Source organism: Elaeis guineensis, chromosome 13 (genome assembly GCF_000442705.2).
Source record: "Elaeis guineensis isolate ETL-2024a chromosome 13, EG11, whole genome shotgun sequence".
In the NCBI taxonomy this organism is placed as follows: domain Eukaryota; kingdom Viridiplantae; phylum Streptophyta; class Magnoliopsida; order Arecales; family Arecaceae; genus Elaeis; species Elaeis guineensis.
In genome coordinates this window covers 6467898-6612076 of record NC_026005.2, presented here as the reverse complement: position 1 = coordinate 6612076, position 144179 = coordinate 6467898, and the positions used below count along the sequence as shown (strand labels likewise).

General features: G+C 38.6%; 8 protein-coding genes, 1 long non-coding RNA gene and 1 pseudogene across 16 annotated transcripts in view; 7 read left to right on the top strand and 3 right to left on the bottom strand.

The window, feature by feature from the left end:
* The first annotated feature begins 526 nt into the window (after positions 1–526).
* On the top strand, positions 527–1191 carry LOC105056825 (photosystem II reaction center W protein, chloroplastic). Its single transcript, XM_010939152.4, has 2 exons — positions 527–708; positions 791–1191. The coding sequence occupies exons 1-2, from the start codon at positions 615–617 to the stop codon at positions 1090–1092; spliced, it is 396 nt and encodes a 131-aa protein (XP_010937454.1). The 5' UTR covers positions 527–614; the 3' UTR covers positions 1093–1191.
* Positions 1192–2400: 1209 nt separating this feature from the next.
* Positions 2401–4622, bottom strand: LOC105056824 (U3 small nucleolar RNA-associated protein 18 homolog; annotated as a pseudogene).
* Positions 4623–19338: 14716 nt separating this feature from the next.
* On the top strand, positions 19339–23695 carry LOC105056823 (sugar transport protein MST1). The gene is made up of 4 exons (XM_010939151.4): positions 19339–19590; positions 19887–20206; positions 22332–22964; positions 23036–23695. Exons 1-4 carry the CDS (start codon positions 19458–19460, stop codon positions 23483–23485), a joined length of 1536 nt encoding a protein of 511 aa, XP_010937453.1. The 5' UTR covers positions 19339–19457; the 3' UTR covers positions 23486–23695.
* A 226-nt stretch (positions 23696–23921) lies between these two features.
* Positions 23922–35596, bottom strand: LOC105056822 (DIS3-like exonuclease 2). 2 transcript variants are annotated; one of them, XM_010939150.4, is made up of 7 exons: positions 35167–35596; positions 34736–35073; positions 34573–34626; positions 34380–34448; positions 30781–33027; positions 24968–25039; positions 23922–24891 (listed from the first exon to the last, which is right to left on the bottom strand). In XM_010939150.4, exons 1-7 carry the CDS (start codon positions 35285–35287, stop codon positions 24499–24501), a joined length of 3294 nt encoding a protein of 1097 aa, XP_010937452.1. In that variant the 5' UTR covers positions 35288–35596; the 3' UTR covers positions 23922–24498. The 2 variants fall into 2 exon arrangements, with proteins under 2 accessions (XP_010937452.1, XP_029123862.1); XM_029268029.2 differs by lacking the exons at positions 34380–34448; positions 34573–34626; positions 34736–35073; positions 35167–35596 and adding an exon at positions 33991–34109 and having other exon boundaries at positions 24306–24891.
* Positions 35597–38805: 3209 nt separating this feature from the next.
* Positions 38806–40320, bottom strand: LOC140853215 (uncharacterized). The gene is made up of 5 exons (XR_012136200.1): positions 40168–40320; positions 39668–39733; positions 39461–39528; positions 39170–39371; positions 38806–38938 (listed from the first exon to the last, which is right to left on the bottom strand). It is a non-coding gene; the product is annotated as an uncharacterized lncRNA (long non-coding RNA).
* A 5867-nt stretch (positions 40321–46187) lies between these two features.
* Positions 46188–50211, top strand: LOC105056857 (pentatricopeptide repeat-containing protein At4g39952, mitochondrial). Of its 6 annotated transcripts, none has more exons than XM_073247793.1 (4): positions 46188–48732; positions 49475–49658; positions 49767–49952; positions 50051–50211. In XM_073247793.1, the coding sequence occupies exon 1, from the start codon at positions 46252–46254 to the stop codon at positions 48625–48627; it is 2376 nt and encodes a 791-aa protein (XP_073103894.1). In that variant the 5' UTR covers positions 46188–46251; the 3' UTR covers positions 48628–48732; positions 49475–49658; positions 49767–49952; positions 50051–50211. The 6 variants fall into 6 exon arrangements, with proteins under 6 accessions (XP_073103894.1, XP_019709915.1, XP_019709914.1 ...); XM_019854356.3 differs by having other exon boundaries at positions 49472–49658; XM_019854355.3 differs by having other exon boundaries at positions 46188–48738.
* Positions 50212–53772: 3561 nt separating this feature from the next.
* On the top strand, positions 53773–77646 carry LOC105056821 (copper-transporting ATPase PAA1, chloroplastic). 2 transcript variants are annotated; one of them, XM_010939148.4, is made up of 17 exons: positions 53775–54343; positions 54430–54483; positions 55392–55545; positions 57840–57914; positions 58133–58413; positions 60922–61155; positions 61552–61650; positions 61828–61977; positions 62541–62687; positions 63577–63627; positions 63729–63901; positions 65588–65720; positions 68899–68996; positions 69259–69496; positions 71486–71692; positions 76475–76555; positions 77001–77646. In XM_010939148.4, the coding sequence occupies exons 1-17, from the start codon at positions 53894–53896 to the stop codon at positions 77259–77261; spliced, it is 2886 nt and encodes a 961-aa protein (XP_010937450.1). In that variant the 5' UTR covers positions 53775–53893; the 3' UTR covers positions 77262–77646. The 2 variants fall into 2 exon arrangements, with proteins under 2 accessions (XP_073103389.1, XP_010937450.1); XM_073247288.1 differs by lacking the exons at positions 76475–76555; positions 77001–77646 and having other exon boundaries at positions 53773–54343; positions 71465–71601.
* A 3211-nt stretch (positions 77647–80857) lies between these two features.
* Positions 80858–85893, top strand: LOC105056820 (serine/arginine-rich splicing factor SC35). Its single transcript, XM_019854514.3, has 10 exons — positions 80858–81051; positions 81164–81242; positions 81327–81406; positions 81541–81607; positions 82561–82632; positions 83600–83809; positions 83885–84068; positions 84159–84293; positions 84528–84793; positions 84895–85893. The coding sequence occupies exons 1-8, from the start codon at positions 80976–80978 to the stop codon at positions 84162–84164; spliced, it is 774 nt and encodes a 257-aa protein (XP_019710073.1). The 5' UTR covers positions 80858–80975; the 3' UTR covers positions 84165–84293; positions 84528–84793; positions 84895–85893.
* Positions 85894–112072: 26179 nt separating this feature from the next.
* LOC105056819 (UDP-N-acetylglucosamine transporter ROCK1) lies at positions 112073–129733 on the top strand. Its single transcript, XM_010939145.4, has 7 exons — positions 112073–112352; positions 114277–114325; positions 114808–115034; positions 118832–119030; positions 119123–119266; positions 129271–129345; positions 129436–129733. The coding sequence occupies exons 1-7, from the start codon at positions 112213–112215 to the stop codon at positions 129589–129591; spliced, it is 990 nt and encodes a 329-aa protein (XP_010937447.1). The 5' UTR covers positions 112073–112212; the 3' UTR covers positions 129592–129733.
* A 13572-nt stretch (positions 129734–143305) lies between these two features.
* The window catches only part of LOC105056818 (large ribosomal subunit protein uL29c), a 5015-nt gene continuing 4141 nt past the window's right edge, over positions 143306–144179 (top strand). Inside the window, exon 1 of the mRNA XM_010939144.4 lies at positions 143306–143744. Coding sequence (XP_010937446.1) covers positions 143367–143744 — 378 coding nt within the window. The 5' untranslated portion in view covers positions 143306–143366. The remainder of the gene's footprint in view (positions 143745–144179) is intronic.

Genomic DNA, 144179 nt, shown 5'->3' with positions numbered 1-144179 from the left:
TCATTTTGCTTCTATATGAGATTGGCTAAATTCTAAGATTGTATTCTTTTGCCACTATAGATCCCTTCATCCTTGTTTTCCTATTGATATATTTCATGAAATATAACAGAGATGTGTCTTTTTTTATGAACAACAGAGACGTGTTGCTCGGCAAAAATATATGCCTAATTGGATGCAACTGCATAGAGATAGCGCGATCAGGTGCAACTATCTGAGTTGCATGTAACCTGATCCAACATGGACAAGCTTCTTAAGTTGGAGACAAAAACCCTCATAGTTTCTTACTCTTTTTTTGCCACAAAGGTCTCTCCAGTTTCTATAATTTCCTGTGAATATTCCTGCAGTATAACCGTACATATAGCTGTTCTTTGGTGAACATTCATGAAGATTATGTGTCCATGTGGAAGTAATTGGTTGGCTGTGAGAGGATGAGATTTGAAAGGCAGGCTGTCTATCCTCTCTGTACCAACCAATGGTCTCACTTATTTTTTGTGGTGCATGGCATAGGTTCATGTGATATTTGGGTAATCCCTTGAATGAAATAACCCAGTGCCAGTCACCATACAAGCTCCTCTCCTCAACCCCCCTCCTTCCCTCGTCGAGCACAGACAGAAATGGCTACCATCACCACACTGACCTCCACGGTTGCATGCGCCGCCATGCCCCGGCGACTCGAAGGCATCTCCTCGTCACCCATACCCATGCTAGGTAAAGTTATATGCTTATTTACCAGATGACGGCTATCTTTGCCAAATTACTGACAGTTTCATTTTGGATATGGGATGATCAGGATTGCCTCAGATTAGAGTTAGAGGTGGAAGGGTGAGGTGCTTCTCAGAGGCGAAGCCATCCGTCGCCAGTGGGAGCATGGGAGTGTCATTGCTTGCAGCTGCAAGTGTGATGAGCGTGTCGAACCCAGTCCTGGCCCTGGTCGATGAGAGGATGTCCACCGAAGGGACGGGGCTCGGCCTGGGCATCAGCAACAACCTGCTGGGGTGGATCCTGCTTGGTGTGTTTGGTCTCATATGGGCCCTCTACTTTGCGTACACCTCCACCCTCGAAGAGGATGAGGAATCTGGACTGTCCCTCTAAGCCCTCATGCAAATATTGTAATGGAAATGGAAGCATGTTTGGTGGAGAACTTGACAAAATTTAATCACTTGTAATGAAAGCTCTTGAAATTGTTTCTCAGCGTTGTGTTTTCTTGATGAATGATGAGCCTTCTTTGTTGGTTGCCAATATCAGTTTCTCTCTGATGCCTTTTTTGATGAACCCTGCCCCTTCGTTATGCCGGGTAAATCAAAGGATTTTTAAGAATCATCCACCCAAGTATCTCTAGGTGGAGAAAGATTTGTGGGCACATCAGAACTCTGGCAAGAAAAATGATCTACGGTACAAAATCAGACACTCTGACCATTCAAAGGCTTTTCATCTAGTCTGAAACTGATGCTAAGAACAAAGAGATTTCTACTTTGTTGAAATCCTCATACTTCATCTCTTACAGTACAGTTGCTTCATGATTTTGTTTTTGTTCTAGATATCAACAAACAGATAAAGCCTATTTCAGCGCAATAGAGATGACAGAGAATGCCCCCAAAATAGAAGGATGGGTGGATGGCCTAAGTTATTCCATGTGCAACTTGATACTTGAATGAGGCATATGGCCCTGGGACTGGCTTTGCACTTGCCGAGAGCACTGGATTAATGCGTAAATCATGTCCAACTTGTTATAACATATACAGATACAATACGATGCTTTTTTTTTCTTAAGGCAATCTAATTTTTTAACTGAAGAAGGATGCCAAATGATTGCAATGAAGTCAGACTATCTATTTCCAGATATAGGTGGGTCAAATCCTCAGTTGTTAAACATGACTTGGGCTCAATAGTTTCCATCATGTACCGAATGCCTTGAAAGAGATGCCAGCTGACACGAACAAGCACCAAGATTATGATTTGATGCAGAAAAAAGCTAGAAACTAGAGAAGGAAAAGAAATCACTAAACAGAATCTGGGTTCTGCAGCTACTTAACAGTGACTTCTCTAGGAGGAGCCTAACAAAGTAAATAAATTACTTGACGACACATCATGTATGCTGAAACAAGTGAAAACTCATGTCTTTGGAGATCTCCTCCCTCCCTCCGGCAAGTGAAAACCTATGTCTTTGGAGATCTCCTCCCTCCCTCCTGCATCCCTCTCAGCCTAAAACAAAGAACAAGCAAGCTCCATCAAACACAACGATGAGTGCCATAAAGCAATGTCAAAGCTGATTCTTAAACAATAAATCAACTTTCAAGCTGGAAAGGGGCACATCACAAACGGAACATGATTGCAGGGAAATAACAAATCCAGACAAAAGTATGAATATAAAAATGATAAATAAGAATACAACACCAAAAACTCATTACAACTTAACTGAATCAAATAATAGGGGCATGAGTTGTAAGAATTTGAAGTATCAATATCTTAGATAAATGCTCAAAACTGATTGATAACACTTGGCATGAATCTGATTCACAAGAACAAAGGTATATCCAAACCTATGAAAAACATTGAGTTCCACCTCCATATGAAGATTTCAAAACTCTCTCTCAAAATAAGAAACTCAACAAGCTGCCACCCTTGAAGTAGCGGATCCAACTCAAAACCCATGAACGGCACTCTTGCCTGAAGGGTATTAAAAACTGCCAGTTCAATAGGTTAAAGAGAAGTATGATACCACTATCCCCAGTTGCTGACCAATGCCGCAATGGTTTATGCATTTTGATAATGATGCAATTTGTACAACAGAACCTTTCCACCAGCATTTCCTACGGCCATGAAACCTCCATGAGGACTGAAATCCAAAGCACATGGGTAATGCAAACTAAATCTGGAAGGAGGGCAGTTCGAGAAGGTGGTGAAAGATGGAACATGTTTTAATTTTAGACCATTCTTCTTCATTCTTCAGCTAATAGCCAAAATCTGTGCATCATGATTAAACTTCATGAAATCAACCATTGTGGTTCCATTTTGGATGGACTTCAATGGCTTCCTCTTCCCCCCAAGAAACTCTCCCCTTTTGTAGACATTCACAATTCCACTGCTTGAACCTGCTGCAAACAGAGAGCTGTCTTGTGAAACACAGAGGGCGGAACCCATTATACAGCCTTCGTCGACAGCCTTGTGGATGCACCTCCTTGTCCTAAGATCCCAGTGATAAATTTTCCCATCACCACCGCTGCTCAATAGCTGCTTCCCACCATCAGCAAAAGCCAAAGAACGAGTGCTTCCATTCATCTTGATGGTTCCAATCAGTTCCTTTGTTCTTGATGACATCAAGAGAATATAACCCTCATTACCAATGAATGCAATGGTGCTCGAATCAGAAGAAACCTCAAAAACTTCCAGACTTTTCTCCTCCCTCCCCATCAATGGACCTATCTTATTAATGGCTGCTTTCACCAAATCAAAGCTGTAAAAGAACTTTCTTCTGCCCGAAATTATGACCTCAGACCCATCAGGCAAAAACGAAGCCTTACATATTGGGCCGTCCTCGATGAATATGCTCTGTATTTTGGTGTTGTGTTTTCCAATCAACCTGGAAAAACCTCAACCTTCTGTCCGGTCCAGAAGTCAGCAGCAACTGGCCATTCCTATGAAACTGAACTGAATTGATAGGACCATTGGAAGGCTCCTCTGAATTGGCATTCATTAGTCTCGAGTGCTCCAACAACCCTGGCAACAGCTTATCTCTACCTTTAACAACAAGCTCATCACTGCTCCAGAGAATATCACCACCCTCCATATCCTCATATCCATGGGCAACTGTGACACCGCTTTCATCATCTGATTCATCATCAGAATCACCAACATGGGCAGAGTTCCGGTCAATCCACGCCAATTCTGTTCCAGGATTTAGCTTAGCATGCTGGGCCTGCAGTCTAGCCACAAAATCTGCACCCGATATCACATGCTCATCAGCCTCCTTCCTAAGCCTCCTCAACCTATTGACCTTCACAGCTTCACTATATCCTTCCTAAGCCTCCTCTCTTCCTCGTGCTCTTCTTCAATTCGAGAATGAAAGTCCTCTTCATAGACCATCATTTCATTGCCGGTGGACTTATCCATGTAGAACAAAGGCACATTGCAAGCCAACTCCTCCTCCTCTACTCCACCAGCTTCCTTCCCAAACTCCACAGAGGAGTAAAGGGTACCAAACAAGAAGCTCTTCAGCTTCTTCATCTCCTTCTCTTGCTCTCTCTTTCCATCCAACAAGTCATAATCTCTGCCTCCCTTCTTCCTCTTCAAGCTTTTCAATTTATGTTCATCAGCCAGCAGGGTCTCCTTGTCAACTGGAGACCCATCAGCAGCTTGTCCTTTAACCTTCTCTCCTTATTTCTTGGGGACCACATTTTGAGAAATCAAACTCATTTTTCTTCACAAAAGAACTGTGATTCATGGAACAAAATCACACCAAATAAGAGGTTCTAAGCAATACTGCAGCCCAAAAATTAATATAAGAGAAGAGAAGAGTGTTAAAACTCAATTTTTCTACTCACAAATCATTTTCTTTTCCAAACAGGTGGGTGACTTTATGCAGATATTATTGACAAATACCAACTTTCAATGACACAAGACATTTCTTGAGGAAAAAACAAGGGTACTAAATCAAAGAAGACTAAGTAAATGAAGGGAAGTAGGGATTCGAAGGTTTCGCGAACTTACATATATAAGAGATTCACGGATAAGAGTGTGCACAATTTTGGGTCAGCTCAGTTTAAAGTCATTCTTGAAACTGAACCAATTTAAAACAGTTTTCTAAAACCAAAACCGAACCAACCATCTGCAACAGCCAGTTCAAACTGACCCCAGAAATTCAGTTTATCAAGTTGAATAGGGCTAGGCTAAATGGGCTTCTCTCAAATGGGCTGGGCTAAATAGGATGGGCTAAATGGGTTTCTATCTATTCTAGTTTGAAGCTACCGTTCGGAATGTGCTTCTAGTCTACTAGGTGTCAAATGAGAGTATAATTGTTAGATTTGGGGATTTGATTGCAAGTGGTAAAAAAAACATACATGAAAAAAATATCTTCAAATTCAAAACCACAGGGAAAAAATAACAAATGCATGGGTATAAATGGCACATAAAGTATAATTGATGACATTTTAAGTACAATCTGAAAAGCCAAGAAATGGCACATTGCAAATAACGCAATTGCTGTTATGCATCAAAAGACAACACAAAAGAGAACAATATGTTCAGTAATCAACAAGTCAATATGTTCGGTAATCAACAAGTCAACAATTCTTTGATCATCTGTATGTCGACATATGGATGATGGAATTCCTCCAACAACCATATCAGTAGGTGCCCCCTTTCATGGATCTGAGATAATATCAGTAGTTTTGGTGTTTACAAGTATGAGTTGAGATATTACTGGTGAATTCACAGCCGGAGCATATGGTCCTTTTCCATCAACATGCTCATTATCATTTGTAGCTTCTGCTAATAGAAATTCACAGATCAGCTAGTCCTTGAACACATGATCACATTAAATTATATAGATTAGACTATGCAAGATAGCGTACAATAAGCTTTAGCAGACTTGAAGGAAAATAAGAAATAATGAAAGTTTTGGAGTTGAGTCAGGTTTGGAGTTTGACTTTGCTCATGTTAATTAAAGCACAGGATTGATTTTATGAAAGAAGACTGTAGAAACCAGACTATAACAATATGCTGCCGTTAAACAAACCTAAGGGATGGTCAAGATCATCCAAGGTAACCCATCCAAACTGATTATTTTGGCTCAGTTTGGGTCAGAGTTTTGTTCAATCTGACATCAGTTTGAAAAGGACAAGTCTGCTTATTTTCAGTTTTAAGTTTTAAAGAAAATCAACTGAACTGACTGGTATATAAGTATAAATACAGGCCCAAGCACCTTAACTATGCTCTTCTAAGCATCTCTGCCACTGGGAATCACCCTTCGCCCGCTATCCTCACTAGAGCCACCTACTCCCCCTCGCCTCCTTCCTCCTCCAGTGCCTCACTCTGCGACTCAGGTAGCATCCCTTCTCCTCTCCTTTTCTCTTATTCTCCTAATATATTCATGGATCCACAGATCAAAGGACTCATCCCACTCCGCTACCCTTCTTCCCCCATTATCTCCTTCCCCAGCCATTCCTTTGCTTGTGATTTCCTTTTCATAATTTCAGTATCAATAGACCAACCTATTTTATCAGAAAAGGCAAATCAACTAGGGTTTCCAGCTTTAAACCTTTGAAAAGAAGTAAAACTTGCACCTTGCTTACAGTTTGTTCATTCCTCCTATTACTTAATTGTTGAGCTCACAAGATATTAGGGGATATCCTATAGTATGTTAGGAACACAACCGATCCTGAATGGGTTTTATTTTATTTTGCATTGTGTTGGGGGTTACTGAAAGCAAATGGACGATATCAAACATCTTATTTTATTCCATACTACGCTTAACTGGATTTGAGAAAAAGAAACCATTATCTCTAATGAAATCTGGAGGCTGCATGCAGATCAATCAAAACGAAGAAAAAGGTCTGAAAATGCTTTTCTGTGCAAATCGGGAGGGCCAGAGGCTGCATGCTACAGTATGGGCTGAGGTGAAGCAGTGGCCTCAAGGAGGGGAGGGGAGGTGCTCTTGATGCCAATGAGCGGCAGCCTCAAAAAAGGGAGGGGCAGTGTTGCGGTGAGGGCTGAAGGTGAAAGGAGGGCTCTCAACAGCAGTCTTTGGGGGCCTCAAAGGAGGGAGGGGATCTCAACACCGGTGAGCGGCAGTGAGCAGTTAGCAGTTGAGAGTGGAGGTAAGCGAAAGGCTCTCGATGGCAGTGAGCAGTGGCCTCGAGAAGTAGAGGGGAGAGGTGATGCTATGGTTCAGGCTGAACGTGAGGGGAGGGGGCTTTCAAGTCTCGACAATGGTGAACGGCCTTAGGCAGCCGGCAAAGGGGGCATTGTGACCTCAGGCAGCCAATGGAGGGGACATCAAGCGAGGCGGCTGTGTCCACTGGGACAGGGAGGTCGGAAGCTACCGAGAGCAAAGATCCGAGAAAAACCTAAGGCTGCGTTTGGTCGTCGGTAATCTAGCCAGGATGTTAAAAATTTAATATGATAATCTGAATTATTATATTTAATATATTTTTTAAATGATAATTTAAATTATTTTAGCAATCCAGATTGCTTCATAAGAGATAATCTAGATTGTTTTCGGAAGAAATGGCTATCTAAATTCTCACTTCTTTGATAATATTATAATAAAAATTTTAGATAAAATTATTTTTCAAAAAAATCATATAAAATCCATTGCTCAATCCTCTCCCCTCCCCCCACCTCCCTCCACGTGTATCTCGGGCCCACAGCTCCTTCATCTTCCTTTGCTTGCCCGTGACTCCTCTGTCCTTGTCCCTCATCACCTCCACAACCCCCATGGCTCCTCCACGCCCGTCCCTACCATCCCCACGGCTCCACATGCACCCACCCCCTCCCCACTCCCTCAGTATCCGTGGTTCTCCACACTCCTCGGCCCACCACTTCTCCGTGCTACTACCACATCCACACCACTCCGTCATTTCTCACTAGAGAAAAAGAAGAGCATCTGAACAAAATTATTAGAGATATTTTGAAAATTTGATTGCATGTTACCGATAATCTGATTGTCATACCAAACATATCAATCAAAATTTTTAATAATTTTATTGCAACGTTATCTATATGTATCAAACACAATAATCAATATTACTAGCAATTTAATGGTGGCAATCTACCTTGAAAATAATTCATGTTACCTTCCAAGATTACCTGGCGATGTACCAAACGCAATCTAAAGGCCTAAATATTATGTGAATGGCAATGGGTAGGATAACCGCAAAATTTATTCTACCCGTATCGAACCTATTTAAAATCTTACTATCTGAATCCGTCCCAAACCCGATTACTAACCATCTATTAAAAAAATGATGAACCCATCAGGTGCTTGAATCCAGTTGATTAACCTTTATTTGGATCAGATTATTCGGATATCCGAACCCATCTGATCAACCCAAACCTAAAACAATGATAAAGTATTCAAATCAAACTGTTTTCCAATTTCATGAGATTCTAACTTAAAATATAGAATAAAATAAATAAATAAATAAATAAAATAATTACTAACATGCCATGCTGATTTCATGATGAGAATTTATTTATTAAAGCCACAACAACAGATTTTGAACTTCATAACTACTACTAACCATTAAAAACATGGAATTTATGGAAGTATTGCTTTGTTTTCTTTGATTCCCATATGTAATGACGGATACATACATCAAAAAGAAGCAAAGAAATTATCTTTTTAACCAATTACAAGTTAAAAGAACAACAACCACCTCAATCAAAAATTTGTCTCTCTCATTCCGAGTTTGACTCCTACCCAACCTTTCAAAACAATTAGACCACCTCCTATCTCACAGAGCTAATGTTCAGAAAGCAAGGAAAAGAACAAGTTAAACCATGAGCCTTGAGTTTTTGTCTCTCTCATTCTGTGGTGGCTGGTGCAAGCTACCATGACACATTTAGCCCTTGGAGTTGAATAGCGTCAGAAAGACCTTATTCATGATATTTATGGTGGGAGCCATCCTAACTTCCTAAGGCTGCATTCATTTCTTTGTGGTTTCGGGCACAGTGTTTCAAATGTTTTATTGAAATCATACCAACTATTATGGATTCTTTAGAGATTTTGGTTTCACAACTTCCTTGGGACAAGTCCGATAAGGAGATGTGTGCTTACACTAATGCATCCACATGACAGTTCAGAAAGGTGAAATTTAGCCTAGTGCAAATCTCACACCATTGATTTGGTATCATATTGTCACGAGAACAAAACTCTATAAATTGAGAATTTTGTAGCCAAAGAAAAATCTTTTCCATCAAAAATCCCCCAAATCCCACAAAGTATCATGCTTCTACCAAGATTAATGCTCTCAAAACTTCAGAGGACCAACTCACACGGCCACAACTCGCACAAAATCCCACATGTTTGAGAAAAAAAAACCCAAACTGGAACCTAAGAAATCCCTCCGATCTCCCTTAGGTGCTCTCCTTCTGCAGATCTTCGAAAAAGAGAATGAACTGAAAAGAAGTCGAAGCAAAAACAAAAAAAAATGATCCATCAATGTGGGAAAAAGTCTTACCCATCAACTTTTCCCCCTTTTTTTTTCTTTGTTTTCCTTGATTTTTTCTTTGCTTTCCCCCGATTTTTCCTCTATTTATTTCATCCTCAGGACTCTCAATCGCATGGAGGTTGGGAGCGGCCGAATAAAGAAGCTTAGACAATGATTAAGAGGGTGTTTGGTAGCATGTAATTCTGACAGAATTATATATAATTTTGTAACATATAATCAGATTACACTGTTTGTTTCGTTACTTTCACAGATAATGCTACATTACATATAATACAGCATTATCTCAAAAAGAGATAATTTGATTGTCTAGGAGAAGGTGGCTATATGATTACATATAATCTGACAATCCTGCAATCTTGCAATAAGATAACTTCAGGACCAAAATACCTCCACTAAAATAAATCAAAATAAATTATGGGTAGTCCCAGTTGATAAAAATAGAAAAAAAAATATAATGGATGATGTCACGAAAAATGGTTTGTCTCAAAATTAAGTTGTTTCTCTAAAAAATAAATAATAATCAATAAGCAAAGATCGGAATACTTTGAAAAAATTAACTTATATTCTATATAATCTAAATTATATACCAAATACTGCAATATAGGATTCTCTATAATTTTACAACAACATTGCTGCACATACCAAACACTGTAATATAGGATTTTCTGTAATTTTATCAGATAATCATATTCCCTCTGCAATCACATTACCATAGCAACATTACCTATGTAATGCACCAAACGCCACCTAAGGGTTTCATGTTGGGTATCTAAACATAAGAGTTTAAAGCATGTAGATTATCAATCAATCTGAATATGAATATCTGTGGTTTTTGGTAACAATTTGATTCGGATAGCAGGCAAATCTTAAATCAAGACAAATTCTAACTTTAAATCTCAAAATCTTTCCAAATCCTATATAGGATATTGCTAAACACATCATTTGGGACAAATTGGATATTTGAAAAAATTCGCTCGATCATTACTTAGATGGTTAGAATTAGATAGGTTAGACATATATAATTATTATATTTTAAATATTAAAATAATAATATATTTTATAAACAAAATAAAATATTATAGATAGATATATTTTTTGTTAGGCTCATGAGCCTTCAAGTTAAGCACCTCATTATTCGAGTTTGACTCAAAAAACTATTCAATTTATTTAGGTTTGATTGTAACCAAGTCAAGTTGCACTTGAGCAGCACATTGACATCTCTCATATTATCCAAAAAAAATAGATGTTTAACGAAGTTTAGCTATGCCACCCATGAAGAAATTTTATAAATTGAAAGGTGATGATATCTAATATATGAATAATATATATATATATATATATAATAAATTGAAGATATTATAATATCTTCACATGTTTTTTGTGATGAATTATTGTACAACTATTCTACAAGAATATAAACATATGGAAACTCTTAAAATCATGTCACTACCAAATTTTATAATCCTATGATAAATATATACCTAAGACCAAACAAAATATTTTCTTGCTACTAGGAAATTTGAAAAAAAAAATCTCATTAGAAGATTTTGAATAATCTTAATATATCTTGTAGCAAGCAAGATTCATTTCAGAAAGAGGATAATTTGATCTGCTTCTTTTTTCTTTGAATAAAGAAATGGTTACAACGTTATCTAAATATTATGACTTGATAAAGATATAGTAATAAAATCATTAAAAAAATTTACTTATTTTACTTGATATTATATTTAGATAAGTTGTAAAATCCTCCAAGAATTGCTCTTTTGCACTGTTAATTAAAAAATCTATCAACAATTAACGTGTAAACAAGGCTCTTCTCTTCTCAATTTTTTAAAATAACTTGGTACAATCACTCTGTCTATATGAAAACAAAAACCTCTTTATCCACTCCCCTCATATTAAAACTTTAACTCAACTTTTATATCCATGTGAGTCAGAGTACAGAAGATCAACAAGTTGAGGACGGGCAACAAAGGAAGAATTCCAAGGGTGACTCAAATGTGAGTAACTACTTATGTGGCTATCCAATCAACAGCGACATTAACTTTCTTGTAGACATGTATCACCTTGAAAGAGTTGAACGATGCCACAATCCACCGTCTTAGTGAAATTCTCTTCTTTTTGCAAGAATTTCTCTTTAAGTGTTTCAAAAAACCTGGCTCATGAGCTAGCCAAGAGTTGGACATGTCTTGCAACAACTACCAATGAGCATTCCCTAGCATTGACCAGATGAGCCTGTCAATGGCTGCAAGACATAGGACCTCGTGCTAAAAAACCTTAATGAGCCAACCTATACATGTGAAGATGGCTCGAGCATCCAGGCCACTGCACCAAAAAGCCTCAACAACCAACCTATATACGTGAAGATAGCCTAAGCACCCTAGACATTGCACCAAAAAGCCTCAACCATTGTGCCAAAAAGCCTCCGTGAGCCAACCTATACAGGTTAGACAGCCCAAGTACTACCGACCATCGTGCCAAAAAGACTCAGCGATCAATACACAGATATCATGACTTGAGCATAATGGGCCATCGTGGCTAAAAGCCTTAGCAATTGATCTAGACAAAAATGATACATTAGGGCACAACGTATAGAAGATAAGCTTTCTATTAATCAATTCTAATCATAAGGTGTGAGCTCGATATCTAAGTATAGTTATATGCAGGAAAATAAAAAAGCCTAGTCCATACGAGATTGCTAGTGCAGCTGATAAACATTGTACCTCAGTTCAGTCCCCCGACAACAAGCAGCTTGAGGATGGTTTGGTCACTTATGGAATACAATATATAAAAGGAGTCCACCCTCCATCTTAAGCTCTCTCCTTGGAAGACCCAAAGAGTTTATAGGAGAGATCTCCACTGGGCCTCTAGAGAGTCAAGTATCTCCCTCTCTAACTTAATCAAGGAGTCGCACTTCATCGTGCATGCAGCCCTCCTCTCGACCTCAGCAACTCATCAATGGGCCGCCTGTAGTTCTTTCAACAAACAAACACCCTCTAGTCTGCATCTCCTCAATGAAACTAGGCCATCCTGAGCTCCGCTTCCATCTCTACCACTCTTCGACCAATCATGATTGCCTTTTTTGTGACCAACTGATTTCAGAGAGGTGAGTTCTCCCTCAACCTTCGCCATCTTCTTGATAATGTCGTCAAGGGAGGTTGCAACACCTCCAACCTCTATGGCAACTAGTCCATTGGAGAGGTATCATGGGGGCAGAAGGTTGGTGATGAACTAGCAAGCTTAAATAGTTAAGTTTGGTCCACTCTCTAATGACAAATTCTTTTTCTATTTATAAGGCAACAAATGGCTGAGATCCAACCTTCCCACTCTGACCTTTTGCCATGTGCCAAGCTATTTGGCCTCAAGTGGTGAAATCTCTAATCTATGAACAAGTTGTCATATTTCAAATTCTATCTGAGCTTAGTTAACTAACTTTGGTTTGCTTTAATATGAGATGAATTCGACATCTCCTTCATGAAAATTAAAACTTTATGCTCCAATAAGTTAAATGACCCCAAATCAATTCATTTTGAGCATATTCAACTTGAATATTCCCTCTCTCTCTCTCTCTCTCTCTATTTTTTAAAAAAGCTTTCTAATATTTCTAGCAGTCTTTAAAATTTTTCTTACTCTTATGTTAAACTGATATAATCTTCTCCAAATAAATTCCTCTATTCAAAATTAGATTTTATAAATTATTTTCAAAATGATTATAAAAGATTCATGATCTACTTAGAAACTAAACTTAGACTTTAAAAGAAATTAACATAAAATCTAACTTAGTTCACAAATTATTAAAATTCTACAAAATAGGCTTTATGATCTCATAATAAAATCAATTTCTCTAATAGAGAAAAAATATTTCTATTTGCAGCATCCCATGTATCTATCTTTTGTCTTCCTCTTAAAATATTTTTTAAAATAAAAATTTGCTCAAATATCAAGCAATAAAAGAACTAATCTGCTTCAACTAGAAGATCCTCAGGAATATCAAGTATAGAAATGGTTCTTTATGATATTCTTTAACAATTTCATCCTTCAGTAATAGATTGTTCATTCTTCCTCCTTTTTCTCCTAATTAAAGTGACCCATATTTCCATCTCTCCCTTTTTTTGAGTCAAATCTATATCAATCATTATTGCCAAAGAATTTTCTCTCATAAAAAGTGTACTCAAATATTTTTTTGACCATTTTATTTTCATTCTTTCTTAGAACAAAATATTTTAATCTTTATTCAAAATAATTTTAATCGAAATCAACATTGCTATAATATTATTATATATTAATTATTTAACCTCAATGCTATTTCACCTGAACCTAAGCTTAGTGCATTTAATCAAGAGTTTTAATTATATAAACCCATAGATGGTTCCCTGCATAAATGACTGCACCCGTACAAAATGGAGATCACAAAAGTAGATAATAAATGAACCCCGAAAGGGAGAAAAGGTATAAGATCAACCGTGTGATTGCCTGGCATCCCAAATTTATCAAATCTAAGCAGCGATCAGCAAAATTAGGAGTAAGTATCCAATCTAAGGTGCTGTTTGGTATATCACCAGTAATGTAATCACTAAAAAGTTGTGATCACTGAAGTAATATGAATACTAGGATAATGTGCAAATATTGAGGTGATATGTAATCACCATATTTGGTATATCAGTAAAATATCACTGAAAGTAAAACTTTACTATATTTAGATATCACCAAATAATGATAGTGATAATGTATAAAATATCATAAATAATTTTATATATTAGTACATAATAATTACTCTATAACTTGATTAAATATTCTTCATTTAGAATTCTTCACAAAAATATGTAACAGTAGTAATAATAATATTATTTATTTATTTATTATTATAGATATTTATTTTGATGAACCTATTAAAATGATATTACGATAATATTATATATAATCAGGCTTGACTAGGCTCAGTCAATTTTGATCATCAATATCCAGACTGCCTATTAGAAATGATTTAGCCCATCAAAATAAATTAAAAAAAAAATATGAAGAATTTAGCATGATCAATCCATGCCAATTAACCATATCTACCTATAAAAATAAAATAGGTATCTAATAAATAAATAAAAGGTATCCATATTATTGAACTAGACCTGCCAATAAAAATAAAAAACACATCTAATAGATCGGCATATATAAAAAAAGACGAGGAAAATTTTTATTTTCTTCTCAATTTACTGACGAGGGATATTTTTATCTCAAAATAATTTCAACATATTACCAGCACCCGACGATGTGCTATTATTTGGGGTATATGTGGTAATAGCATCACTTGTGCAGTGATACTATCACCGAATTTATTACTGGATGGAATTTTGCAATACCAAACAAGATGATCGCATCATCTAACTCACATCACTGGGGTGATGCGAAATATCATCCCCTACCAAACAGTACTTGAGGGGACAACATCATGATCCAGACCACTAATTGTTCGACCTATCAAGGTCAGATCTTTTATTGTTAGTAAATGGCTGTTTTTAAGTAAGATCATGTGGAGATCTATGAACCAAGCAGGATCAAAGATGATTCTGATCAGAGGAATAATATGGTCGGTCATTCGATCAACTGAGATTGGGTGAAGATCAAGTGGTTGGAGGGCAAAGGTTAGAGAGGGAGGGAGGGGGATTGATGGAGAGGGAGGAGGATTCCTTTCTTTGTTAGTCGAGCAAAAATGGAAGGATACAAACATGTTTGAAAATAATTTTGGCTGGATTTGAATGTATCCGGACCAATTTGTAAGATGTTTGCAGCTTCCGTACTCATCCTCGTTGGCCTCCGAAGATGGCAAACCGTGGCCGAAAAGGGAATAGAAATGGGGGAGGAAAGTGAGCCTTCCCCATTTTCAGGCCATAATAAAGAATGGAGAGCTTGTAAATAGAGTGTATGTGTATATATATATAATAAGATTATGTTAGAATTCACTTCATTTCTCTTTCTTTTTAAGAAATAAAAATCTAGTCAAAAATTGGGGTGAGGCCAGCCGTATCAAACCAAAAAGGTTCGGCTAGTTAGTATCGTGGGCGAGCTTCCATTTTTTAACAATATACATAAAAGGGAAGATGCGGGCTTTATTGCAGCCAGCTGGCAACATAATTTGCTTGTTGGAGATGTGAGAAATTTAAGCCCAGGAGGTGAAAAAAACTGAGAAGAAAACTGAGGTAGAGCCGGCCACCGGAAGCGTCGACGTACTCCTGAAAAGTTGAACCCGTTGGTGAGTTTGGCTCCTTCCTCTTCCTTTTATTTCGTCATCGGGGATCCTCTTCGCTGTGATCCAGTTTCTAAGATCATTTCTATTTGGTTCTCATATTTCACAGCGGTACAGCTCTACAATTCCTTCTATAATCACTTGTTTGTTACGATTGTTTCCTTCATGAACTTTATTGGAATCTTCATTTGTATTTCCATTTCAAAGCTCACGGTCATAATTCGCATTTAAAATATTTTGTTTGCTATTTTCCTTTTTTTTTTTTTTTTTTTGGCTTCCAGTGCCGCTATCAATTATTATGTTTAGATTTTGGGAGCTAATGCATATCCTTTTCAACTTTTGTCCCCACGAAGTTTAATCTAGATTCACAAATGTATTTTCAGAGGAGGTTTCATGTTCGAAACTTGGGAGGTCTATACTCCGAAGTTTGAGATGAATATTGTTTTCGTCAGTTTGAAACAAAAAAAAAGGGCTCCTGCACCAAAACTAAATCTTAGACTTGAGAAGTTAAAAAAAAAAAAAAGAAAAGCAATAAAAAAAATGCTCTCGTCATTGTTAATAAAAGTGAGAGATTAAAGCACTTAGAAAATGATCTTGTATTAGACGTACTTCTTGTCCCTTTGCCCCCCTTCTCCTTGCTTCTTTCCTCTCTCTTTTTTTGGATCCATCTCTTGATGATACTTATTAGGAGCTGCATAGCATTCTGCGATATTGCCTGTGCACCGCGAACGATTTTGATTGTTTGAATGTAAGATTACGTGGGATCATTGGGTTAATTTGGGCTTAATCTTTATGCTAGGCTGTTGTTTGTATGGGTTAGGATTGTGGGCTTCTTGCCCTCATTAGGCTCTCCAATTGCTTTTTTATTTTCTTTTTCCTTTTAGATATCTTTCATTTCTGTTCTTTTCCTTGTTCTCTTTTTTATACTCATTTCATATCTTATAACATGTATGATGGTCTTTCCCACCATATTTCACAAAAATTAAAAAAATGATCATACATTAAAGTGGCCACAGACTTCTATAGAATTTGCAACTTTCTAAAATCTATAGTGCTTCATAATTCAGTGTAGATGCAATTGACTTTTTGCACGGAAATTTCAAAAGGATTTTTGTGCAGAAATTTGTAGTACACTGCTTTATCTATATCAGGTATTTATTTCTGCTAAGATGTTAGACAGAAAAATATCTTGTAATTGTCTCACTAGATTGACTATAACTGTTAATTACCAGCCTATATTTTTTGGCTAAGAACAATTACCGTCCTACTTAACTGTCAAGAGATATTGTTAAATCCTTTAACTCTCTCCTAACCAACAACCAAAAAGTTTTTGTTTTCTTTTCCTTTGTTTTTCACTCCATTATTCCTCATCATTCTCTCTTCTTCAACACTCGCACGAAACATTTCATGGTTTTTATTCATTAGGAAACCAATGTTTGGACTTTTTTTTATCAAAAACCATACCGCTCAGAGAGGCCAGGTCAAGCTCGAGATGGTTGTAACTCAGAGTTCTTTTGATCATACCTTATAATTTCTTTTTTACGTTCCACTAAATTTACATGCTTTTCTATTAATTATAAACTATTTATAAAGATTGGATATTATTTATCAATCCTAGGTTATGTTCTTACAAATAAAATTTCTTTGAATACCTAATCTTGAATTAGTAGTTTCAACAAGGTTACATATACTGATCAAAATGGTACCATCATTTGTCCTCCTAGAAAATGGCAAATATCTTTCTAATAAAAATGTTAATGTTTGAGCACTGTTTCCGGGAAAATTGTGTGAGCTAGATATAAGGATCTGAGGTTCTATACGAGATGTTATCTTGTTATAATGACCCCCAATCACAATGGTTATTCACCATTAATGGCTGTAATAATAGTGTTATAATACAAAATAAATTACAGAAAAATAACAGTGCTATTCTTTCCTTTGTTTATTATTTCTAAGGGATTTTGAAGGAAAAATAAAATTATTTTATTTAAAGAAAATATAAGTGAAAATAATGATCATTATTTATATTATAATGATACGTTATAATAAAAGAATTAATGGAGAGTAACATGTGTAATATTTTTTTCATATTATTTATCTAAATAGCACAATGGGGATGGCTAAAATCATTACAAAAATTGTTATAATGATTACAACACCTTTATTTAAAATTACATGAAGATTATGATTTTTTTTTTTATTTTCTTACTAATCATGCTCTTGGTGTCAAATCATGCAACTTAAACGAGTCATATGGAGCAAGCCTACGGGGTTCTAGTTGGTTTGTGCGTACAAAGAGCTCAATGTCACATGGGACAAGGTTACTAGTGTGACTCTAGCTTGGAATTTAGTGCAATAAATAAGCTGGTAAGTCAGCACTAGTAGACCCTTTTATCTGTTCATGACAAGCATCCCAAAGCATTTTCTCTTATAATATGTGGCTTCGTACATCCTTGCGGTCAAGGCTTGATACCGCCTAGCTAGCACTAGAGAAGTAATAGACAAGCATATATTCCCACAGATTTACAAGTGAAACAAAAGTAAGTTAGCTGCATTATTGATTAATTACTCCTATCTTTATTTTAAAGTTACACATGCCGATTGGAAGAACAAATGGAAATAGTAGGTTTTCTTTTTCAGCTCCTTACTCAATGGTTTTCTTGTTAAAGGCTTACTTAAACTATACCTTCTTGTGACAAAACCTAGTAAAACGATTTGGAAAAGGACCAGTTGAAAACTGGGACATGCATCATGTCGACTCCTTGCAAAGAAACAACACAGCAATCACCGTCCAATTAATTTTTCCTTTTTGTTTTCTTCTTTTTGATAATAATGGGAGCACCACCAATTATTGCGCTGCTGTGAGGTCATACAAGAAAATTTTATTTCTTTAAGGTTCCATGGTGGTTCTCATGTTATTCACAATATTCCAGAACACGTTCTTTTTTATTAATCTAGAAGTGTCTTATCATCTTTTAGCGTTAGTTATGCTGCTGATGTAAAATAAGAAGGGCATTTCACTTACCAAGCAAGATACCCAAGGGACCACACCCCCATGCCACGAGAAATCAATAGGTAGAATGAGTCTAACGTAGATAAAGTTTTTTTATTAATTTTGATCCACTTCTTTTCATCTCACAATCAACCATGATAATTCATATAAAATAATTAATAAAAAATCAATTGATGTGTGAATTTTTTTTTAATTTTACTTATGGTAGAATGGGTCTACCTAATAGTCACTCATTAAATTATATTTTTTTTAAGATTAAAAATAAATAACATTGACATTAAATAGTTTGAAAATTAAATTTTTATTTAATATTTTAACTCATAACTTGGAATATCAGGCAAGCCATTAATCTCAAGTGAGACTGATGTCATGCCAAAATAAATTTCAAAAATAAACAAAACAATCTCAAATGATATGCAGCCATCTAAAGATATAAGGAAGTATATGCATTTCACTTTTCATCTAAAAATAATTTTGATTTTTTGTATGGGATGAACGGATTTCACTAACATAATTAATTTAATTGAATATAAATAGAGATTTTATAAGTTATTAGAGGTAAGTGTAATAAGAATTTTTTTTTAAAAAAAAAAGAAATTTTGTAATTTAGTTTTCTTTATGTCTGATGCCCGCTCTCGCCAATATAGGGAACTGTAGACTGAGAGTTGAGAATGGTAGCAGCGAGTCCGCTGCTTCCTGCTTGCCAACTGCCATCAGAACCACCAGTCTTCAATTCAACTCTGATTTTTGGATTCTCTCTAGGTGTATCGCACTAGATCCTCTGCTTAAAAATATCCAAATTATTTTATGCGCACCCCTCAGCCATAACTGAATATTTTATTACCTCTAGGCTCCAACTTGATGGGACTGGTGGTTTTCCTACCATAAAAATAAAGGCTGGAATGCCTGCAGTCAAAATAAAAGCTAAGAGAACAGAACGGTCACATAAAGGTTGAAGGCGCTGCAAGGCAAAGTCGCTGATTTAGTCTCCAGTTTTGAGCTTCTGAGCTTATTCTTCGCAGTCGCAGGGAGAAGTATGGCTGGAGGAGGATTTGTGGTGGATGGCCCTGCCACGGATTACGGCGGGAGGGTAACGGCATCCGTGATCATCACCTGCTTGATGGCAGCATCTGGCGGTCTAATTTTCGGGTACGACATCGGAATTTCAGGTGGGTGGCTTTGCCTCCTTGATCAAAACTTCTTCTTTGCTTTCACTTCAGTGCTTGTGTTTGTGGTAGCTTATATCTTCTCAATTGGCCAAAATACTTGAAAATTTTTGGCTGGAATTCAGCTCTATGTCCTTCCTCCATCTAATGGCCAATTGCTAGCTCTTACTACTGAAAGGACAGAACACTTGTCAAGCAAACCTTATCAACACAAAGTGTGTGCTTGCTCTTTTATTAATTAATCTCCCTTGGAACAAGATATTGATGGAGAAATTTTTGGTACAATATATATTTTGAAGGTGGCGTGACGACGATGGAGTCATTCCTTAAACCGTTCTTTCCGAAGGTTTGGAGGAGGATGGGTGAGGCGAAGCAGGACGAGTTCTGCCTCTATGACAGCCAGGTTCTCACTGCGTTCACTTCGTCTTTGTACATCGCGGGGCTGGTTGCGTCGCTGGTGGCCGGCCGCCTCACCAAGGCGGTGGGACGGCAGGCCGTCATGCTGCTGGGCGGGCTCACCTTCTTCCTTGGAGCGGCCATCAACGCGGCGGCCGTCAACATCGCGATGCTCATCCTGGGCCGCATGTTGCTCGGGTTTGGCATCGGCTTCACCAATCAGGTCAGTGGCCGCTCCAACTAACTCCATTTTTCTGAGATGGTTTGCCGTTGAAGGCATTTACCCTTAAAAATTATCACTGGGAAGTCACCACGTTGGTTCAACAAACAAAGAAAATTTCAACTTTCCATCATGTGCACTGACTAATGTGACTCTATTTTGTCGCACTGGGGAGGAAACTAAGAGTGGGAAAAAAATAAAAATAAAAATAATTCGGGTAGCGTAGGAGTGTTGTTGATGTGCTAGGTCCTTGACCTGTGGTTCTTCAAATAGTAGAGGAAACTAGTCAACAAGTAGAGGGCATATGCAATGCGTGACAGAGAAGAGAAGGGCAGTTCACCTAAAATGGGAGGGAGACGGTTTCCATGCACTGATGTTGGTCATCAAGTGAAGCATTAGATTCTGAAGTTTTCCATTACTTTTTAGTTTAGATTAAGTGTCTGCACTTCCTCTTTCTTTACTATGGATAAGTTTTCCAATGTGTCAGGCTTGAGTTAAGCAGGTAGTATATGATATTTGTCATAGGTGTATCAGCTGTCTGACTTTGGTAAAATCTAAGCTTATATATGGTAATTAGCTGAGTTCAACTATATTTTGCAGGAACAAAACATGAAATTTAATGTCTGAATTATATTTATATCATATGCGCAGCTCATAACAAGGAGCTAGTATTTGTAAAATTAAACAAGTATGAAGATGATCTATGCTAACATGAGCGCATGTAGCTAATTAGACTTCAGCAGGAAAAATAAGCAGTTGGCTGCTAGCTTGGCACGGATATGTTTCATGCTTCTGGCATGTAAGCCATCATCATGTCACAAAAACAGCCTTGATCTCATGCACCTTCAACTTGCGTATGAATAGCACACCATGTCTGCATAATTTCATATACTATGCAACCTTGGATGCATTCATTTTCTTATTGGTCAGTAGCGAAAGTACTGCTTTAAATACATGTGGCAACTCACATTCAGAGTTATTGATGTGGATTTGATAGATTGGGCAGCTTATCTGCCCAAGAGTGAAATGCCATCTGCTGGATTATGATGTCAGCAAAGATAAGACATGAAGAAAATTTTCTTTAAAAAAGAATATAAAAACATTAAAAAAAAAACCATCATCCAACATAGACTGACACCGCAGTGGAGATCACGAGGGGTAACAAGCGTTGTTGTCGTATATACTACTGCTTGTTTTTTTCTACGGAGAAGTCTACGTCGACGACTCTGTCAAATCTAAAACGTGTAGAAATCACTTCTTGCTATTTGGCTTTCGTTATTTTTTGCTCTCTCTTCTGACTAAGATTATCAGTATCTGGTTTGGTGTTTTCTTAGATCTACATTTAACAATAAGGCATTATCTATCAGTTCAACGGTCTACAATTTACGTGATCCATTAATCCTAGAGGTGATGTCTGATCCTCCATTAATGTTTTTTTTTTTTTTTCGAGAATAAAACTTTTAAATTTTGGCTACACAAAATATACTGGCAAAGTATATTATTGGATCCTTTTTTCTTCCCTAATCTAATAGTGGCTCTGCAGTGTTAGACATTACATTAAGCTACAAGACAATAATTAAGGCCCCACATCCATGTAGCATAGAGCTATACATGACTCGGATAACTACTACGCAACTCGTTCGGCCTAACCTCTAAATCAACAAAGATTGTCCGGTGGTCCAACCCCGTCCTAAAACTTCTAGAAGGTAGCATATATGAATATTATACCACATCATTACATAAAGCATTCAATCTGCCTAACTACTTATGTTGACACTTTGAAGACACAACCTTTTTCACAGTTTCAGTTTGACATTTATGTATACAATAATTCGCCTTCCATCAAATCAAAAAAGAAAAAAAGAAAAGATGTGTGCTCACACTCTAACATGGTCGCTCCACTACATCCTCCACCTATGCGCTTTACTGGTAGGACGTAAATGTTAGATAAAGGTAGCGCATCATACAACTTTTTTTTTTTTTTAATGTTGTTTTTGTTGTTTTTTTTTTTGTTGTTTTTGTCTTTTTTTGATGAAAAGAAAAATGGATTATTTTTGCAAAATGTGGTAATTCTTGGCGAGATGTCACTCATTCCCATGTTCTTTAATTATTTTGCCATCCATGCCAGGCCGCTCCGGTGTACCTAGCGGAGGTGGCCCCACCAAGGTGGCGGGGGGTCTTCACCACCGGCTTCCAGTTCTTCATCGCCATCGGCGTGGTGGCCGCCAACTTCACCAACTACGGCACGGTCCGCATCCCCCGCTGGGGCTGGCGCCTCTCCCTCGGCCTCGCCGCCGTCCCGGCCTCCGCCATTTTCCTCGGCGCCCTCCTCATTCCCGACACACCCAGCAGCCTCGTCCAGCGCGGCAAACTCGACCGCGCCCGCGCCGCGCTCCGCCGCGTCCGCGGCCCGTCGGCCGACGTCGAGGCCGAGCTCAAGGACATCGTCCGGAACGTCGAGGACTCCATGAAGAGCGAGGAGGGGGCCTTCCGGAGGATCCTGAGGAGGGAGTACCGGCCGCATCTGGTGATGGCGGTGGCGATACCGACGTTTCAGCAGCTGACGGGGATCATCGTGATAGCCTTCTTCTCGCCCGTGCTGTTCCGGACGGTGGGGTTCGGCAGCAACGCGGCCCTCCTGGGGGCGGTCATCCTCGGGGCGGTCAACGTGGGGTCCATCCTGGTGTCGACGCTTGCGGTGGACCGTTTCGGACGCAAGTTCCTCTTCATGGTTGGTGGGGTCCAGATGATTCTTTGTCAGGTACGTGATCCGGTGCCGTATTCACTGCGATCGCCGGGAAAAACTTAACCTGTGACGCCTCGTTTGTTTAGGTGGCTGTGTCCTGGATTCTTGGAGCCAAAACGGGGCAGGAAGGCAACGCCACCTTGGCCAGGGGCTACGCGTTGGCCGTGCTGGTGCTGATGTGCGCCTTCTCGGCGGGGTTTGGGTGGTCATGGGGGCCTCTACTCTGGATCATTCCGAGCGAGATCTTTCCGGTGGAGATCCGGTCGGCTGGGCAGAGCATCAGCGTGGCCATCAACCTCGGCCTTACCTTCGTCCAGACGCAGACCTTCCTCGCCATGCTCTGCCGCTTCAAGCACGGCACCTTCGCTTACTTCGCCGCCTGGGACGCAGTCATGACGGCATTTATCGCCGTGTTCCTCCCTGAGACCCGAGGGGTCCCTCTCGAATTGATGCGTTCGGTGTGGGAGAGCCACTGGTACTGGAGCCGGTTCCTGAAATATGGGGAGGACGAGAAGCATGCAGACCAGCGTGCTTGAACTACGATGGGGATGTTACTAGGAGCAGCCAGAGTCGGTCATGCTGTATAACTCGAGTCATCAACGGGTTTAGATGTTCTCAGAAAAGTCCTTTTTTTTATTTTCTCTTAATTTGTATCCGTCGCAGATACAGACATTGAAAACGTTGCTAGCACCCCGTCTCTCAGAGTTCGAATACCATTTACAGATTGAGTGTGATTGTCTCTCCAATTAGGTCTACCATAACTTTTTTAACCAGCGTCCAACCAAACCCTATCAACTCAAACCTAGGAAGGGAAGCAATTTAAAAGCTTACAACGTGAACGGCTATTGCAGCGAGGAATGCAGAACCATGACTCGATTGTGCAAGCATCAACCGGACCAACACCCAGCAAAATTAACAGCGTGTCTCAAACACAATTTTAGGGGGGAGAATGGTCCACTTTGCCAAGCTATATAATTGCATAAAAAAAACAGAAAGGAAAACTCAATCAACAAACATTCAACAAGTATTCAACAAAACATGGAATAATCAGAAATGCTAAAGAGATAAAGCCCACCATTAAAAAAACACAGACAGGCTTTGAGATCCTTCACACTCGGTATACAGAAATGGGTGGAGACCAGGGACATCCAGGTTGAAATATGCCTGCTGAGAAAAAAAAATACTCAGGCAAATCCAATCTCCCAATAAGCAGCTTGGTATAAAAGGTCAAGCTACTTAAGCCCTGAGGCAAACCTAAGCCCATAACCACCCAAATCCACACTCGAACCTCCCCCCAAAAAGAGAGGCTTTCTTCTAAAGTCGGATATTGACAGATAGCCAGTTAAAGCAGAGGTATTTCTTCACTTTCAACTGCCCTGTACACGACCATGACATCTATATGGAGCACACCCACTTTATTCATGGAATCCTGCAGAACTTGGAGTCCCATTTTCCTTGCTTTTACTTGGATCATTTGATCAAGGAAATGATACCATCTCAACTGCTCATATCCCTCTTGCCTGCAGCACCCCTAACAATTGTGACCAACTTACCAGAAGTATGAACATGCATACAATCTTACCCGAATGTCTAACGGACCATCATCACCTCCAATTGCATGGAGAGCTACTGGGACAGCAGACAAGTGCCGAAGTACCAGAGGAAAAACGGTTGGATAGATTTCACCATTATCTGCAAGGCTTGAAAATGTTAAACTTGCAGTATCATATCCTACTTCTGCTGCTTTCTTCGCCATCTCAGGCACGACTAGCTCTGATGGATTCAACACCAATGCTACATCTTCGATTCCATGGAATTTCCCAGGGCTACCCCTTCTCTGAAAGGGTTTATTCCTAAGTATATCCAGCACCAATGTGCAAGTAGTCTCGAACCACTCAACAGTCAAGCCTTCAACTTCATCATAATATATCCGCCGCTCAATCTATACAAGGAACAGCACATAGCAATCAGATTGATAAAAGAAACACCAGAAATAAATTTTCGAATGTTGTACTTACAGCTAGCTTGGGAATGTAAACTGACAAGAACCTTGGTCCCAATCCCAAAACCCTGGCTTCAGAAACTAGGACCTGCAAATGACCAATAAAAGCAAAAAGAGTTGCAAAAGATCAAGAATTGATGCTCATAAGAAGTGAAATAAATTCAGCTGCAGATCAACTCCACAGAGTAGTCATCTCCAATATAATATGACAATGATTAAGTCATGCCAACAGACCATAAAAGTTAAAATTATTACTTAGTTCGCTTCTCAGAACACAGATATAAGGCTGCAACAAACTATACCTTTTTTCAATGAGACCTAACAACTACAGCTAAACCACAACATCAACTATATGCCTTAGGTATGCTGTTGAAGGAATACCTTTTAATGATGAAACCCTATGATCAAGCAAGAATTCCGCAGAGGGGGGGGGAAAAGTTTAACAATGTACACCGATATGACAGAGTAGCTGCTCATTTTTATGCTATCCTATTCTCAATTTTCAGGAGAAAAGAGATGTAGCTGAAGCAATTAAGCTGGAGTTGAAAAACATGACGACCTATGTAGGTTTGCAGGTTAGAAAAAACATAGGACCATCTTGATGCAAAAGAGAAATTATCCAATAGATGATTTGGGCTGATCTTTAAAAAAGTCCAAAATCTACAATAGTGCAAAGATACTAGTTATATGCTACTCGGTGAAAAAGGTACAAGCTGATAAGAGAAGTGAAACGTCAGTCTCTCAGATTGCTCAAAGCATGTCAACCATGTCATATTGGACTTCTGATATCAAATCAAAGAATCATGGACACCGATATTTGACTTCATTTGATGTACCACTACCCATTGTGTACTCATCCTCTTCCACCAAAATGCAGGATTTTGATGGAATTACAATGGAGGAATTGATAAAATCATGACTATCAACTGAAGCTGGCAAGCAAAGCTCTAGCTTTGTAAAAGAGGAGTGCTCAGGATGCTAAAATACATGCTAAAATGCTATTACAGTCAAGGTGTCAAAGAGCCTTGCTGTCAATTCCAAGGAACCAATGGGGTCTAACAACACATTATTAGACAGATTGTCATAGAAGGTTTTGTTCAGGTGAGCAAGATGAGTCATATCAGATGTTACAATCTAGGAACGTAGGTATCAAGAATCTCATCCATACAAGCTGATAAGAGAAGTGAAAGGTCAGTCTCTCAGATTGCTCAAAGCATGTCAACCATGTCATATTGGACTGGTGGATATGAATCAAAGAATCGTGGACAATGATATTTGACTTCATTTGATGTACCACTACCCATTGTGTACTCATCCTCTTCTACCAAAATGCAGGATTTTGATACAATGGAGGAATTGATAAAATCATGACTATCAACTGAAGCTGGCAAGCAAGGCTCTAGCTTATTTTCTTTGTAAAAGAGGAGTGCTCAGGATCCTAAAATACATGCTAAAATGCTATTACAGTCAAGGTGTCAAAGAGCCTTGCTGTCAATTCCAAGGAACCAATGGGGTCTAACAACACATTATTGGACAGATTGTCATAGAAGGTTTGGTTCAGTTGAGCAAGATGAGTCATATCAGATGTTACAACTAGGAACGTAGGTATCAAGAATCTCATCCATACAAGCTGATAAAAGAAGTGAAAGGTCAGTCTCTCAGATTGCTCAAAGCATGTCAACCATGTCATATTGGACTTGTGACACGAAATCAAAGAATCGTGGACAATGATATTTGACTTCATTTGATGTACCATTAGCCATTGTGTACTCATCCTCTTCTACCAAAATGCAGGATTTTGAAGGAATTACAACGGAGGAATTGGTAAAATCATGACTATCAACTGAAGCTGGCAAGCAAAGCTCTAGCTTATTTTCTTTGTAAAAGAGGAGTGCTCAGGATCCTAAAATACATGCTAAAACGCTATTACAGTCGAGGTGTCAAAAAGCCTTGCTGTCAATTCCAAGGAACCAATAGGGTCTAACAACACATTATTAGACAGATCATCATAGAAGGTTTGGTTCAGTTGAGCAAGATGAGTCATATCAGATGTTACAATCTAGGAACGTAGGTATCAAGAATCTCATCCACACATATAGGTATGACTAGCAGACCTTAAAATGCGCTTTTGCACCTTATAAAGCATTACCCTTTTCCTTAGTCACGATGATATTGTAAAAGAAAAAGAAAAAAGAAACTACAAATGAAATCTACCAAGAATGACTACAAGAAAAATAAGAAGAATAATGTACGAGATAATCACTGAGAAGCACATATTAATGACCTTGGTTTTAAACACTTGCAAGATTCCCTTTTGTTCCTTTCTTCCTCGTCTTTCCTTAGCCATATTATTTCAGTTCCAGAGCACTGTGTACCTCTCTAACATCCATGCTCAATAACCAGCTCCCAAAGCAACTTAAATAATTTTCTCTAGAAAAATTCAACTAGTAAATGGCTATCAAAAGTGCAACTTGGAATACACATCAGACAACAGGACATAATTGTCATAGTATTGCATATATCTACCTTCAAAACGTGTCTAGCTATTGGAGCAGTCTGCATTTTTAACACAGACACAGACACACACAAAAGCTTTTTTTTTTTTTTTAATTGTTGTTATTGGTTTTTCATTAAATCTTTGACCCTCGGGAAATTTTAAAATTATGAAATGATAAACCGCATCCCTTGGCATTCTAGAAGATAGACTAAAGGAAGCTCAAATCCACAAAAAACATCATAGTTTTCCACACACTGAAGCTTGTTATTTGAAATAAATAACCCTACCCCCCCCCCCCCCCCCCACAAAAAAACCAACCCCAACCTAAAAAAAAAAAAAAACAAAGAGGACACACACGCGTGCACACACACAGAATCTCTCATACCAGTCATCAACAAATTAAGAGGGTGGACCACTAAGGGAAACTTGTTAAAAATATTAACTAACATAAAATCCCTCGCTCCATTAATAGGATCCTCAAAAAAAAGATAATACGGGCTGCAGTTGAAGCAATGAAGAGAAGCTTGATTGTACTCCTTGAGAAGTTTGCACTGAATCAACCTTAATTAAAAAAAAAATGGAAAAAAAAAGGGGACAAAATGTGACTGAAGAAAATCATTTTCGACCAAAAGCACCCACTTCCATGACAAATGCAACCCATCTATGTACCCTCCAGATATCTTTTCTACAAAAACTCAACCATCCTTACCCAACTTCAACTAGCCAACTTAGAAAAATTCCATGAATCTCAGCTCAAGTCAAACCAACTTATTACCCTTATTTTGATTCCATTCATCAATAAGACCAATTCTTAATATTAAGCATCAAGTTGTAATCAATCATCAATCTTTCATTATGAAAACACAAAAGTACATGATCTGACCCAGAAAGAGGTCTCATTCTTCCTAACAAGGTTTTCTTTCCATTCAGGATTTGAAATTTTGACATTCAAAAATCTTAAATATATAAAATAGAAATTGGTGTTTGCTAGCTCCTTTTCAATCTTCCAGCCTCTATGAATTACCAATTTCTAAGAAATTCATTCTATGTTTGAAACTTTCGACTTTTAGAACTCTTAAATATATAAAATAGCAACCAATATTTTCTAGCTTATTTTTAAATCTTTCCCTGATGAATTACCAATTTCTAAGAAATTCGTCCAAATATTAACACCTCAATCACATGAATTAAAAACAAATTTCCCTAGTCAGGCACCTGGTAGCATTAGGATGATGTCTACAATTGGGTACCCCAACCATCAAAATCGATAGTGGAAAATGGACTTTCCAATTAGACTGTCACGGAACAAATCCCACCCTAGACCTATAGTTTCACGGGGGAACTAGGACTACTTTCTAGTTGGTGCTACAACGCACAAGCAGTAAGAGCAAACTGTCTCATTGATTTCCTTTATTGCGACGTACTCTATGGGCTTATCGTCCCCCTCCCTACACTTGACCTTTTCCTTGCTCTGGCACTGATTGACCAGCTTCATCGTCAACATTCTCATTCCCATAGCTTCTCGGATGACGACTGCTGACTGTGTCTTCATTTCACTCTTTGACTGCTATGAGCTTGAGGCAAAGTCGGCTTTTGGTAGAAGGAGAAGAAGAGATTTGACTATGCCCTTCCGATCAAAAAAAAGAAGATAATTGCTCTGAAAAACTTGTGAAATTCATCTGATGGGCTTTTCTTTCCATTGAATAGGAATCGCCCGGTCAACGATGATAGCATTATCCCTACTTGAGAAAGTTGTAAGAAACATCATGATTTTAAAGGCTTAATGGTGATGTCTTGTGATAAAATCCAACAAACCAACCAAGAATAATCTTGTCATCCCTTTGCAATATCCAAATTGGGTGTCATTTACACAATCCCTTTGCAATATCCAAATTGGGTGTCATTTACACAATCCATTTGCAAAAATGAAAGCCAGAAAGAGACTAACAATAGGATGCAATTCTACTCTACCGACAATGATTCCCACTAACATGGACCCAAATCTTCCAACAATATGAAAGAGCAAGGGTGTTCTGCTATTATTAGATCTCTAGATAAGCAGCAATCACGTCCAATCACTTCAGTCAAAAGAAACCCACCTGCCCAAAATCGCTCCCACAGAGCTAGGATTCAAAGAATTGTGCAACAAAATCATTCAATCCTTGAACTAGAAGACATGAAAGATAGAAACAGACGCAACAACCAAAATAGATGCTGTAGATTGATTCAGAAACATGAGGGGGAAAACAATATCATCCATCGATAAAGACATCACATGAATTATGGTTTCTTTCAACCATGTTTTAACATTCAAAAAACTGGACAGGAGCTCCAAAGCAGGTGAGATCAGATACAAGGTTAGCATCCAACATCCTCAAATCAAGTTACAGATGAAACAAGAAAAAGCAAGCCAGCTCAACTGCTCCTACAGAACTCAACCATCTAAGAGGTAAAAACCAATGCTTTCAAACCAATGCACTCAACGAATTTGTCAAGTTTCCCAGAAAGGATAGGGTTTCAAAAATTATGACCACAAACTGAAAAATCAACATCAAAAACAATACCTAAATCCTCGAAAGGCTGTTACTATTCAGCTTCAGTACGAATAAATGTAAAATCTAAATCCAACCTTGTAACAACTATAACATTGAAACTCAAATCCAGGTCTGATCATTAATCAGATTAACACTGAATTTGTACCAGTTGTCAGCCAAAAGATCCCAGCTTTTTATGCAATAAGGGCAGACACAAAGAGAGCAAAAAGAGAAGGCAAGGCAAAATCCTTTTTTTTTTCTAAGAGATGAACATGCAATTACTGCCGAGTGAGTGATGATTAGAAGGGAGAATTTGAATCTGACACCAGCAAGAAAGAAATAAAGAAGATTTACCCTATGTAGCAAAATAAATAATTAAAATGAAACTCTTTTCTACCAACTAAACTCATTGCATAACAGAAAGCCATATTCGTAGCAAATTAAATGTCCACAACTCCAGAACTTGATAATATGGACCAACAGACCTTGCTCACATGTTTTCTTATAACTTGATTATCTATAATGAAAGCAATTGCAGCATACAAAAGAAACTAAAGAATTGTAGGGTGAAAACGATAAGACAGAAAACAGCCGAACAGGATTCCTACACTTTTTGTCACTTAAAGTGTTATGATAAGTAATTGGATGCACTACCAGAAAAAGGAACAAAAGTTTATGAGATAATAGCAGCTTAGATGTAGCATAACAGATGACACATTCTCTTCATCAAGTATTAAGATATAATGGAACAAGAAACAGATGATGGATATGACACAACAGTTGTAACAGATTAAATACCTTTTTCTTCTTTAACAGGGCCCAAAGATAGACCTTCTCTCCAGCTTCCTCAGCATGCCTGCTAGCTAGTTTTCTTTCATTACAATATGCAGCAACTTCTGCAAGTACTTCAGTTCCAGGAACTTTAAATTTCAAAGCAGCAGCTGATAATATTTGGCTACCTTCTTCAGATTCAGCAGCATCTTTATCAAAATAAAGGCCAGTAAAACACCTAGTTGCAATTTCACTGCCTGATGCTTCACCTTTATATGCTCCAAGCAAACTCTGTTTTTTCTTTAAATAATTATCTTCAGCATCAAGTATAGCAGACAATGTCCGGTGCACAATTATATCAGGATACCTTCGCAGAGGTGAAGTAAAATGCGTGTACAAGGGAAATGACAGTGCATAATGAGCCCAATCATTTTCCCTGCCTCTCAGATCCCCAGTGCAGAAGTATGCTGCTGACTGCATCGGCCTTGAAGCATATGAAATAAGAATATCGAACAACACAGGATCATTCTTTAGCTTCTCCCTTATTTTGGACAGTGAAAGGTGAAGTTGACCAGAGGATGAAGTGTCCAACTCGAAACCATGCTTGCTACAAAATGCTTCAAACTCTTTAAGCTTTCGTAAATTTGGTTCAGGATGCCTGCGCAGCAAGGCACAATCAGGGAAAGCCCTGGATATGACTTCAGCAACAGACCTATTTGCCAAAAGCATAAATTCCTCAACAAGGGAACATGACTCCTTCCTCTCATTAAGAAAGCTATCATAAGGAGTTCCACACTCATCAAACAAGAAAACAAGCTTAGCAGTTTCGAGCCAAAGGGCTCCACCTTTAAATCTAATGTCTCTCAGCTTCTTAGAGATCTCATGCAGGCTTCTAAGGGATTCAAATACATCGTTCCATTTAAATTGGCCATGCAACTGAGGACCCAAACTTCCTAATAGACTAAATTGATCTTCATCAAATGATCCATCAATAATATCTTGAGCAACATCATACGACAGCTTGCAGCATGATTGGATAATGGATCGGCCAATCCAACGATCCCTGATGTTTCCAAAGCAATCAATATCCCAAATAATTGAGAAGGCAAGTCTATCTGCCCCTGGAATAAGCGACCCCACTTCTTCAGAAAGTTTTGGAGGCAGCATTGGCAGCTTGTGCTGTAAAATATAAACACTGGTAGATCGAATTTGAGCTTCAGTATCTAATGCTGTGTCTGGAAGAACAAAGTATGAGACATCTGCAATGTGAACACCAACACGAAATATGCCATCAGATTTTTTTTCTACAGATAAAGCATCATCCAGATCAATTGCAGAAGATGGATCGATTGTAAAAGTACAAATATTTCTGAGATCATGTCTAGTTTCAAACTCTTTCACAGGAATTTTCCATGTTACATCTGGAAGGCAAGCCAGTGATTCAGGCGAAAAATTTGCTGCACAAATTGCATTTTCAAACAAAATGGCTCCAATTTGTGGTTCAATTTCACCGCCTCGTCCCAGAATATGTAAAACACGAGCTTGAGGACAAAGACTTTCCTCATTCCACTCATCTATTTGCGCAGCAACTAATTCTTTGTCAACTGTTCCATCACCATTTTTCAGCCTTTCCCTTACAGCATCCGGTAGGCTACCAACAGCAACTAGCATCTTTGGGAATTTGGGATCAGTAGGTGTCAGTTGTATGTAATCCTCATCAGATAAGGACACAAGGTTCTTGTTTTTCTTTGAAACTTGTCCATTAACCAGATTTCCATATCCTTCCCCTTCAGGAAGCCACTTTTTACAAGTAAGAAAGCCAATTATTGTTCCACGGCGAGGAGACATTCTGATGATAGATAAGACTCTCCCAGTAGGCCGTTTTGATGGGTAAGAGTTTATCATAGCACGTATCCTCTCTAAAGCCCTTGCAGCTTCTCCCTGCTCAAAAGTCTGTGCATGTAAACTTTCTACGGCATTAATACACTTCCTATCAGAGGACCCATGTCCATTTCCAGTGGTACCCTGAGCTACTTCACTAGTACCTACATTCTCATTGAATTGGTACCTAGACAAGCCATTATTGTAAGTCTGGCAACAGCAGCTGGCATCCACCTCTTCTTTCCCTGCACATTTATTGCCAACCACTTCTCGGACTTCAGACACCACATTAGAATCCTCTGCCAGAGTAGGATTGCTGGGCACATTTGATCCTTTCAACCTGGTCCAGGATGTTACAGGATCCAACATGACAGCAACAATATCACCTTCAATCTACAAAACCAAGCAGGTTTTGTCAAATAAAAAAATTTCCATAAAACATCAGGAAAATGTAGTACCTAATCTGTTCCTGTATTGAATGCGCATACTTATACATGGTGCAGCACCAACTCAATATGCTATCATATGTGATACTAGCATTAATCTTCACAAACAAATAAAAAGAGCAAATGCCACTTCAGAAAACAAATTATGGAATTTCTAATCAAAATGACTCCAAAATTTTAACTCCCTGCCAATGGTAATGATACTATTTTAAATGATAGATGCTAGCAATCCAATACAGAAAATCTCAGCAACACAAGGCCCTGGTGAAAATAAAGATCCAGAGTGAGTGCAAAACATAAGTTGGATAACCACAAGGCCATTTATTAAAAATTCAGTAATAACAAGTCCAACAGATAGTTTTAAGGACTGAACATAATTCCAATAAGCTAAAATTTGGTAATTGCTCCTCCTAATTGAACAAATGGACCATCAATAATTTGCCTGTCTGATGTTCTAGTAAAACTAGCAATTGACAATAGTTCTACATAGCATTCATCTAACAGAGAAAGAACAGATACAAAAAGGTATAATAATGACAACCTACATATACTACTGAACTAACAAGTGTAATGCTATTTCACACTTTTCAAAACTTCTCAGCAATCAAGTAACAATACTGACCACCATGAATGGCATAAAGTTCATTCTATGCAAGAAATCAATAATTTATGTGCTATATACAGATATGCAGGTTCAATATCATCGACCTGCTTCTATGTCCATAGTCATACGGTCAAATAAATACATAAATTATATATCCAAAAAAGATTCTGGAGCTGTTTGGATACAAAAAGGAATAAACAAAGTTTGTTTTTTATCGTAATCCATGTCCAAGTGCAAATAAAGTCTCAATACGTAACTGAATATCTGCATACATGCAACTGAACCATCCCAATAACAAATACTCACATATAACTGATTCTAACAGCAAGGGATTATTGATGCTCCACCGCTCACATTTATCTTGCCATCAAACCATGGAACTATATGAGCAATTAAGCTGAGAGAAGGCTAAACAGAATTATTAATTTAACATCAAGGGCTGGAACAAATTAATTCTTCTGGTGTCAGGGATATATTCATGCATCTATAAATGAACTGCAAATATTTGTTTCATTATATGGCCGTATTTCGACTCATTTATGTCAACTAAAATCAGATATGTGTGCATGTGTATTGTGATCCATACATCCCATCAACAAATCTGAAAATTTTTATTTTCCTATTTCCTAATATTGACATTTAACCAAAGTGAAAGGCGCATAAGGCAGCTCAGAACTCCTAAAGATATCACTCACCGCTCTATTCTGAGCAGCAACTCCATTAATAAGAACATCCACTGGTACACCAACTATAGTACAGTAAGCCTGCAACATTTGAAAACCAGGATACTCATTTAGGCCCACTTTCTTGAAACAAGAAAAAACCAACAAGAATATAAAAGAAAAGCACTTAATGGATCAAAGATCAAACAAAATTTCAAGCCCCCACCTCAAGGCGATTATGTGCGTTCACACGAAATGTAGCTTTAAAGGCATTCCCTTTCTGCAAACCACCACAAAAACACATAAATTCATTATCGGTGTCTCGCTTCTTCTTCTTCTTCTTCTTGAATTCTCTCCTAACCTAAAAGACCAATTAAAACTCAGTTTACCTCTATGGCCTCTTCCACTGCCCGCTCCGACCAGTAAGGAGAAAAATACATCTTGGCTGTATTCCTGGGAGCCACTCCATCCACTGGAGCCTCCGAGGGAGAAGTAGAGGTCGGTAAGGGCCATGATCGGCAGATCTCCCCTCTTGCCAGAAACCCAGCCGTCATCGCACCAGCATCGCCCTCACCATTAATATGCATCGCAGGGAGGGAGCTGAAGCCAACATCAGACGCTTTCTGAAGCCTACCCTTCACACCACCACTGCCGCCGCCTCCCTTCCAATTCTCCGGCCACTCCGTCGGCTGCCCGCACACCGAGTCCATCGAGCCACAGACTCCCGCTATCAAAAAAAAAAAAAAAAAACCTCAGCAAAATCTTATTTTTAATCCAAATATCGTAAAAATTTAACCAATCGCTGGAGTCCAAACGTAACCTGGCATCCCGGCAAGGATTTGCTTGGATCGCCGATTCTGGCGGCGCCGCCTTTTCTTGTCCTTATCGGCCTCCTCCGCTGATGCAGTCGCCGCCATCGCGTGCTCCGCTGGACCCCTCATGGCTAAGATGGATTCCTCCGCCCCAAGAGAAGAGAGCAAAGCAAGGGAATAAAGGGAAAGAAACAGAAAATAAAGAGAACGAAAGAGAAAACCCTAGATCTGGGTATTCCTCCTTCCGATAACGAGAAAAAAAGAATTATCGGAAGGGGAGAAGAAGAAGGAAGAGCAGAGAGGCAAGGGATAAAGGCTTTGGAGAGGGAGAATAGGAATAAGGATAAAATTGGCGAAAGGGAAGGGATAGGGATTTTAATTGCGGTGAGAGGATGTCATGATTGGTCGGCAAGACTAATGCGCCGACTTCGCCCTTTCTTGCTTGGAGCTCCTTTTCTCCGCTTCCGTCGCTTTATTTCTTTGCTTTATTTTTAGACTTCTTTGTGTTGTGTTATTTGGGCCTCCTGCCTACCGAATCTAATCCCACTTTTCAGAGCGCTTTGCGTGTATTATGACATGATCTACCAAGAGGAAAAAAAAAAGAGCATATTTTTAGTATATGCTTGTGATGCCATCAAGTAGTCATCGAGTAAGGATGCCTGGCCTTAGAAGCGTCTTGATTCTCTAGTGTCATTTACTTCGGTTTCAATTTTAAAGGCAGAATCAAGATCTTGTTGGGAGTAAATATCGCAAAAGTATATTTAGAGGAAATAAAATTTTGAAAGATATTTAAGCCGATGTCTTCTAAATTGCTGACGTGGCTTTTTCTATGCCTCAGTATGTCATGGTTCCAACAAGATCTATGAGCAATTTTATGAAACTTTTGTATATTTTATAGGATCACTATGACAAGATTTAAATAATAATTAATTAACTTTTGTATATAATATAATGTGAATATTATTTTTTTTTAAAGGTATTGATGCAAAAGGATAGTAGTATTTTGTTACACTTAAGACAGCTATCTGTAGATATTGTTAATTAAAAATCAAAAGAGTATTGTTACAAAAATGAGATGATTTGATATATATATATATATATATATATATATATAAATATAAACACGCACGCACACATATGGCTAATTTTTAAGACTAAATATATAATAAACTAATTTACATAGGTTTATATACAAAAGTCATCCTTTTTAAGTACAGATTTTGCCTAGAAAATCAAATATATAAACACACATGCGCACACACATATGGATAATTTTTAAGACTAAGTATATAATAAACTAATTTGTATAGGTTTATATACAAAAGTCATCCTTTTTAAGTGCAGATTTTATCTAGAAAACCAAACATTCTGATCGAATAATATTTTTATTTTCCATTATTGCATGCTATTTTTGATATATTGATAATTAACTCTTGTTTTATTCCCAATTTAGTCCAATCCAAGCTGAAATAGGCAAATAACAATTTCGTTTTCCCCATTTGGAAGAGATTCATTAATTAGGTATATAAATATTAGCGAGAAATTGGTTATTGGTTCTTAATTCATAGGACGAGTGTTTCTATAAATTATCAATGCTATCAATGCGCAAGTGTGAACGTTTCCCATGCAGCCTTAGTACCAGATCCCATGCAGTTGGTACAATGACGGTAACCCCACCGTAGGAGTAGGTAATCCCAGCTTCACCGACATTTGGACAGTGTTAGGTATTTGGAGGAGCACAACAACTATTGTAGAGCCCACCGCCCGCGAGCATCTTTTATAAAAAGGTCAAAAATAAAAATAAAAAGAACGGCTGTTATTTAAGCATGGGACTTGTGTTCAAATCAAATTCCTTTTTAAAAAAGAGGATATTAATCAAGCTTTGCACAAAAAGCATTTGTTCTAGTAATATTGCCAGAGATGAATTGCATTAGTCATACAAATCCTCTCTTTAAAATGTATCCAAAAGTAAACCACTGTAGAAAATTATATCTGAAAACTCTGTAAACAGGCAAAACTGTGAGCTCTGCAATTGCTTGTCTCATTCCTGATTGGAAGCAATCCACCTTCAGCAGATAAACAGACCATAACCTTCATTCGGTCCTTCAGACCATACTCGAGAATGGCCATAAATAAACTTTTACTAGCATGCTAAACAACTCCACTGCCAGCTTTCTACAAAATCAAATAGCCGAGTGCCACGGTTAGCAAAACTATGACACAAGCAAACACACTGCCACAGACCACTCGGTCCTTGTAAGACAGCTTCGTGTGGTTCTGAGACTGCAGGACAATTTCTATATCGCATTTTCAGGCTGCTCTGAAGGTTTGGGATTAGGCCTCATGGTAGATTCTATCCTGTTTCTCCCAGATAAAGAAAAGCATCTGATTAGTTTCCATGGCACTTAATGACAAATATTCTGTGAAATCTAGGAGAGTCTCCAGTCTTTTTGCTAGCAATAGAATGGATTTATATTGTCAAAAAAAGTAACGTGCAAATGCTTTCTCGTTCTAACAAGTCAACTTCCACTACAAAGAAAATGATGGAAAAAATGTATTCAGATGGAATAAAGTGAGATGAAGGGTAAAGAAGCAAGACAAGTGATGTCTCCACCAGTGGTGTCGTTAGAATTGCCAAGTCTACTGTTGTTTTTTGTTTTCTTTTAAAATAACAGCAGAAATTTCATTTACTAATCTGAGAAAAACTGTAACCATTTTGAACCATTTGTCAAGAAGAAAAACAGAAACTATGGCCGTTCAAATGTGATAAATGCTTAAAGTAATTTCATCATTGAAAGAATGCTGTGATCGCAAATTGGGATCAATTCTAAAATATGGGTTCCAGAACAAATGTGAGCATCTATGTGATCCAAAGGTCACCGCAAAAGCACTAGCTTTGTCATCACACGTTGATCACATTTTCAGATGTTGTCCCTTAGGACAGACTAAAACTTTGAGTCACAAGTCTTCACCCTATTTGATACTGAGATGCATCAAATGTTGCTGGGATAGACATCAGAAAATTCTTCTCTAGTTACGGTTGCAGTGTAGCATATGTAATGACCTGCCATCTACCATCCCTTCAGTCATGCCATTGTTGGGCCCCATGTGAGTATTCAGAGCAAAACAGCGATTGAACGTGCAAACAGAAAAACAGGTTTCATGCCTCGCTATGCATGACCATTATTAGATACTGTTGTTCTATGTCTTGAACTCTTATTTCTACATGTATTGTTTTTCAAATTTGATTAAAAGGCTTTCATATTAAACTATATGTCCAGGATTTTTCCTGGACATATAGTTTAATGAAGATTTCTTTTTTCTTTTCTTTTCTTTTTTCCATGAGGGGGTCAATGTTTACCATCTAATGATGGACATGATGGATAATTAATTTCAGAATTTTGTGGTGTTCACGTTATTGCAAGGAAATGATAACGCATGCCTTGTCCCAACCAGGTTCTATACCATATTATAAAGATCTGCTACATCAGTTAAACCATATCATGTTCCATCAGTATCATGGTACCATGCTTCATAGATTGCTTCAAAACATGTCAACATAGAAAGCATGTTATACTGATATTGTACTTCATATCGAGCCATAACCAACAATTTCTAGTTATATCTCAACATATTCTCCATACCTTAATTCACTGACACAGATAGTGCGATTTTCTGCAAAGCTTGCTCAAAATGTGATATCTTGATACTCCACGGATCACTACTTGCGGTTCCTTGATCTACAGAATTCTGTTTCTCTTCCAAGGCGGCTTCATTCATCTGATGAAAATTGAAAAATAAAGGCAACTATATAATTGCTGCAATGATCAATTGAACAAAATCACAAACACAGACCCAAGAAAATAATAAGAAATTCCTACTTAATAAGACACAAATAACATGCCTAGAAACATCTGCTTAAAAGTAAGCCCTTGTTAGTCCAAATGTAATATAACCTACTAAGAACCTCCAAAATAAATGTAGAAAAGAGAAATAGGCCATAAGTCATACCAAAGCAGCAAGACCAGCCCCAGTGAGATTCTTGCATGCCTCTCTATGGGCTAGAGCAACCAGATCTACATCAGCAGAAATAGGCTTCTTCCATGCTAGTGCCTTCAGAATTAATCCACATTCATTAGCACTAAGTAGTAAAAAATAAAGAACCTTCTCAAAGCTGCCTGGCCTAAGCACAGCAGGGTCAATGATCTCCAGTCTGAATAAAATACCAATATTTTAGCCCAAAATGAAGCCCAGCAAATAGAAACAACATACAGAAATAAAAGAGGAATAGATCTATCACACCTGTTCGTAGCCCCTCCGATGACCTAAACACCCTGTCACTGATCAGCACCATCTAACTCAATGAGTAGCTGCATACATAAAAAAATTGACTTAGGTTTGGACATGGGGATAAGAGGTTTAGTATTATACAGATCAATTTTCTGAAATGAAAATACAGAAAGAAAGAAGATTGCAACTACAAGAAAGGAAACTATCTGGCAGTCCAACCTGGTTTAGGAGACATTCAGTGGCCCATCATCCATCTTTCCCTCGTTTGGTTGTCAAAGCATCGACCTGCCACAATCAAAAGCGAACATCCTAACTTATAGAAAATTGACTGTTGGAGGTATTACATTAGCTATTATAATGCATGCTTGAACATAGTAATGGGCAAGTTGCATTGTTCTTTAAAATAGGCTGGTAAGTATTTGAAAAGACTGGCAATTATAGGCAGTCTCGGCAAGAGCCCTCAGAAACCTGAAAACATGCTTTAATATTCTAGCTGCAGATTCTGGACATAATAACATATTACGTTATACAAATCCATAACAAACTAAATGTACAGTTCCCCTTTTTTCCAAGTGTTTTGTGTATTTGCTTATGTAACTTCTGCTTAAGTAAATTGTCCATGACTTCTATTTTAAAATATGTAAAGAATATCCTAGAGATTGTGTAGGTTTGAAGTCATAAGTCATAATCCTTCTGAAACTAAAAAACATGTGCATTACCCGAAAGCATCTTGAGCAAGGAAAAGCCCATTAGCAGAAATTTCAGCAACCAGCTTTGCTTGATGTTCTCCAGTGGCATGGCCCATTCATTGTTGCAAGATACAACATTCATGACAATGAGTCGCAATGTCGACACAATGCCGAGCAGCAGCATCAAAAAATAAACTGTCACAAAGAAAAACATAAAAATGTTATGACATGAAAAACAACAAAAATGGAGTTTTTTATGTGATAATATAGAGTTGGTTAAATTTTAAAAAAATAAAATGATTTAGTATGTACTAGATGAAATTATAATAAATTTACAAATCAGGCTCACAATGCGTTATTGATATGGACTTTTAAATGCAAGGACCTCCAGCAGTGATCTTAGCAAAATTTCGGAACAAGGCGAAGTACTTTTGTGAATCACAAGCAGTTGCAGATTTCTACATCTCACGTTTTCCTCCCAAGACGATGCAGTAGTTTAAACCAAGTTTCTTTCTTGGAAAGCACACACAGTCTAAAGAGGAGAGTATAGAAATGATCACCAAAGTGCAATACAAAAACATGTATCACAAAGTGGAAAAGATGTGTAAAGAGGCAGAACATTTAGTAGTTATCATAAACGTAGAGCAAGTATGGTCACTTCAATGGACAAATGTTTGTAGCTAGCAAATACAAATCAAGATCTGGTCCTAGTTTGGTGGCCAAAAGCATTGGTGGCTCATCAATCTTCGTGTCTTCAACCTGTCTTCTCAATAAAAGATGGTGGCGTTACTTCCGTGAACAACACTTGCATGAAGAAAACTTATCAGCTCCCTCTACTTCTCAAATTGCCTGCCCAACAAAGTCCCTTACAAGGACCTAAAGTTTGCATCATATTCATGGGAAGGCATCGTCCAAACGGGAACCTGATTCTTCTCCGGCATGACTTTTACTATTGGATCCGGGCAAGAATTCACCTTCTGGCACGATTGCTGGGTTCACAGTGAGAACCAAAGGGACTCGGTGTCCCTTGTTCTCAACAACTACCTTTGCAACAACGAAAGCCTCACATCTCCGACAATGAGAGGAAGACATGAATAGCAAAATCTAGAAAATCTTCTTCGTACAGTGGAGTTGACTTCAGAAAATGACATGCTGGCTTGGAAACGGAGTCTTTCTGAGACGTTTCATGGTGGAGAAACCCCTACCTTTGCCAAAACCTTGGGGAAATCACCCCTCCCAGAAAAGTTAAGCTCTTCACATGGCTGGCGTATCATAGCAACGTGTTAATGGGGGCGATATGGAAGAAAAATATTAGGTTTTGACCAACTCCGTACTGTGTGCGGAAGAAGAGGAAACCTCCAATCACCTGTTTGCATCCGGAGAACGAGGGTAAAGGGTAGAAGAAAGGATTCAGGTCTCGGTAAGATGTCCCGTGGGACACTAGGATAGGATACCGAGATAAGACTGTCCCGTCGTCATCCCATCATCCTAATTGGTATTATGTCTTCGGGGTCTTCTTCCAAAATATGAGAGGAATGAGACGATGCCGTCTCATAGGATCTAAAACCTTGGATGGGAGCGAGAAGGTTACAAGGGGCTGCCCATGGACTGGGACAATTTTTTGTTGGAAAGCATCCACATCGAGCTTGATATCCCAGTAGACGATTTTTCATTGCAAAAGCTGGCTAGGCCTTCATGACAAACAAATCATATGAGACGGGTACCAGAGAAAGAAATATAGAACGAACATTCTGTTTTACCGTGTTCCCTCTGACCCCAATCTTTGAGAAAAAAATCTAAAAAGTCAAAAATTTCTGCTCCCTGAGTTAAAATAAAAAGCACGGTGCTCCCATCCTTTCTCATTTTTATAAAATATCTTTTATCGATGCATACTATCTACTCAAGTGATACATACAAATACATTTGATTAATCATTAAAATTTTTTTATTTTTAAATTTTTAAAAAATAAAAAATAATATTTCATAATATTATAAAAATAAAAAATTAAAATCAAAATAATTAAAAAAATTATTTTATATAAAAAAAAATTTTACTTTTCAAAATTTATTTTTTTATTTTTTTTTATTTCTTCACGTCTAAAATGCCAAATCAAAAAGTAAAGAGTCGAACCCTTCTTCTTCGTCGAACTCTTCACCTCCCCATCCTCTTCTCTCTTCTTTTTCGAATCATTTTCTCTCGTCGAGCTCTTTATCTACCGTCCCCAAACATTGCTTTTTGCTTTATAACAAACGTAGTAATTAAACATATTTTTTATTTTTTTATTTTTACTCAATAGTAAAAATTTAAAAAATATATATTTTTTAAAAATTAAAAATTAAAAAATATAATCAAATGCACCCTTTAGGATTTGATTACACTTTTTGATCTTTTATTTTAAAAAATATTTTTTTTGATTTTTACTATAGAGTAAAAATAAAAAAGTAAAAAATATGTTTGGTTACTCCGTTTGCTATAAAACAAAAAGCAACAATGGAGAAAGATTCAGGAAAGGAGAGAGAAGGATGTAGGGAGGTGAAGAGCTCGACGACAAAAAAAGATTAGGACTCTTTACTTTTTGATTTGATGTTTTAGACGTACAGAAGTCAAAAAAGCAAAAAAGTAAGTTTTGGAAAGCAAAAAATTTTTGCTTTACATATGAAACAATTATTTTGATTTTTGATTTTTTACTTTTCATGGCATTATCAAACATTATTTTTTTATTTTTACTTTTTAAAAATTAAAAATAAAAAAAATATTTTTTGAATGGCTAACCAAACGCACCCTTAATCATCAAATAATTCAATACGCATCTCAAGAGAATTCAATACATAGTTTGCAAAATATGGAGTTCACCGATATATAGTACACGTCTACATGATACATATTTAGCAAATTAATCATTTGACAGCATAATAAATATTTTCAAATAAATTTATATATAGTTTCTAAAATATTATGTCCATCAATACACACTACATAGCTTTGTACCACACTTATTGACTTTCAAGTACATACTGCAAACCTTTTTCATACATACCTTCACATAAATTGATGCTCAGTTTCTTAAACATACTTTTTATCTAGAGGTATGTATTAGATCACATCGTAGAATCTTGCAATACGAATGAGAAAGTATATATATCATCCAATTATATAATATGTACTTATGAATATGTTGTTTTAGAAACTATATATTAATTTACTTGAAGATGTGTATTGAGTAACTAGATGATTAATGCTAAGTGTGTATCATCTGATCGTGTACCATGGATTGATGAACTTCGTATTCTAAAAATTATGTATCAATTTATCTAGAGATGTATATTAACTTGATTGATGATTAATTTGCTTGGTATACATCATCTAACCATATATTATGTTCTAATAATTACGATATTCTAGAAACTATGTATCAATTTATCTAAAAGTATGTATTGACTTACTAAATATATAATTAATTTATTTAGTATGTATTATTTGATCATGTAGTATATATTGATAAAAAATATATTTAAAAATGAGAAAAAAGAATATCATGCTTTTCATTATAAAACTAATAGCTTCATTAGTAAAAAGAGTCTATAACTTTTATATTCCTTCTTTAAGATGAGCACTAATGAAGATGGAATCAGAAGCCTGTATCATATTTCTTTTTTGTATTGCCCCATATAATTTTTTTTCAAGAGTGTTCGTGCCTTTTGTTTTCAATCACAGAACTGATGACTCCATTACTAGAAGTCTTTGACTTTCGATTTCTTTTTTAAATTTGATATTAAAAAATATGATAAAATAAGAAGTCCATCCCATATATTTTTTGTTCAAATATAATATATAATGAACTCAAATCATTGTAGGACTATGTGGTACTATTAGCCACGACCATCATCCATATAAAATTGGCACATGCTGGATTCACGCCTCTAGTCATACATAAGGGTCGTTCTTTTGTGGATAAATACCATGAAAAAATTGATCAATTTTTTCATCGACCAATTTATTCATATTTTCACACTTTTCAAGATGGATAAGTTATTTTATCATGGGCAACATTTATCCATAAAATGGAAGAAAGTTTTACTCATTTAGGGAGTGGCTAAATCATTTTTCCATCAACAAGTAAAGTAGGTATTTAATATTATACCTAAAATGCTCATCCTCATTTCCAATGTCTTCATCATTCGATGCTTAATAACTTAGTCAAATCTAAAAAGTATAAGGGATATTCCGAAAAAAATAGATAAATTTTACTAATTTATTCAAAAATAATAATAATATAAAAGAATATGGATAACAAATTTCGAAGTCATTTTTATATATATAAAAAAATATAGTTAAATTATTTTTCTATCTAAATATTATTTAAAAAATATTTATAAAAAAAATATAGATTCTCAAGCAAATCTTTCATCAGTAAAAGAACGGCCCATAAGGATTTGTGCATCTGCTACCCTAATAATGAGCATGTTGGGCTTATAATTCTTCTCTTCCAGGCATCAATTGCCATTATTTTATGCAAGGATGATACTGATGCTAGCCACGGCCTCAGAAGAGAAACTTAACATGATGATAGCTTGTCAGCGCCCACTACAATTACAAGGCTAGTGGTATTGTGGGCAATGGTCCCATAAATTTCCTTGTTAACGTGCCAACTTCACCCCTAATTAAGAGTTTCATCACTCCAATGGTAAGGTTTGTGCTCATAAAAAACCTGACCTCGGTTGTCAATTCAGCACACAAATGCCCATCAACTTTCCTCAAAGCACAAAGACACCATTTTGATTACACAGTCATGGTGGAAAAATATAGGTCAGAATCTGGTAACTCATGATCTACGATGGGGAAAAACATCCACTGCTATAAAGACAGCATACATAAGAATTTATATATAAGCATTTCAGAAAATCAGCTGAAAGACACCAAGAGACAAAATGAAAAAAAAAAAAATAAAACTAAAAAAATAAAGAGAATACATTCAAAACTCATGTTTGCCTCTTAACAGCTTACAACACCCTGCAACAGATGCTTAAATGAGAACTCACGTTTCTTATATTCTTATTAGTCATTTTTAGGAACCAGGTATTTAATTCCATTGTAGTTTGTGTTCCTTATGTAGCTGTGCACAGACATTATGGAGTCTGTTGAGATAATTTAATCGACCTACGATTTTAATTCTAAGTCGGTCTCATAAACACAATATACCGACTCACAATCAGTTGGACGACCGACAGTCGGCTATTCTCAGCCATCAATAGATAATCATGATAACTCAGTTAATATTCGATTGATAACTATCGGTATATCAGAGTTACCGATCGATTTTCATTCGGATCTTTACGATTATCGATATATAGTCGACTTATTTTTTCATAATCACATGATGTCCGAATGTATGGAACCTACATGTCTAACCGTTATAAACGGTTATCAACTACGTGTCATGAACATTAGTGGGCATAAAACAACCCATTAACTCTATGATTATGATCTGATAATTTAGTGTTATAAAAGACGGGACTACGTGCTCGATAGTTATATCCGAATTATTTATGAAAGAGAGATAAATGAATAGTATTGATAAGATAATTCTGGACTGAGATTCTGTCATTTCAAATATTTTTAATTTATTGACTTAAGTATCGAAAGATTTTCATCAGATATAATTTTAATTAGTATAAATTTTATTTTATAGCTACTCTTTATTGGCAATGGATGTAATAAGAGATTGACCATAACAGAGCCCAAACAAATCAACAACAATGTCAATGCGAACACTTGCATATCGCAATCTCAACCTCCACACTATGAGCATGTCCGGAAGATCTTCGTCGAACATAATTTTAATCGATATAAATTTTATTTTATAATTATTTTTTATTAACAATAGATATAATAAGAGATTAATTATAACAGAGCCCAAACGAATCAACAACAATGTCAACGGGAACACTCGCATATCGCAATCTCAACCTCCACACTACGAGCGTGTCCATGTACAATGGTTTGTCGATGGAACTCCACGGATGTACACCGATCGTCGGGGTCCACCGGTTGAGCCTCGGGTGCATTCATAATCCGTGCGTTTTGCTCCGAGGACTGGCCCTGAATACGTTTACATGGTGCTCTTTTGGAGGCCCAGATTTTCGCCCCAAAGCCTCCAGCCTCTCCCACCCTTTCTTCGCTTTTCGTCTCTCGCCTTTCCCCCTCCCTCTCTCTTCGCCCTCCGCCTCCTCCTTTCCTCCCCAACCCCCGCCCTTCGCTCTCTTCTCCGCCGCCACGCCGTCATCGTCGCCTCCGGCCACTCTGCCAACCCCTTCCTCGCCGCCAAGCTGATCTCCCTCTACGCGGCACTCTGCCGCCCCGATCTATCTGCTTGTGTCTTCTCTGCCGCCATCCCATCCAACTCCGGCGACACCTTCCTCTGGAACTCCATCATCCAAGCCCACTTCTCCAATGTCGACTTCCCCCTCGCCCTCCGCTTCTACAGTCAGATGCTCTCCTCCGGCGCTTCCCCAAACGAGTTCACCATCCCCATGGTGGCCTCTGCCTCCGCTGAGCTCCTTGACCTCGGTCTCGGCTCTTCCATCCATGGCAATGCCATGAAGTTCGGTCTTTTTAATGGGAAGTCCACTGCTGTTGGGTCGTCTTTAGTGTATATGTACTCAAAGTGTGGGGTGATTGGCGATGCATATAGGATGTTCGATGAAATGCCGGCGAGGGATGTGGTGGCATGGACTGCGGTTATAATTGGGTGCGTGAGGAATGGCGAGTTTGAGGAGGGGTTGGTCTGTCTTAAGAAGATGCATCGGGTTGGTGGAGACGGAGGGGGGAGGCCTAATTCTCGGACCATGGAAGGTGGTTTGCAAGCTTGTGGGAACTTAGGGGCCTTGCCAGAAGGTAAGTGTCTGCATGGGTTTTTGTTGAAAGCTGGAATGGGGTGCTACCCTTCGGTCAATTCATCACTTCTTTCCATGTATTCCAAGTGTGAAAGCTTGGAAGAAGCTACTATTGTGTTTCAAGAGTTATCAGAGAGAGACGTTGTCTCTTGGACTGCAATTGTTGGAGTTTATGCGAGGAAAGGTTTCATATTTGAGTGTCTGGAGTTGTTTCAAATGTTGCAGAATTCAGGGGTAGAACCTGATGGAGTTTTTATTAGCTGCATGCTTACAGGTTTTGCTAATTCTGGCAACGTTAGTGGAGGAAAGGCCTTTCATGGAGTTATGTTGAGGAGAAATTTTGTATTGAATACTTTGGTTGGTAATGCTCTACAATCAATGTACTGCAAGTTTGAGTTATTGGAGTATGCAAGGAAGGCTTTTGATGTGGTAGGTGAACGTGATACAGAGTCATGGAATTTGATGGTCTTTGGATATGGGAAGATGGGACTGGATGTTAAATGCTTGGATCTTTATAGGGAGTTGCAATTTCTCAGATTAGGCTATAGTTCTGATCTCAATTGCTTAGTTTCTGTGATTTATTCCTGTTCCCAATTAGGGGCACTGCATTTAGGCCAATCCATGCATTGCTACATGATAAAATATGCAGTTGATGAAGATGTGTCAGTTGCTAATGCACTCATCGGCATGTATGCAAGATGTGGAAAACTTGACCTTGCAAGGACAATATTTGATCACACAACTAGAGATGTTGTCACATGGAATGCTTTGATTGCAGCTTATGCTCAGCTAGGACATTCTAGTGATGCCTTATCACTGTTTGATCGGATGCTTTTTGAAGATGTGAAACCCAATTCTGCAACTTTAGTGAGTATTCTCTCAGCTTGTTCGCATATGGCTGTTCTCCACCATGGAAGATGGATACACAACTACATCAAAAAAATGGGGTTAGAGTCTGATGTATCTATTTGCACAGCACTGGTGGACATGTATGCTAAATGTGGGCAGCTTGAAATTTCAAGAGCAATATTTGATTCTATGCCTGAAAGAGATGTTGTTTCTTGGAATGTGATGATCTCTGGATATGGCATCCATGGATATGCCAAGGAAGCATTAGAGGTCTTTAGGGAAATGGAAAAGACAAGTTTGAGGCCTAATGGGGTTACATTTCTTGCAGTCCTATCTACATGCAGTCATGCAGGATTAGTGAAAGAGGGAAAGGAATTGTTTTGTGGAATGGGAAAGTATTCTGTTACACCAACACTGAAGCATTATGCTTGCATTGTGGATCTCCTGGGCCGATCAGGGAATTTATGTGAGGCTGAAGCTATGGTTCTTAATATGCCAATGGAACCTGATAGTGGAATTTGGGGAGCGCTGCTTGGTGCTTGTAGAATGCACAATAATGTGGAGATGGGAGAGCGCATTGCAAGGAGAGCTTTGGAGTCAGACCCTGAGAATGAAGGATACTACATTCTGCTGTCCAATATGTACAGCTGTGCTGGAAGATGGGAAGAGGTGGAGAAGCTGAGGGGCACAATGAACAATAAGGGAGTAAGCAAGAGAGCCGGTTGGAGTGCAGTGGAACTTGGTTAGGGGATTCACAAGTAAAGGCCCATCCAATGCATGGAATAAGTTCCAGTGCATCATTGTAGAAATGATGAAAACCAGAAATCTGCAATTGAACTGAGATCAACATAGGTACAGGTTAGTCTTGAATGGAAAATCAACATATATTTTATATATAACCATGTATTATGGATAATTGAATAATTGTTACTTGGCATAAACATGGTAAAATTTTATGCTTTACATCGGCACTCTCATTTCGATTTCCACTTTGTTATGAATTTGGTTGAAGCTGTGTGCAGCATAAACCCATGAATGACATGTATTTACATTTTGAATTATTTTTTATCTAATTAGGTCCTGATCAGGTAAGGATGGCAATTAGACAAAGTATTCCTATTTTGCTTAGGTCATGGTAGAAAGCACCCCTAATACCGAACATGACATCAAGTTGAATCACAGAATCCTGTCACATCCATGGTTGATTGATCATGTTCAAACCATACCGACATTTTAAACTTCCAAACAGCACAATTCATTTTGCCATGGTCTGATCTGATGCATCATGACCCCCAAGAGTGAAATTTATCTCATGTTGTGTCTAGCAAGCAAGACCTAGGCCAACCCATTTTTTTGTTAACTTAACCTAACTGTGGGTGGTAATTGCTTTTTCAAACAACTCTAGCTTAAAACAACTAATTGCAATAAGAATGTCAAGTTGCTTTTATAGTAATCTTATTATCACTATGGTGCTTGGGAGTATTGTATTGTGGTTGAACTTTACTTTTATGCAAGGAATAATGAGCAAGATATAATTCGATAAATTTTCCTGGTCTTAGATCTAGAATATTTTCTTTTATTCTCTTATCAGCAGGAAAGCCAAGTGCAACTTTCCACTGCCATCAAAAAAACATCATGAAGAGCAGTCAATTATATTTACATTTAGAGCTGTATATGGATAGAAGTTGCAACCTCATTATTCAGTGCAGCGGGACTCTGTAATGAATGAGAGAAGCCAGCAACGATAAAGAGAGATGCAGGAAACAACAAGAAACCAGGTACCTCCACTTATATATATATATTGCTACCATTTTGAGATCAATATTTGAAGTGTTTTGCTTTTCTCTGTTTACTGCACTAAAGACTCTTCACCTTTCCGATCAAAGAAGTGTAAAGATAAAGAGGAAGAAATGAAAGAAAAATGACATGCAGTGGAGATAAGATGAACCACAGTTCACGCATATATTCTTCCTTCCACAAGACCAACTCATGTACTCATGTATGACAAGGCTGAGTGAAGGACAGAGACGGCAAGAAAGCATTTCCTGCAAAAGAGGCATCGAGGAAGAGAGGTGAGGCCCTGCTTCTGAGCCCGACTCTATGGGTGTTAAATACCTTCTGATGCTATCATTCAAGTTCCTATTGCCTTTAATTCTTAATGTATTCACAGGAAATGTTAATCCAAGGCAACAACCAGGGACTGGTCCTATCAGTTGATGCCAAAGCCAAGACTTAGATGGACATGACATCTTCACGAGCATCACGTTGGTGCAGCCTCTCAGCTTTGTGGAACCTATAGCTAGTTATGATCTTCGACTTTTTTTTTTATTTTTATTAATATAATTTTTTTTATTTATCTAAATAATTTTATTTTTAATTTATTTACGAGAATGATGTAAAATCGGTAAAATATCATTTGGAATGACATTTTATCGTGACCACGTCACTCCATATTTTTCACGTAGGTCACGTAAAAAAAAAAAAAAAAAAAATACATTTTTAAAAACGCCATTCCAAATGATATTTTTAAAAACATCATATTTTTTAGCATTTTTTTCTCTTCAAAAAAAATAAAAAATAAAAAAAATTAAATTTATAAAAAAATAAAAATTTTAATTTTGGTAAAAATAAAAATTATCAATTTAAAATTAGTACCTCCATTTCAAATTATCTTTTTAAAAAAATATCTGAAAAAAATTGGTATAAAAAAATAAAAATATCATTAAAAATTTTAAGAAATAAAAATTATAATTTTAAAATTTAAGAAAATAAAAATTTTAATTTTAATTCAAATAAAAATTGTTATTTCAAATTACAATCTCCTTTTCAAATTATTTTTTTTAAAACAATATCATAAAATTATTCATAATTTTATCCAATATACTATTATTATTTACATTATAATTTCTATAATCCTTTTAGCATAACTTTTTCTCTCCTAATGTTCTGAGACATATTAGAGTATGTGTAATCATATCCACAAAGCATAATATCTGATCACTTAAAATTAAATAATATAAAATAAAATTAACAATAAGTCATATTAAATAGAATAAAAATATAAGTATACAAAAAAATAGTACAATAAAACTTTCAAAAATACTAAGTACAAATCTAAAAAAGGACTAAGTCCCACAAGGATATCGTGGTGCCTGTGGTCGTTTGGACCTTCTCAGGAGATTGTATTTTGAAATGATAATTTTTATTTGAATTAAAATTAAAATTTTTATTTTTTTAAATTTTAGAATTATAATTTTTATTTTTAAAAATTTTTAATGATATTTTTAATTTTTTTTACACCAATTTTTTTCAGATATTTTTTTTAAAACATAATTTGAAATGGAGATATTAATTTTAAATGATAATTTTTATTTTTATCAAAATTAAAATTTTTATTTTTTATAAAATTATTATTATTATTATTATTATTATTTTTCATTTTTTACGTTTTTTTTAGGAGAAAAAAATGTCAAAAAATATGACGTTTTTAAAAATATTTTATTTTTTGATGTTTTTATTTTTTAATTTTTTTTTACGTGATCTATGTGAAAAATAGGGGGTGACGTGGTCATGATAAAATATCATTCAAAATGGTATTTTATCGATTTAGCATCATTCTGATAAATAAGTTAAAAATAAAATTATTTAAGTAAATAATTTTTTTTATATTAATTAAAAAAAAACTCTACGATCTTCTCTTGTTGCATTGAAATTGTTAATTTACTCCTTATTTCTGAAGTTTTGGGTCTTTTATTAATAACATAAACAACAGCAAAAGATTAATGCGAGTAATGGGAGTTCCCAGCCTTGCTCTGTACCTTATGAAGAGTCATCCTCTCTCTCTATCATATATGCATGAACGAGAAAACACTCCAAGATTTCATTCCTTAAAGCGTTGAGCCATGAAGGTTCATACATGACCAAGAACCATTTTTGTTAAAATGTCATGGAACGCCATAAAATGAGTGAAGCATGCTCATGAAGAGAAGTTACCCCAAGAGTTCCCTACATGAACCACGATCGCCAAGGATTTTGTGTCCGAAAACATCATTGAATGCATATAGGATTCTGCAATGTTCCCATGAACAAAAATCCTCCTGCATGTTATTTTTTTAATAGCATGCAATTGGCGACACTTTTTTGCATGAAAAATATTCTATTCTACACATAACCGTTGCAAACAAAAAAAATTATGATGTTTTGAGTATTTTAGCCATAGATTGTGGTGGAGAAGTCTTTAAGGCATTGAGATGGAGAGGGTCGTAGATTTTTTTTGATAACTTAAAAGAGTATTTTTGAAAAAAAAAAAGAGCTTCCAATTCTCATCCTATGAAAAAGCTAAAAACTCATATCATATATGAATTTGTTTTTCATAAAATATAGAAATTATATTTTCATAGAAATATCTTTTTCTAATCTCTCTTATTTGAAAGCTTCAACCAAATAGCAGGATTTTTTCACTTCTCTTTGTCCACATTTTCTCCCCTTCACTTCAACAAATCCTCAGTAGAACGGATAGTGGATGGCTTATTCCTCAATGCACCCAAATGCGCAAGCAAGAGTGAGACCTGAGAGTAAGTTTTGGAATGAACAAAGTAGTATAACCAATATACCTGACAGAAGACCCTATAGATACACCAGTATATACTAGTTTATGTATCAAACGAAATTACAAACTAACATGCATGGATAGCTCCTCTCACCCATAGAAATTATCCCATGCCTCGCTTTATCTTTTGTACATACTCATGACCTTGGAAATTCTTTCCAAAAGCTAACTGCTACCTTTCTACATTTATAGTTAGTTACTTATGACTAACAGTAACTCTGAACTAGTCTTCAGTTTTTGTAAACTTTCTCCCCCTCTTAACCTCTTCCGATGTAATCATCATCCTTTAGTCTTTTTCAATTATAATATATATGAGGGAAGGGACTCACTTACCTCATTTCATCAAAAATACATATATGGATAGCTCAAAACTAAGCATGCACATAGCTCATCCAATTAAATCCCAAACCTGACCTTACGAAGGCTCGGACTATTTCCCTAAGTTTGGCCTTGGATATTACAAATGTTGATTGCCCGTCCGGCAACATAACCGGGACTGAAGCATTGGCTGTATATCGAGCAACATAACATGTAGACTGTATTTAGAAGCAAAATAAGTTACTCAAAATAAATGGATCAATTTATTTCTACTCTCCTTTAATTTAGAAATTAGAATAAGTTATTACATGGGATATATTGAAAAAAATATTTCCAAGTTAAATAGGATAAATAAATTTAAAACAAAAATTATTTATAAAAGAAATCTATTATCTTTTTCAAAAAAAAGTAATTAATTCAAGTACAAAGTTTTTTATTAGAAAAATGATTATAAATTAAAGATGCATTTGATTAGTAATTAAAAATATATATATATATTTTTTAATTTTAAAAAAATAAAAATCAAAAAGCAATATTTGGTAATATCATAAAAAATAAAAAGTAAAAATAAAAAAAATAAAATAATTATTTTATATGTAAAATATTTTTTTTTGATTTTTAAAATTTATTTTTCTATTTTTTTTACTTCAGCGCATCTAAAATATCAAATCAAAAAGTAAAGAACCCAAATTCTTCTCCTTCGTCGAACTCTTCATCTCCTCATCCCCTTTTCTCTTCCTTTTTTAATCTTTCTCTTTTATCGAACTCTTCACATGCTATTTCTAAATATTATTTTTTATTTTACAATAACATAGTTATCAAACATATTTTTTATTTATTATTTTTATTCAATAATAAAAATTAAAAAAAATAAAAAATATTTTTTAAAAATTAAAAATTAAAAATAAAAAAGTGTAGCCAAACCCGCCCTAAATTACTTCTACTCTCTCTTCCCTCCTGCTTTCAAACCTAGCCACAAAAAACTAAAGGGCACCGCAGCGCTACCTACCTAACTAGGACTGAAGGCTACAACTACGGCTAGAGACGTGTCGGCAAGGAAAAGCTGGGAGACGAAGAACGCAGACCATGATGGAGGCCGCCGTCAGTCTTCCCACAATCCCCCTCCTCGCCTTCTCCAAAACCCTCAAATTCTCCCCCAAACGCTGCCTCCGCCGCCCCCTCCCGCCGCCTCCTTCCCTTAATCGCCGGAGCTTTTCCGCCGGGAAGGTCAGATGCTTCGGAAACATAGATCCCCAGAGGTCCAGGGAGCTCTTTTTGATGTCCTTCGCTGGATCGTTGCTTCGGAATTACCCTCCTCTGGAGACGGTATCTCGTGGTTTGGCATCAATATCGAGTTCTGCGGCCTTGTCTGGTGCCCGTGGAGGTGGCGATGGGTTCGGCGGAGGTGTTTCCGGTGGCGGTGGCGGCCATGGCGGCGGAGGTTGCAGCGGCGAGGAAGGAGGATTGAAAGTTCTTGCCGGGGATTCTGGTGAGGTCACGTCTTCTGGATCGGATGTCATAATGCTTGACGTTGGAGTAAGAAATTTTCCATTTTTCCGTTTAAAAATCTGATTTTTATGAAAAACCCACAATTTTAAGTGTTGGTTTGATAATTTCTGCAGGGAATGTCCTGTGGTGGATGTGCTGCGAGCGTGAAACGCATTTTGGAAAGCCAAGTAAGATCTTTTCTCGCTTTGGTTTTCAAATCGGGTATAAAACAATTGCGTTGTTAAATAATAAGCTGTAATGTGTAGACAACTAGACAAGATATGTATTTATGTGATTTTTCTTAAAGCCATCACATAGACCTTATCTTAATGATGCAAAAATGAATTCTCCAATCATTTTGAATAATGCCACAAAGTTTATTTACTCAGAGTCCGTTTGGTTGGGGTGTGTCAAATTATGGGGTAATCTAACGATTTATGGGAATCATTTATCTGAAAAAATGATTGCGAAGGAAAATAATTTTTACTACATTTAGTTGGCAGAAAAATTACTTCAGAAAATGACACTAGAAAAAAATCACTACATTTGGTTGGAAGTAATCCTATATAGAAATATGATAAAATTTATAAATATATCCTTAAACATAAAATAATTTTTTAATACTAGGATAGCATTATCATATCTAATTAGTTTTTATATAATGACTATAATCATATTGTCCTTTGCATAATGCCATCTCCATCTTAATTTTTTTGCAAAACCTCTTTATTGAATGAATTTGAAAAGACATCAGAACAATTCAATGATTACATATGTAGCTTTATTGGGGATATTTTTATCGAGTAGGATTACCACCACTCAAGAATTTACCAAATACCAACCTCCCATGGTATTTGTTTTACCTTCCCTCTCCAAAAAATAAACGTGGGCCCTACCATTTTTTTTACCATCTCTCTCTTCCATTTTTTATACGAAACATGGTAATCTGATATGGAATTCATTTTTTCATGCCTAATGACCTCCAATCAAATGGACCCTCAGTATATCACTCATTTCTGTGATTGGCGACTCTGGTGGCATTTACTTGTCACTTATGTTTTTTGTTATTAATACTCGGCCCCATATCTGACTGCAGCCCCAGGTGTCCGCAGCAAGTGTCAACCTTGCTACCGAGACAGCAATTGTTTGGGCTGTACCTGAAGTTAAGGCTACAGAGAACTGGAAACAGCAATTGGGAGAAAAACTTGCAGATCGGCTGACAACTTCTGGATTTAAGTCCAACCTTCGAGGTAATCCTTTTTATGAAATATGGTAATTTTTTATGTCCTCTGGTAGCAGACTAGCAGTGGGAGAGTGTTTTTCATGCATATGCTTTGTGATCTCCACTTTTATATGTGTACACGAAGCGTATTGGTTCAAGATGCAAAGTGAAACGTCTTGATAATTGGTCATGGAAGAAAATGATTTTGAGGTGTAATTATCCTGTCAAAAGGAAATTTATGAGGTGACAATCACAAATCCTGTATTATCAGGATAACTAGTTATACTTTCCAATTTATTTTAGGTGACACAAATACAGAGTTTGAATTTGCAGTTTGTCCTAATTATATCTAAGTTTAAAGAGTGCCTTTTCTGGACCAACAAAGCAAGAGCTTATACTGAATTTTCATCATATCTTTAAGAGCAACACATGAACTCAAGCTTTTCTTCTTGAACAAATCAAAATTGATTTTGGATGTTTTCTCACTTCATGATTATATATCAAGCTCAACTCTGTTTTGTTAACTTTGATCTGTTGTTTTTGTCAAGTTAAAAATGTACAGCAGAATTTTCTACTTGTGTTAGTGGAAAATGGAATTATCACCAAGTACCAAGATCTTATTTAGTAAATGAGCTCATAATTCAACAGAAAAGAAAGAAGAATTTCAAACAGATGCCTAAGTAATAACAGACTGGCCCCAAAAGCCTTACACATGATCTCCATCAACACAACACATGCACATGCATGAACAAAATTCAGAGTGACTGTGGTACCAAAATACATAAGAAATTTATCAATAGCAAGGATTGTGGTGCTTTCTGGCCTGCCATGGCATGCCATCCATTGCCTATTGTGCCATGCCTTATGGTAATCCTATCATCTGTGTCAGTGTACCCTAATACTTTTCCTATTTTTTTGGCTCATTTCATTATTTTGCTTCTGTAATCCAGTATAATCTTGCTTCTGCTTTACTCATTATTACATCCATTTCACCTGTATTTTATGCTGCAATCTGAGGGCCTTCTCGGTTCTTTTCTTGTGTCACTCTTGAACTACAACATTGATGACCTCTAGTGACCATGACTTCATGAAAACTACAATCGTAACCCTTAAGCTACTACCTTAAATGACACTCTTAAAAACTAATAAATGATTAAAGCATGTCAAACAAAACTCCACCTCTTTGACACAATGGAACAAATTTATGTTTATAATGAAGTCACATCAGTATGGCTCTTTCATTGAATAAAGTTAGATAACTGGGGAGTCACTAAGTCTTTAGCATTGTACAATGGTATAGACATACTATTTTCAAATTAATAACAAATAAAAGATATTCAATTCTTTTGCTTTACATGCTTACAATCTTCAGTAAATCTTCTGTACTAAAAATGTGATGCATGCTTACATGTGTTTTGCAATTCTGTAGGTAAGCCAACCATATTTAACATCGATGTGGTAGTTTTAAATATTTAATTGTCAGAAATGATCTAGATCATGACTTTCTGTTGAACTAAATTTGTTAGACTATACCTTCTCTAATTTATCATGGTGCTTTTCTTGTATGTCTAATTTTCAAAAGCAGTAGAGGGCTAACGAGATAACTTGTTTGGACAACCATCAACAGTTTATTTATTATACGTTAGCAGATAAAGGCTTAAATTTATCTCACACCATCAGAACTCAGCAATCCTGGCAACTTAGCAGTATAGAGATTTTTCATCTTTAGAATGTAGATTATTTTGAGTTTTTGAGTTTGACCACAAACAATTCTTCATTCTGGTTGAAAGTTGGCACAACAAAATGTATCCATCTCCATTTTTTTAAGGTCTGAATGCTCTGAGAAACTAGGTAACTTATAAATGATAAGAAACTGATTTCACAAGAAGCATATTTTAAAACCATCAGCTGCTATTTGTTATAAGACTGGCCAGTTAATTCATCAAATAACTTGATTGATGAACTATAAGGTGCCAATTTGATGAGGCAGAAAAGCAATAAGTCTAATTTAGTTTACCAAGTAATTTACTAAACCAAGCTTACTAGGATGTGCTGCAGTTTTTTCAACCTGTATGTAGTCATAATTGATGAAATAAGCATGGTGCTTGTCATATGGAACTTGAAATTTATACACTTATTCTGTCTTAAAAGTTGAAATGTATCATATACTCTCAATCATTTCATAGTTACACATAGGCATAGTGACCACAGTCTAGTCCAGTTACCAGGTAATATGTTACATAGCATATTAAATATTGTTTTCACCGTGCTAATCTTCTGTTCATTTTGTTGTGGTTCTTTATAAATCTGGGCTTCTAACAGATACTTCAAGAGAGAACTTGGACAGAGTGTTTGAAAAGAAGATGGATGAGAGGCTTCAACGCTTGAAAGAAAGCGGTATGCCTTTTTTTTTTTTGAACTTGCTTCCAAAAGCGGTCAACCAGAGCACCAATTTTTGCTCTTAGTATATTGTGATTGAATTGTCGGATACTCGGATCATTGCAAACTCTAAAGCGTTTCTACTTTAAAGTGAAATTTATTCCAACATAAAATTGATTCCTTTTTTGGCTAACTATAAGTAGTTAAGTACGTATATGTTTTCTTGTTTTTCTCAGGTCAAGAGCTTGCTGTCTCGTGGGCATTATGTGCTGTATGCTTTTTGGGTCACATTGCTCATTTTTTGGGAGCCAGTGCCCCCTCGTGGTTGCATGCATTCCACTCAACTAGATTTCATCTGTCACTCTCATTAATGACATTTGTTGGCCCGGGCCGCAAACTTATTTTTGATGGATTGAAGAGTTTGCTCAAGGGATCTCCAAACATGAATACTTTAGTTGGTTTAGGTGCTTTATCATCATTTTTGGTCAGTTCCATAGCAGCTTTCATGCCCAAGCTAGTAAGTAACAATTACCTTGAAGTGTTTTAGTTCATGATGCAGCACAACTTTGTTCAGGATGAAACATGTGCTGTATATCAAGCTTATCTTCTTTTGCTCTTTAAATGCTTACTAGTTGTACTATGACAAGGAACATGTATTAGTTTATCATACTGATCAATAAGCAAGCTAATTGATCACACTGTGATACATAGGCTGCAAAGAAGTTGATTATCATGCTGGCATTCAGAAAGCATACATAAGAAACACTACCATGAAATGACATTAGGGAAGTGTTGAAAATATTTAACATATAGTTGGAGATACATCATTGTGCCATATCCTGACCAACATGAAAATGATGCATCATACTTCAATCTTGACATCATGTGTGAGCTAATTTGTCAAATATATCCCATTTAAAGCACTCTAATTTCTCAGCATCTATCTTACTGTTCTCGTTTTCAACCTCCTTGCTCATACTTCATGGATAAATTTGTCGATGTTATTTAATCAGTTGGTTGATCCATAGTCCTTAATTGTTTCCTCAAAGGAGATATAATGGAAGTAAGTGGAGTTGATTCTCCCTTGTGAGGCCTCATTATGGAAAACCTGTTTTTATTCCCATTACATGTGTGAGATCTCATTTTTGGGAAGGTACTTTTTATTTCCATTATATCCTTCACAATATGTCCTAATTCTAACAGCAAAAAGAAAGGATGCACTTGAACCTCTGCCTTTGTATCTTGCATATTGAATGCTACATCTTTAACTAAATGGAGTATCTCCAACTTCTCTCTTTCTGACCCATTTGTCACCTAAAATGCAGATTATGAAGCTTCACTTTTATCTCCTTTAGCAGCACAATTATTACAACCAAATTTCACTTTTCTTGGCAAACCTTATTTTGTTCATCTTTCTATGTCCATGTTAATCTCAATTATAACTCCATTTTGGAACATTAGCCAAGCCAGAGAAAAACTTGGTCTTCTTATCTTCCTCTGTTACGTAAGATTATCCATGACCTTTGTCTTTATTCCAATTTCCCTCTTGCTTGAGCCACTCTTTGCTAACCCTAAATAAACTTTTTTATCTTATTCTACCTTCCCAGGCAGATCTTATCATATTAAAGCGCAATAAGCTTCACATCCTCCATATTCCAAGAGAAGTTTAGACTGAAGTATTGAAATGCCTTCTTCCACACCTTTTGATCACTTCAGTTTTCTCAAGTTAATGTTTAATATGGTATTCCTTCTCTTGATTAACATTCCACCTCTATACATATCTATCCCTTATCTTTGGATGGTCTTAGAATAAAATGGATTTGTGCTTAAGCTTCCTTGAGAAAAATCCAGCACAATAGGAAATGGTATGGCATTTGCCTAAGTAAACATCTAATGTTAATAATGCACAGCATACCTATTCATAGAAGATAGAAAACATGAATCTGGACATAGAAGGTTCTGCTTTGGATTTATTGCTCATAAAGACTAGAATAAATCAAGGGAAGATATTCAAGTTCATTCCTTCTCACAGAATATGAAAATCACCTAGACTCTTGTTCCATATTATTTATTCTATGCCAACATATAATCCTCATCTTACTACTATGCAATGCAAAAGGATTTATGTCTGGCCAGAGTATGGGCAATTGTGGAGTGTTCCACCAGAAATAAGGGGCATGTTTGGTCAGGGTGCACAGGGTGTGTGGGGTGGGGGGTTGGACTTTGGAATGAGCGAATGTGAATGAGTGACTCCCATTCTAGCCGTTTTGTTGGGGGAAGTCCCATTCCCATTTTGATTCTAGAGGAGAATGGGAATGCTCCAATCCCCCAAAATCCAATCCTTACTCCCCCTTGGGATTCAAATTCCATTTTGATTTTGGTCATTAACCAAATATGTCGGGGGATATGGCCATTTGGATTCCTATTCCTATTCCAATCCATTCCGATTCCAACTCTAATTCCGGCCATGAACTAGATGTGCCCAAAATGCCTAGGTTCACAAACTATGCATATCTTTCATCTTTTTGTAGACACTCCTATTTGTGAGAAATAAATCCCCTTGCTTCACCTTTTATTCTCTTCTGGGATGAGATAAATACATGCACCAGCCTAGTGGAAATGTTTGTGTGCTTATCAAGTCACTTCATAAAAGAACAATCTGTAAGTACTTGTGAGATTGCAGCTTGTGGTGCTTCTCTCTCATGTCCATTGTGCATGTCAAGCACATATATTTAACTAGATGAAGCATGAGCTTCATAAGCTAAATATCACATCTAAAATTCTCAGCTATTTAAAGCTTGTGTTTCTACTTTATACTGCACTCTTCTATATTATTATGCAACCACACTGCTAAAGTCAATCTACTTATTTTCTTGATATAATGTTTTTCTTAAATGTTTCTGAATGGATGATTTGACATATCCTCTTCATCTTAACTGGTTTGGTCCATGTGAAAGCTAAGATAGTGATTGGCTTGTGAATTACAACTGATGTATTTTGCCAACACCATGTGATATTTATGCAGGGATGGAAGACATTTTTTGAGGAACCAATAATGTTAATAGCATTCGTCCTTTTAGGGAAGAATCTTGAACAGAGAGCAAAGCTAAAAGCTACCAGTGACATGACTGGACTTCTGAATATTCTCCCAAAAAAGGCTCGCCTCATGGTTGACAGTAATGCTGAACAGTTGTCTTCGGTTGTTGAGGTTCCTTGTAGTAACCTTGCCATTGGAGACCATATTGTCATTCTTCCAGGGGTAAGTAAATCAGCTTTTCATTTCCTTGCTCGTTATATATTTTTCTGTAAGATACATGTTGCGAGATGTGAAATTTTGGATGAAAGTAGAATGAAACTATACAATTCTTTTTGTGCTGGTGGCGAGACATACGAGTTGAAGGTGAATTAGGATCAGTAAAACAATCCTGGCAGAATGAGACTTAATTATATTCAATCAGAGATCTAACATTATTATCCATGACTCTTCAGTTCACAGACAGTGATCTTTGTTTTCCTTCTTTACTAATTCTGGACTTATTTGCAGTACTATTTTTGTATCTGTTTGTCATTATTGACTAAATCATTGCTTATCTCTATCTGATTTGAACTGCATTTACATTATCTATTCATTCTTAGTCACTCTTGAACCATTTAGGACCGTGTTCCAGCAGATGGAATTGTGAAAGCTGGAAGGAGCACGGTTGATGAATCGAGTCTCAGTGGGGAGCCCTTGCCAGTGACGAAGCTACCTGGGGTACACCTTTTTTCTCCTCTCATTTGATTAATTACTAGGGCATCTAGTTTATGTAGGTGCATTGTTTAATTCTTTTTTTTTTTTTTTGATGTGCTTAATCTTGCACCATCATTTTCTATTCCCTTTTTCTGTGGCACTGCTTTCAAGTTTCAACTGATGCAATATTTTCTATCCCAGGCTGAAGTGACAGCAGGAAGCATTAACTTGAATGGTACACTAACCGTTGAAGTTAGAAGACCAGGTGGTGAAACTGTTATGGGAGACATAGTTCGCTTGGTAGAAGAAGCACAGACGAGGGAAGCCCCTGTGCAACGGCTTGCTGACAAGGTTTGTACATCTTTTGGTTTTTATATTTCCATCTAAGCCATAGAATAGCGTATGCAACTGTTTTCCAGAAATGCCAAATCAAATGTAAGAAAGATTTGTCAATATATTTGATGTTGCATACTAGTATCCAGTGAGCTTCTTCTTTTTTCTTTTTTTTTTTTTAATAATTCTTGGACGGTATCTCTAAATTGAACTCACGAGCCATGCATCTTATGGAATTACCTAAAATCTAGTTAGTGCCTAACAATCATATTCTAGTTAAAGTCTTATGATACTGTATTAACAAAATTCATGCAACTTAATCTTGTTAACTTACGATTTTTTTACGCTATATTCTTCATGGAACTTGACACTTTTTTCGTGATCGATATGTATTTACATCTCACTTGTCCAATGTTTCTTTCCTTCCCTTCTGAAGTATAAAAACAGAATTTTCTTTTCCCTTGCTCAGTGTCTTATTAAACTCCAAAAGCTGGCGTCTCCTGTTGTTGCTCTGATAGTTGCATCTGATACACTCCATGATCTACTGCAGCACATAAATTAGTTGTTGGTTGTGACAACAGGTAGCTGGGCATTTTACATATGGAGTCATGGCATTCTCTGCTGCTACATTTATGTTCTGGAGTTTGTTTGGTTCACGGCTGGTACCAGCAGCTATTCATCAAGGAAGTCCGCTTTCTCTGGCATTGCAGCTTTCCTGTAGTGTTCTGGTATGGTTCCTGTACAACTCTAATTTTTAGCAGAATTTATAAACAATTCATCAAGCCCTCCTCATGTTACTTACTTATTCCCCCATTAATTACCTTATGGGTATTTCTAAGTTCTTGAGAAATTTCTCAGTCACATTTTTCATGTGCTTCGCTTGTACTTGATCAGGAGACATGCATGCTATGAGAAAATGCGAGTCTTTCATTATGTTTATAACGTACACAACATGTGAAAAAAGCTGCACCCATGGTCTTTTCAACAGATCTCACCCAAAAAAGAAAAAAAGAATATGTTGTAAGGAAAGGGTTTTAGAGAAGTTTAAAAGGGCAAGATCGGTAACATGTTCTTTATTAGGAATTATATATTTTTTTAAAAAAATTCTGTTTGCTAGCACTATTTCACTTTCCTCCTCTCTTAAGAGGATAATAGTAGTTGATGCTAGTTATTTAAATTAAATATGGTAGAAATGGAGGAAATAATAACAGAATTTTGGTGCTGTCCAGCAAAATACAGAGGCTTAAATATTTCTATAAGTGTGCTTTATTTTTTAGAATAACATGACATGGCATAGGTTGGGGGCTGCCTTCTCCATTGTTTTTCTCCTAGCTGAACTTCCACATGAACATATATATGAACCGGATTGAATCGAATGGCTGAACCATGGTGGTTAGCAACTGGTCCCCCGAACTATGCAATTTGGTATGCATTCGGCATGCTCTGAACCGCCCATTTCGGCATGGTTTGGAAGATCCATGGAGCATATGCATGTACGAAGGTTTTATTTATGTTTGCATGAGTACAGAACATGATTCTATCAGAAATAGTAATGTCTTGCTTAGGATATTCTTTTCCAGTGGTTATCCCTAGTCTAATATTCTCAGCATAGTGCAGGTTGTTGCATGTCCATGTGCACTTGGGCTGGCCACTCCTACAGCCGTGCTGGTACAACTAAAGATCATATTCATTTTCTTTTGACTCTGTGAACTTTTCCTCCCATAACTCTAATTGATCTTCGGGTTCTGTTAACCTAATCTGTTATTTAGGTTGGAACCTCATTAGGAGCAACCAGAGGACTGCTTTTACGTGGTGGAAATGTCTTAGAAAAATTTGCAGAGGTTGATACTGTTGTATTCGACAAAACAGGGACTTTAACAATTGGAAAGCCTGTGGTGACCAAAATTATAGCCTCTCAAAATGACGGAGATTGGGATTCAAAGTTAAGTGATGAAGCAATTACTAATGTCAAATCTTCAGATTTCGGAATGATGTGCTATTTTGTATGCATGTTTTAGATCTTGCCACGGAACAAAATTCTTATATTTTAGTTCTTTCTCCAAAACAGATTATAACTTCATTTAAGCATCACACTATCAACCAGTGGCTGCAGTAGGCCATTTTCTTTCATTGAAAAGAAAGTATCTTGTGTGCTGTAATTAATGGTTATCATGATCATAGCTATTCCTGCTTTACTGTAAAGCATGAATAACAGGCTTCTGACATATGTATTCCAGTAACATGTAGTTCTACATAAAGAAAAATGATAATTACTTGTTTAACGATAGAATTATTAAAACTAAAGTAAGAAATGCAATACTATATAAAACTCATGGTGCACTTGCGTATGTCTCAAAGCATCTACTAGTGTTATTTCCATTGCAAGAGAAGGCTACTTCCATGGTACCAATTCTATCACATAGCCCTATTATTCTATGAAAAATACTGTTTAATCACAATGCAGATACTCTGTGTATCAAATATGTTGAACAAGTACTGCTAGTAATTCTGAGACATAAGACATAAATGGCTCCATTTTTATGAGGAATAATCAACAGTTTATCCATTCATCATTGGAGGTAGAGAGCAGGGCGCATTACAACTTGTCCTTTCCTTATGAATATCTAGTCTAACATAATTTATATTCCTAGTAAAGGTATGTATTAGATACATTGTGATCCTTCTATGTATTACAAAATATGGAACCAATTTTTCTAGACTTCTTCAAAATAGAAAATTCTAACTAATTAATTAAGACCCCAAAAGATTTACAAATTAAATCTCCAAAGATCTTGTTGCTGCTGCTGCTGCTGCTGCTGCTGCTGGTAGTGGTGGTTGTGGCTAGAACATTGTTACGCTAAATATAAGAAAAAAATGTGAAGTGTAGCTACTGGATTTTTGAATTTATGTATTGATGGAATCATGTCTATGATGCATGTTTTCTTTTGTGTGTTTACAATCACCTTTTTGTCATGATTCATAGTTAAAAAAATGATGCAATTTGTCACTTGGTCCAAACTATATCTTATTCATAAGAAAAATAGCAGGCTTCAAGTTTTCTTTGAATATGTATATGAGCTCAATGCTAGACACATAAATGCATTCATGTGCATCCAGGACTACAGATTCACAACATTTGCTGAATCTTGTATTTGGTGTTAGAAGAATCAGATATTCTTCATCACGTCTAATATGGAGACTTAAGTTTATGCAAGTACAGTCTCATTATTATTGCATTTGTCTAGCACTTCATGGAAAATCATTTTTGTAGGATCTCTTCCTTTTCTTTGGTTCCATCTTATAAAGGACCACATCACTTCTAAGAAATGATACTTCAAAGTTCAAACCTTACCTATTGTGGACCAGAAATGAATTAAAAAAAATCCAAGTTATATTTATAGGTTAACTGTTAACCTAATGTCTACCACTCTGTCTTGGGGCTTCAATATTTGTAGTTTGTAAGACTTCCATGCATCAGATAGAATAATAAACTATTTCATTTTATATAGCTACAAGTTAATATCCTAAACCTTCATTTTTTTGATTTTACATAATCGACCTTCAAAAAGCTTTTTTTACTAGTTTTTATTTAGAGCTTTTAGTGATGAATCTTCATCTTTCTGTGTAGGAATAGTTTCGATTACAAATGGACAGAAGTTGATATTTTGAGGTTAGCAGCTGGAGTCGAATCAAACACAAATCATCCAGTTGGTAAAGCTATTGTGGAAGCTGCTTCTGCTGCTAGTTGCCTTAATGTGAAGGTGCTTTTGCTCTAGCCTGAAATACATGTTTTGTCGTTTCTCTATTTTTGAGTACTTTATCTGAAGCCATGAAGATATCATCTCCTCAGGCATAAGACAACTATTGGCCCGGTGTTTTCCGACTTTATACTGTTTCCTTTTCCATGTTTCTTTTTCTTGTTTTCGTTTCTTTTCTTCTCTTGGTTACATGGTTGATAGTTAAGCTGACCCAGATAGTGGGGACCACGTTTAGTGGTTCTGGTTCTGGTTATATGGTTGATAATTCTGAGCATTCTGTAAAAACGTTTAGTTATGATGATCAATCTTCTCACATTTTTCATTCATCACAATAAGAAGGGTCAGGTTATTTTATTTTTTCTTTGCTTTCAGAATGCAATTGGTGATCAAATTGGAATAACACCAGAAGCAGCCTTAATTGGAACAATTTTCATAAGGGCAATGCTGATGGTTATTGTTACAGATGGAAAATGCTGATAGTAAGTATAGACAAAAACATGAGAATCCTGTATTGAAGTGAATAAATTTGCTTATGCTAATTCTAAGACATCCCCTGAAAGTTGACATGCCACTATGATGATTGAAAATAAATCTTAAATCTTACAAAGTTATCATTTTAAATACAGAGAGCAAGGACCTAAAACAGAAGAGTGGCAAAAAATGATGTGTCAACAAGAAAATTAGTGGCATAGTCATGGCTTATTGAGAAAGCTGTATTTTTGTGTCACATATAATATGTTCAAGACATATCTGAGTAGATCTTTTTTCGTGTGCCTATTATAAGCCACTTGTTTGATGTATGCTCCTACATCAAGTTTAATTAATAGTTGATCACGAGTGAGGAACATAAGTATTAAAAGGCCATAACCGTAGTGATCAAGTCTTATCCGAACAATTTGGGATCAGCTTGGAAATAAATAGTAAGAAAATTATGCAAGGATATATCAGAATAACTTTTGGTGCATTGAGATAATATTTTACAGTTTAATATGCAATTTCTCGTTTCCTGCTCCAAACTGGGGATTAGGGCCTCTTATTCTTCATCATACATAAAACTAGGCTTGCATATAACTATGAGGCTCATATCTAAAACTACATTCTTTAGTAAATAGACCACTCTTGATCATCTCCTTCTGGCGAGTAAATCAAGCAATGAAAGAGTCTATTTATAAATTCGCACACATGCATGCACACATTTCAACATGAACATGTGTATGTTGTGCACAAACACATCGTTATGAATAAATAATTTCGTGTTAATCAATTAAATACCTCCAACAAGTGTGCCTAGGCTGGTTCTCCCTTCCTTTGTTATCTATATACAAAAAGATCTGCAGTCCCATTTTTTAAGGGATAAAAACCCTGCCAACCAATCATAGGTGGTCGGTTGCAGTGATTTCCTATAGCCTGCACCTTAGGCTAACTTGGTGAATGACCTTTATTTTTGCATAGCTAGATATAATGCTGTTACCAATCTTATGTTATGTTACATCTTCTTCATCTTTTTTTTTGTGTAGAAGCAGCTTATACTAATGAGCTATACAACAAGGGGTTGCACTCCTCTAAATATCCCTTATCCCCTTGAACCCCATTGAAGTTTGTATCTGAAGAACACAGGTCTCTTGGTACAATTTCCAGAGACTTTAGCAGCTTGGTCTGCCGGTGCCTTCATCCTTTGTTATATCGACATATGCTTGTTTGCTTGACTTGCTGAATCCAGATAATATATGAATGCGATATAAGAAAGGAACAAGGCATCAATTTTGCCCCCTGACCTATGAATCTTGAAATACTAGATGTCTTTATTTTATTATCATATTTAATTAAGAAATAATTGGACAAAACTATATTTGTTCTGAAAACTGCTAAAATAGTATTGTGGTTCGTCTATAAAATTAGATCTTTTTACTACCCTTTTTTGTTGTTGCTGGTTCCATTGAAATTGTAATATAACTCTTGCATTAGTGGTTTTGAAACTTCTTGGACTCCCTAAATATGAAAAGATGATCAGAGAATACAACCTTAGCCAGCTAGTATTAAAATGTCAATGTCCAATATGTTACATACAAGTTCTTGACTTTATGAAGGAGATTTGTTATTTAATGTGTCCGCAGCATATGTGGATTAGCAATTGGAAGCAAGAGTTCTAACATTTGGTAGTAACACTATTGCTGAAAGTAAATATGTGCCAGTTGTTTTTCTCATTGCCATCCTAAAATAATTTGTTCGAGCATTTTGCATGTTGTATATCTCAAGCTAGCACATTTACCATAGTCAAGTTTTGTTTGATGCACTCTTGTTGTGACTTCTCTTCTAGACATGTTGTAAGAAGAGGAGAGTGAAAATGTGGTACATTTATTGGAAAAAGAGGAGTGTTCTTAACTTCTTATTGATTTCTTTCATGTGGCATCCTCTTAAGGTCTTATTGGAAGTTGTCCTCTACATAGCTAATTTGCATGATACATAGATGGGATTTGTTCATCTATCAATATTATTTTCCAGCTGTTTCTAGGATGTCCATGTTTTCTCTCTCAGATTGTCCACTATTGCAATCTAGAGTTTCCTATGTTTGTGTTTTATCTCTCTGATGGTCTATGTTTCTAGGGCATCTACGTATCACTGGATGCAAAGGAGATGGTTTATAAGTAAAAGAGTATTTGCATCTGAGTTTCTAATCTGATACCCTCTCATAGGCCACAATGCGGCATGATGAGTTCAAGCATAAGGGTTTCATTCTAAATGCAAACTAAACTGCTTTCATTTTGAGCTAAATAAATGAAACTGCCTTCTTTAAAGGAAAAGTAAATCAGATTAAAATGCTGATCAATGATCATCTATAGCGAGCAGTTCATGTGTTATTCATAATACTAAATAATCAGAGCAATGTTCAAAAGTTCAAATCATGCGAGAAGTAAGACTTGTTTAGCAATCTAAGCTCTTCAACTGATTGGCTCTTCTTGGATCATGGTCTGACTCATGCATATCATGAAAGATTGAACAAGTTAATTTTTTTGAAAAATGACTATTTTGCTAACTTTTATCAACCATGTATGGTTATCTAAATTCTTATTGACTATGTAAGAGATAATGATCTGAAGACACATCAGATACACAACATGTATGGTTAATGCTTCATTCAATTTTGTAATCTTTGATCATTCTTATTGACATCTAATCACAGGCAACAGATGGAACATTCAGGGAGGAGCCTGGGTCTGGTGCAGTAGCCACTGTTGAGAATAAGAAGGTTGCTGTTGGGACATTGAGCTGGCTCAGAAGGTATTGCTATAAATACTAGTTTTTTGGTATCACCAGTTGTTGGAACTCTCTTCTCTGCTTGATTTGTATGCATGGTTACCACTGGACTTACTCCATCAAGGGGTATGATTTATGTTTGCTTAACACATTCCTTCATGTTGCTGACTTACGGATGGAAGTTAAACGTGTCAGAAATGTGGCTGTCTCAACAGAAATGCGGAGGTCTTTTGCAAGGGATGTGCCATTGCTGCCTTGTGATCTAATTGAATCGATTGTTTTGCAGGCATGGAGTTGTTCATAACCCGTTTCCAGATGCAGAATTTATAGATCAGTCGGTTGTATATGTAGGAGTAGATGGTGTCTTAGCTGGAATTATTTACTTTGAGGATAAGTTAAGGGACGATGCCTGTGAAGTTGTTGAAATTTTGTCCAAGCAAGGAATTAGCACGTACATGCTATCTGGGGACAAAAGGAGTACCGCTGAGCATGTGGCATCCATGGTTGGTATCCACAAAGACAAGGTATGAACCATATAATTCAAAATTTCCACCTAAGTGAAGATCCATATCTTATTTAACTTACTGTCTTCCTTAGCTTTGGAAGAAAAGCTTAAGTGCATTTAATGCAATAGTAAATACAGCCCGTATGTGCATGTTTATACAGTTGTGTGATGATTACTGCTACCATAAATATGCTATAGCAGGTCATGCAAAACATTTGGTCTTTTAGGGGCTGTTTGGATTCCACAAACAGCTTATCCACAGATAATTTGTTCTTGGTGGAAAATTCGGTTGGAAAAGAATGAGAAAGAGGGAGTCTAAGGAATCAGGGGTGTCTTGGAGCCTCTAGTCCTGATTTTTCTGAGACAAGATAGCCACTTCTCAGTTTGATTATCTTATCCTCCAATATTGGGATTGAAAGTCCAACGACATCTTCTAGCTGCTATTACTTCTCTTCTTCCTCTTCTTAAACCATAATGCTCACTAGGCATAGTTTGTCTGTGCACAATGAGTTTGAGCATCCAAAACCCCTTAAGGAACAATGGCCCCTAAAATGAATAAAGCTTCTAATCAAAACTAGTATTTGTTTTTTTCTCTATTATTCTAGATAAGGTCCAGAATCTTGCCGGTACCAAACTAAACCATACTGACGCTTGGTATGTATATGCCTATCGGTTTGACACTACTTCAGTATTTTTTTCTCTTTTTCATCTTTTAATTATTTGATTTTGAAGATTATTATAATATTTATGGATCTTGAAATTTCTATTGTCAGGGTGTTTTAATGTTATTTTATTTCATATTGATCTCGAGAGACTATATGATTGCTTAATGGGTGCAATTGTAATAATTAAACATAGATTTATCACTCGGTACATGCATGTATATCATGGTATGTCCCAGTTTTCATCATTTACAACTTTTGTTCAATCATTTCCTTCTTGTTGAACTTTTGATTTTTGTCATCCATCTCTTACTTTTAACTTTACTGTTTTTGCTTTCATTTTATAGATTTACATTGGCTGCCTCAATATATAGGTGGACTTGTCTTGCTCCTTGGCTCTCTCTCTCTCTTTCTCTCTCACTGTTGCTGCCTGGTTTACAATCAGCATCTACTAGAAAGGCATTGGTCTAACCAAACCAGCAGATTCATGGGCGAAGACTTCCACAAACAAATATTTGATTTTATTTTTGTTGGATTTCTCTATAATTATTCATTGGAGACAATATCAAATTTTAGCTAGGTTTTTATATTTATGGTTGAATCTTGCATATTTTCTTATTATTGGATTCAATTTCTAGTATGTTTTGGTGCCAGGTTTAATACCCAAATTGGGGGTCATGTCCTATAAATGCACTCCAAGTTACAAAATACCTAAAAAATTAATTTTATTTCGGATTAATATAGAACCTTGCCTGGAGCACTACAAAAGTTTGGCATGATTTCCTCTAACTTTACTAATTTTTGTCCTATTTTAGGCATTAAAATGAGAAGAAAAAGAGAGAGAGAGAGAGAGAGAGAGAGAGAGAGAGAGAGAGAGAGGGCAAAATAAGGAGAAGCGAGGGGATTATGTCTGATTTGACTTGGATTTAGGCTCAAAATCAGCAAGCCTTCTTTTGTCCCTAAATTTTTCGTGCAAAATCCACTCTCTTTTCGGTGAAAAGAGAGGATAAGGCCATAGGATTTGTTTCTCCTCTATTATTAGGGTCCGTAAGGGGCCGAACCACTCCAAAGCGCTTTGAACTGAGTGGTTCTGCTTTCTTTGGGCCTGTTCGGGCCCCTCACCAACCCAATCTGCCTTTTCAACCTAATACCACACCAGCTCGGTTCTATTTGGCATATCTTGATTCTAGGTGTTCTAAAAGATATCATTTATATTTTAATCTGAATATGTTATTGATATTTTAGATTTTTATTTTATTTTTAACCATAAATGCATTTTCTCTTAACTGAAATTGAGATTCATATTTCCTTTCTTTGTAATGAAGAAACGTGACCAAATATAACAGGTGTTTTCGGGAGTCAAACCAGACGAGAAGAAGAAGTTCATTGCTGACCTTCAAAAAGATCAGAAAAAGGTGGTTGCCATGGTCGGTGATGGCATCAATGATGCTGCTGCTTTGGCTTCATCAGACATTGGAATTGCAATGGGTGAAGGTGTTGGTGCGGCAAGTGATGTATCTTGCATTGTGCTTATGGGTAACAGATTATCACAGGTAGTATGAACCATAAACTTGACCATTTGAAACATATTTTTTCAGTTAATACCCACATGATTGTTGTAGTTTTTCTTTACCCCTTAAATAATCTGTTTCACATTGACCTTATTTTAGATTTGTTTATAATCTTTGCTCCTTGTAAGTGATGTTAAACAAAAGATGTCCTTGTGATTTGCAATTATTTATTGATATTTTACTTATACTTATTATTATTATTTTTTACAATAGTTATAGCAGAATATGGCTCTCATATTTCTGACTTGATAATTCTAATGTTTTTTATATATACATTTTGATAAAATGGTGCAACTGTGCCAAGAAGTTACAATGGTGTGCAAGTGTACTAGGTTCAGTGTAAGGCAAGAGCTAGGCCTATAAGTTCGGATTTGGGAAAGGAGAACTTAGCAAGTTAGGCATACAAGAAAAGAAGATAATGTTAAGAACTTATGATGCTGAAACATGGTGCCATTAAAGAATATTAGCATGATTATCTCCTGATATTATTGAATAGGGATTCTAAAAGATACCTGCCTCTGATAAAACAAAATCTGGGACTTGGCATTTGCGTATTTATTTGCATAACTGAAGTTACAAGAAAATAGCTGAAATTGCAAAGTGCATGAGATGATGCAAAATATGAAGGCTTTATGACTTAACAAAATACCAACTGAAGTTTTGAAAAATCAATGGAATACTATTTTGAACTGGTTACGTAGTTCATAGTATGAGATTTTGAAAATACAGTTGATGCCAAGATTTGCTGTACCAGTCACTGGTCGCTACCGTACTGGGCATTACCATACCATACCGGTATGGAACTAGTACATAGTCTGTACTGTATTGACACTTGGTATGCTTTGCCTTCTTGTACTATACCACTTACTAACATTGAAATAGGATGATACTAGTATGGGGTCTAATATTGAGATGGCAAACCTTAACTGATACACTTAGAATTAAATTTTGAATTAGATATAGGTGTCGTATAGAATGCATCAACTATTGCAGTATTAAATGCATGTACCAAACTATGAAATTTTAGGAATGGGTGATGAAACAAAGATTGAGAGAAAAGATTTCAACTATAGGCATCGAATCACAAAGATCAACATGAAATCTAGTTTTGAATTAGGCAACTGTTGGAAGATTTAGAGAATATTGAATATTTACACCTGCTCCCTATTGTGTCGGAGAAAGCATATTGTGGAGTGCCTGGAGAGGTTATCTATTGGGCATTCAAGATAATTATGAACACCAATTGGGTACTTAATACAATTATTATCAAGAGAAGTTCTGGTGGTGCTCCACAGCAAAGGTCCTTCAGTGAGCTTGTTTTTTTTTTTACGCTCACTGTCCATGAACTTATCATTTACTCTTATCTAGGAGTACATATAATTGTTTGCAAAAGAGAGTTGATGGATGCAATGAGATCTGGATTAAATGCTCAACAAGAAAGGAACATGAAATGCAATTAAAATTGAATGCCAAGTGGAAAAAACAATGTCATCACTTTCACAGCAGTACACTTATAGAAGAATCTAAAGATTAAAAAAAGAAAGATAGAACTATAGCTTGCTGAATAATATAAAGAGCTGCTTTGAGTTTTATGTCATTAATATGTCTTTCCAGCCCAACAACGAAAAAATTTATGAGACCATAAGGCTTGCAATGTTCTGTAATTGAAAATCTTGGGCATTAAAGAAGCTTTTAGAATAGAAGATGAGTGTGGTGGAGATCATTATCCAGTGAGTATATGGTAAGGTATAGCAGGACAATGTGGGAAAAAAGTATATTCGAGACATAGTTCCACTACTTAAGGGCCAAATGTTGGAGAACCTGCTGAGATGAGATTGTTTGATGCTATGTCACAAACAATTTCCCACTTTCCTTTCTTTGATCCACTAAATCTCTAAATGCTTAATGTTCTGTTAGACAATTGAGCAAAAATTTAATGCTGATACCGAGCCTGTACAGGTTGTCTTGGAACAGTATGGTAGCAGTATGGTCGAGACAAACTGAGATAGTTAGTATCAACAAGAATAAAAGGCAACTCTGAGATAGTTAGTATCAACAAGAATAAAAGGCAACTTGTATGCAACTAGCACGGTCGATATAACTATCATCATGCAACCGGTATGGTCAGTGTAGACCAGTTCAAGAGAGAAACAGTGTCCTGCACAGTACCATTTTTCTATTGGAATGTTATAGTGTTGGTGGTACCTTACAGAACCTGCAATATTTAAATCCTTCTAATTAAGTAACATGTTTAGTCAAGTGACTTCAACAGTTAATTTATATGGACCCAGCTAACATTTATAGATATCTTATCGGGGATGTGGGGTTTGAAAATGATTGGAGCTGATCCTTTTGGCTTAAGATGTGGTAGATTACTTTAATAATTGGCACCTATGTAATGAACAAAAATCTTTATGTAACGTATATTGTCACTTTGCTATAAATACAAATGGTTTTCATGAGAAGATAACGTCATAATTTGTTACTGTGAAGTGTTATAGGTCTTACGTCATGTCACAGTAAGTCTGTTTGTCAAAAATATCAAGCACAAATATAAACAACAAGCTGTTTTCCATTATTTTTTAGAATTAAACGTGTTGGTCTGTGACAGTTTTGGTTCATTTTGGAAACCAACTATGAAATGAGAAGCGTCTGGAAATCATTTTTCTCTGTTTTTATCCTATTTTCTTTATCTTACATTCCTCTTTTTTTTTTTGATTCTTTAGAACACACTTCTGGCCTCTCTTAGGACTACTCCCAACCTTAATAAACACATGCCCGAACCATCTCAAATGACTTCTCCTTGCTGAATCCTCAACTTATACCATCATAAATCATCCTGTAGTTCTCTCTCTCTCTATATATATATACATATGTGTGTGTGTGTGTGCGCACGCACGTGCGCCTGTGCATGTGCATTCGCGATATATATACATGAATGTTCACATCTATAAACATATATACATATATATATATATACATATACATACATACATACATACATATACATATATACATACATATACATATACATATACATACATACATACAGTTCACCAAACTGTGGTGCCAAATCCATAAAACAGTTCACCAAACTATGGTGCCAAATCCATCTGGAACCATGCTCTTGTATGTATGTAAAACAGTTCACCAAACTATGGTGCCAAATCCATAAAACAGTTCACCAAACTATGGTGCCAAATCCATCTGGAACCATGCTCTTGTTACCACTCCCTACATCATCAATTCACTATGAACCATGAAGTCGTCCTTTGTTTTCTTCCAGTTGCCATCCTATTAAATGGATATAAAGTAGTGAATGATAGTTATCTTGTTTGGTTCTCTTGTGACTTGATTCTAGCTCCATCCTTGACTTCTTCCACTTCTATCAATTCTTAGATCCTTTTTCACTAGGATCTCTTTCAATAATTCCACTTCTATCAATTCTTAGATCCTTTTTCACTAGGATCTCTTTCAATAATTCCAATATAATGCCCAGCAGAAGCTTAGTCTCATTGACCAACATTGCATCATCACCAGGAAATGTGCATCTAGGAGCCTTCTCTAGGATGTTACTAATTAGTTCATTCATGAGAAGTAAAAGGTGGTAATAGCCACTCACATTTACATCTAGCATACTCCGCAAGACTTATTGCCATGTTTCACCTTCTAAGCTTCACAATCTTGAGTTGTCTAGAGACTTTTAGGTTGTATATGTATTTTTTCAGTTACATAAGTTGCTAATATTTTTTTTATTGTCACTAATTTAAAGTATTTCAACATATGCTCTTAAATTTTGCTTTAATGCTATACGTAAGAGTTCACCACAATTTGCCACATATTTCTGACATCAGCAAACATAGTAATGTTATGCTTATGAAATGTTCAGAAAACCACCACAGCAAGCATCCAATAACAAGTTTCAAATGGTACTTTATAAAGCCTACTCTTGGTTACATCTTAATTATAACCATCAAGCCTTGTCCCCACTTTTTGGGTCAGCATTATTCATTCGTCAGGCATTCCTATTTAGTGTTATCTTCAATGCTAGTTTTGACTTTTCCATATCATTTTTTCACGATTTTCATCCATTTACCTTAGAACTCCTCCTGCTCCATCATTCATATTTAGTTTTACTCTCCTTGTCAGGGCACCCTTGGATCTTCATTGTACATCCTCACACTATCTTAATCAGTTTTCTTAATTGGTATTTGGTGCAACTCATATGGGTTCGCTGATATACTCATTCCTCACTCTGTCCTTCCAATTTTGGTACCCATCCAACATTCTCATATTTGCTTCAGCCAGCTAGTTTTCTTAGATCCTCTTCATCTGTCAACTTTCCAGGCTATTTGATGTTGCTGACATATTGCCATTTTATAATTTTTTCCCCCATTGACTCTTGGTTGCAGTAAAGTTCCAAATTTACCACTGATTGTAACTAACCTTTTTTCTCACTTCATGCATATGTAATTCTCTGAACTTAACAAACCTTTTACTCAACATCCATCAGGTCTTGCTTTTCATTGTTTTCTCATTATACTCTATCTGTATTAGAAGAACGATATGTGCTGAAATAAATAGAGGAAAGAGAGAGCTAGAACATTTAGATATTTTGAGTAGCGCATAACAAAGTCTCCATATTGTAAAACTGTAAAAGAAGCATTTACCCCCTTTTGCTGGAGTTTATCTTGTTCTTGTCAAGTTACTTTGTATATTTTTGATAAAACAAATTCATCCTAACTGATATCACTGCTACTTCAGTTGATTGATGCTTTGGATTTGAGCAAACAGACAATGAGGACTGTGAAGCAAAACCTGTGGTGGGCATTTGCCTACAATATGGTAAGTTGGCTTTCCCTTTTAACCATAATCTCTTTCATCTGCTATAAATTATATAACATGGTATGGCTGCAGATATTGAACAAACATGCTTGATCAGTATGGTCAAATTCATTTCATAAACAAACTTCAGTAAAAACTAGGCTGCTAGATATTTCTTTTCAAAAGCATTGTTGGGTTGGGTGAAGTGTGTCTTTGGAGAATGCTAAATTAGTTGGTTCATAGCATGTAAATGTTAACAGAAATGGCCTTAGTTTTGGCAAAAGCAGTCCATGAAACCTGAAGAAGACAACAGTTACCTAGCTGTTCTGGAAGCTTTGCTGTTAAAGTCCTTACCAAGAGAACTAGATTCTCCGCACCCCAAACTGACCAGGCCATCCTGTCTTTCCTAATTATTTTTGGCTGTATCTGCACTCATATTATGAAGGGCTTGGTTCCCTTTTAACAGGTTGGACTTCCAATAGCTGCTGGGATTTTGTTACCTGTTACTGGTACCATGCTGACACCATCAATTGCTGGAGCTTTAATGGGTTTAAGTTCAGTGGCAGTGATGACGAACTCACTGCTTTTGAGGCTCAGGTTGGGATCAAAGCACAAAGAAACCAACAAGTTGCAGCAGGAAACCACTCTCCATTCTCTATCCGATATTCCTGTGGATACAAATGGTGGTCCAAGGAAATCTTACCCTGCTAAATGGAGGAATGCCTGATTCTACTTATAAGCCACTCCACACATTATATGAAGCATGAGCTACCGAAAGGCCTGTATCATGCGAAATTGGTCAGTGGCAGTATCTGTGTTGTCGCCCAAACATGCAGAAGGGATCCTGAACCTATCAGTGAAGCTGTGTCATTCTTTAGATGACCAGCATTATGCCTTACTCTGGTCACATCTGAAGTTCATTTTTTTGGGTCATGCTCCTTCTCTTATTGGACATCATTATTTGCAAGCCTAAAAATATGGGTTCACCGTTCCCTTTGTATCAAGTTGAGCAACCATTTTTAACAATTGCTCTGAACATTTCTTTGTTTCTACCATCTATTGGAGATGATTATCAATAAGAACTGCCACTAGATCTGTTTGATTTTGAATTATACTAACTTGCAGCATGATCACCAGAGTCGGTATCTTTAATTGAGTATACATGCTGAGTTGGCATGCTTGTAACTGCATGTGGAGTAATTTGTAATTGCATCAATTTGGCCATGATAGATGCCAGATCCTTGCATTGAAGCTTTGTGGTTGTTTGGTTTTGAAGTTTTGCATGTTAGTCCATAAAATTGGTTGATTAGCTGATAAAATAAATAGATTAATATTGGTTTATGGGTTTACTAGGTCATTATGGGTTGATTTTGTCAAATATTATCTTAAGTTGCTCGGTAGGTAGTTTTCTTGAGAGCACCTCTGTTGCATGAACTCGACGTAACACAACCCATCGTCACCTTACCATGCGTCTAACATTCCCAGCACAGCTTGCACCGTGATTGAGTGAATTCTCTTCAATTGGATTCTCGCCAGTTAACAGGCAAATTTAGAAATTAATGAATTGATAGAAAAATACAAAAGATTTCAGGAGCTAATACAAAAAAATTTCTTGGGGATGATCCCTTCCTTTTCCTAAAACTAGTTATATGCACGTGCCCACGTGAAGTGCATGCGACTGCAGCTAAAGATTTTACGTCCATGATTGATTTTGAGCAAAAAAAAAAAAAAAAGTGCTCATAAAATTGTTTAAGATATTTTATGTCATATCAACATAAATAAACTTAAATATTGCTGTGACCAATATGGCTATTAATTTGTTTGTGGAGGACATGTGACACTTACTATGCAAAAAGATCTTCGGGATCCCAACTCAAGGAGATCATTTTCTAAGGATGGATTTGGTTAGCTATTAAAAAATATTTTTTTTAATTGTTAAAAAATAAAAAATAAAAAAATATTATTTAGTAACATCATGAAAAATAAAAAATTAAAATTAAAATAATCAAACTAATTATTTTATATGTAAAATAATTTTTTTTATTTTTTTTTACTTTCGAATATCTAAAATGCCAATCCAAAAAATAAAGAGTCCGAATCTTGAGCTCTTCACCTCCCTACCCCTTTCTCTTTCCCCTCCTAAATCTTTCTTCTTCATCGAGTTTTTCATCTACCGTTTTCAAACGTTGCTTTTTATTTTATAGCGATGAAGTTATCAAACATATTTTTTTATTTTTATTTAATAATAAAAATAAAAAAAATAAAAAATATTTTTTAAAAATTAAAAATTAAAAATCAAAAAAATGTAACCAAACGCATCCTAAGTGATTATATTTTCTTCGTAGAAATCCAAACATGATGGATGTAAAGAAAGAAACTTGATGGTGTTACTATGGAAGCTGAAAAGTTAAGAAATTGAACCATTTTTACTGTATTGTTTAGATAAAATAAAATAAAATAAAGTCTTGGTTTGTTCCTGTTGCATCTCAACAGAGATTGTGACACAACATCTTATCTTGGTTGCAATTGTGTCAATTTTGAATAGCAAAAACTATCTTGGTTGAGTAGAACTAGAAAATGTCGACCTGGTTCCATCCTCAACTTTTGATACTTGAGTTTGATTCAGTCTAATTCAATCTCGATATTCATATCATGTTTCACAAAAAAGGTTGGCCATGTAATATTTGTTGATATCTTGCTAAGGTTTTTCTTTGTAATCTTTAAAGTAAAAAAATTAGGTATTCAGTAATAGCATTTGGAAAGTGCATTTACCAAAAAATAGATGTCCCAAAAGTACCTCTAGAAAAGCTAAAAAACCAACTTCTAGCTTCTTGAGATTGCTCCATATTTTTTGAATATAGAAAATCCGTTCATCTTCCATTCATCTGGAAAGTAGAGTCCAATATATGATACTTTGTATAAAAATATATACAAGGGAATGCTTTCTGCCTACAATATTGTTTCTATCCATGGATATCTCTAATTACATGACATCAAATTTGATTGAAAAGAATTTTGATTTATAAGAACTGATTAGAAAAGAAAATGAATAAAAAAAGTGTTTGGCAGGATGGCTCCATCCATGGAAAGAGGAGAGGAAAGGATAAATTGGAGCTTCCGGGAGCATTATATATTAGTACATATAATTACCAAATATTAAGTATATCAAAAGTATTTTTTATCTAAAAATTCAAATAAATTTACTTTTAGAAGCAACCTTTTGTTGGAGGTTTTTAGTTGGATAAATTTATCTAATTTTTAAAATATTTTATGAACCTAGCTGTTTGGAAGGATTTCATGATGGTTTTAGCAAATTTAAATATCTTATAAAATAGGAAAATAACGTTTTATGAAAGACCTGGGATTCCATGTTTTTCTCAAAACAAGCTCTTCCGACTGTTAGTAGTCGGGATTTGGGTTGGTTGTCCCAAATCTTATATAATATCAGTTTCTCTTGCTAACCATAGATTTAGTAAATCATGTTTTAGCAAAATAAGTTCTTACAAAACTATGATATTTTAAAAATAGTTTTCATATAATCAACAACCAAATAATGTTTTCAAGCAACAAGAGCAACATTCAAAATGCAAGAGAGAACAAAAGCTTCAGTATTGCAAAGGACATGGTTAACCACACTAACTCAACCAACTCTTGAGATTAGAATAGGCTAATCCCCACCTTCTTCCTTAAATTTGCCTCATCCTTTGAGAGTTGGCTTGTGTGAATCTAATCCCCATTTCAACTCAGTTTTCATTAAATAATGCTCACAATTCACCGATCAAAAGTGACACACTGCCTTCACCTTCAACCAAAGGTTTCCAAAGCTTGAGGATATTTGATACAAGGAGACTAAGTGATGCTCAAAAATAAATCAAATAGGAGCCAATGCAACCGCAATATAACTAATAAAATACAAGATTCAAATCCAATTTAACCCACAAATACGTACCATAGCTTATTCAGATCCGACTATAACCAAAAACTTTCATATAAACACAGCGTAAATCAAGTCAAGTTAGTATCGGTCGAGTCTTATCAAGAGCTTGATTAAGACCCATTCATATAACAAGATCAATTTCTAGGTCCAAAGCTCCACTATGCACGTTATGTTCAGTTGCCCTAGTCTTTAATCTGAACAGATTAGATACACAAATAGGCCCAACCCAACTCAAACAACAGGTCAAGGTTTGGCTTACCCCAGCCCGAGCCACAACCCTAACCTAGAAAGATCTACAAGTGATGAATCCCACCGTGCAAGGGCAGCAAAGTAATAAAAACATATTCCAGGGGTGGGCTTCCGTTAGCGTCCGATATATAGCCTCGGACTATCTTTCTTTCCAGCCACACCGGCGATAAGCTCTCTTCCTTCCAGAAACATCCGGCGCTCTCCCCCGAAACCCTAACCCTATCTCCATCGAATCCTCTCTCTCTCTCCTTGGTCATGTCGCACTTTGGACGATCTGGGCCGCCGGACATCAGAGACACCTACTCCCTTCTCGTCCTCAACATCAGCTTCCGTGAGTACCCCTCCTCTCTTCTCCCCCCTTTTTTCGTATCCTCTTCAGGCGTTCTGATAGTTGTTTTCTTTTCTTTTTTTCTTTTTTTTTTTTTTTTTGTGGTGGTTTATAGGTACCACCGCAGATGATCTCTACCCTCTCTTCGATCGATATGGCAAGGTGGTGGACGTCTTCATTCCAAGGGACCGTAGGTGCGTGAAAGATTGAATCTTGTTCTAGGATTCGGTTTTCGGGTTGTATTACTGCTTATATTGGTGATTTTCGTGGGCATGAAGGAGCGGGGATTCGCGGGGATTTGCGTTCGTGAGGTACAAGTATGCTGATGAGGCTCAAAAGGCCGTGGACAAGCTCGATGGCAAGTTTTTTTTTTTTTTTTTTTTTGTTGGTTCTCTTCTTTCCTTAATTTTTCTTGATCCGTTGTTGTAAGGTATAAATTAATAAGTCCGTCGGAAAAATTTCTGAGCGTTGCCAATTTTTTCTTGCTTACAGGGCGAAACGTTGATGGTCGAAACATTATGGTTCAATTTGCAAAATATGGGCCGAATGCTGAACCTATGTAAGTTAAAAATTTTAACATGGATATTTGATTTCCCCTGGGATATCAGAAAAGGGATTGGATTATCGCTCATGCTCAAATCACGTCGTCTTTTCTCCCTCGTTTTTATGATCTTGAAATTTTTTTCGGTTTAATTGCCCTCAAATTTCTGTCGAGTATTGGTTTTCTCAATGAACTCCGGGCAACTGGGAGTTTTTCTTTAATTTTTTTTTTTTAACCTTTTTTTACTTTTGTGGGTTGTAGGCTCGACAGAGCATTTTTAGAACTTGAAATTAGAGATCACTCATGGATAAAGAGAACAGCAACCTTATTCCAGCATTTCTTAATAAGATGATGCTGGATATTCTGGTTCTAGGCATTGCTGGGATGATTATTTGCTTTTTTCGTTTTTGAATGAGTGTCAAAGATTTTAAGCTCATGCTTTTCAACGTCTACTGGAGCTTGCAAGTAGGGTTTGGCACTCAGATATATCCCTGTAATGGTTTTTAAACTTCCAATGCATGGTTTAGTTAATTCCTGTTACCGTGTGCTGCGATCATCTCGTTTTCAGTTGTCACTAGCTGTTAGCCTTGTAGAACATGGTCCACTATCGGATGTAGTAGGCACGAATTGGTAGAACATAGACTCTGTGCAATACCCTTAAGCGAAGGGGCTAGAAGTAGGTCCTGAAGGCATCAAGTTGTTGGACTCTTGGGCTCTTTGTCTTGTGTATATCAATGGATTTGGATTGTCTTGCTGCTGGCTGCGACTTAGTTGTTATAAAGTTGGAGTTAATTTAAATGGTAGCGTCCATCCAAGTTTGAATTATCTGTATCATTAAGCTTGAAACTGTTCCTCATTATCACTTTTGCATTCTACATTTGTACATGTTTATTATTTCAATATTCTGGTTTATTTAATTGTTTATGTGATTTAGGTACCTGCTTATGGTCCTTTTTCAACTATGTTTGCAGTCATAAAGGAAGAATTGTAGAGGTGCTCCCAAAGACAAGGGGCAGGTCAAGGAGCCGTAGCCCTAGGCCAAGGTAATTTTTTCCCCCTTTTTGTGTGGGTGGGGTACCATCTCTGTTTGATACGCATTGAAGATGCTAAATCAGTTTTATCATTGATATCAGTATTGTTGTATTTGCCTTGTTTTTCTGATCAGTGTTGCTACTTGGATAGGTTGTGTTGGGTTGAAGGCCAATTGCGGACCAACCCTAACTCTGCATCTCCTGACACAGCCCAATCTTAAGTTGTGTTTGGTTGGGTTTATCTGGGTTGGATTGGATGAGTCAGTTTGGTTGGGTTGTATATGTAATTTAAGATTGGGGAAAGGTGTTGAACATTTTTGTTTGGCTGGTATTCTGATGGTTAGATTCAATTCGGATGCCCATAACACACACACACGCACACATGTTATATATATATATATATATATATATATATATATATATATATATATATGTAGGTGTGTAGATAGGTAGGTTGGGTCGGTTTGAGCAGGTTTGGTTGGGCTACCATTAGGGCCTAATATTATGCTATGGTTAGGCCCTAATCTTGTGCTAGCTAGCTTATGCCTTTGAAGGTTTATCTTCCCCTATTTACTAGTTATATTATTAATTCTCTGTCTACTCATAGCAGGGTTTTAGTTGATGTGTTTTGTGAGTTGTAATTTCATGCTAGTAAGATGTAGCAAACATGCTGACAGCACTAGGAGTCTAGGATATGTGCCTTATCTACTCTACTGTGCACTTAAATATCTATGGTGTCTTTAATCACTTGTTTTTGCTGTATAGATTTCTTATGAAATGATACATGCTCCTGCAACATCCATCTGAAGAAGTCTGGGTGGAATATTAGCTAAATTCATGATAATGCATGATTTTGTTAGTATATTATATAGTTTGCTAATGCAAACAAGTGCACAAAGTGGTATTTTTGCAACTCCATAGATACTTTTTTGTTCTTAATACTTTTCTTGGCGTATTATTTTTTTAATGCATTGATCAGGCATAGAGATGATTATCGGGACAAAGATTATCGGAGGCGAAGCTGTAGTCGAAGCAGGGGACGTTATGACAGGTATGACAGGTACCGTGACAAGGAAAGGGATTATCGCCGTAGGAGCAGAAGCCGCAGTGAAAGCCCTGATTATTATAGAGGCCGTGGTAGGAGGTCAGATGATGATCGGAGAAGAAGCAGGAGCCGCTCTTATGATAGGTAGCATTCTGTAATATATTGTTTAGATCTTCAATGCCTTCTGCAGCCATTTTCTGATGTTATTATCTTGGATAGTGCCTCACCTGATCGGCGTAGCTATAGTCCTCGAAGGAGTCCAAAGCCTCGGAGGACCCCACCTTCTCATGATGAAAGCCCAGACAAAGGTAGCCGTGGCGAACGTTCACCACCATCACGAAGTGTTTCACCCCGAGGTCGACATGCAGATTCCCGGAGTCCATCTCCTCGCAGTTCTGACCAGGTAGTTAACATTGCACTTATTACAAAGTTAGTATATGTTTACTGTGTTTTGGTATCTTTGTTAGTAATTTTTACCTGGTTTGATTGACAGGATTGATGGATCATTTGGTATGATTGGGTCTGATTGGTTAGAGATACCCTTGAGGCTCAGCATTGACAAATTCTATAAACAAGGATCGTTATGAACTTCTATGATAGTTTTGGTTACCCTGGACTCCTTTTTAAGGTTGAAAATTTGTACTTTGCTGGGTTTATCATGGTTTCTAAAGTATGTCCTTGTGTTGCTCAAGTAATTGGTATGCTGGTAGCATATGTTAGAAGTCTACTTATGTTCTATATGAACTTTTAGTGCTACCTATGTCTTTGTTATGTCCTACTTTCTCCGCCTTTCTTATAAACTTGTTCTATGATAATTTGGCACAACTTTACTTATGATAGAACCTGCTGTGCATTTTTCTAGTTAACTGTTCGTGAAAGGGTTGTTGTTGATTGCCGGCAAGATGGTTTCAAATGCATATGTCCTTGCTGATGATGTTGTAGCTGATGTTCTTTGTTCTTCCTTGATGATGATGTTGGTGATGATGCTGATGGTGGTGTTGTTTGTACTTCATGATGATGGTGATGTTAATAGTGATGCTGACAGTGATTTTTTTGCTGACCAACATTCTAAAAACAAGACCTGCACTGAGGCCAGTTTTCTAATGTACTTTGATGGTCTCATGACTGGTAAGAGTTATGTTTAATCCTTGTTGCAGAGTCATGTCCATTGGTTTTTGGATTACATTCTGATTTTGTTCTTTTCATTTCCTATTTGTGGGAACTGAAAGGAGTAGTGCTAGCTGTGATGACCATGTCAGTTGCTGTAGCACCGGCACATGATGCTGTTTTGTGTCAGTATTTAATTTCTCCTGCATATGGAATTTAAAAAGGTGATGTTCCAATAGCTATACGGTGCAACTAGCTTTTTTCTCTTCTTTTGGCATCCACATGTTGTGCACAGGCAACAAATTTTTCCTTAACAATAGTATCAGAATTGATTCATGCTTCTTCCAACCATGCATAAAGTGTATTCTCAGAGTTGGTTTTTCATATGCTAGATCTGCTGTTCAGTATTTGTCATGTTTGTGACAAATTGGCCTGATGCTAGGTTGGATGATAAATATAATATCAACCTTCTAAATCAAGTCAACATCGCAATAATATTTGTTAGTATGCATGATAGATTTGGTGTATTGATAACCAGCTTTTGGGATGTACACCACAGACATGGTTGGAAGAAATGCAAATCTGTTCCCTAGAGCCATGTGGCTGGGAAAAGCTATATAGAGTTATTGGTTAGGCATTTCCTTATTATGGTCGCCATAGTGTTAAATGGAATTCTAGGAATTTAATTCAAATTTCACCATGTTTCCAACATGTGATGATGCGGCCCGTGGCTGTAGCTGTGAACTGATGAGGTTGGAAGGTCTGGTGGAGATTACATGTTGATTGTGTGAGACTGTTGATGGCCTGGTAGCTGCAGATGTCCTGTTGACTAGGTTCTAGCAAAGCGCTCCCGTTGAATGTAGATTGTTGCTGCCCTTGTAGCTGCAGAAGTTGACTATGAGCTTATTTTTTGCTGCTGATACTGGTGGATGGCTATCACCTCCAATGGATCTTCATCCATTGGTATGGTAATTTATTTTTGTGCATATTCTGTAGAGTTTATTTCTGATCCTCATGATTCTACATCATTGACTGTAGTCTCAGGTTAACTTTGGCTGCTACATTGTATTTGAGCATATGAATGAACACCAGTGGCTGCAATGAGCGTTGGTTAACTTTCACTGAACTGTTTTTTTCCCCCCCCCTCTTTACAAGTAAACTGGCTAAACTTTTTTAATATCAAAAGCAGCTGTCTATTAGGTGAAATGATCTTGAAATGCTGATCATCATTGCTAACATCAAAGCTTGTCAATTTTTTCCTTTGTATAATTGAGGAAACTTGATCTGCAGTGTATGAGGTGGCAAGTGTGTAACATACCGATCATATGTTAAAATATACCAGTGTTTTGCAAGATTTAACTGGTGGCAAGTGTGTCAGGTGCAATTTGAGATTGTATCATTAAGTAGTGATGTGTCTAATTTGAGTGCATCATATGATGCCTATTGGTGTGTCCATGCATTCTCTCAGGTGTCTAGGCATGGTTGAGCACAAATAATGGCTATATGGTACGTGTAGAATCAAGGCAGAAAATCCTTGGTGGAATCACGAGTCTGTAGGGGATGGATTCGAGTAACTTCCACATACCCGCTCTCATTATCTGGTGGCACTACCAGTAGTAGTGTTATGGCTACGCTGAGGCTCTTTTATGTCCCTGGGTATTGTAAGATTACACTTTCAAATCATATGTAGTCAAGGTGTGAATCTTGAGTACTGTTATTTACTTTCAATTTAAACTAACCCATGTTGGTCTTGTTATTTGTCTGTTAAATGGGAGTTCTGGAACTTTTAATGGTTCTACCAATTTTTGTAGATGTATCATTGACCTGGATTCAGGTGCGGCTATAACATGCAACATGTTGGATGGTTGCGGGCATGACGGATGCATTCATTTTGTGCACAATGTGTATTGTCTTATTTGAGTTGTTATACACACACACACACACACACACACATATATATATATATATATATATATATTTGTGAACCCGTAGGTGGCAATGCCTATCCCCTGTACTGAACACATTCTTTCTTGAGAGGTTGGAATGGCATTTTTATCTATGGATAGGAGGTGGTTTGAATCGAAGCTTTCCTCACGAGACAAATAGAAAAACTGACCCTTTGATCATGGATCATTGTTTTATCAAGTTGGGTGAGGACTGATCATATCAGATCTGGTAATGCTCGTGCCTGACCAAAGCCTATACTGGCTGCAGGTTTTGGTTATGCTCTAGGGTCGTTTGTTTCTTTGTCTTATTGGTAATCATGAAGTTTCCTTTTTTGTGCAAGTGGTCTAATGAAAACAATAAAAAATTGTTTTTGTAATACTATTCATTAGAGTTTTAGAGCAATCAGTTTTCCAGTGCAAGTTGTATGGAAACAACCAAGCACTTTAATGAAACTCATATTTTAGGTTGTGTTTAGAGCTAGACAACCCTTAGGGTCTTAGGTTGCCAGAGAAACAGCTCGGAGTGGTTCCCAGTGGAATCCAGTTATCTGGGTGACCAATAGTTAGAAAATGGTAAACTGATTCTGGGATCCTCGTCGAACCAGTTCCCACTTCTTAACAAGAGCATCTGAAAAATGAGCCTCCTCCACAAATATCTAGGAAAAGAAGTTAAGTCCTGTTCCATAAGTCCTTTTTTTGTGTTGAGTAGGTTAAAATTTCTGTAAAGCAAAGCACTTATCTGGTGTTTTTGGTGTTGGTGTTCCTAATGTTATCAAACTAGTTAATTCTCTCTCTTGTCATATTTGTCAATATGGCCTCGTTGGTGCATGGAGTTCTCTGCGGTCTTGTTGATTGAATTTACAACATGGTTTCTTTATTAAGGCTTCAGATATTGATGAGATTCTATTTACAGATGTTTGAAATGCTATTGACACCTCTTAACAATACCTGAGCTGATGAACAAGTTGAATGCTTAAAAATACTTGATTGGAGATTCTAAAAAATTGCATGGAATGTTTTGATGTGACAAACAAAATTTTCTAGTATATCATCCTTGAAAGAGTGGTGAATTTTGTTTTATACAGCTGTCTTAGGATCTCCTTTATTGGGAAGGTCATTCGCAGCTATAGTTTTGTCTTTTATGGAATAAAATATCTTGTTTTGTTAGCCTCTTGTTTATGCTTTATTTTGTGAAATTGGAATATATTTCAGCATTATTTTATTGATTCTCTAAAGGCTCCTATTCCATGCGATAGACCAGTTATGAAACATAGCTACGGTCCATGCAAAATCTAGGCTATACTGCTGCTGGATTTTTGGTCTAATTTTGCAACTTGAAATTTTTTAGATTGTCTGCGAACTTGCGATGACCTGGTTGAATTCCCTCCAATTAAGCTGTATTTTTGATTGGTATCTTTTTATGCCCTGGTTACCTTGTAGTGGATGGATTTTTTGTTTGAGATTATTTTTGTATTTAATAATCTGGATTTGATTGGTGAACTATATCATACTTCTGCCATATTTGGAGATGAAATTTCTGAATGTTTTGGTGGAAGCTGCGGGTGGATTTTATCGCATTCGCATTTACGTTTACTTCGTTGGATTCAGCTGTTTTTCAGACTTTTAGCCTGCTTCTACTGCTTGTTTTGGTTGTCTTATATTCTAGTTCTGCGTGCTAGCGGACCAAGGTTATTTTTTTCTTAGGTGGGCTTTTTCTTTTCTTTTCTTTTCTTTTTTCCCTTTTCTTTCTTTAGGCTAGCCGGTTCAGTCTGTGTTAGCGCTTGTGGCAGTTCGTTTTTCTTTTATTTTCCTCGTATATCTGTGCACATCATGGGTGCGGGTTGGTAAAGCCAGACCATCTTTTGATCTCGGTCGTTGCAGTAGCTTCATTTACAGCTACAGGATTTATTATAGTAGGATGAAACCATGTCCGCGGGTAGCCCATGTCATGCTTCAACACTTTCAGAATATTTAAACTTATAAGGGAGAAAATACTGAATTCGTCCTTGATATTTTTAATAAACTTGTGGACTTGTGTATTTATTGTTGGGATTATTTGACTGTAGTATCAGCAAATGTCTGGTATCTCTACTAGTAGTGTAAAAAAAAATGTAAGGGATGGCAACAAGTCAGGCACATTTATATCCGTATTTCATTATGAAAACAATCCATATCTATATGACCTGTATCCGCCTTGGGTCGGAGTGTGTGGGTTAACTTGGATTGGGTTGGGTATATCTATCTTATCTTGTGTCTTACAGATCTCTCAGGTGCCCTTTTTCCTCAAATCTTCGGGAAAAAAAAAAAACTTGGGAGTTGAATGGAGAAAGAACATTATTGTCCATGAAAGGCATGTCATGCATTTGGTATCATATTACCATAAATTGAAAATTTTATGGCCAAAGATGAATCTTTTTTGATCAAAAATCTTCAAAACCATAAAAATTATGTTTCTACCAAGATTAGGCTCTACAAACCTCAAGAGACAACAGAAAAAACCAAACCGGAGGTGAACAGGTAAAAACAAGCAATCTAGTCTTGCCTTCCAATTTTTCCTATATTGAACAAAAAGAAAAAAATCCAACCAGAACTTTAAGATACCCCTCCGGTCTTCCCCAAGTGCTCTTCTAGATCTCAGGAAAAGGGTAATGAAAAAGAAAAAAAAAATCAATCTAAGTTGGAAAAGGTCCTATCTTTTTAATTTTTTAAATTTTCTTTTGTCTTCTTTGTTTTTATCTATGTATGTTTTTCTTCAATTTTTCCGTCTTAATTGGATGGGAGGCTTGGAGATAGTGAACAGGAACAGAGGCTTGGAGCGGGGGCGTTGATTGGAGAAGGGGAGGGATTGTGGATGCATCTAGGGCAAAGAGGGGAAAAGGTGTGAGGGTGGGGGTGGGGATGTCGGTGTGCGTTTTATTTTATTTTATATTTTGATTGGGCCCAGGATGAGGTATATACTGTTATGCACATTCGATCTAAGTTTATTTCAGATTTTTTATTTAAAATTTATATCCATATCTAATAAAATTTATTTTATTTGGATTGGATTGGGTTGAGTTGGATATCTAATGAGTTGGCTAAAATTAATTTTTTTAAAAAAAATATTTGTCGGCGTATCTACGTGAACATGATGATCTCTGACCTTCTGAATTTGTACCCTTGAGCCAACGTGAAAAGCTAGAGAGCCTTCCATTGGATTTGGTGGACCCTCAGCATGGTTAAGGCTTGTCGGTGTTGTGCAGTAGCTTCATAGGTAAAGCTATTGTTTGGAATGTCTAATTGGTTTGGTTGTCAATTCCACTCATGCTCGGTCGGTCAGGCATCCATATCCAAACCATTCTGCAGAATCTATTTTCCTCTCAAACATGGAATCGTGTTTCATCTTGAATCTGGCAACCCACCCCTGTAATTTGGGTACTTCAGCCCTGATTGCAAGCTGCAATGAGGACCAACCAGCCTATCAGCCACCTGATTTGTCTCTACATATACATGGGTTATCTTCCACTGATTAGTATGTTGTTTTCAATAAAGTATATCATGAAGTAAAGGCAGCAAATCAGGATCAGAAAACTGGGTTTGAGAAATCCAGTGTGACTCCCCAGCTATCCAAAGTTTTGAATATTGAAAGTATGAATGGCAGCATGAAGTCCCATCCATGCTCCTATTAATTCAGCAACTAGCACGGGACAATGTGACAGAACCTTGCCTCTAGCTTGTATAAGTGTGCTATTATAATTAGGGGTGGTAATTTTTGCCAACTTGTTTGGCATCCAACTCGACCCGATTCGATTAAAATATGAGATAGGTGTGGAATTTTATAAAAAAATGAAGCTGATTCAGATTGGATATGGATTATAGTATGTTTGATCTTGAATCCGATCCGAACTCTTATATATAAACAAAAAGCTCAATCCAACGTCTAAGCTTACCTATTCGGCCGCTCTAAGCTTCCTGCTCAATGATCGTATCTTAGCCATCGTCTTCTTTATTTAGTTGGTAGAGGCGAACGTGGTGAGCGAAATGGGTGAAGCGAAGGTAGACGGCGAGCATAAAGGCACAGACAGTGATGGCGACATAGGAGCTATGTTCGAAGGTCAAGAGGGCAGCGAGATGGCGTGGGTTGGGGACTCTAACAAGGTGACAAGAGTCTAAGGTCTAGAGGACCGCCAATTGGGTGGTGGAGAAAACGAGGAGGGTGTTGTCCAAGGAAGAAAATTTTACTCGGCCATCATTTAAGCTTTTCTCTTTAACCAACAAAATCCTAGCCATCTTCTATGCGAGGAGGAAAGGAGGGTGGCTCCAACAAAACCCCAACCATAGTCTAAAGCTCTAAGCTTCCCTATTCAGCCACTCCAAGCCTCCCATCCTATTGAAATTCCTATAAGCAAGAAAATCTTAGCTAACATCTATTAGATTGATCATTTTTTTTTTTTTGCTTTTCACTTCCTTTTTTTTTCTCTTTTTCGAAGATCTATGGGAGAGAAGAGCCGAAAGCTCCCTTGGAGATCAGAGGGGTTTCTTAGACTAGAAGATCAAAGGGGTTTCTTAGATTCCAATGGGGACTAGGAAGGGAATTTTTGATTAGAAGAGAGGGGTTTCGGGTATACTCGACTCAACTCGACCTAATCTCAAGCTCTATTTTATCTGACCCGACTCGAGACAGTATGGGGCAAATATGATTTGGATTTTTTTTGATGGGGTTGGATATGGATATTGGTCGATCTGATCCATATCTGATCTGTTGCCATCCTTAATTATGATCTCTTATTATATAGCGGCAACTGCTGTATTGAAGAAACTACTCCATTAAAATTTAGTTTGAATACTCCAAGGTGTGGGAGCTGCCAAATAGTTGAAATAAAGGGAGAAATCCTCTTTTGAGGAGGATAGAAACAACCTCAGGACCTTGAATGAGCATCATTTGTATTAAGATGGTTTAAGAGAAAATAAGTTGACATGACAAAGGTTTGTCTAACCAGTTCTAAAGAATTAACAATAATATGTTGAAACATTCTTGGATTTCTATTGTTCCAAATGTTGCAGGCCAAATAAGCACATAATGCCTTATACCTTTCATGAATCGTAGATGTAGATAACATTTGTGTAAAAGCCTGACGGCACATATTAGCAAGGATTCTCCAACAAGAAATAGCAAATGGACACAAAAAGATTACACGATTACAGTCCTCCACATCAGCCACACATAGATCACAATTAATCATATCAGTGGAAAGAATTGCCCTGTGGCATAGCAAATGTTTAGTGGAAAGTTTTTTTTTTTTTGGTAGAATTGTGGAAAGTTTTTGAAAGACTACTTTCCAATTGAAAATCTATGCTCTCATAGGGACCTTTAGCTTCCATAACCAAGCATAATGCATATTGACCTATCCAGAAGGCTCCCAAGTAACAACAGGCGAAAGATCTTTAATAGAAATATAAGTAGATCGAGTAGAAAAATAAATTAGCTGATCAGACCATTGACCATAAGCAATAGAAATGCTTTCAATGATAGTCATCATGTAGCATAAAGAACGCAAATAGGGGGTATTCTAGCTACCATCAGACAAAATAAGTTGATGAAGCTTCATTTGGGATCAATCCACTGACATATTTATGAAAGTTGGTCAAACACTCAATGGAAGAGGAGGGACCCATGGATCAGTAAATATATTAACTGAAGTTCTATTACTAATTGACCATAAGAATTGATATTTAATCAAGGATCTCATTTTAGCAATATCAAGCCAAATAGAAGAGCACCCTCTAGAAGGCTTATACGAAATCCAAGAACCTGGAAAATGATACTTAGCTGATACTAACATTGCCCAAAGAGAATTTGAATGTAAAACCAATTGAGCTGCAATTTTACCAAGGCTTGCCTCCTTATAATTAAGGGTTGCAAACCAAGCCGACCAACTGATTTAGGAGAGCAAATTTGGGACTAGGAGAATAAATGAAGCCTTCTTTGACCCACTTCATGTCCTCAAAGCAAGGCTTGAAACCCCCTCTCGAGCTTTTGTAAAATAGTTAAAGATATTGGAATACATAAAAGAGCATACAGAGGAATCGAAGCTAGCACAGATTGGATTGGGACTGCTCTGCCTGCTGAAGACAAAGTCTTCCGCTTCCAATTTGCACTCTGTGCTTGTAGTCGATCTAAAAGAAAGATAAAATCTTCGGTCTCATACCTACCAATGGAACTCCCAAGTAGTACAAGTGCCAATCTTTTCTTGAATATTAAAGATATGCTTAATTTGTCTTTTGGTGGTATAAGGTGTAAATGGACTAAACATAATATAAGATTGGCGCAATTCACCTGCTGACCAGAGAGAAAATAACAAGTATCAATAAGTGTTTTCAACCAAACAGCATCCTATATAGTTGTCCTAGCAACAAACAAACAATCATCGATAAATAAAATATGAGATATGTAACAATGAGAAAGTCGAGGCTAGAAAACATGAAGCATATTAGATTAAATCGCTTGATGAAGAATAGATAAAATTTCATAACATAAGAACAATAATATGGAGACAATGGGCAATCCTATCGAATACCAACAATAGGTTAAAACCATAAAGTTGGCCGATTGTTAATAAGAATAGCAAAATGCAGAGTAGCAACACATGCCATAATCCAATTTGTAAAGATAGATGGGAAACGAAACACTTATAAAACTTTCAAAAAGAAAGAGCATTGAATTTTATCATATGCTTTATCCATGCCTAATTTTAAAGCCATTTGACTTTTAGTAGGTGAAGCTTTAAGAAAAGAATGCATAACTTCTTGGCCAATAAAAATATTATCAGTAATATTACGGCCTTGAACAAAAGCTCCTTGCTCTAGCGACACTAACCCTAATAGCACTTATTGCAAGTGATGAACAATAATTTTGGTAACTAACTTGTAAATAGTATTATGCAAACTAATCAGCTGATAATCTTTAAGCTACTGAGGGTTAGAATTAAAGCTTTGGCACCAAAGAAATGAATATTCTTTTCCAATCATCAGGCATTATAGAATGTTGAGATAAATAATGAACAGCTTGAAGAACATCATTCGCTATAATGTGCCAAAATTCTTTAAAAAATAAAAGCTTGAAAGCCATTTAGACCCAGGTCTTTTTTTGTATTTATTGCATTAAGAGCCTTAAAGATCTGATCAGTAATAGGCTAAGATAAATACATATTTTAATTATAAGACATAAGTAAAGTCGATTGTGGGAAATAGCACTCATAATTATTTGATGAATCCACCTTTTTTGAAAATGGACTAAAATTAGGTGCTGAATATCCTCCTCCTTTTCTATTAGAACATTCTGATGATCACGCAAAGATAATATTTGATTATGGCATTGCTTTAAAATTGCTGACTTATGAAAAAAGCAGTTTTAACATCACCCACTTTCAACCAAGCTATCATTGATTTTTGATGCCCTAAAAGCTTCTGTTTATGAAGATTATGATTATAAGAATAAAGAAGGGATAGCAGACACAAAAAATCAGCTTTATGAAGAAACCCCTAACTCAATTCAAGGAGTTGGAGATCATAGATTTTCTAATACATCATCTCCCCTTGTCAAAAAATGTTCCCTATATTTGTGTTATTCCACCGATGAAGAGCCTTCCTGGTATTTGCTAAAAGCATAGTCAACTTGGAATAAAGATCTTGCGATGTGGAGGGGACCCAAATTTCATGAATAATCTCATGAACACTAGAACACGACAACCAAAATTTTTCAAATTTAAAAGGAGTAGGACTTAGGAGGCTGGACTCTCCGAGCAGATAAAAATAAGAGATATTAATATGATACAAAATGGATTAGATGAAAAATAATATATTCAAAAAATCGATATAACCAATCAGAAGAGGCAAAAGTCTAATCCTATTGTTTCCAAACTCTAGCCGCTCCTTGCTGATTGTTACACTAAGTAAAGGAAGGCCCTTGATAACCCACATCAATCAACCTTAAAGTTTGAATAAAGGCTCTAAACTCCCTGATCTAAAGAAAATGGTTTATCCCTTCATTTATCTTCAGTTGATAAAATGGAATTAAAATCACCAATTAACACAAGAGGAATGCTTAAATTTTGCATAATTAGGATATGGTCCCAAACTATTCGTCTTGTGATACTTGAAGTACTAGCATAGAAGACAACCAACATCCAAAGGGCAGAATCATGGGGAGGTAAAAAGCCAAATCAATCTAATGATTAGTATGAATGAAATCAACAGAATCCAAATTCTTATGCCTAGCTATGACTATATCCCCAAACATAGCAAGAGCAGGAACCATATATATCCTCCAAAAGGACCCATAACCCTTGAGATTCGAGGCAAAGAGATTTCTGATGGATGGATCTCCACGAGACAACAAATAGTAGATCGATAAGAATGAACTAATAATTTAGCATAGTTAAGAAAAGAATAACTTTTTTGGGAAAGTAGAAGAATTAAAAGAGGCTGCAAGGTGAAGTTTTAAAAAGGCTTTGTAAAATAGATTAATTGGGAAATTGCTATTGCAACCTTCTATGGCAAATCTTATGGCATATTTATAAAATTTAAGCCAAAAGGAAAGTATGGATCTTTTTCTTTTGTCCAATCAAGAATGGAAATTGTGGTGTTTCAAAAAAAGTTCAAAGCAACAAAAAAATTTACTTAAAAAGTAGTTGTTTGCTAATATCATTTGAGAAGTGCTTCAATAAGAAGCAAAAATTAACAAAAAAAAGCTTTTAAAAAGAAGCTAAACCATAAGTTTCAAATTCTTTTATCGAGTTGCTTTATGTTTTTGAAATATGATAAGCACATTCATAAAATTTAGTTATTGCACAAATATCATCGCCAAATATCAAATACATTATAAGATACTTTATAATTGGAAAATAAATGCTTCTTCTTGAGATTTATTTTTTAGAAAAATAGAAACTACATCAAACACACCCCAAAAGCAATCAATTTGTGATAATATGGGCCTTTATCCTCTCCTCTCTCTCGTGCATGCGTGCGCGCGCACAGAGAGAGAGAGAGAGACTTATACTTGCTGTCTTTAGGGTGCTTTGGTTTGCGGTCAGAATCAAAATTAGAGCGGATTAGAATAGGAATCGGAATGATTATATTCTCCCATATGTTGGGTTCATGTCTAAAATCAGAATGTGGATTGAAAATTTCTTTGGAAATCAATTAAACCTAGAGATATTTTTGGAGAATCAAATTTTAAGTAATCAGCAGAATGAGATTTAAAATATGAGAAAGAGCCAAGATTGAATTTTGCATAATTGGGGTATGTTTTGGGGGACTGGGGCATGTTTTATTCCCTCCTAAAGAGGAAAAGAAAATAAGACTCTCCAACCAAGTAGCTAGAGTGAGAGTCATTCATTTTCATTTTCATTCATATTCCAGCGTCAAAACATGCTTTTAAACCTTTCCACCTATAGGTGAGATGTACATATGCATTCTCACATGCCCATACAAATAGATAATCTTTCACTATCTCTGTCTTTATCGCTAACCACCATAAATTGTTTGACTCCTACTCTTGTTGTCATCATCATCTAGATCGACGTCCTAGACTTTGCTTGCAATTACTTATATTTGTCACGGCCTTCTTTATCATGATGTCAAGGTCATGCTTTTTTCTTTTCTTTTCTTTTCTTTTTGTCCCCTTTGCTTTCATGTTCTTCATTTCTAAAATTCTAATCTTGTGATATAATATTGTCATTTAAATCCAAACCATAATCATTGAAATTCAAATGCCAAGATCATCTAGGCTAACACACATACCAATTTTTCATTGGATTTAGAAATTGAACTAAAAATCAATCCATTCCCACCCAATAAGCGGATTGTCTTGGATCAAGTATTAGATCCAAATTTGAATGGAGTTGGTTATGGATCAAGCAAATAGTTGATATGATTTACCTACTTGCATCCATAATTATAAATAAGAGTGTGAAATACTGTTTGGTAAAATAGTTTTATGTCAAAAACATAAACATAATTTTTTGTGATATGACATTAGCATTTTGGTGACATTTTTCTAGCAAAAATATAATTGATCAAAGAGTAAATTGTTTCTATTTTTCTTTTCTTCTTCTTTTTTTTTTTAAGATATAAAAAAAACCATTCATACTATAATTTCCTGATCTTGGAATCTGCAATAAACCAATTAGAGCAGCATATGATAAAGTTTCTAGAGAAGTCTTATTGTGGGTGTTAAAAATAAAACAATTTCTATTAAATGCATTGATTAATAAGAACATGCATCATAGTGTTGGGAATAGTGTCCCAAAGCCAATCGTCAGCCTGTTGACGGTTGTGCTCCTTTTGTATTAGTACATGAATTATAAATAAATAAAAGTTATTTTGGTATTTTTTCATCACAAATGTTTCATCTTCTAATGAACTCCTGTGTTGTGGTGAAGTCCTTAGGACTATTTAGACTCGACAAAGGAGGATTTGTCGTTTAGTCCTTAAACATGTTCGCGACCAAATGATACGTTGTTACCAAGGACGACAACATTTATCGAGCATAGGTCGTTGTGTGCCATATGGGTTGGTTGTCCTCATAACCAAAGAGTGTGGAGACACTGGTATGGCATACAGGTGAGATGTAATGATACATCTGCACTGAACGTGACCAACTCCGGAGCTATTTCTGCTGTCAAGATTTGCTCCGATGGGATATGGGTATAAATGTCCCTCCGACCTGAGACCGCCACGGTGACTTGCAAGCAACTCACTGCACTTAGGCACTGGACTACTTGAATTTCTAATTCAGTGACGGAAGGTTGCTGGGTGTAGTCAAGTACTTGACTTGTCGGTGCGTGTGTCAAGATGGGATTGACCACTCCAGTTTAGGAGCTGTGTACAGTCGTGTTTCAATTTAGCAAAACCTTGGCCAGGGTAGTCCTAGTGAGGAGTCACAGGACTAATTGAGTTGAGCACGATTCGGATGATATCATCAGGGTTGACAGTTTAACTCTGAGTCATCCTAAACACAGGGGTCAAAAGGGATGAATTATACGGTAACCATATTCACGTAGGTTCTGAATGTTGTGATTGCGATTATTCGACCTATCCGATCGTCGGGTACCATTGCTAGATGGTCACTTCGATTAGTACAGAAATTGGTTCCTGTGCTACCGGCTTAGGTTCGAACCTGTGGGGTCACACACATTAGAGGTTCCTTTCTGATCTGATGGCTGATTATGAGTCTTATCTATCTAGAACTCTATGATTGAGAATTAGGATTCTCTAATCATGAGTTCCACACATTTTGGATACCGGGGTCAAAATTTTGAATTTCGAATTTTGAATTTGAAATTTGAACTCTTTGATCAGGGTTTCATATCGATGGTCTCTGATGCCTGATTGCCCATCGGATTTGGACTCAACATTTATGAGAGGTTTAATTAATGATTTAATCACTAATTAACTCAATTTGATTGAGTAATTATTTTTGGATCAAGTCCAATTGAATTGGATTCAGTTTGGATTGACCCGATTAGGTTAAATGTTGACCTAATCGCTAAGGTGGTTTAGTCCCTGATTTGATCAGGGGTTAGGTTTAGTTAATTCCTGATTTGATTAGGATTTTATTAAGCCTAATTAAGCCTACTTATGTTGGGTTTAATTTGGTCTAATTGTGCTCAACCTATTTTAAACTAGGTTGGCTCAATTTGAATCAAACCACCTTGTTTTAAATTCCCTGCATCACCCAACTTCCTTGCACCCATTTGAATTCACGAGAAGAAACTTCTCGTAAAATTTTTCTCACGTAAAACCCTTCCCCACGTTCTCATTTGTGCGCCATATGGATGGATAAATTAATTAGTTAGCCATTCAAATTCAAAGCATGTTTGAATTTGAATGGATAACTTATCACTTGCCCTTTCATCCTTATCCATTTTGTGCGCCACATTACTTACACGAGAAAAGGTTTCTCGTGAAACTTTTCCACGCACAAAGAGCCACGCCCCTTCTCTTCTCATGCCCAAAAGGATAGGGATAAGTTGGTTTTCGTTTGAATTCAAATTTGATTTGAATTCAAATGTGTAACCTCTTGTCTTTATCCTCTCACGCGGATAAGACACGTTCGACGTTGTTTTAAAAAGAGGAGAAAGGTGGGACGTGCGTAGAAAAATTAGGAGAGAAACTTTGAGGCGTGAGGAAGGCTTCTGCACAAGGTGAAGGTCCAAAACCTTCCGAGAGAAAAAGAAAGAAAAGAGAGAAAATTGGGCGCAGGGTTTTTGGTATGTACCCTAGGGTTTCTACCTAGGGTTCGGGAAGTGAGATTGGTGTGCCACGAGTGTCGTGAGTCCACCAAATTTCAGAGAGAGATCCATCAGCCTCTCAAGTAACTGTGTAGATGATCTGGAGCATCCGAGAAGTCGACACATATCGATCGAAGGAGTTCGATCAACATCTGCCATCAAAAGGGTGAAATCACGAACTAGCATTCGTGAGGAGCTGATCAGACGGGAGCTTCGTATGGACGATCCGCAGATGCCAGACAGTTGGATGGCTGCGACGTGACGATCAGAGCCCTCCGACGGTGATCAGATTGTGGTGATCGACTACCCGCAAAAGGTGATGTGTTCTGAACACAGTACTGTAAAACGTTTACTGATTCAAATTTGAATTTCAAATTTAAATGCATGCTGTTGTATCATATTTAGATCCTAGTGTAGGGTTAATTAGTATTAATTAATGAGATTAATTAATAATTCCGCTGTAAAATAGTAATTTTGAAAAAATTTTAAAATTACCATTTTGCCCCTGCACTAAATTTTTGCTTCACATAGATGGTCATTTTTGTGAGAACGATTGGTGGTAATATAATTAAGTTTTTGCATAATAAGTTTACATCAAGGATCTATCTAACTCCTTATCTTTTTGCACTGGTTATGGATAATTTTATTAGGCATAATTTGGAGGATATTTTTTGGTAAATGCTAGTATATTTTTAATGGATGAAATTGAGATTATAATTAATCGCAAGTTAAAATTATGACAGTGTATTAAAATCTAATTTTTTTAGGTTAATAGAACCAAGACGGAATGCATGGAGTGTGGTTTTAGTGAAAAAATAAATAAATATAAAAGTGAAGCAAAAATTAAGGATCATGAAGCTTTCAAGAGTGATCATATTTGGTGGAAGTTTGAAGAGTGACCATAAACTATTTGCTAAGTTAAAGGAAAAATTTTATAGGACAATTGTGTGATCATCTATGCTTCATGGTATAGAATATTAGGCAATTAGAAAATAATAGATGTATAATATGAATATGATTGGAGTAGGAATATTGAGATGGATTTATGATAATTTAAGAATGGATAGAATAAGAAATGAAGTCACTTACAAAAATATATAGGTTGTATTAATTGGGGATAAATTGAGAAAAACATGACTTGTACAACATAGGTCGAGTGATATACAATATTAAAGAGTAATTTGGTGTATAGAAGTAAAAGGGAAAGCATGAGTTTCAAACAGAGCTGAATGGATTAACCATATTTATGTAGTCAATCCCATCTAGTTTGGGAATAAGGCTTAGTTGAGTCAAGTTGAACATTTTCAGAAAGCACCATCTAGGAATCAAACTAGATTTTCAAGATTTACCACTTAAGAATTGTTACAGCCAACTCCCCATCGCCTATTGTCGGAAACGAATACCTGCAAGACAATATCCGCACTGACTGGATTTGTGTCTGGCGGGGATCCTCCGATGCTTAAGTTAGAGAGGGAAGTTGGTGAATAGTAGATGTCAATATTCAGAGTAGCAGAGTTCTGACCAAAAGTGGCTTACCAGTTCTGTTTTTCTTATCCTCTTTTATAGATAATGTTCTTGTAACCGTCGGATGTGGTCCCGTATTTTATGGCACTAAATCATCAGGCCATAATCATGTAGTGGGTCATTAATTTTTCGATTATGGTGCCGTGATATGTGGTCGGTAATCGTTCGTGACGGTTAAGGCATATTGAGCAGATTAGCTGACTGTATATCGGTAGTAGGCACAGTCGTCAGTTGGTGATTCTGTGGTATTATCGATCACTGATCAAAAGTCGGTGACATTTATTCAATCGAGTCAGAGTCGTTAGTTCGATCGATGCTCCGTCAAAGTTGTGTGTTCGGTCAGTCGGCTATTGCTGAGTCGGAATCAATTAGTCAGAGTCATACGTTCGATCGATCGGCTATTGCCGAGTCGAGGTCATGGAGATCAAAGTCGGGGTCGGTGGATTTACCCCAACAGTTGCCCACCACTCTCAAGTCTGAAGTGATCCAACATGTAAATTGTCACGTGGTTTATCACATTAGACGAAGAGAGTTCTATCATATCGAGCCCCGATTTTGATGTTGTTTCCTCCGAGATATGGGTGATCGACTATTTTATCATATTGGTAGGTACAGTCATCAATTATACTGATCGAATGATTCAGTATAAGTTGTCAGTGTCAGATGTCATTTCGAAAAGTTGATTCGGCATTAAATGATATGATTCTGACAAGTAGATCTGTTCCACGTGTCTGGATGTTATTGGGTCAGAATTGTTCATGCAGATAGGGGTGACGTGGTTTAATCTGAAATAAGTGCATCGAACCATCCGATCAATGATCGATCCAGAAGTTACCACATGTCGTCATCTAGTGGATCTTCGATTTGACTGCTCTCATCACAGTCGTTGAGGGATCCTATATATATAGGATTGCTCTCAGCCAAATTTTTACTTTTCACTATCTTTGGTGGTGCTGGGACTCTGTCGGGTTGTTGCTCCAATGCCCAAGGTTATTGTTCCCAGCTTTTAGGTCAAGTTTGCCTTTCTTTCGAATCCTTTCTTCTTTCTTCTAAAGTCTTCTGTCTTCTTTAGAGTAATTCTCATGGCTAGGACTTCTCCTTCTTGAAAAAATCAATCGAAGAATCCAACTGGTGAGTCCCAGTCGAGTCCAGATGTGGAGTCCTCTTCACTTTCAGGATCGAATGTTAAACGACTCCGGAAGCAGTTTTGTATCCTGGAGCAGTTTCAACTTTTCGTCCCTGGAGCTGATGGTCGGATGAATAACCCATCTTCGGGTCAGGTGGCCTTCTATGTCAAAGATCTTCGGACGGATCTTCAATTTCTGATTTCAAAGTTTATCCGAAATATTTTAGATTATTACAGACTTGGTCCAGCTCAGCTGGTACCGAACTCGGTTCGACTGATAATTAGCTTTGTTTTGCTATGTTGGATGTTGCCGACCATGCCTCGTCCTTCTCTTTTTCGAGCTTTTTTTATCTTTCGACCTCATTCGAAGGCCCGAGGGTGGTGGTTTTTTAACCCCCGAAAAGGTCTTTTCTTTATCACTGGTCTTCCATCATTTATTCATGGATGGAAGAATCAATTTTTCTTTGCTTCTTCTTTGCTTTTTTGGGATTTTTCTTCTCGTTGGGGCGATCCTCGTACCGACCCCAACAACAACAGCTGGGTGGAGGTCGACGATCAGGAGGACTTTCACCGGCTGAAGGACATGTCGGTGCCGAAGCAGAAAGAGCTTGTAACCGAACAGGCCCTTTATGATGCTGACCTTAGTTCGATTCCTCGTCTAGGTATAGTGTAGCTGGTCAGTTATTTTTGATTTTTTTTTACTTGCTGAATTGTACTGATCTCCATTATACTTGCAGCCATGCAGCAGAGGGTGCGGGTGTCGAGTACCGACATTCATCAGCATGTTGCCAAGAAGAGGGTAGTATCTGAAGTCGGGCCTTCATGACCTTCGAAGAGGCATCGGGCATCAGCTTCAGTCGGTGCTTCTGCGTCGGCAGTGGAACCTGATGCCCCATTGGCATCGGTTTCTGAACCTGTTCTGGCATTGTCGGCTCTAACAGTGCTCCCTGCTGCACCGTCCGAGGAGAGGTCGGTAAGGGGGGCCATCGAAACAGTATCAGTAGTCCTGCCACTTGAGGAGGTTCAGACTGAGGCAAGAGAGCTCAAACAATTCGTGGCTACGCCAGTTGCTCCTTCAGTCAAGGTGCAGTCAAGCTCAAGCTTCTCCTCGCTTTCAAATGTGGGGCCGCCGACAATAGATCGGAGGAAAGCTCCGGTGGCATCGATGGATGATGCAGTATCGGAGGGTCATGCAGTGAACTTTGACCTCCAAGTACCTATCGATGAATTGGCCTTGGCTAATTCTGTACTGGCTAAGCGACTATGCCAGGTGACTCTTCTTCCGATCGATCGGGAGTGTCGGAGGAAATGGTCGGTGGTCAAAATATTTTCATCCTTTTACCCGACCATCATCGGGGTAAGTCTCTTTGATAAACTTTCTTTCTTTTCTTCTTCTTTTTTTTTTATATAACCCAACTTATCCTCTGTCTGCAGTTGATCCATGACATGTTTGATCTGGAGGTCGGCTACATGAAGTTCGTCGACATCCATAGTGCGTGGAAGAATAAGGTGGCAGCTGTCGATGCTAAGAAAGCGGCTGCACTTGAACAACTCAAGTCGACAGCGGAGCGAGAAGCCAAACTTCAGGAGGAAGTGTCCCAATTTACTGATGACTTGGCATCCTTGGGGGTCGAACTTGCATCGGCTCGCGGGGCTATTTCGGCTTAGAGCAAGAAGCATTCCATCCACCAGCTTCAGCGAGAGCGAGATGGATGCATTGAAGAGCTCGAAGCCGAACATGGACATCATCGGGCCAGCCTGGAAAGGTTGGTACTAAACGAAGAAGAATTATTCTCTGCTCGAGCCGATGCCGATTTGGCCAAGGCAGAAGCAGAGTCAGCAAGAGAAGCACTGGGTCAGACAGTTGAGGATTTTTGAGGCTCGAAAGAGTACAGAGAAGGGATCCTCAAAAATGGCTTCACTTCGTATTGTGTCGGATATGAAGATGACCGAGATACGATCGAAAAATTATATCCAGACCTCGACTTGAGCAGCATCATCCCTCCAAGATCGACAGACGAAGTTGCTGAAGAAGAAGCTGCTCTGATTCATGAAGAAGCACCGACTAAGCCCGAAATCATTCAAGTTGGGGATACGACACCCGAACAAAGGAATAATGATGAAGCTTAGTTGGTGTATTTTGCTTTCTCTTTTTGTAATCTGACACTTGTAGTCGGACTTCGGTCCAATTTTGTAACTCTTTTTGATAATGAATGAAAGCATCTTCTTCCAAATTTTGTCTCTTGTTTTGCTTATTGATAATGCCTACAATGTCTGCGATGTAGAATAATCACCGAATATTAATTGGTTGTCTGATCATTCGGTAGGACTTGTAGAATATCCATTAGTCTCATAATTGTTTTGACATACTTAACAAAATTAGGATAACGATTGTAGGTCGAATATCCTGTGCCCGACGTTTGATCGGGCTTGTACGTCAAATTATCTGATAATCGGTGGCAAGCCAAATATTATTCGACTGGCCATAGCCTAGTCGGTATAATTTCAATCCGAACTTGATCATTTTAATATTTTTTGTTCCACTTAGTTGGGACTAAATCGACATATTAGTCTTTCGACTATAGTCAGCTTTTGCAATGAAAAACTGACACTGAGAACCGAAATATAGTCAGCAATTCAATTTTTTGCAGCGAAGCCTGTAGTCGATGTCGGTTATTATAGGAGAATCGAGATACAATCGTCACTGAAGTAGTTGATTCTTTGTGTTTAAGTACAGGAAGCAACTCGGCTTTGGGAATGAAAGCCGACATTTTGTCGGTAGTTGATAAAACTTGTCAAAGACTTGTGATTCTAAAATTTTGATTGTATTTTAAATAATATATATATCGACGACTTTATTGATAATACATCTTCAAATTGTCGGTATTTCACGTTCGGAGAATCGTCGATCCTTCGAGAGTTTCCAGCCGATATGTGTCCGGTCTAAGAGTCTCGGATATTCTGTAAGGTCCTTCTCAGTTCAGAGATTGTTTTTCTTGATCCAAAGGCTTTAATACTTCTGCTTTTCTTAAGATCAAATCTCCTGACCAGAAGATCTTTAGCTTGACTCTTGCATTATAATATCGGGCTATCCTTTGCCGATATGCAGCCATCTGAATTTGAGCTTGCTGTCGGAGTTCTGGAAGGAGATCTAGATTGGCTCTCCGATATTCAGAGTTACTCGGTTCACAGTATTGTTTGACTCTTGTTGATGACAATCCGATCTCGAGCGGTATCATTACTTCTGTTCCATAGGCTAAATTGAAGGAGGATTCTCTTATCGGTATGCGGAGAGTTATTCGATCCACCCATAAGATCGGATATAGCTCTTCCACTCAGAGGCCTTTGACTTCATTCAGTCGGGTCTTCAGCCCGTGCAGGATTGTTTGGTTGATTACTTTCACTTCACCATTTGACTGTGGATGGCCGATCGAAGTGAGTTTGTGCGTGATATGAAATTTCGTACAAAACTCTCTAAAATTTTGATTGTCAAATTGTCGACCATTATCGATGATGATGGTGTGTGACAAACTGAATCTGTAAATGATGAATTTTTAGATGAAGTCTTCAATCTTGCTTTCGATGATTTGCGTCAGAGGTTCGGCTTCTATCCATTTGATAAAGTAGTCGATGGTGATCACTATAAATTTTTTCTAATCAGATATCGGGAGAAAAAAATTAAGTATGTCAATCTCCTATTGTACGAAGGGCTATGGTGCTATAATCGATGTCAGCTGATTAGCCGATTGATGTTGTATATTCATATACTTTTGACATAGTTCACATCTTCGGACGTGTTTAGCTGCATCTTTTTTCATGGTGGGCCAATAATATCCTTGTCGCAGGACTTTATAAGCTAGAGACTTGCCCCCCAAGTGATTTTCGTAAATCTCTTTGTGTACTTCTTTAAGTGCATAGTCGGCATTTGTAGGTCTCAAGCACTTCAGCAAGGAAAGAGAGAATGACCTTTTGTATAGATGACCACTTATCATCACATATTGAGAGGCTATCCATCAGAGTCATTTAGCCTCTGAGGAATTCACAGGAAGGGTCTCATCAGTCAGGTATTGGACGATTGGATCTATTCAGCTCGGTTCGATAGTAAGCTGCAATACTTCCTCAACTTTGTCAATACTCGACTGCTCAAGACATTCAACAAATGTTCGACCCAGTGAGTTGAAAGCAGTAGTAGCCAGTCGTGAAAGTATGTTGGCCTAAGCATTTTCGATTCTGAAGATGTGAAAGATCTCGAAGTGTTTCAAGCTCGCTGTAACATCTTTCTCCTTTTGAAGGTATTTCATCATAGTAGGATCTCGGGCTTCAAATTCACCTTTGACTTGTCCAGCAATCAGTTGTGAGTCGGTGAAGATCTTCAAACTATCGATCTCGAGCTCTTTGGCTATCTTCAAGCTGGTCAAAAGTGCTTCATATTTGGCTTGGTTATTTGAGGCTTTAAAATTGAATCGAAGGGCGTATTCGGTGATTACCCCTTCGAAATTTGTGAGTATAAGGCTGGCTTCACTACCCTGTGCATTAGATGCTCCGTCAATGTACTGCACCCAGGTCGACCCTAGGTTAGGGTCGGGAGTCATATTCTCTTTTATTGTGTTGCCATCTGTGTTTTCTGGCTTATTATCGGATTTGATATATTCGGTAATGAAATCAGCTAGGACTTGTGCCTTCATGGACGATCGTGGGCAATATTGAATGTCGAATTCACCTAGCTTTACTACCCATTTTGCCATCCGACCTGACGTGTCAGGCTGATGTAAGATCGCCTTCAGCAGCTGATATATCAAAACTACGATTTGATGGATTTGAAAGTACAGATGAAGTCGTTGTGCTGATATAATCAGGGAGTAGATCATTTTCTCTGCCCTTGAGTATCGAACTTCGATATTGTGAAGCACTTTGTTGGTGTAGTAGATTGGTCAATGAATTCGATTCTCATCCTCCTGGACAAGCACCGAACTAACTGCTTTTGCTGAAGTTGCTAAGTAGAGATACAATGTCTCTTCGACCCTTGGTTTTGTGAGCAAAGGTGGAGAAGCTAAGTATTATTTCAAGTCTTCGAATGATTGTCGACATTCATCTGATCATAAAAAATTCTTCGTCTGTCGTAAAGTTTTGAAGAATGGTAGGCATCTCTCGATTAACCTAGAAATAAATCGACTGAGCACGGCAATCCTTCCATTGAGTTGCTGTATCTCTTTTTTTGAACTTAGGTGCTTCATATCGATAATGGCTTTGTTTTTTTCAGGATTAGCTTTGATCCCTTGTTGTGAAGTAAGAAATCCAAAAAATTTCTCGGAGGTTACTCTAAATGCATATTTGGTCGGGTTTAATTTCATTTGATGCCGCCAAAGTGTGCTGAAAGCTTTCTCCAGATCTCGAACATGATCTGAAGTTTGGAGACTCTTCATCAGTATGTCGTTCACATATACTTTCATGTTCCGCCCGATCTACATCTAGAAGATCTTGTTGACAAGCTGTTGATAGGTAGCGCCGGTATTTTTCAGATCGAAAGACATTACTTTGTAGCAGTATATGCCTTTGTCGGTCACAAAAGCCACGTGCTCCTCATCTTTTGGTGCCATATGAATTTGGTTATATCTGGCAAAGGCATCCATAAAACTCAGAAGTCGGTGGCCGGAAGTCGCATCGATCAATTGGTCAATCTTTGGTAAAGAAAAGCTGTCTTTTGGATAGGCTATATTCTGATCAGTATAGTCGATGTAGATCCTTTATTTTTTATTAGCTTTTTTCACTATTACCATATTGGCAAGCCAGTCGGGATATGTAGCTTCTCTAATGAAGTCTGCTGTAAGGAGTTTGTCGACTTCTTCATCAATGACCTTTTATCTTTCAAGAGCGAAAGACCGTTTCTTCTGTCTCACCGGCTTAACATTTGGGTTGATGTTAAGTCGATAAGTTATTATTTTTGAAAGAATTTTGGGCATGTCGGTGGCCGAGCAAGCAAAAATATCAGAATTGGCTTTAAGCAATTTTATTAGTTGTTGCCGCTCTAAGTCAGGCAATTGTGATCCGATTCAAATCATTTTCTTGGGATCTTCTTCTTTTAATGAGATGGAAACTAGTTGTTCAGCCGGTTCACCCCTCTCCTGATTTCTTTTTGATCTAATTTGTCAACAGGCAAAGAGTCTTCAGGTTTATTATTTTGAGTGGAGATAAGGAAACAACGTTGAACGAGTTGTTGATCTCCACGTATTTCTCCGACTTCATGTCTTGTTGAGAATCAGACTAATAAATGGTATATCGAAACCATTACTTTCAGAGCATTAAGCTCGGATTGTTCGAGTATGACGTTATAAGCCGAAGGTATCCGAACTATTGTGAACGTTATGAAAACAGTGCTCTGTTGTAGTTCGGTTCCAGCAGTCAAAGAGAGAGAGATTTCTCCTTTTACTGTAACAGCATCTCCTGTGAAGCCGACTTATGGTATTGAGACTCTTCTGAGTCGGTCATTCGACAGTCGCATTCGGAAGAAAGTCGAATAAAATAAAATATCAGTCGAGCTTCTATTATCTATAAGGATTCTTTTTACATCATAGTTTGCTATTGTTGCTGAAACAATAATAGCATCATTATGGAGAGTCTGAATTTTTCGAACATCTTCTTTCGAAAAAACTATTACATTGTCGAGTCATCGTCGCTTTGCTGACTCTTCTTCAGAAGTTGCCCTCCTGTCCAGTCGTTCGGAGATCATATTGATCACCCCTGTAGTCGGTTGATTATTTACAGTCTTTTCAATTTGTAGTTGAGGTCGTCGATCAGCAGGAGGTTGAGTCTGTAGATCTCTTCGATATTTGACGAGGTAGCCTCGTCGAATCAGGACTTCTATCTCATCCATGACCTGAATACATTATTCAGTATCATGACTGTGATCATGATGAAACTGACAATATTTCTTCCGATCATGATTCCTCGACAATGCCTTCATCGGTGGGGGGTGTCGTAGATATTCCACTCCTTCGATCTCCATAAGGATCTACACACGAGGAGTGAAAAGAGGAGTATAGAAGTCATATCTACCATAACTCGACCTTGGACTCCATCGTCGGGGTGAAGCCCGCTTATTGGATAGTGGCCGACTTGATTTGGCCGGAGCTCCTTCTTTTTTTTGCTTCTTCGTTTTCTTCTGACTTTTGCTTTCTATCTGACGTCGGTCAGAAGCTCCTTCATTTGTGCGCATGTATTTGTATGCGTACTCCAGAAATTCAGCATAAGTCCGAAGAAGAGTTTTGTCCAAAGAATATGTAAATCGAGATCCCCTCAGACCTCTTTTCATGATCGAGATAGCCATATTTTCATTGAGATCTTTGACCTTAAGCGTGACTGCATTAAAGCGAGCCTCGAAATCCTGAAGTGTTTCAGTCTCTCCTTATTTAATCGAGAAGAGACTATCAGAAGTGCATGACGGCCTTCGACTGATGCTGAAGTGAGTCACGAAAGAAAGTTCTAACTGTTCGAAAGAATATATGCTTTCCGACTGAAGTCCGGAGTATCAGGCTCGAGTAGCTTTTCGAAGAATTATCGGAAAGTCGATGCATAAAAGGACGTCGGTGGCCCCCTAAATTGTCCTGAGGGCTTTGTAGCTCTCAAGATGGTCGATCGAGTTGGTGGATTCGCCGTTCGGCTCCATCTGAGGCATCTTGAACCGAGATGGGATCGGTTGGTCCAAGATGTGCCGAGAAAGTGGCTAGACGGTGTGGAAGTCATAGTCGTTGGAGGACTTCCGACCTTCCACTTGAAGCTGAGCAAGTTGGCGATTGATCTCTTAAAATTTACATTTATAATTATCAAGTTATCGTTGGAAAACTCCGAAGGTGGAACCTCCCGATGAGTTAGAGGGGAAAGCAGACGGTATTCGCGGTTGCTTTCTCTTTCTTGCTCGATCCAACTGAGAAGGAGAGGGACGCCGTAAATGGTGGGTGGCGTGTCGAGAGTGCCGTGAGTGTCGCTGCTCATCTCGATGAGAGAGCCAAGATGGTCGCTCTGGTGAAGGAGATTGTGATCGTCGTGGATGATGGTGGCTATGCCTAGATGGCACCGATTGCGCTATCGGTTGCTCCGTCAGTGGTTGTGGTGGCTGAGTCTGCTGCTGCTGGAGGCTTCTAACCGCCTCCGTTAGAACAGTCATCTATTGCACGAGTGTAGCGATCTGGACATCCGTGGTGATCACTGGACATGAGGAACTAGGCTCTGCTACTGGAGGAGAGGGAGAAATTTCTTTCCAACGGGAAGAATGTCTCGTCGATCCGGTTGCAGTCGAATGTTGGGCTCTAGTTTTCGTCATGGTGAATATTGTCTCTCTTCTCCCCTCTTCCTGATGCGCCAATCTGTTGCGGCCAACTCTCCATCGTCTGTCATCGAGAACGAACACCTGCAAGACAACGTCCGCACTGACCAGATTTGTGTCCGGTGGGGATCCTCCGATGCTTAAGTTAGAGAGGAAAGTTGGTGAATAGTAGATGCCAATATTCAGAGTAGCAGAGTTCTGGCCAGAAGTGGCTTATCGGTCCTATTTTTCTTACGTCCTTTTATAGACAATGTTCTTGTAACCGTCGGATGTGGTCCCGTGTTTTATGGTGCTAAATCATCGGGCCATAATCACGTAGTGGGTCATTAATTTTTTGATTATGGTGCCGTGATGTGCGGAAGGTAATCGTTCGTGACGATTAAGACATATTGAGCATATTAGCCAACTGTATGTCGGTAGTAGGTACGATCGTCAGTTGGTGATTCTGCTGTATTGTCGGTCACCGACTATAAGTCGGTGACATTTGTTCAATCGATTGATGAAAAGTCGGAGTCGTCAGTTCGATTGATGCTCCGTCGAAGTTGTGCGTTCGGTCGGTCGGCTATTGCTGAGTCGGAGTCGATTAGTCGTCATACGTTCAGTCGATCGGCTATTGTCGAGTCGAGGTCGTAGAGACCAAAGTCGGGGTCAGTGAGTTTACCCCAATATGAATCAACCTAATAATCAAACTTAAAACCTCTGAATGCTAAATAAAAGGATATAACCATTATGGCAAGCCTTAGCTCATAAAATAAGATGCACTTTTAACTTTCATATAGGCTATTTTATATACATAAACACATTTATAGTGCATATAATGCAAATGTTGGAATAATTTATCTAATGTTTGTGTAAAATTCCAAATTTAGAACATGTTACCTAGACCATCCAACCTTTAGTTTGGATGGTATCATCTTTTTTTCCTTCAAGCAAGTGGTTGGAGGGTCTAATTTTGGGTGCTTCGGCCTCTCTTTAGACCTATGATTAATTAGTTTTCCTAATCTTCCCTAGATGTGTGCATGATTGGATTAGACTAACCCAGAATCCATCCAGTCTGAATTGCTTTCTAATTTTTATAACTTGAATTGAATCAATCAATGTTAAACCAACCGAACCTGACCCAACAAAGATTAGGTTTACTCAAGTTAGTTCTTGGATGACCAAAAGTAAATAAAGTCAGCAAATGAACGATTGATTTACTTTTTTAAAAAATAACACTAGAAGATGATCTATAAAATACAATATAAAAAGGATTCAAAGGCATCTTACAACAACAAAATCCAAAATATCCATTGATCTAAAAAATAACATATTGTAAATCATAACTAATGAACTAATACTCTGTTCAACAAAACTAAAGTTAACCAAAATCATGAGCTAAAAAATTATAAAAGTAACCAATAGAAAATACATATTTAATATGTTAGCAAAAGTTAATTTAATGTATATGTACATGTGTGTGTATGTAGCATCGCTTCATGTCCAATTTACTTGACCCTTAACCTAAACCTGAATGTATCTGATCAGATTTCTATAAATTGGAAGCAAATTGGATCCAATCATATAAAACCTGAATGATGTTCAGTTCGGTTTATCTTAGATACATGTGAGAGGAAGCATTTTAGATGGCTGTTATCCTCTATTTCATTATAGAGTTTAAATATGTTATGATAAATATACACTCAAGCTAGTAGTTAAATGCCTAGGCTAGGCCTGTCATTGGCTAAAATTAAATGGTGGAACCGAATGCTTATCCAGTGAGGTTTAAGTCTAGTCTATTTCACCTCTGTATCGAATGGGATTATATATATATATATATATAGAGGTAAAATGATATATTCGTATTATTTTGATACGAATAAAATCAAAAATATTAAAAAATAAAATATCGTAAAAATCATGTGGCATCGTGGATTTATCAGTAATGAATGAGCAGCATCCTCTGTATCCCATGTTTGAATCTATCTGATCATCGTGGTCAAGCCATCTCCAATGATGAGTCGGTCTGCAAATGGGATGATATTATTATGATACTTTTTATTTTGATACTTCTACCTTACGTTAAACGTGTTAGCTTATTATTACTGATAAATCTTCATCAAAGAAAGTGAGCCCACCATGGGCGACCGGATCTTTTCCTCGCGGACGGTTGCCTTCCCTTCCGTTCCACTGTTGGAATTAGTCCATACCAACCCCGGCCGCCAAGCAAACGCTTCCGCGGCTGAAAGCGTCGTCTCCCCTCGCCCCCACCGATGGCTTCCGCTACTCCTGCGGCGCAGCGTAAGAAGGCTCCGTCGAGGACGGACGCCCCGGGGGCGAGGGTGTGGCTCTATCTCGCGCTCCTCACCCTCCAGTATGGCGCTCAGCCGCTTCTTTCCAAGCGTTTCGTCGGGTCTCTCTTCAATCCCTCCTATTCCGCTTTTTCTCCAAATATTTAGATTTTTTTTCTTAGGATTCTCAATATTCGCAACTCCAATTCTGATTATATATTGTCTTGATCTAGTCGAATTGGAGAAGATTTGATCCTTCTTTTTTTTCTCCTCTCTTCCCTCAGATGGCACTCAGCGTCTGAGAATCATTTCCAATTTAGGGTTTGATCACTTTTTTTTTTTGGGCTTGGCTAAGGTTCCATGATTTACCGGGATAGTTTGATGAATTTATGGCTTTTTTTTTTTTGAGTTTAAAAGATCATATGGTTGTCGTGTTTCATTTCGATATGTTGTAATGAAAAGGATAGGGACGAGCATGGGTGTTTGGTGCTTGGAATTCGTATTTCTAGCTAAAGCAAACTTTATAACCTCTTGGTGTTATATGACTTGCATTATATTTGGATTTTTTGTGAAGATAAAACTGCAGAGTCTTAAGGTGCCATGTGAATGAAAAATAAGTCATAACTAGAAGCATATTAAACAATGTTCTTCAGAAAACCTGAGGAGACAAAGGAAGCCTTAGAATGCCATATAATTTATTATTTCTTTTTTTTTTTTTTATTATCCTTTTGGATGGAAAGATGTTTGGTAGAATATGAATGTCTAGAAAGATTTGCGATAGCAAAATTCAATGAGGATCATATAGCCTCTTACTTCATCCATCCACAACTTGCAAGAAATTGTGAAAAAGTCTTTGGGATCTAAGAGATGGGGAGTTAATAATGGTAGAGGAGAATTAAAAGAATATAGCCATGATGTACAATTTTTCCCGCCTTTAAACCAAACAGTTTTGAACCTTTTTTGTGTTTTTGTGCAACTGTCAGGTTTGGCATCATTGCATCACAATGATTAAACTTAGGAAAGTTAAAGAAAGATGTATTGGTTATCATGTCAGAAATCAGAATGTGCAAGCAATTCCTCTAGATGCCTCTCTAGCATGTTGGTTTTTTTATCTTTCTAGTTACTGACTGACATTAGATTTGCAATAAATGTTGCACCCTGTAATTTAGCTATGCATCCGTTTTTAGCTACGGTAGAAGCAAATCCCTACAATTAACTTTCCTTTTCCCAAGCAATTAGTTAAGCAAGTAACTTTTGTTACCATTGGTAGGGATAGATTCTCAGTGGTTTTGCTTATGCTTCGTTAGAAGCTTAGATACCAATAAAGATCAGATTTGGCAATGACCATCTCATTTATATCTTAATATTCCACTCTCAGTCTTAGACATATATAACATGCGAGCATCATTATCTATGTGTCCATTTCAGTTGCAATAACATTGACCTTTAGAGTTCTCTGTTTCTTTTGATTAAGCAAAGTGACCTTCTGCTTGCTTATGCTTTGCTAGATGCTCTGAAATTGAGAGACCAGATATGGCCATCACTGCCTCTCTTTTACTTAGTCAAACTACTCCATTATTGTTTGACATATATAACACTTGGTTTGCTTGATGAACCTCAGGAAAGTTGGACAGCATGAGTTTTATGACTGAACATAATATCTCCTGGGAACTCTATTACCTCTTATGGATGCACGTAGTTACTTGTTGCTCTTTGGGGTGCTTAAGTAGAAGATGAAAGGGTTTTATCACAACTATGTTGTAAAAATCTGCATGTCTTGTGCTTTGGAAGCAATTACTTACTTTTGGAGTCTGTGAGAAACACCTAGAAGTTGTTCTATTGCTTACACTGACTGTATCAGTTTTTTTGTTTCTGCTATATTGATACATTTCAACGTGATGATTTTCTGACAAGAGAAACTGTACCTTTTCATTGTTAGCCTGTATCATGCAAATGGCTAAATGCGATGGCATACCGACGAAACTGATGTTATAAATCTTTCAATGTCAAACATTAACATTTTTTCGTTTTTCATCTCCTATGCAGGCAAGATGTTATTGTGACCACATCTGTTCTATCGTGCGAGGTAGCAAAGGTGAATCAAAACCATATCTTCAGCAGTTAATACTAAGTTAGATTTTTCTTTGTCCCAGTATATGGAATAGCTGTGACATACAAATGGGTATAAAGAGATGTCTCTACACCGATTTCTATATGCAAAGTGGAAATCTAGACCATTAGATGCTAATTTTACTTCCTGCAAAAGACTTGAAGACCTCTTTTCTATGTATCAACTTGTCTAAAATTTATGGCTTTAGTGGCATGACAAAGTATGTGGATATTTAGGTGACTTGATGCAGGGCAAGAGGCCTCCAAAATGCAGGATTTTGTTTTTTAGGCATTTTAGACCTTCTAGATCACATCCAGCAATTTTTCACTTTGTGACTTCACTAACTGAATTTGGTAGTCGGTGAAAGGTTCTTTTCATGCCCCATATATTATAACTATTTCTATATGTATACGTATTATGTTCTTTACCTGTATACGTCAGATATATGACAGACATTCTTATTATAGGTCATCTGTGCGCTGATTCTTTTAGCAAAAGAAGGTAGTTTGAAGAGCCTGTACAATCAGTGGACTTTGGTTGGCTCATTGACCGCGTCAGGCCTTCCTGCAGCCATATATGCCTTGCAGAATAGTTTGTTGCAGATATCCTACAGGAACCTAGATTCCCTCACTTTTTCAATTCTTAACCAGACAAAATTATTTTTCACAGCTTTTTTTACATATCTTATTTTGGGGTACGTTCTTACTGCCTATGTTGTATAAATATATGCCGTTTAATCATTTCTTATTGTTGTTTAATCTTGTGAAAACCACTGCTGCTTAGGACATGTGAGATTCATGAAGAAATACTTTGTTTTAATGTATCAATGGAACTTGTGGGTGTGTTCTTGTAGAATTTTGGCTTGGTTGTGCATGATTGCATTTGGGCAATTAAGGCCAATCAGCTTAGAATAGCTGGTTGGCATTCCTCTCCACCTGGAGAGATCCATTGTCTGAACCATTGTGTCTCCCCATAACAAGGTGCAATTAAATGTAGAAGTACTTTTCTGAAGTCTCTCTGATGGATTTGCCTGCAGATAAAGTGCTAGCAAATCTAGAATTGCACTTGTTTGTGGATAGCATCTGAGGTTTGGAAAACAGGCTAGGATGGAGGGATATGATTTATAAAAAGTTATGAATAGGAATTGAAGGTGCCGGGAACTAAGTTGTGATGGTTAGAGAAGAAATTTGGGAATGAGTGATAAAACAAAAGAAAAGTGATAAGAATATTTATTTGGAGACAAGGGGCTAATAGGTGATTCTTTAATTTATAAAATACATGAATTCCAACAACAGGAAAAATATGCAAGTGCAAACTATCTAGAAATAAAGTATAAGAACTAATTAGCCAGAGCTGTAACATTGTAGATGCCTAAGAATTGTTACTCAAGTTTTGGATGAGTTTTCACATTCATTATGAAGTCATATCATGTGAAATAGGGAAATCACCTTCTTTACTCCAGTTTTATTTCACCATTCCCACTATATATAAAGAATTTAAAACAACTTTGAACACATTTCTCATTGAATTGGTTCTAATAATTTACTTTAGACTACTACTAAAATTCTTTTAGATGGTTTCTAGTTGACTCTAACTCAAACTCATTTATGTTGTAATAAATGGGTGTTGTTTGGATTTTAAAATAAACATTTTTAAAAATGAGATTGAGACTGCAAACCAAGAGATATTAACTTGCTGGCTTGAGAAAAAATCAGGCAGTTGAACATCAATGAGAAATAGATGGGATAATGAATCTAGATTTTGGATCTTGTGTGTTGATGGTTTATGTTCTTGTAAAAAGATTCTGAAGAATAAAAGTAGTTCTAGCAAATGTAAAGAAAATATAAAGGAGAAATTTGGTTGATGTATCGTCACCATGATGCCAAAAATTGTTGCATTAAATCTGAAGGATTCTTCACCATTGACATGGAATCATATCATGGGAACAAGAAAAAAATAATTAAAATTAGTAAATCAAATAAGTATTCGATTTCCAATTAGTGAATCATAAAGACCTTGAAAGAGTAATTAGCTTGGTCTCAATTGAATAAAAATTTCCCTAATATATTGCCAACATATCCTTGAATCCGCTCAGATAGTTTGTTGTGACAATCCAACTCCTAAACTTCCATGAACTTAAAATCTCCTAAAGCTATATCTTTTTATCACTTTGATAGCAAGTGTGAACATAAATCCGATTTTGTTGATATTCTTCTATTGTAGTCTAAGACCAAACTAGTATCCTCTGAATATCCTAGACCATAGTCTTATTAGCAAGGTACATCATACCATATCGAATCAGACAATATGGGGCATATCATACCATACTTGTTCAGTATCGATATGTAGTATGGGGGCTGTACTGAGACTTGGTATGTGGAACCGGCCCCATACTGACACATTAATAGGGTGGCACCAGTATGGAGCCCGATACTGAGATGGCATATCTTGCTTATTATGATTCCTATACTAGCGTAAGCTAAATAACTATTACATAACTCAAACTTACAAAATAAAACTGCATGGCATCTATAACAAATTAGGACCTCATCCAAAAAGGCCAGCCAAAAGGTATTCTTTGGGTTCTTTGACTTGGTATAAGTATTCAAGATCTTCCCAGCGAATAACCGATGTGGGACTAAATACACGCGCGCAGGGTTCTCACAACATCTTAGTGAAATATTAATCTTAGCAGTATATTGTTTTTGTTTCAACTTGCAAAGATTACGTATGCTGGGATTAGTGGGCAGAAACACATGTTTAACTTGATCAGGAGAAACAAAAACCATCAATTTTTTCACAATCAAATGGCAAGTAGATCAGTTTGATGCCTTCCTACAACTTGAGCCATTATTTTCTCAATCTAGATCACTGTTTGTTCTATCAAATTTATTGAGCGTTAACATCTAACTTCATGTATGACATATATGATATATAGTTTTCTAAGTGCATAACAATACATCTTTTCATGTTATTCTAGATTTGTAGGCATCAGATATGCAGCCAAGCAAATGCTGAAATGGCATATAGAAATTCTTTGGATTTGTAAGTCATACCTAGGTCCATTCATCTCTATATTGGCTGTTCAATAGCAGATTGAGGCATAACAAACTACTAGGGGATCTTTACTGGTAAACCTCTAGCATCTATGGTTATAGACCATAATCATAACTGTATAGCCTTTTCCAACTATTTGGGGTCATTTTGTGGATCTGCATTCGCCACATATTTCTATTTAGGGCTATCTCTGATGTTATTCCATGTTTCACCATATCTGTCCTCACAACCTCCATCCATGTTATCTTAGCTCTTCCCCTCCTTTTCTTATTATCTTTATCACATCACAAACCAAAGTATCTTCCTTATTAGAGCCACCTTAAATCTTCATTTTACCTATCTATGCCATCTCAATCAATCTTGCATCACTTTGTCCTTTATCTATGCAACTCCAATAGCTCCTTAACATTCTTATTTGTGTTGCATTTAACTTGTTTTCATGTACCATCTTTATTGCTTAGCACTGTAAGCCATACAATGTGGTAGGCCTTATAGTTATTTTATAAAATTTTCTCTCAGGTCTCCAAGATTTGTGGCTATCACACAATATTCCAGATGCACCTCTCCACTTCATCCATCCAACTCAAATTCTATTTTATATATATGTGTGTGTGTGTCTATATATATTTCTTTACTTACCTTCCCATTATTTTGTATGATAGATGTTAAATAACGAAATTGGTTGCTTTGTGGTATCTGTTCGTCATCAATCTTAATTGGTATCACATCTTTATTTCTGCTCTCACTAAATTTATATTCCGTATACTCTATCTTTATTTTACTAATTTTAAGCTCTTATCCTTTAAAGATTTGCTCCATATGTCCAATTTAGTATTTGATCAGTTCCTTTTTTATCAATTAACACTATATCATCTGCAAAAAAAAAAGAAAAAAGAAAAAAAAGAAGAAAAGAAAACATAATTGGCAAGTGAACACCCTGTTCCGATTAAATACTTTCTCCAAAACATTATATATTATATTCAATGATTCATATAAATTATTTTGTTTTGGAGGCACTGGCTTTTTGTCCTATCATTAGGTTTAGGTTTTGAAGAAAGTGATTGCATTGAACTACTGAAACATGAAAGTAATTTTTATTTTATTTATGTTGATATTGTAATATAGTTTCTCCCATGTAAAATTTCATGGTGCACATATATCTTTCAGCCATTATACATTTTAGTATTGTGGTCGCAGGCCAACTTACTGCCTCCATATGTTATCTTTGCAAACACGACTTTTAGCTCTATATGGATCAACATACACTTTGTTTTGTTTTTGATTTATATTATTGTTTTTCATCCACAGATATAAAGGAATCACCTGTATTTTGTTTATAGTACAGACTAATATTAGGTGTTGATGCAGGTATACTGAAACATCATTAAAATTCTAACATTTATTAAGCTGAAACATTTCTGGTATATTTACTAGGCAGAAGCAATCAGTCAAACAGGTTGGAGCTCTGGCAATGTTGATTATTGCTGCCATTCTTTTAAGTGTTGGAGAGAGCTCTGGCAGAGGTTCCAGTGGCACTGGGGCAGATCAGGTTTTATTTTATGGAATTATTCCTGTAATGGTTGCTTCTGTGCTCTCTGGCTTGGCTTCTTCATTGTGTCAGTGGGCTTCTCAGGTCAATTTTATAGCATTCTAGTTCTGAACAAAACAGTTTCTCAACATAGTCATTGCTTTTGCACTACCACTGTTGATTTGCTTATTTTGCAGGTTAAGAAACACACTTCATACTTGATGACTATAGAAATGTCAGTAGTTGGAAGTTTATGTTTATTGTTAAGTACCTACAAGTCCCCAGATGGAGAGGCTATCAGAAAATATGGATTCTTTCATGGTTGGACTGCATGGACTCTGGTAATTGTCCTCATTATTGACCTTTCATTCTTTTTCTTTTCTTTCTTCAACTGTTATTCGAGAATTGCATTATGAACTCTGGCTCCCTTATCTTTATTTTATCTTATTGTTTTACATATGTTCCTCATTATGGGTAATTTAAGTAATTCCATCTAAATAGATTTGCAACCTTGTTGTTTGGAAACCTTTAGTTCTAGAACTGTAAACTTGCAGGTCCTTTTCAAGAGCATATTTCTGTTCAAGATTTTAATAGAATTAAGATATACTAATTTCATTTTCTTGTTGTTTCTCGGTGGTTTTATGAAATCTGTTACAGGCTTGGAATCATCAATAAGGTTTATATATTATCAGGCTTTAAAACTACATGTTAAAATTTCCATATCAAAATAGAGAATTTTCTGCCAACATGCTTATTTGCATTTGATATTGCCTACATAAGAAGCTGTTAAAATATGTCGGTACAATTATCTGTTTGCTGAAGGATTAGCAGATTTGAGAGGATCAATGGAGCTCCTTAACCAAATTTATGTACTAATTGAGCTGGATGGTATCAGTTTTATTGATTCCTGCATGCATTTGTGCATGTCTTTAGCTGTTTCTCTCCATTTCAGGAGAGAATTGTGTTATATTAGATAAGTGAGTTTTTTTTTTTTTTTTTTTAATAAATTAACTTAATGAAGCAGGAAGTTTGACATATTGTGAACTTGAATTGACAGCTAACTTTATGGGCTCTTTGGTTGATAGGTTTTACCATAACAAGTTTATAAGAAACTCAAATGATTGTGTTCTACAAAAAATGATTGTTTGGTTGTTTCCAAAAAACTCATTTTGCCAAATATGGCAAATCATTAAACCTGAAAAACTAGTTTTATGAAATATATGTCGGTCCCTCCCTATTTTTCATAAAATACATTTTACAGAAACCATGTTTTACCGTCATCTGTTTTAGAAAAACTCACAGACAACTAATTAGTGGTTTGCAGGATTACAAAAAATGGATCATGGATTATAGTAAACAGGCTTTGGAATGAATATTGGAAACAATAGACCACTTAGTATAGGGATATATAACATCTTCATTTAATATGGGTGCTAATGATATTAACCTGATCATGAATAATTGTTTATTGATTGTTGAATTACAAAAATGCTATTGTGAGGCTTTGGACATCCACTTGATGGAATATTTTATTGTTCATTAATTCCAGAATGTATGTTCTTAGGAGTTTATCATAGCTTAGGTATTCTTATCTTCCTGTTAGTAACATCAGGATCTTTTCTAGGATCAGTTTTCGCATGGTGAGACTCAGAGTCCCTTTATAAGTCGTTATATAACTTCTAAGTACTCATGAGTTTGCAAGTATTGGAGCAGTCCTTATTTCTGTTGAGCTTGTAGTCTTGTTTGGAGTAGGAACTTATTCACAGAGAGCTATATATTTACATCATACCTGTTTAGCAGAGTTCATATAATCATTCTGGCCAGAGGATGTAAAGAATACCACCTTATATTTTACCAGTTTGTACCAAGGGTTTGATTTTAAACACGAAGGATTGGCCCCACTCGATGATGATTTGTTGCCCATAGCTGAATACAGTCTTGCATACGGACATTGTCATGTCAGATGGTGAAGCAAGTTGCTATGTTATACCATAGCTGATATGCATGGTTATAATTCTTTGAATTAATATTATTCATTATTCATGCCTCTTTGGGAAGAGGGGCAAGTGTTAGAAGTGTGCTACTTGATGGAAAGTCAAGATGAATGAAAAGAGAACATATGAGTAATCAGGCATTTGTATTGTGCATGTTCAACTTAGGAACCAAATCAAAGACCTTGATGGTGGAAGCGTAATAACGAGTGTCAAACGGTAGGATTCTTTCTGAAATTTGAGCTTGATTGGGGATTGCATGTAGCATTGAATTTTGGACATCAAAGTTATGCAGCTTATTCATGATTTGATTTTTGTATCAAAGTGAATTTGAATTTTTATGTCCAAGTTAATTTGATCATGCAAAATAATGATATAGCATTTTGTTTTGGTCTGTCCTTTGCATTAAATCTTGCCTTCCTCCTTTTTGTCTAGACTATTTCTAAGTTGAGTGGAACATTGGAGAGTTTCTCCTTAATTGCATGATCTTGAGTTGTGTACCTGATGAGGTTGGCCCGTAAACAAGCAACTAGCCTTTATTACATGGTATACTACCCCTTGCTTGAAATTGCGTTGGTCAGGTATCTGTCACTGGTTTAGATTTTTAGTGTCAAGTTTGTTGGGTAAAAGAGAGTAATAACAAGTAGGTAGGAGTTTATTTTGAAAAAATCTGAAGAATATTTGCTGAAAACTGAAAATAGGAAACTAAATTTGCAGAGTTACTGCTCCTATAATTTTTTTTAAAATTTTTTTCACATATTTTCTATTATTAACTTACAATATTTAAGGCCATTTGTAAGGCCATAATGCAGTGGACGAAAATCAAGCATTAAATACAAATTTGGAAGTCAAAAAACTCATTTTGGAATTAGAACAATCACTTACAACATTAAAGACTTAACAAACTGACTTAAGAACTTGTTGCACGTGATTAAGGAGATTTTTCAGAACTTTTGACTTTTCTAGAATGCCACCTGTACTGTTGACTGGGTCCCACACTGATATTTTTCAGAAAATCACAGATTACTCACAAATTCTCCTCTTAATTTGTGATTTTCAAGTGAGCCTTGAACTTCTCAAATTTTTCTGTCGTAATGGCTTTGGTAAGCATGTCTGCTGGCTGCTCATGTGTACTGACGAAATCCAGCTAAATCTCTCCTTTCTGAACAAGATCTCGAATGAAATGATGCCTCAACTCAATATGCTTTGTTTTGGCATGAAAAATCGGGTTTTTAGTCATAGCAATGGCTGACATATTGTCACAATAAATGACAGTTGGCCCTTCTTGCTTCTGACCTAAGTCAGCAAGCAATCTCCTTAACCAAATAGCTTCACATGCTACTTCAGTTGCCGCGGTATGCTCAGCTTCAGCTGATGACAAGGCTACTGTTTGCTGTTTCTTTGAATTTTAAGAGATGACATTTGATCCCAAACAAAACATATAGGCAGATGTGCTTTTTTTGTCCTCCAAGGAACTTGCCCAATCACTGTCAGTAAAACCAAATAAAAGACAATCAGCTTTTTTTGAATACCTAATTTCCAGCTTCCTAGTTCCATTGAGATACTGTAGGATCCTTTTTGTTGCAACAAAATGCAAGTTGCTGGGCTAGTTCATGAATCTTGACACCATATTCACCGTTTGCATAATATCAGGCCTTGTGTGTGTTAAATATAGCAAGGATCCAACCAAACTTCGGTACACACCTTCATCAGCCTTCTTTCCTCCATCATCTTGCTTTAGCTTTTCATTAAGAGCTGAAGGAGTAGCCGTAGGTTTACTGTCCAGCATCTGAAATTTTTTCTAAAGATCAAACAGATATTTTTTTTGGAAAATAAAAATCTCACCCTTTGCTTACTTGACTTGGATCCCGAGAAAGTATTTCATGATTCTCAGATCTGACATCTCAAGTTTCTTCATCATAGGTTGCTTAAAATCAGCAAGCATTTTCTGATTATTTCCCATGTAGGTTAGGTCATCTACATACAAACATATCAATATAAAATTTTGCCCACACCACTTCATATACAGTGAAGGCTCATTAGGACTCCTTAGAAATCCATTTTGCTGGAAATAAGAATCTATTCTACTGTTCCAGGCTCTGGAGGCTTGTTTAAGGCCATATAAAGCCTTTTTCAGCCTATACACCTTTCCTTCTTTGCCCTCAAGCTCATATCCTCGAGGTTGCTCAACATATATTTCTTCTTCAAGCTCTCCATTAAGAAAAGCTGACATTACATCAAGCTGAAACATCTGCAATTCTAGCTGTGCTGCAATGGCCAGCACTATTTTGATTGTTTTCATGCGAGCAACCAGAGCAAATGTTTCATTGAAATCAATTTCAAGCTGCTGAGAATAGCCCTTTACAATCAACCTTGCTTTGTGTTTCTGGATGCTTACATCTTCATTAAATTTTGTCTTATAGACCCACTTCAAGCCAATTACATCCTTCCCTTTAGGATGATCTACAAGCTCCCATGTTTTATTCTTCTCAATCATTGCAATCTCATCATCCATTGCTTGTATCCACTTTTCTTCCTTCACTGCTTCTTCAAACATGTGAGGTTCACAAGAAAACAAAGCAAATTCACATGTTTGATTAGCATAATAACTTAAAAAATCACTATACCAATCAGGAGGGTGTCTGATCCTGTCTGATCTTCTTAAAACAAGAGGTAAAGATGAAGTTTTAGGTTCTAAATTTGCACTTTCGGCTGTAAAATCTTCAGAATTTGAGGGCTGTTGCTGCTGAACTTCTTCTGTTCTGTTTGTTGGAGCAAAATCAGACAATGTACTCGATTTTTGAGTGTTACTGCCCCACTCCAGTTCTACTAGCTCATCAAACAAAACATCCCGAGCCACAACCAGCTTCTTATTATGTGGATTCAGGAATCTATACCCTTTAGACTCATCACTATAGCCCACAAACATAAATTTTTCCCTTTTTCATCAAATTTATCCTTGTTCGGGGCTTGGTTTAGTGCATAGGTAGGACAACCAAAGACCTTTAAATGACTTAGCTGTGGCTTTCTTCCAGTTCAAGCTTCAAAGGGAGTTTTACATTGAACCGCTTTTGTTGGAGAATGGTTCAGAATATATGCTGTTGTATGAATAGCTTCAGCCCACAAATCATTGGAAAGTCTTTTGTTTTTTAGCATACTTCTTGCCATTTCTACTATGGTTCTATTCTTCTTCTCAACAACTCCATTTTGCTGAGGACTTCTACTCATTGTCAGCTGTCTTTGGATCCCCTCTTTCTTGCAATACTCCATAAAGGGATGAAAAATAAACTCTCCTCTACGATCAGTCCTTAAGGATTTTATCTTGCAGCCACTTTCCCTCTCAACACGAGCTTTAAACTCCATAAAAATAGAAAATGCATCTGATTTCTGATTTATAAAATAAATCCAGATCATCCTTGTAAAATCATCAACAAATAGTAGGAAATGCCTTTTGTTTCCAAGTGAAGGTGTCCTTGTAAGACCAAAGATATCTGCATGCACCAACTCTAAAGGTGCCTTTGCTCTCCATGCTGTCTTTGAAAAAAGGAGATGATGCATTTTTCCATAAACACAATCTTCACAGATTCTGTCCTTTTGATCTAGTTGAGATAATTCAATCACCATCTTCTTTTGTTGTAGAAGCTGCAGTCTTTTTTGATTTAGATGACCATATCTTAGACGGCAAAGATAGGATTCATTGGCAACATCACTTTTAAGAGCAATATTGGTAGAATATGTCATTATTAGAGGAAAAATATTATTTCTGGTCATCCCCACTTTAGCTATCAAGGTCTTGTTCTTCTTATCAACAATTTTGCGTTCATTATTGACAAAACAAACTTGATAACTCTTCTGAACTAACTGTCCAACACTAAGCAAGTTATGTGCATGGTTTGGTACATATAGAATATCTTGAATGTACCTTTGGCTTTCAGCTTTTGTGTTGACAACAATAACTCCTTTTCCTTGAATTTTTTCTGCTTTTCCATCACCGAGAATCACTTGATTTGTTTTGCTTTCATCCAGCTTTACAAAAAGCTCCTTATTTCCAGTCATGTGATTACTACAACCATTATCAAGAAACTAGACTTTATCTTCTTTGGCTTCAGCATTCATACAGGTGTAAAACATCTGTTCTTCCTTATTTTCTCTAGTGAAGTTTGCTTTATTTCTTTCTGTCTTTTGATGCCAGCAATTCCTTTGAGAATGATTAGGAACTTTGCACCTTCTGTATCTGAAATAGCACTCGGATGATGCATGACTGGTTTTCTTGCAAATAATGCAAGAAGAACTTGAATTTCCTTGCTTTTGAGGCTGAAAACCTCTTCCACGGCCTTTACCTCTACCGTGACCTCTTTCTTGATTCTCTTGGCCTCTTCCTTGGTTCCCTTGACCTCTTTTCTTCTCATATTCATCTCCGAACAGATTGACTTTGGACTAAAAAGCCTGCTCCAAGGGCTGATTTGATGACTTTCTTGATCCTCTCTTCATGTGATTCAAGAGAACCACTAAGATTAAACATTGACATCTTTGAAATATCCTTTGATTCTTCGATTGCTGCAGCAGCATGATCAAACTTAGGAGGAAGACTCCTAAGAATCTTTTCTACAATCTTCTTTTCTGCAATTCTATCTCCATAGTGTCTAATCTGATTTACAATTTCAGCTACTCTAGAAAAGAACTCTTTGATGGATTCTGAATCCTTCATTTGAACATTATCAAAACTCCTCTATAGAGATTGCAGTCGGATGGAAATGACTTTCTCATTTCCTTGAAACTCCTTCTTTAAGGTTTCCCAAGCAACTTTGGCTTTGGTGATGCCATAGATACGAGGGTAAATTGCTCTACTCATTCCTTGATGTAGATACCTTAAGGCAAGAGCATTCCTCTTTACATTCTCTTTGTATTGGGATTGTTTTTCAGCAGTCCATGCCATACTTGATCCTGCAACAGGTGGTTCTTCATATTCTTCTTCTATCAAATCCCACAAATCTTGAGAGATGAAGAAGAACATCATTTGGTCACTCCAATACCCATAATTTTCACCCTCAAAGATTGGAACTTGACTTTGTGAATAAGAAAAGAGGGTGCTTGAAGAAGATGAAGGATTGGTAGCCATATCAAGCTAACTGTAGCTCTAATACCAAATTTGTTGGGTAAAAGAGAGGAATTACAAGTAGGAAGAAATTTATTTTGAGAAAATCTGAAGAATACTTGCTGAAAACTGAAAATAGAAAGCTAAATTTGCAGAGCTATTGCTCCTACAATCTTTTTTTTTTGCTTTTTTTCACATATTTTCTATTATTAGCTTACAATATTTAAGGCCATAATGCAGTGGACAAAAATCAAGCATTAAATATAACTTTGGAAGTCAAAAAACTCGTTTTGGAGCTAGAACAATTACTTATTGTTCTTTACAACATTAAAGACTTAACAAACTGACTTAGGAACTTGTTGCATGCCATTAAGGAGATTTTCCAGAACCTTTGACTTTTCTAGAATGCCACCTGGACTGTTGAGTGGGCCTCATGCTGATATTTTCCAGAAAATCACAGATTACTCATAAAGTTGACATTGGACACCGATTAGACCATACTGTGCTCCCCAAAGGTGACTCTGTAAAATTGGATGACTTGTTGGTTTAGGTTCAGGATTTTTGGAAGTTCAGGCACCTGAAAAATGGGTGGGCTATTCATATTATTGTTAGAACATTATGTAATATTTCATCTGGGCCATAAGTGGAGATGAGCAGAAGATCTAAATGGGAATAGCTGTACATTTGTAATATCTAAGCACAAGTCTGTGGTGAGAATGATGAGAATTTATTGTTCATGGAATAAAATTCTTAATTCTTTTTTGTTGTGACTCGGTTCCTTGAAGTATTGATTCTCTGAAAAAAATCTTATGTTGATTAATTCATAAAGCAAGTCATTGTGATTTTATATTTATGTAGTTTTTAAACTCAAGTTGTGGACTATCTTTAGTATGTGACTCAACTTTAGCCTCTAAGTAATCAATCTCAAGTCCAAATAATGACTTTCAAGCTTGCTTTTATATGTTTCTACACATTAGTCTTGCTGTTTGTCTGATGTATCTGTCTAGATAATTGAATTGACGGGAACATTTAGAATTGATTTTAGGTGTAGCATGACTTATCTTTCCGGACTTTTGTGGAAAATTATCAAATCCATGAGATTTTAGGTCTTTATTTTTTGATTCCTGTCTGGTGCCTAGTTCATCAAATTTGAAACGAAACTTGTTTAGAGAGTAGATATATGTAATAGCATTTAGAAACTATAAAATGAATATTCATTTATTTATTATTGATTATAATTATTCAGCTGTAGCCCATATCTAGGTGGTATTAGGAGATTATTTGTACCGTCGATTGAACTTTTATTTTGTCTTTTTTGAGTTCGTTGAAGTTCATGATGAGGATTTTTATACTTCATAGGTTGGCTAACACTTGTAGTTGTTTTCTCAGCTGCCTTTGGAAAGGTCTTCGAAATATCCTTATATTTTAGAAATTATTTTTTAGAAGTAAAAAAACATACACAGATACATACGTACACATATGTATGTATGTGCATATTTGTATATATGTATATATATGTTCTGAAATATTTAAGCTGAATGTCTTGTATAATCTTTCATTCATGCTACACTATAATTTTTTTTTTTCTTTTTTTGCTGTGTATACTGCATCGCGCTAGTTTCTTCTGGGAATTTATTCACTGCAACCTCTTAATTGTTGTTATAGAACTTTCATCATTCTTTTTTTTTTTTTTTGGAAATTTCCTACTTTGGTAAGGAACAATTGATGTTTCAACAAATTAAGTGATGTCTGAACAAAGATGACTAATTGGAAACTTGATGTTTTCTGTAATAGTTTCATAAGAGTTCAGTTGAACTTGAACATCAATCCATGTGTTAAAATGGACAACAAAGGGGAATCTTTTTGGCACTATTGTCTGGGATAGAAGTTGTATTAATGACAGATCACATAGTAGAGATGGGCAACAAGCTGGGCAACCTATGACACGGCCCGACCCAGCACGAGACAGGCCATGCCAGGCACGGCCTGTTAGCTACAATGCCATGCCGTGCCTGGCACGGCCCATAAGAGGGGGGCCGGGCTGGGTTGGGATTTTCTGGCCCGCGGTCCAGGCCCGGCACGGCCCATAAGGGCCTGGACTGGCACGACCCGTGGGCTAGGCCAGGCACGGCACAGTCTGCATGCTAGCTCGACCCCCTTGAAACGAGCCATGCCATGGCACGACGCGTTTGGGGTGTGGGGTGCGAACGTGAGGTGCGGGCGCAGCTACCGGGGGAGGGCGGAAGGGGTTCCGGGGGGAAGGGTCGTCCGCATTGTACCCGCCGCAGCCCCGCCCCACCACCGTCCGCGTTGCACCTGTCGTCTGCCTCCGGCTCCATGCGACCACCACCCTCCATTTCCTCCCCTTCCCTCCCCTCGAGCTCCGGCATCCATCCGCACTAAAGCCGCCCCCCCCTTCGGAACCCCCTCCACCCTCCCCTCCCTCTCCCCTCGTGAGGCACTTGTCGCGGCTGTCCGCGCCGCACCCGCAGCAGCCCCGCCCCTACCATCTGCACTGCACCTACCGTCTGCCTTCGGCTCCATGCGAACACCACCCTCCCTCCCTCCCCAGTGTCCGTTTGCACCAAAGCGGCCGCCCCCAACAGGAATCCCCTCCGCCCTTCCCCAGCTGCTGTGCCCGCACCCCATGCCTGTAACGGCCAGAAATGGGCCGTGCCTGGCGCGGCTCGCTTGTAATTTTTTTTTTAAACAAAGAAAGAGGCCCGTGGGCCAACTAGCATGGCCTGCCCCCCCATCGGGCCTAGGGCCGTGCTGGGCTGGGGCCTAATGCTAATCGTGCCGTGATTGGGCATGTCGAGTTCGATACGTCATGTTCTTAAGACATGTCTATGTGATAGTGAAGGGCACTAGGCTGTGTCTGGTATATATGACTAAAAGACCTAATTTTTTCGGTGTTCACACTCTGTGTCATTCTTGGAGCTAAATTTTCTTATCAGACCAAAGTCTTCTATTTTCTGAATCGCCTTATACCATGTACAATTTCAAACTTTATCTTTTTCATTGTGGTTGATAAATCTCATACTACATCAGAATATTAGAATTGAACTAGACAAAGTTGAGGGAACTTCGAAGCAACTGCTATGCGTCTCTTACTTTTTATGAGCATATGATTGTTTACTTGATAAATTAGCTGAACTTAACCTCCTTGATATAGTGTATTTCGATCATTTGGAGATAGTGTAAGTGCTATATAGCTATGCTCTTTCCCGCTTTGTCACAATCTCATGATTTGTCTCAGTTACCCACCATATCCAATGCTGTTGGTGGAATCCTTGTTGGGCTTGTAACAGCTCATGCTGGTGGTGTCAGAAAGGCAAGTAGATCTTTTATAACTAGACAGCAAAAGAAATGTGTTACATTTTTCCCCGTCTGCATTTAGCATCAGCTGCTTGTGTTTGTGCAGGGTTTTGTCATAGTCTCTGCACTACTGGTTACAGCCACGCTGCAGTTTATATTTGATGGAAAACCACCTTCTTTCTACTGCCTCGCCGCCTTGCCTCTCGTTATCAGCAGCATTTTCATATACCAGAAATATCCTTACAGAAAGAAGGAAGACTAACCAGCAAGACATTCTTATGGGTCTGTATGCCCTGGCATGGTTTATTTTCTACTAACCAATTCTCATATCGTTATTAAAACCCTGATTTCAAGCTCTTATATGTAACAGAATTGCAGTTAATGCAGGATTCTAATTTTACAGATGACATTTATGCTTTACATTGTCCCTAATTAACCATAAGAGAACTAGACAAGAGAATTATTTTCCATTTACAAGCCTTTATTCAAATGTATATTACTTCAGAATTCCACTTATTTGACTCGATACTTCACTGAATATCTTTTATAAAATGTTTGGCTATTTGGAAGTGTCAATAAAAATCAAATCTGAAATTTGTATATATAATTTCTTTTTTCCTGAATAGAAGTGGAAGGTAAAGCCTACCAATTTTACTGTATAAGCAGATGAAGAAAAAGGAAAAAGAGGAGATACAGCTATCGGTAGGATTACTACTATCTCATTCCACAACAAGCTGTGATCTTTGTGGGCCTTAAGTTTGCCCAGACAACCCCAGTCTCTGAAAAAGTGAAGAGCTGCAGAGACAACCCTAGTCCTTCCATTATGACTAACATATTACCAGCAACAATTTGTTGCATGTAGTTTTTGTGAATTCTTCTACTTCCTATTTGTCGTGGGAAGTTGCGATCCCATTATGCCCTCCACAATTTGCTCTTGTAGGATTATAATTTATTTTTCCCTCAGAATTAATGCCTTATGAAGTTGTAAGAAGAATGCTTTATGGAGCTAAAGTTTGTAACTATGTTCTAAAAACTGGCTCAGACACCGACTTCTATGATATCATAGATCAGCAATTCAACTGCTGGCCAACATATATAAGATAATATACCACATAATTGAAAGAATATCACAACTATTTTTTTGTCAAAAACAACTAAAATGCATGTAAAATTAATATCTCATACGTAAAATACCCTGAAAGTTACTTTGCGTGGAAATGATGATGTAGTTGAGTCCTGTCCCGGATGGCAAATTCTAATCTCATACGTTAATGTAGTAAAATAATGTAATTTACTTTTCCTAGCAGCTTTAGTTGGTTGACTTCGAGAGATGAAATTGAGTCTATCCGCATGGATCGAGCAGTGAGACCAGCCGGGTTGATCGCATGGAATTTGTGGATGTCCGATCGTGGCTTGGGCAGGTTTACCCGTGTTGATCGTTCGGATTTAAAACATTAGTTTGGAATGCGAGATGAGGGTGTGTAGCCGCACCATCCACTTCCCCTACCTACCGCGTGGAAAAGAAGAGACTTTATGACCAGGCTTGAAATTGGTTGGGTCCAAGTCGGTTCAAGCATAGCCTGTCATGTATCTGTTTCCATGTAGACCGGGTCATGGTTTCACTACACCGATTTGTTGGCCTCCCAGTGTCTATGAGGACGATATCTAGTTTGCATGCTGAGAGCCGAAGGATGGCCCTGGTTTCACATTTCGCTTGAGAACTATTTCAGATTTTTTAAGGACTTGCAACTGAACCTCATCCTTGTTTTACATCTCTCTATCTCTCTCTCGATCGAGAGAGAGAGAGAGATCCTCGAGTGTATCTCCATTCAGAAATAGTTAGGTCATGATTGGACAATAGTGATCCCATACCGATGACTTGAGCCAGTAGATGTGATCAATTATTTATAACCTGCTTATGTACTAAAAGCTATATGATTGCGCGCGCGCGCGCACACACATATATATATATATATATCGAAAGTGAGTGGCTTCTCTAATCTGAAACAAATGTTAACCATCCTCCTCCAAAGCTGATGCTTTATCATGCAACCATATATAAATGTAGTTCATCGTGGACAACGCATGCAGAGCAACAAGAAAACCTTTAAAAAATCACCTATTCAATTAGAAACGTGAGAAATAAATCACTTTCGTGATCTCCTAACAGAGTAGATTGTAGTGAATAGTAGATAACCAAATAATTGTGATGAAGGATTCCTTTCCCCTTGTCGCTATTATTGAGGTGAATGTGATGGCAATTTCAATATTTCTCCTGGCAAAGGATCATTTTGTCTATTTCACGTCGTACCGGTTTTGTGAAAACATCAGTGGGATATACAATTTGGACCAATAAATCTGCACTGCTATATATATATATACACACACATGGAGCACTATTGAAAGTGACTTTTACAACTTGTTAATTTATATGCAATCTTATATGGAAAAAACTGCGTATATTAGACCATCATTTTGTTAGATATTATCAAAAACATTCGCAAAACACTTACCAGCCATTGCTTAATGGCGCACTCTATGGTGCCAATTCAAATGACAATAAGTTTTGTTGGGATATACCGACTGACTCTGACGCCGACTCACCGACGGATCCCGATCCCGACCCATCCTCGAGATGTACCGACCGACTTTATCCGTCTGACGACGGGCGACACCGACAATAACTACCGATGATGTCCGGCCCGAGCGTGTCGGCCCAACAGGCCAACACTACCTCTGATCACCTGAAAGCCGACCCCGCATCACCGACTCCCTGTCGGATGGGACATCACCGACTCCCTATCGGGTTTGACAACCGGCGTCCGACTTCTACAGACCCTTCTGGACGCCGACTGTGCTCTCGAGTCGCCGCCCGACAGCCGAATCCCGATATACAGTCAGTCGGCCCCTTTCAAAAATGCCGAACGACCGGCATGGGCTGCAGTCCTGTCAAGGACAGGCCGTGCAACCACCAGGGGGCGTTGTCCTGCCAGGAACCTGGGACGCTGTCCTGCCAAGAATGCGAATTAATTCCTAGGACCTGTCAGTCCGTCGACGACATGATAACCCCCGATGATTTGACAACTCTTCAGTTGTCTACATCACCGACGGCGGGACCATACCACCTCCTACTATAAAATGGGGTAAGGCAGCAGCTTACAGGGGGGTCCCTTCTCTCTCTCTCCCTTACTCTCTCCATCGCTGAGTCCCCTGATTCCTCTCTACTGTTGCCTAGTCTTCTCTCTGACTTGACCATCGGAGGGTCCCCGTCGGAGGCATCTGCGGTCAGTGTGGACTTTCCTTTGCAGGTGCTCGTTCCCGATGACCAGGCGACGAGGGGATTGGCCACAACAGATTTGGCGCGCCAGGAAGGGGGGCACACGACCTCCACAGAGTTTGAAGAATCTTTCCGAGATGACAAGAACCAGGGCTCAGTGGTCGAGAGCCACCGGATCGGCGAGACACTCTTCCCGTCGGGAAGAGGCCTCTCCACCACTCCCCGCGGCGGAGCCTAGCTCTCCCCATCCTGTGGTGACCACGGAGGCGCAGATCGCAGCGATCGTGCGGCAGATGACTGTGTTGGCGGACGCGGTCAAAGGCCTTCAACCACCCGCTCGTTTGCCGCATTCGCCGGCGGAGCAACCGGCGGCAAACTCGATGCCGTCCAGGGGCAGCCGCCGATGCCCGCGTCGATCTCCATCCCCTCCTCAGGAGCAGCTGTCCCCGCATTCCCATCAAGAAGGAGAGAGGCCCCCACGGCGTGACATCCACCGGTCCCAGCGCCCTTCTCCTTCCCGGCTCGAGCGAGCGAGGAAAGAGAAGCGGCCGCGGACACCCTCCACCTCCCTCTCGGATTCATCGGGAGATTCGACTCCTGGAGTCTCCCAACACCGACGGATGGACGACTACGAGCGTAGGTTCGAAGAAATCGACCGTCGGCTCGTCTAGCTCCAGGTGGACGGTCAGAAGTCTTCGAATGACGTCGACTTCTAGACCGCCCAACCCCTCTCCCGATTCATACTCGACGAGCCGATCTCCAATCGGTTCAAGATGCCGCACGTGGAGCCTTACGATGGCTCTACCGACCCTGTCGACCATCTAGAGAGCTACAAGGCTCTCATGACGATCCAAGGGGCGACCGACGCCTTACTCTACATCGGCTTCCCCGCCACGCTTCGCAAAACCGCTAGGGCTTGGTACTCCGACCTTCGCTCTGGGAGTATCCACTCCTTCGGGTAGCTCGAGCACTCTTTCATGGCCCATTTCAGCACCAGTCGGATGCCGCCACGAACCTCAGATAGCCTTTTCTCCCTCAAACAGGGAGAAAACGAGACACTCCGATACTTCGTGGCACGATTTAACGCAGCCACGCTTGAGGTTCGGGACCTCAACGAAGATATGGCTATCTCAGCCATGAAGCAGGGGCTGAGGACGTCCCGATTCACGTACTCCTTGGACAAGACCCTCCCCCGAACATACGCCGAATTGCTGGAATGCGCATACAAATATATGCGCGCAGATGAAGGAGCTTCTGACCGGCGCCTGACCGAGACCAAGGGCCCGAAGGAAAAGCGAAGGAAAGGTCTGGCCCCTGTCGAGCTTAGCGGGCCTCCGACCGACAAACGGATCTCGCCCCGACGGCCGAGCCCGAGATCTCCCAGACGGTCGAGCCCGAGACCTCCCTGACGGCGGAGTCCAAGGTCGATGCATCGCAGGTATGACTTCTATACTCCTCTTTCTGCTCCTCGTGCGCAGATCTTGATGGAGATCGAAGGAGAAGAATATCTGCGGCGGCCTCCGCCTTTGAAGGCAAAGGGCCTCGATCGATGAAAGTACTGTCAATTCCATCGGGGCCACGGCCACAACACGGAGCAGTGCATCCAGCTCAAAGATGAAATTGAGGCCCTCATACAACGAGGGTACCTCGACAAATTTTGATGGAGTCCGCCGACTCGATCCGTCCCCGACCGACGATCCCAACCGACTGAGGAAGCGGCGAATAACCAACCAACGATCGGGGTCATCAACATGATCTCCAAACGAGCGGATTGGGAGACGACTGCCATAGGGGAGTCGACGAAAAAGCTGTGCCAGGATAATGTAATCACCTTTACGGATGAAGATGCCCGGGGAATCTAATCTCCCGATGATGATGCTGTTGTTGTCTCGGCAACAATAGCTAATTATGATGTAAAAAGAATTCTCGTCGATAATGGAAGTTCGACCAATATTTTGTTCTACTCGACTTTCTCCCGAATGCGACTATCGACTGATTGGCTCAAGAGAGTCTATACACCCCTGGTAGGTTTCGCTGGAGACGCCGTTGCAGTAGAAGGAGAAATTACCCTCCCTGTGATGGCTGGAATCGAACCACGACAAAGCACCGCCCATTTAATCTTCACGGTTGTCCAAGTGTCTTCGGCTTACAACGCCATACTTGGAAGACCTGGACTAAACGCCTTCAGAGCGATAGTCTCGACGTATCATCTACTGGTCCGGTTCCCGACTAAAAATGGAGTTGGAGAAATACGCGGGGATCAACAACTCGCTCGGCAATGCGTCCAAATCTCGACTCAGAGCGACGCACGGGAGGGTTCCCTGCCGAACGACAAGCTGGATCAACGAGAAGAGCAGGAACGGGGTCAACCGACCGAGCAGCTAGTTTCCATCCCGATAACAAAAAATTCCGAACGGGCGATCAGGGTTGGATCGCAATTATCCGACCCAGGGCGACGACAGCTCATAGAGCTGTTGAAGACCAATGCCGACGTATTCGCTTGGTCGGCAGCGGATATGACCGGCATCCCCCCAGAAACGATGATCCACCGACTCAACATCAACCCTGGCATGCGGTCGGTGAGGCAGAAGAAGCGGTCTTTTGCTCCTGAAAGGCAGAAGACCATCGACGAAGAAGTGGATAAGCTACTCGAGGCGGGCTTCATCAGAGAGACCATGTATCCCGATTGGCTCGCCAATATCGTCATGGTGAAGAAAGCCAATGGGAAGTGGAGGATCTGCATCGACTACACCAACTTGAATCGGGCCTGCCCGAAGGACAGCTTCCCACTTCCAAAGATTGACGAGCTGGTGGATGTGACGTTCGGCTATCGACTGCTCAGCTTCATGGACGCCTTCGTCGGGTACAACCAGATCCAGATGGCACCTGAGGACGAGGAGCATACGGCTTTCATGACCGCCAAGGGCCTTTACTGCTACCGAGTAATGCCCTTCGGTCTGAAGAATGCCGGGGCTACCTACCAGCGACTCGTCAATAAGATCTTCAAAGACCAAATCGGACGCAAAATGGAGGTATATGTGGACGACATGCTGGTGAAGAGTGCACAAACTTCAGATCACGTGCAAGATCTCGAAGAAACCTTCTGCACTCTACGACGACATCGGATGAAGCTGAACCCAACTAAGTACGCCTTCGGCGTGACCTCGGAAAAGTTCGTCGGTTTTCTCATTTTGCAACGAGGAATCGAGGCCAACCCCGAGAAAATCAAAGCAATCATCGACATGCGGCATCCGGACACCAAAAAGGAGGTGCAGCAACTCAACGGAAGGATCATCGTGCTAAGTCGATTTATTTCTCGATCGGTCGAGAGATGCCTCCCGTTCTTCAAAACCCTGAGACAAGCAAAGCACTTCTCTTGGCCGGACGAGTGCCGACGGGCCTTCGAGGAACTGAAGAAATATTTGACTTCTCCGCCCCTGCTTGTGAGGTCGGAGGTTGGGGAAATATTGTACCTTTACTTGGCTACCTCTCCAGAGGCAGTTAGCTCGGTGCTCATCCGAGAGAACGAGAATCGAGTTCACCAACCAATATATTACATCAGCAAAGTGCTCCATGAAGCCGAAACTCGGTACTCGAAGGCAGAGAAAATGATATTTGCCCTGGTCATTTCAGCACAGCGACTCCGTCCATACTTCCAGGCGCACGCTATCGTGGTTCTCACCGACCAACCCCTGAGAGCGATCCTACATCGCCTTGACACATCAGGGCGGTTGGCGAAGTGGGCGGTGAGACTGAGCGAGTTCGACATTCAGTACCGACCGCGACCTGCTCTGAAAGCTCAGATTCTGACCGATTTTATCATGGAGTGCCTGACGACCGATCGAGCATCGGAGGAGGGGAGCCCCAAGAAGGCCGGGACCCCCGAGTATGACCCCGATTCAACCTGGGTGCTGCACATCGATGGAGCTTCCAACGCTCGAGGGAGCGGGGTCGGGTTCCTGCTCACCAACTCGGAGGGAGTGGTTACCGAGCACGCCCTCCAATTCGACTTCAAGGCCTCCAATAATCAAGCCGAATATGAGGCGCTCGTCGCGGGCTTGGGGTTGGCACAGGAGCTCGGGGTCGACAGCCTCAAGATCTTCTCCGACTCTCAGCTGATCGTTGGGCAGGTCAAAGGTGAATTTGAAGTGCGGGATCCGACCATGGCCAAATATCACCAGAAAGTAAGAGATCTCGTAGCGCCCTTCAAGTACTTCGAGATCTCTCACGTTTCCAGGGCGAAAAATGCTCGGGCCGACGTACTCTCCAGGCTTGCGACATCTGATTACGGCACTTTGGACCGGACACTCATAGAAAGTCTCGAGCAACCGAGCATCGATAAGATTGAGGAGGTGCTGCAGCTGACGACAGAGCCGAGCTGGATGGATCCGATCGTTCAGTACCTGACTGACGAAACTTGCCCCGAAGACCCCGTGGAAGCCAAATGACTCTGGTGGGCGGCTTCCCAATATGTGATGGTGGACGGTCGACTCTACAAAAGGTCGTTCTCTCTTTCCTTGCTGAAGTGCCTGGGGCCAACCGACGCGGACTATGCACTCAGAGAAGTGCATGAAGAGATCTACGATAATCACTTGGGTGGCAAATCTTTGGCCTACAAAATCCTACGACAGGGTTACTACTGGCCCACCATGAAGAAGGATGCGGCTGAGTTGATTCGGAGGTACGAACCATGCCAAAGGTATGCCAACATACAACACCGATCCGCCAGCCAGCTAACTCCCGTCGTCGCCTCGTGGCCCTTCGCCCAGTGGGGAATCGACATACTCGGACCTTTCCCTCCGACGTCCGACCAACGAAAGTTCATAGTCGTCGCGATCGACTACTTCACTAAGTGGGTGGAAGCCGAACCTCTGACGCAAATCATCGAGCGGAAGATGGAAGACTTCATCCAGAAGTCCATCATCTTCAGGTTCGGATTGTCGAACACCATTATCACCGATAATTGATGACAATTCGACAACCAGGACTTCAGAGACTTCTGTGTGAGATTTCATATCGCGAACAGGCTGACCTCAATCGGGCATCCACAGTCCAACGGCGAGGTGGAAGTGACCAACCGAACCATTCTACACGGACTGAAGATCAGGCTGAACGAAGCCAGGGGCCTCTGGGTTGAGGAACTGCCCTCTGTCCTATGGGCGTACCGAACGATGCCCCGTGTCCCAACCGGAGAATCTCCCTTCAACTTGGCCTACGGAACGGAAGCAATGATCCCGCTGGAAATCGGGCTACCGTCGATCAGTATCGTGAGTCGGACAACTCCGAGTGTCGGAGAGCCGACTTAGACCTCTTGCCCGAACTCTGACGTGAGGCATAACTCCGTATGGCTTCCTACCGACAAAAGGTAGCCCGGTACTACAATGCTAGGGTTAAGCCGAAGCTTTTCCGACCTGAAGACCTGGTCTTAAGGAAGGCGGAAGTCTCGAAGCCCCTAGACCAGGAGAAGTTATCTCCGAACTGAGAAGGACCCTACAAGATAGCCGACACCTACCGGTCGAGAGCCTACCGACTAAAGACCCTAGAAGGAACGGCCATCCCCCAGACTTGGAATGCCGACAATCTGAGGTTGTACTACTAGTGAACTCTGTATCCTCTCGTCTGGAATACAAATTCAGTTTCAAAATTTCAGAGTCTGGAATCTCGACTCTTCGACTGTGGGTCGGCGCTCGCCAGGAGTACGAGCCCCGACGCCCCGACTTGGACCCAACGTTCCGTTGGGAATCAACGGCCCGATCGCCGACGACACATCGGACACTTATGATGACCGATGTATCCACAACGACGGGAGCCACACTCCTTCTACAGGCAAACTCCCGGGCAAAACAATCGGCTAACTTGCTGACTTGGCCCCGGCCAAGAAAGGCCAAGAGCCAACGCGACCAACGTCGCGTTCGCGACCTACCGACCAGGTCACGACCGATCGAAGGATATTCGGCTTGCCACCGTTTATCACGCGCCGCGACGTATGTGCCCGATCAAGGTCTGGATAATGAGAACTCGACTTGCCATCATTTTTCCGACTGAACACGTCGGACGCCATCCGACTGAACGCGTCGGAGCCATCCGACTGAATGCATCGGATGACATTCGACCCTACGGAATGATCGGGTCATCGGGCTGTGTCCAGAGGTTGGTCGACCTTCGACTCGACGAACACGCCCGACTCACGTCCGGGCGACGTACACTCGACTTCGACCTTTGACTCGACGAACATGCCCGACTCACATCCAGGCGACGTACACTCGACTTCGACTTTCGACTCGACGAACACGCCCGACTTACGATCGAGCGACAGACGTTCGACTCAGGTCTTCGATGGTCGCACCCTACGACCGTCAGAACGACCGATCTATGATCGGAACTCGCCTTGCCTTTTCCATGGCGCACGCTACCGACTATCTTGACTAACGACCTGGGATATTACCGAGTGACCTAATAAGGTATGTCGGGTCTACGACTCTACGCTTGGGAAGCATTTTAGCAAGGCCCGACTCTACAACTCTATAACTATACGACTCTACGACTCTACGACTCTAAGCCAGAATGCGTCTTAACATGCAAAGGGAAGAAAGTTGAAAGTTCTTGATTTCATTCATAAATACATCGAGTCTACAAAATTGGGCCGAAGCCCGATTACAAGTATACAAAGCAAAAACGATAAAACTCCGATTATTCTTCGGAGTCGACCTCTTCGACTGGGAGAAGCTCGGGGGCAACCTGTGCGTCCGCTCTGGTCGGTGCTGGATCGGAGGTTGGGGCCATCTCCCCTTCGGCGACCTGCTCCGGGACGGTTTCCTCCACCGCAGTAGGGTCCCCCGACAATGGGTCGGCCACCTCTTCTGTGGCTTGGTCCTCCGATCCTAGGGGGACAATGCCGCCGAGGTCAAGCTCTGGGTACAAGGCCTGGACTGCATCCCGAGCGTCTTCGTACCCCACCCGGTACGACGAGAAGCCGCTTTCCAGGAGTTCCTCCCGATATTTGTCGGAGCCGCAGAAATCCTCCACCGCCCGACCTAATGACTCCTTCGTCGACTTCGCCTCCGCCTCCGCCCGATTAAATGACTCCTTCGCCGACTCCGCCTCCGCCTTCGCTATGTCAGCGTCGGCTTGGGTGATTGACAAGTCCTCCTCGGCCTTGACGAGATTCTCCAGGCTAACCCGGAGCTGCTCGCGCTCGGCCTCGAGTTCGGCGACGATGCCATCCCGCTCGCGCCGCAGTCGGTGAGCGGTTCGACCCTTGCGCTTGGCTTCCTCGCGGGCCGACCTGAGTTCGGCCCCCAAGGCAGCCAAAGCGTCTGTGAGGCGAGAGATTTCATCCTCAAGTCTCGCCACCCGATCGGTCGACAGCTTCAGCTGCTCGACCAGCACCGCCTTCTCAGCTTCGGCGGTCACCGCCTTGTCCTTCCAGGCCGCCCGGGCATCCTCGAACCTTCGATATCCGGCCTCTAATTCGGACATGGTGTAAATCAACTGCAAACAGAAGCCGACCGTCAGAAAGATAAAATAATAAAGACGACAACGGAGAAAGGAGGCAAGGCAGAACTTACCCCGATCATGGTCGGGTAAAAGAAAGACAGTATTTCGATCACCCACCGAGTCTTCAGGACCTCCCCGTCGGCCGAAAGGAGGGTCCCCTGGCATAATCTCCTGGCCAAGTCATGGTCGGCCAGGGCCGACGCTCCATCGGGGATCCGGGCGCCAGGCGACGTGGCGCGACCCCCTGACCTTGAGTCATCTGCGGGGGCCATCGGAGCCTTCCCCCGACCGGCCGCCCAGGCCCGTAGATCGGGGAAGGAGGGGAGGCTCGAACTTGATTGAGCTCCCCCCGAGGCAGCAACGGGAGCCGACGAAGGACGTTCGGGCTCCCGAATGATATCCTGGGCCTCCTCCATCGGCGAAACCGCCGATGCTCCTTCGGCCATTCCCTCCACTGGCTGCTCCTCTAGTGGCACTGCCGGCGTCGAAAGCGCGATGATCGGATCCGACGGATCCGGTCGGGGCCAACGTCTGGGGCCTTTTCGACGGGCGTGAGGGCCCGGCCCCAGACGCCGGCCTCTTCCTCGCTGCATATTGTCGGATCTCGACGTTTGTCGGTCTCATCCTCGGCGACGTACCTACAATTTCAATAAGAGAATTAGTACGTGTTCGGAGACAAACGAGAAGTGAAAAGACAACCGATGGATCGGGCAGTACCTAGATGGGGGACCAGGCTCAGATCGGCGTCATAGAGGGCTTGTTCGGTAACTAGCTCCCTCTGCTTCGATACCGATATATCCTTGAGTCGGTAGAAATCCTCTCGGTCGTCCGCCTCCACTCGGTTGTTCTCATTCGGCCCAGTCCGAGGCTCGCCCCAGCGGGAAGGGAACCCCCAAGGAGAAGAAGAAGAAACAAAGAAGAACTGATTCTTCCACCCATGAATGGACGATGGAAGACCAGTAATAAAAGAAAGACCCTTATAGGGATTGAAGAGCCACCACCCTCGGGCTTTAGGGTGGGGTCGAAGGACAAAGAACGCCCGGAAGAGAGAGATTCGAGGGTTGGTCGGCAAAAACCGACACAATAGAGCAAAACTGATTATTAACCGAACTGAGTTCGGCGCCAGTTGCGCCGGACAAAGTCCGTAATAATCCAGAAGGTTTCGGACAAACTTTGAAATCGGAAGATGAAGATCGGCCCGAAGGTCCTCGACATACAGAGCCACCTGGCTCGCGGGTGGGTTGTTGACCCGTCCCCCGGCCCCAGGGGCGAAGAGTCGGAACTGCTCCGGGATACTGTACTGATCCCGAAGCTGATCGATATTCAGCCCCGAAAGCGAAGAGACCTCCACTTCTAGGATCGACCGAAGATCATCAGTCAGATTCCCCGACTGAGCTCCCCGAGGAGAAGTTCTGACCATGACGCCAGAACCAGGAAGAAGAAAAAGACAGAGAAAAAGAAGAAGAGGAAGAAGAAGGGGAAAGAATTCTAAAAGAAGCAAGGAGAAGGCGAAAGGAGACAGAAGTCTCGAAGGGACTTCTCAAAAAAGGGGAGCAAAAGCAACTACCTGGGACAAGGGGGACTGCTCGGGCAGAGTCTCTACAGCAGAACTGTGAAAGGTAAGGTTTTGGATACGAGTGACCCCATATATATAGGGCCCCTCGACGGTCGGGATGAGGGCGCGCCGACGAGGACCTCTTGGATGATTGACATGTGGCAACATCCGGGCCCTCCTTCGGCCCGACGATTCGACGCACCAGTCCCAGATCGGGCCACGTCGCCTTCATCCGCACGAACGACTCCGACCCAACGACCTCCCGACATGTGGCGGAAGAACCGCGCCCCAGAATTAATTCACTGACGGCGGTCCGCGCTCCCAAAGAAGCGCCAGACGGCGGTTTACGTTCCCCAGAAGATGTCTGACATCGGATCATCCGGCACCGGATCATCTGACATCAGATCGTCCGACACCGGATTGTTTGACATCGAATCGTCGAACATCAAGTCGTCTGACACCGATTTGTCCGGATCGTCCGCTGGTGAGGTCAACAGGATCAGGGCATGACGTAATGAAGATCCACTCCTTTCGCCCGACGCCCCACCCGCGTGGAAACACGGGCCGACGTGACATCAGGCTCAGGAGTGGAGGGGCAACTGTTGGGATATACCGATTGACCCTGACGCCGACTCACCGATGGGTCTCGATTCCGACCCATCCTCGAGATGTACCAACCGATTTTGCCCGTCTGACGACGGGCGACACCGACAGTAACTACCGATGATGCCCAGCCCGAGCGTGTCGGCCCAATAGGCCAACACTGCCTCCGATCACCTGAAAGCCGACCCCGCATCACCGACTCCCTGTCGGGTGGGACATCACCGACTCCCTGTCGGGTTGGACAACTGGCGTCCGACTTCTACAGACCCTTCTGGACGCCGACTGTGCTCTCGAGTCGCCGTCCGACAGCCGAATCCTGATATACAGTCGGTCGGCCCCTTTCAAAAATGTCGAACGACCGGCATGGGCTGCAGTCCTGTCAAAGACAGGTCGTGCAATCGTCAGGGGGCATTGTCCTGCCAGGAACCTGGGGCGCTGTCCTGCCAAGGATGCGAATTAATTCTTAGGACCTGTCAGTCCGTCGACGACATGACAATCCCCGACGATTTGACAACTCTTTAGTTGTCTACATCACCGACGGCGGGACCATACCACCTCCTACTATAAAACGGGATAAGGCAGCAACTTACAGGGGGCCCCTTCTCTCTCTCTCTCTCCCTTTCTCTCTCCATCACTGAGTCCCCTGATTCTTCTCTACTGTTGCCTAGTCTTCTCTCTGACTTGACCGTTGGAGGGTCTCCGTCAGAAGTATCTCCGATCAGTGTGAATTTTTTTTTACAGATGCTTATTTTTGACGATCAGACGATGAGAAAATTGACCACAATAAACCTCATCAGCAGAGTGACTCTTCGTTGTGACCTATTTGAGTGACCGAAGCATTGCTCTTCTGTTAATCCTGATAAAATTTAGTCCAACGTTTAACGGGAAAATAACATCCATCCACTTCTTTCGTTACAACATAAGTAATGGAGTCCAGGGTTCTGTGATAACAGGATAACGGTGTTATTGAACCTTGGAGGTATACCTACCGTACGTTTCTGGAACTCAAAATCCATTGAAGAGGAAACAATGATGAGGCAGAGCAGCGTTATCTCCATCACCCCAACAGGGAGCATACGAAGAGAAAAAGTAGCCCAGATAGAAGATGATAGCTCTCGGGGTCTCGTCACCTCCCTCCTCCTCCTCGCCATTTGGCCTCGCTTCCTTCGCCTCTCCTCCTCGTCCTTCGCTTAGAATTTTGTCTCCGTTTCCTTCTCTGAAGTCCTCCTTCCATGGAATCCGGATTGGGAACGACGTCCGAGCTCTGACGCCGTTGCCGTCGCGCCGCGGCGGCGGCGGCGGCGGACGGATGGTGGTGAGGATGGCGAAGAGGGAGGAGGAGATGAAGGAGATTAGGGCGAAGACGACGGAGGAGCTTAACGAGGAGGTCATCGACCTCAAGGGGGAGCTCATCATGCTCCACCTCCAGAAGTCCGCCCGGAATGAGTTCAAATCCAGCGAATTCTCCCGCATGCGCAAAAGGGTAAGCTTTTATCCCGATCTTTTTTTCGTCATGGAAGGGGGAAGAAATCACTTTCTTATCTTAATTCTTGCTTTTCCGCTGTTCAAAGTTGGATTTTTTTAAAAAAATCTTTTCTGTGGTTACTGATATGAATTTCTGCTTATATATATCAGGAAAATGGTTTTTTTTTTCTTTTTTTCCTTGTCTGTTTTGGTACTTCGCCATGTGATGAAAGATGGATAAATAATGCTAGTTGTGAACTAGTGGGTAGTGTTGAATAGTTAATCAAATGGAGGAAAGAGTTGTCTGGCAGTTAGGGTTTTTCGATAGGTATCTGAACATAGGCAATGCCATCATATAAGCAAAGAAGAATAAGTTGATGTTGATTCATAAGTAGGTTTGCAGTTTGGATAATTTATCTTCAAGGGTATGAAACTTGAAATGCTGTTTACTTAG

Excerpts from the sequence above, each read along its gene's own strand:
- LOC105056825 (XM_010939152.4), top strand. The coding sequence starts at position 615 with ATGGCTACCATCACCACACTGACCTCCACGGTTGCATGCGCCGCCATG. Across the intron at positions 709-790 it reads GTCACCCATACCCATGCTAG|GATTGCCTCAGATTAGAGTT; the intron begins GTAAAGTTATAT and ends TGGGATGATCAG.
- LOC105056822 (XM_010939150.4), bottom strand. The coding sequence starts at position 35,287 with ATGAGGGGTCCAGCGGAGCACGCGATGGCGGCGACTGCATCAGCGGAG. Across the intron at positions 35,074-35,166 it reads AATCCTTGCCGGGATGCCAG|CGGGAGTCTGTGGCTCGATG; the intron begins GTTACGTTTGGA and ends TTTTTTTGATAG. Across the intron at positions 34,449-34,572 it reads ACGCACATAATCGCCTTGAG|GCTTACTGTACTATAGTTGG; the intron begins GTGGGGGCTTGA and ends CAAATGTTGCAG.
- LOC105056857 (XM_073247793.1), top strand. The coding sequence starts at position 46,252 with ATGGTGCTCTTTTGGAGGCCCAGATTTTCGCCCCAAAGCCTCCAGCCT.
- LOC105056820 (XM_019854514.3), top strand. The coding sequence starts at position 80,976 with ATGTCGCACTTTGGACGATCTGGGCCGCCGGACATCAGAGACACCTAC. Across the intron at positions 81,052-81,163 it reads CGTCCTCAACATCAGCTTCC|GTACCACCGCAGATGATCTC; the intron begins GTGAGTACCCCT and ends GGTGGTTTATAG. Across the intron at positions 81,608-82,560 it reads GGGCCGAATGCTGAACCTAT|TCATAAAGGAAGAATTGTAG; the intron begins GTAAGTTAAAAA and ends CTATGTTTGCAG.
- LOC105056821 (XM_010939148.4), top strand. The coding sequence starts at position 53,894 with ATGATGGAGGCCGCCGTCAGTCTTCCCACAATCCCCCTCCTCGCCTTC. Across the intron at positions 71,693-76,474 it reads TGGGTAACAGATTATCACAG|TTGATTGATGCTTTGGATTT; the intron begins GTAGTATGAACC and ends CTGCTACTTCAG. Across the intron at positions 76,556-77,000 it reads GGGCATTTGCCTACAATATG|GTTGGACTTCCAATAGCTGC; the intron begins GTAAGTTGGCTT and ends CCCTTTTAACAG.
- LOC105056823 (XM_010939151.4), top strand. The coding sequence starts at position 19,458 with ATGGCTGGAGGAGGATTTGTGGTGGATGGCCCTGCCACGGATTACGGC. Across the intron at positions 19,591-19,886 it reads GTACGACATCGGAATTTCAG|GTGGCGTGACGACGATGGAG; the intron begins GTGGGTGGCTTT and ends TATATTTTGAAG. Across the intron at positions 22,965-23,035 it reads TCCAGATGATTCTTTGTCAG|GTGGCTGTGTCCTGGATTCT; the intron begins GTACGTGATCCG and ends TCGTTTGTTTAG.
- LOC105056819 (XM_010939145.4), top strand. The coding sequence starts at position 112,213 with ATGGCTTCCGCTACTCCTGCGGCGCAGCGTAAGAAGGCTCCGTCGAGG. Across the intron at positions 114,326-114,807 it reads TATCGTGCGAGGTAGCAAAG|GTCATCTGTGCGCTGATTCT; the intron begins GTGAATCAAAAC and ends TTCTTATTATAG. Across the intron at positions 119,267-129,270 it reads GTTGGACTGCATGGACTCTG|TTACCCACCATATCCAATGC; the intron begins GTAATTGTCCTC and ends GATTTGTCTCAG.